Raw genomic sequence first — 121,896 nt, 5'->3', positions numbered from 1 at the left:
TGCCGCTTCGTGAAACATGGGGTATGCTCGACAAACAGAGTCACATAACACAACGTCGCTTACACCAGTCGGCCAGTGTCGTGCAAGGCAACTCCAAAGTCGCTGACTGCTGTGCTGCTAAAACAAGCATAGTGCGCCCACTACCAACAGCAGTGCGCAACGGTACTTCTATGCTTACGTACATTTTCGTAACTTTTCCTTGTTTACCCCACCATTCTTACTGCTGTAAAATGCTTTTTTTCTGCTGCACAACAGCCTGCGTTCCTATTTTCATTGGCTGCAAATAGGCGTGGAGAGATCAATACACCCACAATTTTAAAAGCCAAGCGCTTCCTTTCTGTAGCTGCCTGTCTTCTAAGCAGGCACTAGTGATCAGAAGACTTACTAACAGCGACCCCAGTAAATTTGTCCTATTTGTGGCGTAACTCTATAGTTGAGCTCTCGTATATCTCATTACTCCAACACATAGTTCAGCGTTTGCCAACTCTAAATCAAACTCGAAGGGCTACTTAACTGGCAATGGATGTATTTTTTTTTAAATTTTAAATAACTGTTCTGTGGCAACTTGATCCATTCTTTTTTGGCAGCAATGCATGGTCTTTTCTACCAAAAATTCCGTTAATAACGAACCTTCGAATTTCAAACCATTTTGGCAAAAGTGACGTCATTTTCAGACTGCCAAAAGAGCAGTTTCTGTGCTAAATATGCAATCCAACAGTCTTTACCACGTCGTGTATTATAGTGTAAACTTGCGATTCTGTTATTCTTTGGTTGATTGCACTAATTAGTGTTGGTGATGTCACAAGGGCTCAGCTTGGAAGCCGATGATTACCACCAGTCATTTGATTCACTCGTTATCACTTAATTACCAGAATTTCGCAATAAAACTCGTGACATGAGAATCAGGGTGCAAAAGACTGCAAAACGCCGCCTATTTAATCGCAGTTTCTTCAAATGTAGCCCTTTTGAAGTTGGTCTGGGGTGGACACTGGTGACAAATGCCGCAAAGAGGTTGGTGAAACAAAGACTACACTTTGCAGGGGGAAAAAGATGTGTTAAAAGCAAAAGAATTGTCGGCACCTTTTGTTTTGACCACTTGATTTTAATAAAAGCTTTCACGACAGGCTCCAGAAACAGGCAATAAGGCACATGATTCTGGCAAGCCCCGCCCCCTCAAAAATTAAAAAGGAAAAAAAAATACGGGTAAAACTGGAAAGACACTTGTACTTTGGTGGTGACCGGGGGAACCTTGCTCGAAAACGGCAATCCCACGGTCCTCTTTGGGTCTGGAAAAAAAAAAAGAAAAAAGGTGAAAGTGTGACTGTCGGCATGCAAGAAATGCAATCGCGTGTCCACAGAATACTATTACATAAGTCGTCCCGGGACTTGTTTAGAGTCAATCGACTGTTCACAACGCTGTAGTCAGGGCTAGTGAGTGTATTTGTGCCCTTGCTGACAAAAAGTGCACTAAGAGAATGAACGCATCAGTAGAGCACCAGTTAGTTCACAAGATTTTTGCACCATCTTTTTTTTTTTTTTTTTTTTTTTCATTTTACACAAAAAAGCATATACTGATAAGCCCAAAAGAAAGAGGCCTTGGGGGCTTATTTTGCAGGGATTGGTTTTTTTAAGGCTATTTTAGTTCATGAGGATCACGAAATTTTGAAAAATACCTCTGCAAGAAAAACAGTGTAAAGACATGTTATGCTGCCAAACGCAGTTGGATGGAAAGTACTACTATTCATACTATGCAGATCCATTTGACACGAGACGCATTAACGATCTCTCTTGGTGACGATTCTTTATTAAACGACTGCAGGATGTCTTCCGACTTTTCACATTGTTTTTTCCAACACGCCTGACAACCAATTATTCAAACACGCCAGGCCATAAACAATTTTCTCGCCAACTAATTTGAGCACCACCCAACAACACGGGAATCACTGAAAAAAGCAGCCAAAGATTACCCAGCTGAAACCCACTCCCGGGCTGGCTCTAAATGCACACATCTCGAGTGTTAAAAGCAACACAACGGTGACAGATCTGCAATTGCTGCGTTCAGGGACTGAAACATGAAGCATCAAAAGTAGTAAGTGCACCTCTGCTTTAGAGGTGCACATCTCTTCTTCCCGAAGTTGTGTTTGGCACTTAAGCCTACTTCTTACGACAATATACCAACTGGTCCGTATCGACACGTTAATCCAGTTCATAAAAGGCGGACCGTAAAACAAAAACAAACAAACAAAAAAAGCCAGATGCGGGAAAAAAAGGGGAGGGGAGTTGCACAGTGGCAAGACAAAAGCAGCGAAAGTGATGTTTAGGTCTGCCCTGTAACCGTGCAAAGCAATGATCAGTCCTTACGTGACTCGACGTACTGTAGCTCCCTGGAGAAGGGTGCCTACGCTCCCTCCTCTTTTTTTCCTTTCTCCAACTTTTCACGGCACCTTGTTGCCGTGTGACAGTCTATCAAGCCAGCTGATAGACTGTCAGGGCCTGCGCAGAGTGCAAGAACAGGCCGGGTACAAAATACTGCAGGGGGGGTGGGGGGGGGTAGTGGGTAAAACTTTACTAGGAGTAAACCTTTATGTTTTGGCACCCCAGCAAAGTTATATAATTCAAATAGCAGCCTAACGTCCTCGGTTAATGGAGAACACTCAGTAGACATTCATATCTGGAACCACATTTGCCGACACACGATGGACATTTAACAACTAACACCCTTCTACATCTAACCTGACGGACATCTAACAGTGTATGTGAAAAAGAACGTCGGCTTACAGACGTCTGATGAATGTCTTTTGGAGGAGGGATCTAATAGCGGCTGCTAAACTAGCAGCAAAGGTTTAAGGCCGGCAACTAAAGCTTAATAATCATTGTCGTCATCACCAGCCTATCTACACCCACTGCAGGGCAAAGGCTTCTCCCATACATCTACAATTATCACGCTCCTGTGCTAACTGTGACCAATTCATCCCCGCGAACTTCTTGATCTCATCTGACCATCTAACTTTCTGCCGCCCTCTGCCACGCTTGCCTTCTCTGGGGATCCACTCTGTTACCCTTAATGACCAACGGTTATCTTGCCTTCGCATTACATGCCCTGCCCGCATCCATTTCTTCCTTTTAATTTCTACTAAGATGTCCTCAACGCGCGTGTGTTCCCTGACTCACTCCGCTCTCTTCTTGTCCCTTAATGTTACACCTATCATCCTCCGCTCCATTTCTCGCTGAGTCGTCTTCAGTTTAAATTGAACCCCCTTAGTGAGCCTCCAAGTTTCCGCCCCGTAGGTGGATACCGGTAAGGTGCAGCTGTCATACACTTCCTTTTTCAGGGACAATGGTAGGCTGCCATTCATTACCTGAGAATGCCTGCCGAAAGTTATGTAGTTGTCTCCAATCACTAGCAGCAGATGGATGAACTTGAAAAGCTTGTTTTTTAGCCTAGCTTTACGTCTCTTCATCCCCCCAGCTCAGTTGAGAATTCCCAGGGTTCCTAGCTGTGCTCTTGGAGTAGTGCTCCTCGAGGATGGAGTTGTTCACAAAGGGAAGAAAGGCGTAGTCTCCATTTCCATGACCATATTGTGGAGTGCGCAGAAACAAGAAGAAATGTCCCCGTTGTTTCCGCACGTGTAACCTGTAACCCCATTTCGCTACAAGCATCAACCATGCACTCTGTGTCATTCCTGCATGCATAGTCACTTTTAAGGGGGGACACTGGTCTTAAAACAGCTCCTGTTAATTTTCAAGTAAACTTTGTGGCACTTGCCAGCCTTGCTGGTTTCCCCCCACTGGTTTCAAATATGCCATTATCGTTTGGAGTCAGTCACTTAGTTCCCAAGATAGGTAGAGATAATTAGCCATTTTTGGAGGAACAATAGACAAAGCAGTGTTAGTCATGAAACTGTAATCTTTATATTTTCCAATACTATGAACCCTGGTGAATGTAATAAGGGAATTGGTTTTTTGATGCACTGCGTAGAACTAATTTTACAGCTCACTAAACTTCGGTGGCACCAGTGGCAAGGAACCATTTCGAATGCCCATTTCAAATGCCAAAGTTTAGTGAGCTGTAAAATTAGTTCCACGCAGTGCATCAAAAAAACCAATTCCCTTATTACATTCACCAGGGTTCATAGTATTGGAAAATATAAAGATTACAGTTTCATGACTAACACTGCTTTGTCTATTGTTCCTCCAAAAATGGCTAATTATCTCTACCTATCTTGGGAACTAATTGAATGACTCAAAACGATAATGGCATATTTGAAATCAGTGGGGGGAAACCGGCAAGGCTGGCAAGTTTCAGAGTTTACTTGGAAATTAAAAGACAGTCTTTTAAGAGGGATGTTTGCCAAAGGGTACAGTTTACACTTCCAATATACCAACAGTCTTACTGCCCAAAGAAAACATATATACTACTATTCTCCTTTCACAAAAACACACAGGTTAATTTAAGAAACGTGGCTTCGTCCGCAAGAAAGAAAAACGCATAAAACAGTTCTTTTCTTTTCTTTTTTTTACAAGTTCTGAGAATGGAGACAAGGGAGGGCGAATAAAGACAGGAAGCTGATGAAATGGTTCAGGCTTATAGCGGGTTAACAGTGCAGAAGGAACGAAAAATAAAAAAGGACAGATGAATTAGTACTGCACTAACACAACCACCTGATGGTACTGCAAGGGGTGATAAAACAGACAAGGAAAAAATTTACCTATCCCCTTTCCCACTAAGTACTAAGTGGAAATGCAGTGAAAACTGACTGCAGAAAATCACTTCACAGACCATCACTGAACTACACCGGAATATACATGCGACCATGGAGTTGCAACTCAAATATTGTAAGTTCAAGCATTCTGCAATGCTACAGAAAAAGCTCAGTTACACTATACCCAGTAGCAGTTTCCGATAAATAAAACGGGAACGTCTCATTTAAAGACCCACTACACCCAAAAGCTCTTTTGCTTTTTTTGCTCCCCAGTCGCAGAGCTCCACATCAGTAGCTGTCTTTGCTTTTCTTGACAGCCATGCAGAAGCCAATACAGGCCGAATCCATAGCAGTAAGCAGTGATGACTTCACGCAGTTCACACGTGAGCTTGCGAAGCAGATAATTCTAGTAACCCCATTAGAGCCATGTTGTAGAACAACCTCCCGAAGGATGATGTTTATATGATTTCGGAATCCTCGTATTATGGTAAAAACTGCACAAAATGTAGAATACAGCACTGCCGAGCATCATACTTCACCTGTGCACTGAAAAACTGGAGAGAGAGCTGTATTGAGTGAAACAGATGTCATTGCCAGGGCTCCCTAGACTGACGTCAGCTTGCAGCTCTGTCAGCAGATGAGCTCACCACAAACATGTCAGCACTGCTTCCAGGTACACGAGTCAGTTCTTTCAGGAAATTTAGAACAAGCTACACCCTATTCAAGGTTATCGTCCACTTTTCGCGAGGTTATCAGTCGCGTTTTGTGCGACAGGACAGATGAGATCAAATATTTGAGATCCTGTGGAAGACAAAGTGAGCGAGACTATCTCTGTCGTACAAATAGTCAGTAGTTACGTTTATGCATCACTTGTACTCAAACGTGACGCTATGTACAGGCCAGGGCTACGTGAAGTAATGCGTACAACGCTGAGTACAGCGTGCAGATTAAGATTAAGACCTAATAACTCTTGACGACGTACTCGCAATCACAAATTTGTGAGGCGATCATGCACGTCCGCGCTTATCAGTGCGAGTACTCGTGAGTATGTTCTCGCAAGCAATCATGAGTATATACTTATTGGTCTGTACCAATGACTCTTGTACTGACCTATTCACCAGTACAGGCGCCCACGACTATGTTCTCACAACTGATCACATGCTAGCCTGTACTAGCGACTGCAACCACACTCATCAATACGGTTATGTTCACAAGATCGATTAGATCAAATATCTGCATCGGAAGTCACCCATCATCAGGTTCTGTTCACATTTTCAGCCAACGCCCATAATCGGCATCGACGTAGGTGAGTACAAATCAGCATAGGAGGCGAGTATGTCAGCACTGAGGTCCCCCCACACCATCTCGCAGTACTAATGGTGGGAAACGGCGAGGTGACTGACCATAGGCTGGGCTGGCCCACAAAGATGGGCTGTCCGCGTCCGTACACCAGGAAGGCGGCGCAGCCCACCAGGTTGAGCAGCGCCGTGAGGTAGAAGATGAGCGACCAGCTCCGGGTCACGTCCACCACGTAGCCCACCAGGTACACCCCCAGGAAGCCTGCAGCCACCACAAAGCATATGCTTCACATACAACATAACACTCACCGACATCTCAAAGTTTTGAAGCCTGGGTATTTACAAACAAGAAAGGGAGCAGTCGGAAAGCTTTTTCTGAAACTGAACGTCTTTTATCTAACACTGACGGACTTGAAAGTAAGCAAAAAACTACGGGTGTTAATATGCCATAATACACTGCAATCCTTTCCATTGCAAACAATGAAAACTAACTGTGAATCAAATAGAAGATTTTGTGACTCACAAATATTTGCCTTATGTGTGCGAAGCTACAGACATACATAAAAAAAGATGTTTTGGCCTGCAGCGATGCACTTTCGTGCACTAACACTGGATAACAGAAAAGGAACAGAAATATAAGTAAACAATTAAGGCAAGGTAGTAAAGTAGGGAAGCAAAAAACATGGCCCCAGCACTGTAATTAAAAAATGCGAGCTCCCAAGAAAGTTTTCAATACTAGGGACTGGATGCAGTCCCTCCAGTGACCAAAGGGAGGGATCTGTTAATAAGCGCGACCTGGCATTGGTCTACGCAAAATCGCTATGAACTTCACAATTAACTTCATGAGTGCTTAAATTTAATTGCTGCCTCATTCGTAATTTTTGAATACATTAGGGAAAAAAGAATCGAACACTTCGAATGGTACGAGTGCATTGCAAATCAAATACTATTCATGAAGAATACGAATATTCACACCCTTCTAGTAAAAGCACATGGCCACACCAACTGTGAAATAGCTGAAGGTGGAGGGCTGGCATACCTGGTATGGCTCCAACCGTGTTCATGAGCCCTGCAGGGAAGACGAAAGACAGGAGTGTTTATGAACTGAATAAATAATGGATACTGCTTTCACAGAACTACGACGACATTATAACTTCTCCTTGACACAAGGGCACGGTAAAAAGTGAATAAAACAAACAAACGGAAGGGTCACTAACTTTTCACAGTGCAAAAGAGTTTTAAAAGCCTCTAATGCGGTTGTGACAGCAACCTGGAACTCGCCTACAGGTCCGTGCCATGTTATTGACACTGATGCAATAACGATGTTTCAAGTTATGCAACTAGAAACACAACTATTTGCGCCTACATCAGTTTCAGATAGTCAGGGAAAGAAAACGAGAGCACAGGATGTTAAAGCAAATGAAACAAAAAAATTTTTACCATTAAAACAAAAACACTAACAGTGGGTGGATATTAAAAACAATTATGTGTGCTACAACTCACCGGTGCAATGGGTTGGTTAAAAACCCAAGGGTAAACGCATTTTGGGACAGGTAAAAAAGACGTACGTTACGGAAAATCATAAAATGCGGCAATGTTCATTAGCAAGTGTGATTTCGCAGACCCTCGCTTGCTAGTTAGCGAAAGCCGTTGTTGCAACAGAGGAGCTTTTCCAAAACTTAAAAAGTGCCGCTGCAAGCGGGGCTGTTGTGACTTGTGTTGCGACCTGCCTAACGAGGCAGCACAAACGTCAACACGCTTTACGATTACCGTATTTTCGCGCGTATAACCCGCCCCTGGATATAACCCGCGCACCCATTTTCCGTCGATGAATAAAAAAATACATACAGGGGTGAGACAGCCCAAACAGATTTGGGAGCAGTTTTAGGAGCAGCAAAATTTCGATTTTGGAGCAGAAGAATCTTGATTTGGAGCAGTTGTGGACATTTAATACATCGTCTTGTGAGCTTAAAAAATCATTATTTCAGCAATTTGCAGGGTCAAGTGCACATTTCAATCAGTTTTGAATACAGAGAACACTCAAACAGCCTTACCTGAAAGAGTTTTTATGAGTATCACAAAGTACTAACTGCACTACCTTTTTCCTAACTGGTGATATTGTGTTGCGCCTGCACGCAACACTGACAACAAAACTGCCGTTAACATTAGAGAGTTTTAGCAGTCCGTCTGTTCTATTGGTTACTTTGTTACCGGGTTGACCGGACCGGTCTGCGCCTGCGCGCACGGAAGGGCGAGGAGGCGCGGGCAACTAATCCCCCTACGGCTATGAATGCCCAAGTGCCCAGACGAGTCCCGGTGAGCACGGTAACTACGTACACGATGGAACAGACGGACTGCTAAAACTCTTATCAAATTTAAGGGCTCCGCAGTTGTGGCGGTTTTTTTTTTTCTGTTTTAATGCTAAAATTATTATTTTTGTAATCCCAGGCTGTGTTGTACGAACGACTGTAGTCACGGCAACAGTTGAGCAGCTTCGAGCTAACGGTCGCATAGCCCAACCAGCCTACCCGTTTCAGTCCCCGGGGCGCAGGTTCACCCTATGGTCATTTGAGTAGCGTTAATGGTTAGCCACCTAGATTTTGGCATTCAATTTCACTTTGCATACATCAAGTGTTATAGTCGCGTTCTATGGCAACCATGTAGTGCTGCAGCTATTGGGCGCTGCCTGAACAGGTCGCGGCGCCGCAGCACAGCCCGCAACTTTCGTGTCGACCGTTCCATCCCCGAGGCTCGCGATAGCGCTTCGAAGCACAGCAACACCTCAACATTTTACAACAGCACAACAAGCCAAAAAATTCACTTCACGAACCCGATTATAGACGCGCGCACCGCGTTTCGAACTCGAGGACAAACCACGCCGAAGTCGCGAAGGCCCCACATTCCAATGAACTTTTTTTCGAGCCGCCCAACTTCCCGTAATCTGGCACCAATCTCAAACCATATCCTTGCGTTAACGTCACTGTTCAGAGCCACAACAGATAGAATGAATAGACTGGAACTCAGCTGATAGCGTAAAATAAACCAGAGAAAATATCGGCGATACGCACTGAGCGCGTTGGTAGCAGCCAGATCAGGCGGCGGCCATGTTTGTTGCCACAGCGATGCCTAATCGACAAGGCCGTTTCTGCGAACCCGGACGGAAAGCGAATCGAGTTTTAGAAGCTATCGCTTGCTTCGTTTCAGTCTTTCTATTTGTGCCATTTCTGTGTTTGCGATTGACCGACGATAAAGGCGGTGACAGGGATGCGGGAGGCTTTTGTCCCCGCCGAAACTGACATGAGCATCAAAATCCGTGCCGTTGAGGCTCTTCTGGAGCAGTTTGGCGCAATTTTCGCCATTTTCGTGCTTTTGGAGCAGCTTGGCGCAGGAAAATGGAATTGTATCAGAAAGGCGCAATATGCGCAGCTGTCTCACCCCTGTACATATCCTCGCGTATCACCCCCATATTTTATACATAAAAGGATGGACCGAAGCTACTACTCAAGCAACATTCCACATTTGTTTATGCTAAAGAAATCACCTAGATGACTACGTAACTAGATGACTTGCCGCATACATTTTTTTTCAGGTTGGTACATTGTTGCGCTGTGTGTGCAAAATAAGCACTGTCAATGGGATAACAGTGGCTTAGTCGCTATAACTGTTGTAGGGGCAACACGGCCGAACGCGCATTGCGGTGAAGTTGCACCAAAGGAAATACCTCGCACATAATCCGTGCATCTACTTCACCCCTGAAAATTTTGCACTTTTGGTGCGGGTTATACGCGCGAAAATACGGTATTCTGCCTCCCACTAAGTAGAACAGGATGGAACAAATATTTACAGTCGCCTTTCTTTCCTTTACGTAAATCGAGAAGCAATTAAAATTTAGAATTGCCGTTCTGCGCATCAAGTAAGGCAGAGATGTAGAGTTACCGCACTTCCCACCAAGCCAAACAGGAAAAAAAAGGGAAGTCTAGAACAATCTTGCTCTCCTTTAGACCGATCTTCCTTTCCACTGAGGAGAATAGGAACTAGAGTGGGTATTTAAAATTATGCCATTTCCCATTTAAGTGAAATGAGTAGGATAAGGATAATGAGTAGGATGAGTAGGATAAGGATAAGTAGGATAAGCCCAAGGAGCCGGGTTTGATCCCTGCTGTGGTGGCTGCTTTCCAGGTGAAGGTGGAAAGTGAAAATGCCCGTGTGCTTAAGATTATGGCACTGGCTAAAGATCCCCAGGTGGTCAAAATTAATCCAGAGTCCTCAATTACGGTGTTAGAGATTTTGGCACACATTAAAGATACCCAGGTGGTCAGAATTACAGAATTAATCCAGAGCCCTCCACTACGGTGTACCTCATAGCACAGGCGTAGACAATCAATCAATCAATCAAATTGATGGGAACACGGAATGTCAAGTGCAACGCTGAACGGCAGAAACACTGTTAATGAGCAAACGCTGGAGAATTAGTGCATCTGTAAAGGAGGCACGCATCTGTGTATCGAACAAATACAGTTTTGATTTGATCCGCACATCGTCCCTTGTTTAACAAGAACGACGTGACGATTTCAGTCGCGTTCTGCGTCACAACCAAGCAGCGTGCACCCTGCTCACCGAAGACGGAGCCCGCATGCAGGGGGGCGATGTCCTGCGGGTTGATGAAGACGCCGCTGTTGTGGAAGCCCGAGCAGGCCACCGCCAGGGAGACAAACAGCAGGGCCCACGTGTACTCGCACCAGGGAACCAGGGGCAGCAGCAGCGCCTTGCTCAGCTGGCACAGGGCCTGGCATCAAGAAGAGGGGGAGGGGAGGGGGGGAAGACCACTCAGCTATAGGACTGCAGTACTACTATACTCGGTGACAACTTAAGAACGGCACCGGAAGTTGCCGCTGTGCCTTATCACCGTAGCTGGATGTTTCTCCGCGCGGCGCAAGTAGGGTGATACTGGGAATATTTTGAACATGGCGTGAGCCGTTCCCGCGATTTCTTGGATTTAATATGCTTATAAACGACTCCAGTGGCGACAAACAAACTGCGTGAGACAAGGCAGACGATATCACGCATTCATTGCAAACCCCTTTCAAAACGCGCGCGCACTGACGTCACGGGTCCGGCGCTTTGGCGGAGTGATAGACTACATGAGGTGGTGCCGTTCTTGAGTTGTAACCGAGTATACTCTCCAAGAGCGGTCGAGCCTAAAGCAGTAGTACACTTGACATTATAAGTCATATAAATCAAGCATACAAGTCATATAAGTCAAGCAGTTGACCTTAACTGCTTTAAGAGCAGTGTATGCACTCAAGAAGTCCAGTATAACCTCATTTCAACAGACCATGATCGTGAGCGTTATTTCGGTCTGCTGTAAAAGAAGTACGAACAATCTAAATACTGTTGCTACAGACTTTGATGGAATCGTGGACGAAATATGTTATAACGGGAGTTCAGACTTTGCAACTGTTGAAAACAAAAACAAACAATAAAGGTATGCCGGTCATTTCTCAAGATTCAGTTTACAATTGAAACGGGATGGCAGTTAAGGCCAACAGACCTTTAGGATGGCGTAGGTTTTACGGCAGTCGATGCTATGAAGCACGTCACGAAATCACCCCCATGAGTCTTTTTTTCACTTTCTGCTACTCCATCGTACCATTCACTTGTACCATTACTCATGCCTACACTTGTGTTTCCACTGTCTCCACATGAATATACCTTATGGCAAAAATTTTTAGAAGGCTGAATACAATTGATCTGGCAACCATGGGAATTGTATCATGTCAGCGCCCATGATTCGTACGGTCTCGGAGTAGCAAAGTGCAAGTAAAGGTCTTTCTGCTCAGCTTGCGAGATTTAGCCACCTACGTTGTATGGGGCTTACATTCCTTTTGTTTCAACTATAATATGTAACTCTCATATTGTAATGGAAACTGGTGCGAACCTGTATCTTTAGGACTCTAAACTATGCCAAAGGGAATACTATCACAACTGAAAACAAAGAACTATGGTAACTTTCATATTGTAACAAACTGCGTTGATCTCTACCAATTCCATGTTTAGTCTACAAGCTTGAGCTCCCTACTTCCTTCTTTTTAAATTCCAATCAGCAGCTGTGCTCTTTGGTTTCGTAGTAGATTGCCCACTGACCGTGCTCTCAGCTTTTGCTTTGCAGTGCTTCACACCTTTACAATATACAAACGACTAACATTGTTAAATTTTAAATCCTATCACTCGACTGCTAGGACATCGCACTTACGCATACTGTACTGCACGTGCATGATTGCACGGATTTAACAGTGCTAGTTTTTGACAAGCAAACAGTTGCACTTCTACTAATCCACAATGATATTTAGTTTTTTTTTTTCAAATTGTGTTTTCGTTTGATCACCATTGTAAATTAGAAACACACGCTCCAAATGTATGAAAGGCAAGCCTGTCCACACTTGAAAAGTCCACTGTAGATGCTCAAAAACATGACTTGCTAACATTTTAAACTAGTCTGTTATTTCCAAATGTATGTTATAACAGAACCCAAGTAAAAGAAGTTTAAACAATCACACAGATAGGAATAAGAAACAAACACCGTAATAGTATATTGTATCAGAATATCTGTTGTAAGCAGACCTGTTGTAACGAGGATCTACAGTGTAGTAGTATTAAAGTGGTAGTACACTCAACTAGGTACTACTACTATGCCTTCAAGAGCAGTAGTACCTGAAACAACTGCACATTCAACAAGTATTACCTCTTCAAGAGCAGTGGTACACTCAACAAGCTGCTTGAAATAGTAGTACACTTGCAAACTGCCCTGATTGGTACTGAGTAGTACGTGTTAAGTGGTAGTACACTTAACAGGTACCACTCGTTACCAATCAGGGCAGTTTTTTCCGCCAACTGAGGAAGGCACTTCAATCCAGAAAGGGTGGTTCTGCAAAACTACCTCACTCAGCAAGTACTACTGCGCTTACCCGAATCGGCAGTACATTTAACAAGTGCTAGAACTTCAAGAGTGGTAGTCGTACTTCAAGTGAATGAAACATTTGGAAAACCCAGCCAGCACTTGAACAGCACTAGGCTGGGGCGAACGCTCCTGTTTCAATAAACTGGGAAGTCTATGAAGCTCAACTATGAGACAGTATTGCTTTGCGTTCGTGAGGCTGCCGACAAATTGAGGGCTCCAGCACAAAACAGTACCCCATGTGTCCTCTGGAAGACATGCCATACTTACTTCCGAGAGCTTCCGTACCCTCGCAATGGGCTGCCCTGAAAGAAGAGAGGGAAAACGGGAGATGAAATGTATTGCTACAACTTTACAACAATGTGTACGCACATATACACAACTCCCCGCATTTGTAAGCACAGAATTCACTCTCATTTTAAGGCTCTTAATTAAAGCTTGGAAGGTTCCAGGCAATGAATGCAACATGACAAGGTAGCATCAGAGCAAAGAAACGACAAAACGTGTTCGCAGTTGTATGGTTATTCGAAGCCTCGATGTGCTTTGAGATTCAAAGCCTGCTTTTTAGTTGCTTGTATATATACTCAACTATCTGCATTTTGAACAGGAGGCGCCACAGTATGGGGTAGTGAACAGAAACAGAACTTTCTGAAGTCAAGCCAAAAAGAAAGAAAAAGAGATAAGGTCGGAAGGAGACGATTCAGACAACACACCCGCACAAAAATACTGAGATACCTTATAGTTGACCGTCGTTTTAGAGGGCGGCAAACAGTTGAAGTTATGAGCACACAACAATAACCATAGGCTGTAGAAATATCAGCTTAAATCTCAGTGGTAAACTTGCATACTCTGAGGCTAGCTTTCAACAGCTTGTACGTCGAATGCTTGAATGCCCGGCTCAATCTTCTAATTCCCATTTTAATTTCAATATCAATTTGTTCAAACACTCAAGCGAACTTGCCACATAAGCTCAGATAAAGGTCTAAAATTTTGATGGGAGTGGGGCACTCAGTTAACAGCGACAGCACTGAAACGAATGTATGACAAAAAAAAAAAAAAAAAGAAAGAAAAGCCTGGACAGCAACTGTACCTAGTAATAAGAAAATGAAATCGGAGTAAACAAAGGGCTTCTATACTGGAAAAAACAAAAACATGCAGAGGTTTTAACTTTGCAGAGTATATGAAGACACTGAAGGGACCCGGAAAACATGTCTCTTGTGAACAAGGTCTCTTGCATGCAATTTTGCAAACATGAACATAAAAAAACCAACCAAACTGTTTTTCTTGAAATGTTTCTTATAACCAAGTGTCTCTTGTAACGAGGTTGTACTGTAAGAAGCACATAGCGGAAGAGTTTTAATGAGAAAAATTTGATGCAAGTTGGACGTTTGACCGTCCAACTCGGCCTCAAAACGAAAAGTGTGAAAGTGGTGCCGATGGTGACGCCCACCTTTGCGTATGAGGTGGTCTGAGAAGGTGCCTCCGCCAATGCTGCAGATGGGAATCATGATCCAGGGAACCATGTTGAACACCCACATCTGCAACCACCCGCAGTCGAGGCGTTTTAGTCCACAACAAACGTTCAATGACAGACACGGTGCGGGGCTTACAAAGCAGGGAAAACTGGCGCGTAAAATCTGGACAAAGTCTTTTTCCAAACCTTCCACACAAAAGAACACCATCACTTACTTTTTGTCACTAGCCATCAAAACTGGCAAGTTTTGGTGAACATATCGGGTTGTGTAAGGCCCAGTACAAGCAAGTTACAGGAGAGGTGGGCGAAAGGAACTCGTTCGTAGGAAGGAACAGCGTACATTTTGACAAAGGACGCACAGAAATACATACCACAAGCGCTGACTATCATCTGATCGCCTTCTTACAAGTTGTGGAAAATATATAAATAAAGAGCTGGTGATAACTATGCCCTCGATAGCTATCACGCAAAAGGAAATCGCACCCTTGGAGGCCAGGGAAAAGCGGATGCGGCGATAAATTCAGAGTTATCATAATGGTTTGACAGGTTGGCCAATCTTTTCCTCTCTCTTCTGCATGCGCTTATTGCATCTTTCCGTGTAAGTGTGCCATTTATTTTCCACAACTTGTAATAAAGCGATCAGTTGATAGTCAGCGCTTGCGCTGTGCACTTCTGTCCGTCCTTCGTCAAAATGTGAGCTGTTCCTTCCTTTGTATCTGACCACCAACGAGCCCAATATGGTACCCTTTTGAGCTCGTTCGTCTAATAGAGTATTACGTAAGACTAGTTGGTGATTAGATACTGAAGAGCGAAGAGTGCACATTTTGACGAAGAACGTGCGTCTCCACTCTATCCTTTGTCAAAATGTTAACTCTTAACACTTGAGTACGCATTCACACACATATGCTTGCCCAAAATAGAAGGCTAAGGGTTTTTAAAGAGAGAACCAAAAATTTAAATAAAAGAGGACGCATTTAGAATATAATTAAATTCACTTATGGACAGACAGACAAATGCTGGTAAAATGCTTTGCTGAAAAACAGACGAGGAAATACTGCGACCCAGGAAGTGTCCAGGAAATGTCCGTCGGGCTGAGCAGCATGCCAAAGTTGCTTCAAATATTAATGGCTACCCGCACTGTTCAATGAAGTGTACTAATTTTAAAGGGACAGACAACTGATTTTGTCGGGTACATTTTCTCTGTCCCAAATGAGAATGCATCACCTATTAAAACCCCTCAACTACAAACAGTTTCGCCGATAGCACCCTAAAACTTTTGAAATCGGAATTTTTACATCTACCAGGCATACGTGGCCTGTAAAAAGGAATGCCGACAACCACATGACAGAGAGCCGTGCGGCAACATGCTTCTAACTGCACGCGAGATTAAAAGAGGTATTTAAAAACTTGTCCCCGGCTAAAACTACAATAAATGCAACCTTTCCTATTCCTTTATGTCATTTTTGAATCACGCACTGAACCTGACGGAGTTATTTGGACACGAACGGTAGTGTCATGTTCAGACACTACGTGTCGCCACCTCTCAGACTTCATAAATTTGAGTGCAAAACTAAAATCATTTCCGTTTGTTTATTTGGAAGTTCCTTGCGGTTACCCACTACATAAAACGCTGGCTTTCATATGAGCCAGAGGACATGCACTTCAGAAAAAATTACAGCCGTTCCACTCAACGTGAAAGTTGCCGGAAGTGCAGAGCAGTGATTCGCCATAATGAGCTGTAGCGCCGTTATCCACTCACTGCTACCACCCAATGCAATTCAAATTTCCCGCCTCCGCAGTGCTCGCGCGCCCCCTGCCTGAAACTGTGCCAGCGGGAGTTCTGTTCTTTTTGTGCTTGCTTTTTCTCCCACACGTGCCGGGGTTGCACTGCCACTTTTTCTCGCTTACTATCGCAAAACCCAACCCAACCAGCGTTCCTAACTAAATGAACCCGGGGGCTGCCGGTTAATTACGTATATTTTACCTCAAAGGTACCTGCAGTTTTCTTTGCGCTAAACAACGGGGAGATGTATGACAGGAGCCAGCAGTTTACGAGGTTTGAATGCTTATGACTATATAAATCGCTTGGCTTTTACAGCCTCTGCGTTACACCACTACAAAGAAACGCCATGTGGCTCTACTTGGGTCCAGCGAGCGAGCTACAACGACAAGGCGAGCCCCTAAAGTGCTCTGCACTTAAAATCGGTTGTCTGTCCCTTTAAGTACGTGTGCACTGAGAGGACAGAAGACTTCTTGTGCCACTTTGTTGCCTCCGCATGCAACCGCAGGTGCCAACAAGGCCAACCCCGAATACAAAGGTACCCCGTCGGAGTGAATTGGGACAATGACCGCACCTGGGCGTCGGGGAAGCGGTCGTGGAAGTACGTCGGCAGCCACGAGATCAGGATAAAGTACGAGTTGTTCTCCGTAAAGTGCGCCAGCAGGATCACCCTGCGTTGGGGGAGAGAGAGAGAGAGAGAAAACAACTCCTGCTAAGCCTGAGGCACGAATTCCTCAAGGTGGATTCCAAAGTGTGGTAGGGCAATAGCATTTAGGAACAAAAAGTGATAGAGTGAGGGCAGTTGTATGATCGGAACTGACAGGACATTTCGTTTTTTAGCACCAAAGCTGTTTAGCAGATCGTAATTTTTTGTGTCCGCAGTTAAAAATGCCAAGAAACTACCGAGTGTGCGCGCGGGCATCGCAGCAACTGCTTGGCAGTTAACAAAACCAAGAAAATGCCTAGCGTTCGTGAGTGCGTATTTCGCGATGACTGCCCAGCGTCCCCTGTGCACATTTGTGGAGCCAGGCATACCCACTTAGTGAGTGTGGCCAAGATTGCGCCGACCTCCTGGCAGTTAAAGAACCAAGAAAATGCCATGCCCTTGTGTGTGCGTGCCTCGCAGCGACACCGCCCAGTGTCCCTGCCGCACATTTTTCAAGCCAAGCATACCCACTTAGGAAGATTGGCCAAAAAAATATGCTCCAGAATTCTCCGTAATTGTGCCAATAGTACTTGCTTGGAACGAGAAAGACACATCATAGTGTACGTGCCTCCAAGGTGATGTCCAATGATTATAACTGCCAAAAAATGAAGGAAGCTCACACTAATAGCAACAATGATGGAGTAAAAGTCTTTCCGGCAGTGAAGGAGAAGCAAATCGGTTGCAATCGTGGACTTAAACCTTCGTGATGGTCGTGAAAGTTGCGTACAGCTTCGCTACCTTCAAGTCTTGCGCTTTAGTGTGAGCTTCCTTCATTCTTTATGTTCGTTTCTCTGCATGCATTATCCCTCGGTTGTCGCTCTTATACCTTAACGTATTCTCTCTTCAAAGTTCTTCTTTCAACACTTTCTCTCTTGCTTCCATTGTTTGTTCTTTCCGCTGAGTTGACTCGTGACAAACCAATTCCCCCCTGCCCCTTTTTCTCCCCTCCGTCACTTGTGCATATAGCACCGCTGAGACCTCACTGTGTGTCATTCTCCTCTCATAGCTCCTCTCTAAAGAAAATTTGCACTCCCAAGGCCAAGTCACAATGAGAGGGTGAGCGCAAATTTTACGGCACATCCGACCTTTTAGCGTTTTCCTACCCTGCTTTTTAAAACTCCGAGGACACTTTAGAACTCTCTAGGAGGTCGTGATTGCAAAAGTTTAAGCGTCCAACTGCTAAACATCTCCTATCATTACTATCAATGTTTACATGACTGCCTTTTCCCCTGGCATCCTTTCCTTCCTCTTTGGTTCCTATACATCCTCCTCTCCTTTTCTTGGCTATTAGAACTCTTACAATACCTGAATTGGCACCATCAAGCAAACAGGACACCTAGCAAGGACGTCCGTTCCTACTTCTGAACTTGGCAAGGCCAAGTTACTCTCGCGCGCCTCGATACAGGTCTCCAAGCCACGTTTTTAAGTCATAAGCTAGAGCAGTCGAGCTGTGATGGTGTTGGGATATGTGCTCGTCTTGCATTCAAAGGGACCCTGGTTCAAGTCAAGTCCCGCCAAGGTCTAAATTTACCCAAGTCTCTTTTAAATTCAATCACCCTCTTTTATTATTATTTCTTTTAAACTTTCCTCCATTTTGAGGGCCGTGTGTGTACCAGAAGCACCATATTTTTGGCCTACTGAGCGAACGAATCCCTTAACAAAAATTATTATTCGGGCACGTAGGTTGTTTGTTGAGGGCGCATGCTGTCGCCACAGTAGTAAGATTTTCTAGCAGTTCCAAGATCTGTAAAGAAATTTGCTCCAAAACTCTTGCGAGGCCTTTGAGAGAGCTCTTAAAAAACGGAAGAGAGGCGTTCCGCTTTTCACTATGCAGGAAACAGCTGTTGAAAGCAGTTCGCATGCCAGCTGCAAATATGGCACAGGCAGAGTGGGTGACGAACAACAGACTTCAAAGGAAAAAAGGCCTACTTTGTTTGCCAGCTGTGCTCATAAAAAATGCATCCTGCTGAAAGGCTATTACCAACTTCAGCTCTCATTTTTTATTCTTGGGGAAAAAAAAATTACTGCCCAACTGGAATGGTGAGAGATGTTGTAGCAACAAACACGCAAAGTAGCTCACTTCTTCCTTTTTTTTTGAAGAATGGTTGATTTTTGGTCAATCTTTAGAGCAGTGTTTCTCAAATATGCATTTGTGACAGCATTCAGGAATTTGTGAAGCCAGTCTTTTTTTCTACAGTGCACCCTAGAGCACATAGCACAGACACTATTCCAGTGCTTTCATGCAACACAGAAACCGTGAAAAAGAAGTAGAAATTTGAAAGCTAAACACAATAATACTTATGTTCCACTCAACCGACAGTGTAGTTCCCCCCATCACATTTGCAAGCCCAGACGATACAGTTGAAAAAAACACTGTTCTAGAATATATCTAAAGCCTAGAATTTATCAACGGAATTCCAGAAATACGTTTCCTTTGATTTGTAGCAAGATTAGATGGCTTTTACCTCATAAATATGCATCAACAAATGGTGAAGACAATGACGCTACAGATGGGACGTAATGCATAGATAAGTTATCGCTTGGAGCCAGTCATACGTCTTGTTAAGGAATAAAACAGTCTAGCAACAGTCCGCTGCAATTACTATCGGTCTGACCAGACCGGCCTGGCGGTCTGCGTTATAGAGAAGTTAAGACTTGGCCGTAGAAAGCCCGAACAAGTGCCAGACTGTGTATAATCCGGAGGAAGTAACTGAGGCAGGATCCGCAAATTATACTGTGTCTGCAGCCATTGAAGGAACATACAAAAGATGAGGATGATAAGGACAGCAAAAAGCCTGATAATGATAGTAGGCAATGAAGAGGCCGCATAGCTTCGTTATCTTTTTCAAACATAACCCAAGTGTCACAGGGAACATAGATACAAGCCAGGCACATCCTGTGCCATACAGAAAGTTAAACAAGTTGATATGCCATCCCCCACCCTCAACTGAGATAAGAGATATGGAAACACCCTTCTTTACCAAAAGGACATGCAGAAGTGAGCCAACAGAGCACCTTAAAGGAGTACTGACATCAAAATTTTATGTTCCTTTTTTATTGATTTTTATCAATGCTTAACGGCCTGGCGAACCCAAAACAGCACTTTTAAATACATGAGCGCGAGATAATTACATTGAATGGCCTGAAAATCGTCCGTTTTGGTTTCCCGCACTTCCAGACCGGCAAACACGTGTGACAGAATGACGGAATGAACTCACTGTTTTGTGCGGACGTCAAAACACCGCAAAGGCCGGTAGAGGCGTTGTTTCGACCACCCCGCCGCCGGAGCTAAGCGGATGAGCTGCCTGAAGGCGTTAGGCCTAGCTTTGTGGCGGAAATTTGAGGACCGCTTTCAATCGAAGGCCTGATTGCGGCTTCTGTTGCAATTCTGGGCTTTATTATCGGCTTTTTTCCCGCGAGCGGAAATTTAGTTTTGGTAAGGCTGTCTTTCTGGGCAGCGGTTATGTCTGTAGCTCTGGCTATGTGTATAACTTCGTGAACGTGCCAGCGCCTAATCGCAGCTCGCAGGGCTGAATGCGTAAAGTGACGTCACACGAGTTTTTGACAAGCGTTGGAGGCACACAGCTACGTCACTTCTTTTCCCTCTCTGGGAGTGACGTCATGCTGATGTCCATTTGCTGCACACTGCTCCGCGTGCTGTTCCATCAGCGCAATAAATCAGATCAAATTGAAGCATGTTCCCCGCATCGCAGGCCACTCATATTTCAGCCAGGAAGCAAACTGTAAAGGAAGCGAACTGCGTAATAATATTAACACCAAAAATTGGTGTCAGTACTCCTTTAAAGTTCAAAAATAAAAAAATGGCAGCATCTCCCCTCCATGGATGATGGCGAGGGTGCGGAGTACGGGGACTCAAAATGACATCCATGTTGCACCCGCCGCGGTGGCTCATTGGCTAAGGCGTTGCGCTGCTGAGCACGAGGTTGCGGGTTCGATTCCCAGCCGCGGCGGCCGCTTTTCTGATGGAGGCGAAAAGCAAAAACGCTCGTGTGTGCGAGATTTCGGTGCACGTTAAAGATCCCCAGGTGGTCAAAATTAATCCGGAGCCCTCCACTACGGCGCGCCTCATCGCCTGCGTTGCGTCGGCGCGTTAAACCCTACAATCAATCAATCAACATCCAAGTTGCGCCCCGAGTGACATCTGATTTGTGCCCCGACCGTCATTCAATTTGAGTTGTGAGTTGCACTTTTATTATTCCCTAAATGAAACTGCAACTCATGGCTCAAATCAAATTTCGCTTGATTTTTGCTTGATGGTGGTGTGCGCACGGATGGACGTGGACGGACATTGGGAGGTCCTAAGGTACTCTGCACCGTTACAGGCGAGGGAGTAAGCCGTTTGACTCACGGGTACTTACTAACTCACGGTCGTAGCCCAATGGGTAAGACGGCTGACACTAACTCTGTCTGGTCTATCAGACACAAGCTCGAATCCTGCTGGTGCCTGTGTGGTTTTTTTGCGATTGTAAATGCTATGCTCACGGACGCGGATGGACATTGTGCGGTCCAAAGGTACTCCGCACCTAAAAAAAATGTCTTGAAAAGTTAGGCTCCGCTGGGGGGTGAACCCAGGTCATTTGTGCCAAAACCTGTGATTCTACCCCTAGGCTATTGACAGCTAACAGTGGGGCTCCTTTAAAAGTTGCTCAAAAGGATAAAAGGAGTGTTCGAAGTGAACCAATAGATGGTGCTGAGTGCACATAGGAAGTGGCGGGTTTGCACCCACAAGGGAACGGAATTTCGCCGCAGGGGAGTACGTCGCACTCAGCGCACCCACCAGAAGGAGGGGCTCTTGAAGTAGATGAACCAGGGGACCTTGGGGTGGGGTGCCCCAGGGAGCGCCCTTGGTGCCGCTTTGCTTCCCCCGCCAGGCTGTGCCCCGCCGCCGCTGCTTCCGCCATGCAGGTGCATCAGGAAGGCCACACCAAAGCACCACCCGATGCCCAGAATCCCTGGAACACACGGGGAAGGAGGGTCTGGGTCTGGGACTGGGTCCAATAAGGAGGGTCTGGGGCCGAGGCTATCTGCGGCACGCCCACTCACCGGTGACCTTGAAGACCGCGGGCCAGCCGTGGGACGTCATTATGATGGAACCCAGGCAGCCCAGCAGCAGCAGCCTGCACCAAAGAAACCCGTTTGGTCAATCCCTCTCATAAGATGATACGGTGGCTTAGCGAATAAGTATTGCTGTTCTACTGCACACCCCATTCTCTTTATCGTCATCCCTTTTTTGCGCAGTGAATGCTTAGAATCAAACGCCAACTCGCCCGAATCTACGCCTTATTGGCTTCTCAAGTCCTCTCAAGTCACCATCGTTAGACATTCAAGTTTCTCTCGCAGGACGATACTCAACATGGTGACTTAGCAAATGAGTATCGCTTGCGTGCCCTATTCTCTTTGTTGTTGTTCCTTTTTCGCGCAGTGAATGTTTAGTATGGAATACCAGCTCGCCCAAACCTACACCTAATTTGTTTCTCTTTAGGGCGACTTGAGGGACCCTCAGAAGAAACTCAAGTCCCCCTTCGCAAGACGATACCCGACATGGTGGCTTAGGGAGTGAGCTACATTTTTTGTAGGCCCTATTCTTCCCATCGCCACCCCTTGCTTGCATGGTAAAAATTAAGTGTGTTAAAATTAACTTAACAAAACGTACACCTCATTCTGCAAATAAGGTATTGCGTTGCTGATAAAATAGTCGTGGTATCGATTAGGCCATGGAGACTGTTTTCCCGATAGATGCACGGAAAGAAGATATTTTGGTGCACGTTAATGGTTACCAGGTGTCTTAATTGATCCACAGGCTGCCAGTATAGTGCACCATGTACTCCAGATGTAGGCTTTGGTGCACGGTGGAGTTGAACTTGAAGAACAACAGCTGTCAATGCTGAGGTTTCTATCAACATGGGAAAGAAGACCCGCAGTGGTAGATATTCGCATTCACCCGCTGCTTGTATATCTATCAGTGACAGCGCCTAACGTTGAGGAACCAACTAACAATGCAATGCAGATGCTGTGATGCTCATTGGATGCTTATTTCAAGAAGGCCCAACAATTGCTAAAGAAGGCCTTTACACGTGTCCGTAGCCATTGAAGCTGGCGAAAGTGCTCAGCTCAGCCACTGTAATCTTTCTATGCGCACTACAATTATGCTTTGCAATACAGGTTTCTCAAAAGTCTTTATTTTACATTCTACTGGGTGCAGAAAATGTATGCTGTTTTATTCCTAGCTCAACTTGGAAGAAAAGAAATTCATGGAGCAAGGGTACAATAATGAAGCTAGTTTTTCTACAAGCCCATCAACATACATATGTCCACCTTTCGTTTAAGCCATCTTCACAAGAATCGCAGAAGCACGTGCAAAATTGTATAATGCCTGCTTACTGTTATCCCCGGCAAGCATTTCCAAATAAGAGTACACGTGCTAGATTTTTACGGGCAGCTATCTCTAGTTACTAGGAGTGTGAGGATGGTGATTTTTGCTTTCAAAGTGAATCCAAAGCAATTTTTTGTCAAATAGTTCTGAATTGAAGCGAATATTTTTGAATCGAAGCAAAATATTGTGCGGTTTCGATTTAAAAAAAATTAGAATTTACACTTTCTCAAAAAGGAAGACTAAAATTGAGAAAAAAAGATCAATTTTCTACATCACTTAATCAGAAAATCCACTAGTATGCAGCTAGGAGAGCGTTAAAAATGGCAGCTTGGGTGAGGCTATGTTACCAGAATGCATGGGAAAAGAGAAACAGAAGGGTGCAGTTAGTGGGATGCCAAAGAGATAGAGAAGTTCAAATACCCTCTGTCTAATGACAACGATGGCTGAAACACATAGCTTCCCTGCATGCAAAAATCAACTGGCGAACTGCCAAAGTCCAAGCCGCTGTAATCAAAGTCCAAGCATCAACGATCAAAGTGAAAACCGACTGCAAGTCAAAGTCCAAACTCAGACAGCAGAATTCATCCCTTAAGAGAAAGGATAAGCACCCCCCCCCTCCTCCCACTCATATCGTCGTTAGACCATCGTCATCGACCGAAATAAACTGCCAAAGTCCAAAGTCTAAAGCCAAAGTACAAAGCCAAAACCCGTGCAACGAATTCAACAAGAATGCTGAGTGACCTAAATGCCATGGCGCAACCGGACAGTTTGATTCCGACTACAAGAAGCGTTCTTTTCTTGTTTCTTCTTCTTCGTCATCATCATCATCATTATGTGCCCTTCTATTGAGTAAAGATGGCTCCCCAGCAGTGTGTTTTGGTTACGACCCCGCCATCAAAGAGACGAAGAAGGCTTCGCTTTAAAATCGCTGCCCAGAAGACCTCCTCTTGCCGCTTAGCCGCACGTCACCGATGCTTTGCGGGAAAGCTTGTCGCAGCTAGCGGCTAGCTGAAGAATCCAGTGCGTGTTCTGCACGTGCTTTTAGTTGGGCATTTCTAGTTTTCAACAGTGCATAATTTCATGCATCCAAGTTCACTAGAACAGCTGCCCATTTCTGTTGAAGTTTGAAACGGTGCTGTTTGGTACAAAGGTAAATGGAATATCGCGCTATTGAATAACACTTCAGTATTTGGAGGTTTCGGATACTTGCACATCCAACTAAGCAATTATGCAAGCAACCAGGTTAGCATAACTTTCTCCTCTGCCATTTACCTCTCTCGCACATGCACACACAGGCTCGTCACAAATGTACTAAACCATGCTATGAGCTTTTACATAACGAAATACATGGAACTACAGTGGGAGTATCCAGTATTGTAGCTTTAATGTACAGTGTATAGACGTACGCAGTAATGAGTTGTACAAGAGAGGGAACAGGGTGGGTAAACATGAATGAAACTTCTCGAGGTTTACCAGGCCTGAAAAAATGTTCGGCTCTTTCTTTGTGGCATGCAGACACTAAAAAAACACAGTGGATACAAACGGCACCTTTATGAAAACATTTATTAATTTTGTTTTTCTTGGGAAGGGGGAAACATGAAGTTCCTTTTCAGGTGCAGTTGACAAAATCAGTAATTTGGCATACATTTCCTGATGGATCTATCCTGATGAAATACGGGCAAGGTGCTGGATTCAAGCTACTCATATGAAACCTGGCTATGACACCTGTTCTACGACAGAGCTATGACACAGGTGCTGGCTACAAGACTTAGTGAAACCTTTTTTGTACACACCAATCACCGTAAGCTACTTCTTATTTTTTCTTACCGTAATGCCACAACTCTGGTTCAGATAGATGTCTCTTAGAAGTAGAAGTTCCTAAATTTTGGGGGCTCACTACCCCAAAACTACACCAGGGCTACAAGGCTCACTGTAGGGAAGTGGTCCAGAGTAATGTCGACCCCCTAGGGATCTTTAGTATGCAGCAAACTCCTGACACATGGGCGTTTTTACTTTTCGCCTCGACCTGAAAAGCGGCCACTATAGCTGGGATCAAACCTACGTCCTTTGACTCGGTAGCACGATGACTCAGCCACTGGGCCACCGCAACAGCCTCCATTAGGAGCACTGAACTCACCCCGAAGTGTTCAGACTATTAGCCAAACATTTGCTGCTCTTGCTAACAGCTACGACAGATGGAACTAGACTTGAACGCCCGTGTGTGCGAGATTTCGGCGCATGTTAAAGATCCCCAGGTGGTCAAAATTAATCTGGAGCCCTCCACTATGGCGTGGCCCATCGCCTGCGTTGCGTCAGCACGGTAAAACCTACAATCAACCAATCAATCCAGCTTGACCTGTGAGTCAAGGCATGGGTCTACCATGCTCCTTGAATACGACACCTACCATTAGTCCCCTCTGAGCCCCCCTCGAAATGAGCGGGAGATTTAGAGAGGGGAAAAAAAAAAAGGGAGAGAGAGAGAAGGTGCACAGAGGTGAGGTGGGTGCTCACCCGTATGAGGGACCCGCGGCCACCACGCTGGTGAATATGGTGCGGTCCTGCTGCCTCAGCTGGCTCACTATGATGCTGGACATGGCCGGGAAGTGAAGACCTGTGAAGTGGGAAAGGCGTGTTCTCGAGGTCAGGCTAGGACTACGTCGCACTTCTTCGAGGCACTTGATGGCATTGGTACGAACCTTTGTTCGAATTTCCAGCATATGCGCATGTGTAGGGAGACGATACTGGTAGGCCAACATTCCGCAGACAGACCACCATCAACTCCACTCAAATTTCACTTCGGCGAAATTTACTTTTTATGCACAGTACGTACCACCAAACCAACCGGGACATGACTGGTAGCGACGCGAAATGCGTGGTTAAATAATTAGAAGCATTTAAAACAGCTCCGTTGCAGGTGATGATGCACCTGACGGCGGATCTCACAAACAGCCAAAAAGAGGAAGTGACATTGTGGCCAGCCCTGCGCTTTTTCGCATGGCCAGCCAGGAGAACTGGTCGCGCTTTTCCTAGGGCTGTGGCGAGGGCGAAGCGTTGCGTGCATGTTCGCTCCGGCAGGCCAGCTGCGTGAGGCCACTCACTCGCCGGCTGGGCATGGCCGTAATGGCCACACTCTTCTCAATTTCGGTTTCAAAATCTCCCGATTTTCGATGGTCGTTTGCACCGTGGGCATGCGCATTTCAGCTGTCACATTTTGTATATTGCAGTATTTTTAGGCACATTATACGAAAATAACGTTTTCAAGAGGTCGAAATTTTGAGCGCAGTTGGCCTTGTCGGCAAGCTTGCATGCCCTTACGTTTAAATTGTGTAATCGCAAAATTTTTTTTCCATCAATGCGCCTGAAGTGGAAGGCGATGTGACAGGATATTTTTGCAGTTTTCGTACACTTATCGATCAGCACTGCTCAAAGGTGGACTCAACTTACAAAGGGAAAGAGCAGGCCTTTTGAAGATCAGCTGGCAGGTCTTGTGTACCCTCGGGCAATGCATGTATGGTCAAAAATGGACGCTATGGTGCCTTGCTGATATTTGATACACCGCCTACAACACAACGGCTGCTTCAGTCATTGCAGATCCTACTGCACAGACACGAGCATCTGCAAATGGCTGCAAGATCTGTAACCTTAATTGCATTTGTGTGAATTGCGTTAAACGCATAATGCTTTGGTGCACTGTCTCCCTCCACTCTAACCCCCCCTCTTTACTGTTATACCAAGAGGTCTGATGATGGAATTTTTATTTATTTTATTTATTCATCAATACTGTAGGTCTTCTGCAGACCCATACAGGAAGCGGGCATACAACATCCCAGGTATCTAATTAGATACAAAGTCAAGAAAGTACAATGTTTTGAGGGACGATAAGCGGAACACTTACAATAGCGAGTACATCAATAGTACGTTGGTGCTCTTCCCATACACGAGAAGAAGAAGAAAAAAAATACTAGAAACCGCGTGCTACGCATGAAAAACAATATATGTACAAAAAAGTACAATACACCACTGCAAAACATGTTTTTCGCTATCACAACAACAAGAACAACAACAAAAAATAACTATACAGGCTCTGTTACCTGCTCCACAAATGAACAAAATTGATCAATATTTGTAATATTAACAGCTTCACTTGGTAGCGCATTCCAAGTGTTCACAGCGCGAGGGAAAAAGGAATATTTCAACACATTGCTATGCGCACTGAAGGGACGTATGCATTTATCGTGGTTCGTCCTACTAGAACGGCGGCCAGGCGGATGAATGTAGTCGTCTTTACGGATTTTAAGGTGACCGTGAAAAAGGAGATAAAAAAACTTCATGGAAGCAACATGACGCCGGCAAGACAGAGTTGCTAGGTGCGCTTGATTGCGCATGTCCGTTGCACTGTCGCGCCAAGAGTATTTTGAATAGATAAACCTCAGGGCCCTGTTCCTGTTCTGCAGTCTTTCAAGTTTGTCGCGAAGGTAGTTTTAGTGAGGGTCCCACACTATACTTCCATATTCTAGGATAGGCCTGACCAAGATTTTGTAGGCGGTTAGTTTAACTGCTGAAGGTGCTTTGCTCAATTTTCTACGCAGAAATCCTAGTTGTTTAAATGCCTTGGCGCATGTATTGTTAATGTGCTGTTCCCATTTTAAGTCTTGCGAGAATGTGACGCCCAGATATTTTACATTGTCAACTTTACTAATATTAAAACCATCAAGATTGTACACAAAAGACAGAGGTCGTTTTTTCTTGGTTAGGCTTATGAACGCGGTTTTAGACACATTTATTTCCATTCCCCACATCTCGCACCATTGGGAAGTGTTTTGTAAAGAAAAATTGAGCTTTAATTGGTCATCAATACTGCGTATTGTAGTGTAAATGACGCAGTCATCTGCGAAAAGTCGCAATGTTACACCTGGTTCCGCACAAGAAGAGATGTCATTAACGTAAATAATAATGTTGGCCCCAACACAGACCCTTGGGGTACACCGGACCAAACACTGAGGCAGTCAGAATCTACGTTGTTTAATGCTACATACTGGGAGCAATTGGTTAAGTAAGCCAAGACCCATGCAACTACTTTGCTATTAATTCCAAAGGATTCAAGCTTGGCTATTTGTAATGAGGCACACGATCGAAAGCTTTCGCAAAGTCTATGAATATTGCGCCAGCCTGAAGTTTGGAGTCAATTATGCCAGCGAAGTCATGCGTTATTTCTGCAAGTTGCGTTACCGTGGACATACCCCTGCGGAATCCGTGTTGCTTCGGGTACAGCATATTGTTAGACTCTAAGTAATTTATAATGGCTTTGTTGAGGATATGCTCCATTAATTTACAACAGCAGGTCGTTAGCGATATGGGCCGATACGTATCCACCAGAAATCTATTACCACTTTTGTGGATCGGAATTATTCTTGCGCGTAGCCAGTCTCTCGGAAGTGCACCAATTTTCACTGAAAGCATAAATATTTTAAACAAAAAAGGAGCAAGTTGTTCTGCATAACGCCTAAGAAACGCATTTGGGATTTTATCTGGACCCGGCGACTTCTTAACATCAAGTCGTAAAAGCAGGTTCAAGATACCTTGTTCGGTTATCTCGATTTCCGGCTTGGCCGAGCCACATTCAACAAACGGCCCTTGAACTGGGCATGCTTGGGTGAATACCGATTGAAAAAAGAAATTGAATGAGTTAACTATTGCGTGCGTATTTTGAGTACCGATGCCGTTGATTTCCATCTTACGGATTGGGCTGTCCGGCTTAGCTAGGTAACGCCAAAATTTTCTCGGCTGTTCTGTCATAAAATCGGTTAGGGTGTGTGAAAAAAAATAGTTCTTCGCTTGGCGCAACAGGCTTTTAAATTCTTGGTAGCACTGGCTTATTGTAGCTGGATTGCATTTACGCTTCCGCATTCTTTTCAGCTTCCGTTTCACATGAATTATATCTCGCGTTATCCAAGGAGTCCTTCATTTTGTCCTCTTACGTTTCGTAGGGATGTAGGTTTCTTCACAGTGAAAAATTGCTGCCTTAAATTTTAACCACAAGCTGTCAACATCATCGGAAGGTTCAGCGTAAAAATCGTCTAACTTCATTTCTAGGTAATCAATAATGCTTTCATTGGCCGCTCTGGAATAATCTTTAATAAATTAATGTATGTGAAGTTTCATTGTCACTTTTTGCCATGCTAAGATTGGGAAATTCAATTAAAACCAGTTTATGGTCAGAGATTCCATCTTCCACCGTAACTTGAGCATTTATTGAGCTAGAAATTAAAGCAAGATCTAAGATGTTTGAAGCAAGCCCTTGAGAATGCGTGTCACTTGTGTTACGCATTGGGATAATGAGAAACTTAGCATGGTATCCAGAAGTTGCTCGCAGCTATTTCCTTCTCTATTGCTGACGGTTAGGTTACCCCCGTCTATTCCTGCCAAGTTGAAGTCGCCAACAAGTACTAGCTTTGTCCGATCATGCATTTTCTCGAGGAGGTAGTTGTGCAATTCTGCAAGATAAGATTCAGGTGCCCCAGGTCGTCTGTATACTCCATCTATTAGTAGAGGTGTGGTTTGAAATGTGACAGTGCACCACAGACTCTCGTGGTTCGGTATATGGTAATGTTCTTCCTGGAACGCTAGACCATCTTTTATAGCGATAGCCACTCCGCCTCCGCGGCTATCACGGTCCTTGCGAAGAAAGCTATAGCCTTCTGGAATTATTTCTGAATCATGGATACTGGAATGAAGCCAAGTCTCCGTAATCACCAAAATATCAGGTGCGAAAGCCAGTAAAATCTCCTCTAGTTTATCCGTTTTGTTCACTATACTTCTGGCATTGAAACACAAAAAAAAAAAAAAAAATGACGGCGTACTTGCTTGGCTTCATGTACTTGAACTACTGCCTTCGTGACCAGCAGTTTCGGAACGCGCCGGCTGCAGAGGTATCCCTTTTCCTACGTGTTTATCCCAAACGTACAGCGTGTCATTTATTTTCAGTGTCATTTATTTTCAGCGGCGATAAGCACAACCTTATCGCCGCTGTCTCGGTTATCTTTTCAGGACTCCTCAAATTGCTTCCTCAAATAATGCCGTGTCAAATAAAGCTTAAATCCTCCCCGTCTATAGACAGTGCTGTTCCTGAAGGCAAGGCAACCTATGTGGAAACTCCTCTTCATTCATTGCATTGGGCATGGCATCCTGCATTGCTCTAGCACTGCAGTCAGCACACAACCCATTGGCATTGCATTCGACTGGTCGTCCCAGTGTGGTGTATATGGAGCGGGGTCACACTGCTGACCTTGAAAGGCCCCCAGGAGGATTCGGTTGAGCAGCAGGGCGCCCCTGCTCCAGGCAGTGCACTCGGGCGTGTACAGTGTAAGCAGGGACCACCCCAGGGCCGCCCCGAGCATCACCTTGTCGCCGCCCCACATGTCGCCCAGGTAGCCGCCCAGCACCTGCGTCAGCGCATAGCCCCAGAAGAAGCAGCACAGCACCGTGCCCTGCACAGAGTAAGAGAGGAGAAGAACAAGCATTCTTGGAGGCACAGTTCTTGAAGAGGGTACGGTGCCATTTAGCGCAGAGACCGGGAATTGGACGAGCAGTCTTTGAAGAGGGTACGGCACCATTTAGTGCAGAACTAGGCATCTGGAGACACAGTTTTGGAAGAGGGTATGGCACCTTTTAGCGCAGGGCTAAGGACCTGGAGGTATGGCATCATTTAGTGCAGAGCTTGGGATCTGGAGGAACGCACTTTGAGGAGGGTACGGCATCATTTAGTGCAGGTGGAAAACGCCACTTGCACAAACTGTGCTACGTACAGTGGCGAGTTTTGGACCTGGTGACACCAAAATGCTGTCATTTATAGCTTCACGGAAAGAGGCATGCTGGGGTTAACACTTATGCAAAAGAAGACCGCATTACAGATTAAGCAACAAACTTGGGTCAAAGACATTTGCGCACAAATCTAGTATCTAGTGCTAGAAATAGGACTGAGAAGGTCATGTGACGCCAATGACAGGTAACTGTGTAACAAAGTGGATACCAAGAGATGACAAAGAAATTTAAAGGGGGGGGGGGGGGGGGGGGGGGCGGGGAAACCAAAGAGCTCATGAGGGATGAAACAGGAAAATTAGGAACCATGGAATGGACTCAGAAAGCCCGCGTCAAGAATGGTTGAGAATCTCTGGGAAGGGCTTTCGTCCTGCAGTGGACACATGCCTTGTCTACAGACGATGATGATGATAGCTCCACAGAGTGGAGCTTGCCAATCCCACCTTTCCAATTCCCATACGGTAGTCTGTAACGATGCCCCAGTAACCATGACCAGCGCACAGTCGGTAGCACAAGTGCTGCTTCTCGTGAAGGTAGTGGTACGAATCGATCCAGCCGCTATCAGAAAATCCAGGCCTTGGTTCGGTTTTTACTGGTGCGACACTTGCGGATCTTGTTTTATTACACAGTGAGAGGTATGCCTTCCTTCACACTGTAGAAGAGACTGAAGCGATATAGTATGCCCTCTTTTCTGCCCATGCGCACAGTACGAGTGTGAATTCCTGCAAATGTTTTCAGTGCCGGCACCCGGGGCTCATTGCAGAGCGTAAAGACACGCGCTCACCGCGGTGGTTTTGCTCCAGCTGTACTCGGCGCTGATCTTGGTGACGGTGATGGGCATGGCCATGCGTGCCGCGTACAGGTACATGCAGCCCATGAACAGCATGCCCATCCACTGCAGCTTCTGGCGGCTGCGAGCGTAAAGGGCATTTGTCAATGCAATGGTGTGGGCTAATTGGTTAGCTGAGAAACATATTTAAAATCAGTGCAATAAGGACTGGAGTAAAGCCAGACTTTTAGTCCAGTCCTTACCCAAGTGAAATTGGTAGCTGGTCCCAGCTGGTTTATGGTTATATTGCCAGCTGGAACTAGCTGGGACCAGCCAGGACCAGCAGGGCCCAGCTGGCACCAGCTACTATTTTCCCTTGGGTACGGCACTGCTTTTAAACATGTTTCAGGGTAGAGGAAAATCAAGGCAACACGTATGGTCACACGTCACCGTGTTATCTTGAAAACCCCCTATTGTCTGGAACTTTGAAAGTGTAGAGATCATACACGTCCTGCCGGACTGTTCACTGGAAAAACAGCCCACCAGCAACAGCCAACTTTTCACATCAGCATTTCATAATAAATTATTGTGCCTGCCACGTTAGCTATATAGGCTCTATAGGTGCAGCTGCCAGGATTTGAGAAAATGAAGATGCAATTAAAAAAAAAAAGAAAACCAGATAAAGTGTGTTGAAATTAGGCAGATACATATTTACTCATTCAGCAAGCTTCTTGAACAATATATATATTTGTTCCCCAACTATACAATGGCGGTTTCACCGCGCCCAAACCCCCCTTCCACGAGCTCCAGTTTAGAAAAGCCTGAGTCTATGCACCTACTGCCCAAACTTAGTGCTTATAGCAACAGCAGTTACCACAAAATAAAGGGCACAAAATTTTGTCACACCAAGCTTATAAAGTAAAACGTCCAAACAATTCCCCGGGCGACAACCTGCGGCGTACGGATTTAGTTTCGGTTTCGGAACTAACAAACGAAACAAGTCCGCAAAAAACAAAACCCCATTAATGTGGTTAACTTCACTCACAAAACACGGTAAATGAATAACCTCATACCCACGTTTTACACTGGATGCCGTGCGAGTATAGTTACTGGAGCAGCACGAGCTCCAACAAGTCATTAAATTTCAGTGTACGTTACAATGAAACGACTGAATACAGGCCTCAGACCTGAACCATCGCGGCGTGCATATGTATTCCACAGGTAGAGCAGTCGTACGCTGCAGTTAAAACATCGCTCGTTGGAAAAAAAGCACAACATGTGCTGGACCATGCGACGGTTTATCACGGTGCAAGCGAGGGATATCGCACTGGAACGCTACATCGATGTATGACTTCACGCCACGAAGGCAGGCAGGCATCGTAAACACGGAAACTTGGTTAAATCTAACCGTAGCATTCCGCTCGTTAGTGGGCTTACTGATTCCAGTAGTGATTGTGACCTTGCTCCAAAGGGACATAGCTGTTTGGGTATATGGTCATCGTGATGGGCAAACGCGACTGATCAGAAAGGCGACGGAAACGTTGAGCGCTTGACTAGAATGGAACGTTCTTCTTCACCGGCGGCGCCATCTTGGGACGCTTGAGTCGCCACCTGAAGGCGAGCGCTGCAGTCTGCTGCAGTCGCTTATTGTGTCGTCTGCTACCAGTTGCGCCTCGAACATCACACAACAGCCTATCGCCGAGCACTCAGCCGTTACACACGAGACACAACAAAATTTTGTTCAAATATCCGCCTTATAGCACGGCCTCCACACGAATTCATGGTTGTGATTTTATTATAAGCGCTAAAACAAAATGCGCTGCGGCTTCGGAAAAATGTCAAAAGATGGCGCCACACGTACCCAGCTCAATGGCGGGAGTTTTGTGATCAGCTGATCCCAAATAACTGCCGTCTTCTAAACATAGAGAAGCGCTCGGGCCCCGGGTCCTTCCGCCGAGTACGGAGCGCTTCGGGTCATGGAGGAGGACGCGGCCACGACGGCGCTTGAAGCGCTCGAGCCGATTAATCTGGTGGTCATTGGCAAAGACGGCACGGGAAAAACAGGTACGTGAAGGCGCAAGACCGCACCGTGCATGCGTTGGTGCATGCCGTTAATAAAAATGTGTGAATTTAAACTAATAAAACTGCAAGCGAGGTTGGACTCGGTGCAACCTACTGCCTTTTTGGCCGCGTGGTTGGGGAATTGGGCCGCATTAAACCGAGGTGCGGTTCTGCGCGCTGGAATGTTCCCCACGGCGTATGTACCGCGCGCATTTTTTTTTTTTTTCTGCGGTGACCATTACATGGACAAGTGATCTTGAGGAAAATGTGAAACAAAACAAAATGTGCGTTTCTTGCTGGCGACGTGAACGTCACTAGGGAAAGAGCAGCCTCAAGGGACAATTTATATATTCGAGTTTCAATACGACGAAGGCGCCTTTAATTGTTCAACGCGCGTTCGGGGTGTATAACCGCGCCGTGTTTGTCTTTGTTACTGTTCGATAATGTCTAGTGATGTGTCTTTGGCGGTGGAATTAACGCCGAGCCGCAGGTACCGCGGCTTTTCCCCCGCCTATATGTCCGCAAATAAAGTTCAAGTTCACACCGCATGTCGGCCGCAGGAGGATTTTTTTTTTTTTTACTTTTGTGCACTGTAGGTTTTGACACGCGCTGTAGCTTTGCTTGCGTTAAAGGAAGACGAAGTCCGAATGAATTTGCATAACTTTCGTCTCTATCCGCGTTTTGCGCTAGAACGGTGTTCGGTGTAGTGGAGGCGGGTATCTTTCGGTTAAAACCACATATGTTCCGATTTAAAGGGGCGATGAAAAATATAAAAAAACTTCAGTTTGGTGACCTTGCTTGTTTTTCTTTCGAGAGAGCTTACACACTAGCGCGACAAACTACAATAAAGTATAGTAAGGCAACTTCACGTTAACGGCGCGATACTCAATATAGACACCCCGAAGCGGGCAACGACTGATACTTGGCTATTGTTTAGTTCGAGCTACCGTCGGGTAGCTCGTGTGATGCGTGCTCAGATTTACAATCACCTGAGATGAAGCTGACAACCAGGTGGCCCACCAGTGTAGCAGAGCTGGCCACCGAAAAAAAGGAAGACCACTAACTCGATGTAAGGTAAATCAGGTTGCCCGGGGGCAAAAATTAACTACTAGTAGTTCTCACCCGTGAGTGTGCCGGGGACTTTTTTTTTGTCGGGTAAAAGTGATGGGGGACTCCAGGATGAATATGGCTGATGCGCGTTAATTGTCGCCCCCACACCTATTCGATGCCCACCTTTTGTGTCTGACTATTATGCTGATGCGTGTCGTGTTGCCGAACAATATTCCCGGGTGAAAATGATATTTTTTCTAGCTGGAATATTGAACCAAAAATTTTTTCCAGCTAGAAATATTTCTAGCTGGAAATAGGCAGAGTTTCTAGCTAGAAATTCAGTTTCAAGCTCATTTCCAGCTGGATTGAGATTTTGTTCTGGCTGGCAGCTACTTCTTCCAGCGATCGTTTGTCACTCCAGCTGGAAGAAAAAAAAAGGAACCTGCAAGCTGGAAATAATCGTCTCTAGACAGGGTAAGAATTTTTCTAGTTAGAAGCTGTCGATTCCAGCTATAATCTGTATATCTAGTCAGAAATGAAGCTGGAAATTATGGTTTCTTGCTAGAAATGCTCTTTACATTTTCACGGGGGTTGTTCCCCCTTTTCTCCTAAAATTCGCCAAATTACGTGCATGCCTTTTGGGCGTCTGGCTTTCCCGCACAGCCGGCCTGTTGTGCAAAAAGCCGACGTTAAAACGTGCGCTACGCGCCCAAGTTAAACGTACAGCCTTTATCAAAATTTTCCAGGCCAAACCAAAGGCTTCTCGACCACAATAAATTCAAAGAATAAGCTGATAACTCTTAAATATGACCAAAATATTTTATGACGGTAAGAAAGAAGTTTTTTTTCCAGCTTTCCGGCATAAAACGTTTAAGCCTCGCTCTAGAGGTGAGCTTGTACTTTGAAAATTCTTCGGTCTAAGAACTTTTGCCATGGCCTAGAAAATTTTGACAAAGGCTGCACATATCACGCAGCAAATCCTCCACATTTTGGCGTTGCCGGCAAGGTTCGTCAAAAAGGAGCAAAGAATGGTTGGAGAGAGAGTTTCGGGGTGGAAGAGGGGTGCTTCGCTGACTCCTGAAATGCCCTGGCGGACCACTAGAGGTTCGCGCAGAGGCGGATCGAGGTTTTTTCTGAGGAGGGGGGGGGGGGGGCAGCTTCTATAAATGATGGTGATAATGATGACGATAGGAGAATGAGGAATAGCCTTTGTAATCACCGAAATACCACAAATACAAGAAAAAGGGAAAAAATCACCAACTAGACTTTTTCGACGACCTGAGGGGTCATCTTCTTGGGGGTATAAATTCAAAAATTGAGGGGGTAGGACATTTCGTCCCGCCCCCCTTGTTTGGATCCGCCAATGAGTCAGCGTATTCCCATGTGAGATCCAGGACTAGGACATGGAAACAGAGGAGCGGCTGTAGGGACTGTTGGGACATCGGACATGCCTTTACGGGCAGGGGGCATTTACTGGCTACACCGTGCTTTGCCATCATGATCGACTGCTTGTTTCACAAAGCACACCGTGCATCGCACGTCTTTCTGCGGTGAGCAAACCCCCGAGAACGTGGTGAAGGATTTACGGTCGTCGCCCGTGAATCTTGGCTATATCAACCGGAATTCCGGACAAGCAAGCAAACAGCATTCGGTCGTAAACAAGGGAAAGGAAAACGGACGCGCGTTTACGCCGGGCGCGGCTATCTTTAGGGAGGGAGGAGCCACCGAATAATACGCGCTTCTTCCGACTGCTGCTTCAATGGGGCGCATTGTCGGCGTCACCGTGGCGCTGGGTCGGGGAACGAACGCACACACAAATGAGTTTTCCCGCGAGGAACGAAGAAGGCTGCGGATGGATTCGGAATGCGGGGGGGAGTGAAGCTTTTGATGGCCGGCAGCTGTGCCGGTTTTGAACTTTGGCGCGCCATCGAAAATAGCCACCGTCCTCCTCCTCCTCCTCCCTTCTGCTTCTCTTGGGGGTGCACTCATTGTAAAAACTGCGCTTACCTCCTCTCCCACTCGACCGACATGTAGAACAGTGGGGCTGAGCCCGATTTCTCAAAAAATGGCCCTAAAGGGACCACGCAACACTCCTTTCAACTTTTTTTGAAATCCTAAATGCTCGCAGAACGTAGTCGCCCAACACACGTAGTACTTAGATTAGGCGGTCGCAAAGTACCTCAGCCAAAATTTACTGCTCTATGGCCATCAGATAACTTGTAAACTTGATCAAAAGGTTTTTCTTTCTTTCCCGGTCTTAACGCTCTTCGCCGGCTCGACGGCTCGAATTACGTCACTAAAGCCATGTAGCGGCTTTTTCTTTAGCTACAGCAATGAACGCTTTTCGATATTATCTTGAAAAAGCCACAAAACAAAAAAGAGAAGGATGGCGTACCTGGTGCGACGAGCAAATCACGCAGTGCTGCTCCGTGCTGGCGATAACTGTAGCTTTCGCAGTGCACGTTCCAGGCGCGAAGGAAAGAGTGAAGCGCTTATCGAAAGTGTTGCAGGGTCCCTTTAAAATATATGGATGATCATTAAATGCGCTGTGTACCTGCACAACATTCTAAGTGCCCTTAGGGCGTACACGTCTTCACCGCAGTGCTCCAGAATGTCCAATCAGAGTGGCCTAGTGTGCAAACTCGGCGAATGACGTCGTTGAGTATTCAACTTGAGTGAAAAAAAAAGGCATCTGTGCACGGACACTGCGCAGTGCGGTACGCCATTCACGCCTTGCGTGTTGTCCCTGCACGCATGCACCCTTGTTTAGTGAAATCATACGTCGGACTTCGTCATTCTCCGAATTTACACACTTGGTCACTTGAATTTGTCTTTCTGGAGCGCTGTGGTGAAGACGACCAACGAGGACTTCTGGGAGTGCAGGCGCATTTTAAAGGGGCTCTGTAACGCTGCTGATAAGCGCTTTCACTCTTTCCTTCGCGTCTGCAAGCATTGCACGGAGCGGAACTGCATGATGTGCTCGTCGCAGCAGAACTATCCGCCTTCCGTTTCTGCTATGCTTTGTGGCTTTTTTTTTTTTTTTAAAGCAAAGCTTTACTACTTTCGTCCAGCGGTTTCGCGGCGGATGCGCAAGTTCACCTTTTGACCGCAGACACACCCCTCGCGACAACACCTCGAAGCGCATTGCGTGATTCGCCGGGCCCGCTTGCGGCGCTGCGCACAAGGCCCCGTTTTCAGTCGTTCTGCTCAACCATGAGCGGCGGAGGCCGCGGCCGTTGCGGCCGATCAACTGATCGGCAGCCGACCACCCCCGCAGCGTCCCACGCATGCGCCGTTGGGTCGTCTCGGGCTACGTGACTCATCTTGCGCCGCGTTCGTTGTGAATGAAAGCGAGGCCGGGCCTCCTTCCGTGAGCGTTGTACGGGCGGCTTTGAGCCGTGGTCGGCAATACAGCTACATCAAAGGTTAACCAAGCCAAACCAAGACTCAGCCAGACTAAGCCAAGCTTTTGCTTTGCATACCCACGGTTAGCTGAGCTAAACCGGAGCCATTTTCCTAAGGTGGCTATCGAATGCGTTTATTTCTGCAACAAAAAGGAAGCGGCCAATGGCCGCCACATTGCTGCAATGACGTAATTCGAGCGCTCAAACTGAACGCCAAGACTGGGGAAATAGAAAAGATCTATTGAGCAAGTTTCTTAGAATTGATTGATTGATTGATTGGCTGTTTATTGGAGGAGGTCATAAGACCCTGAAGGGGATGGGGGAGAATGGGAAAAGGGAAAAAAATTATGAAAATAAAAAGTCATCGAAAACACATTTGCACTTCTTGTCCCATTAGAAAGTCAGTTCGCACTTGTCACAGAATCATTGACCCATACAGGGCTGAGTCACTCACGAATCAAACGGCTTTATAGAGACCATTCTGAAGAGAGAATTCTACAACTGCCTCTAATAAGGAGGGATTAGCGCGCATTTGACGAACATGGTCCTGTTCATCACACGGGATGGAGTGTAGTGTTAAAAGTTCTGATCGTCCTTGTGAAAAGAATAAGGGATAACAAAGCACCTCAGCCCAAAATTACGGCCCTATGCCTATCAAGTACGATGTGTTTGTCGCCTATAGGTTCTGAAAGCACTTAGGATTTGAAAAAAAAAAGTTTAAGAAGACGTTGCAGGGTCCTTTTAAGGCTCATCGCAGTTCTCTCGTAAGTGGTTACCCCGCAGGTATTCGTTGTCATGCAAAGTAGTTTCGCCTGGCTAATATCGAGGGCGAGAGCATGCTCGGGGTTCCATGTTCCATGTTTCGGACGTTGCTCTACCGGCCTGTAGTGCCAGGGAAACTGTGCCATTGAAATATACGGGCAGTAACTTTTCGCAACCAACTGCACAAAAAGCTACTCAAAGTTCGGAGAGTGTTTTTACCGTGCTCTGATATCAGTAGACTCGTTGCTTTATGCGGAATGTGCTTTGTTGCAATGGTTTTCCAGGTGAAAATAATGTTTTTTTTTCTAGCTGGATTATTGAACCAGAAATAATTCTTCTAGCTACAAATAGGCAGAAATTCCTAGCTAGAAATTCAGTTTCAAGCTCATTTCTAGGTGGATCTGGATTTTGTTCCGGCTGGCAGCTATTGCTTCCAGCTAGAATTTGCCAGTCCAGCTGGACGAAAAAACCCTGAAAGCTGGAAATAATCGTCTCTAGCTAGGATTTTTATAGTCAGAAGCTGCCGATTCCAGCAAGAAAATCTATGAATGTAGTCAGAAATGAACCTAGAAATTGATTTCTCGCTAGAAATACGCTTTCCATTTTCGCTTTCCAAATTCACTAGGCTTTCCTGAGCGGTCAGAATTTTGAAGCGAGAAAGCCGCAGGAATGAGTCTCGTCCCACGCATGGGCAGTATTGTCGTTTTCAGGTGTTTTTGTTTTAAAAAGACGGTTCGGCCTCGGTGCTGTTCTACTGCTATTACGTCACCACAAATTGAGGCGTCTCTCGATATTAACAATCGTGCCTCATAGCGGTTGTTTGATGGCCAAGGAGTCGCTCTACAGAGCGCAAGGTTCCAGATTCGATCCCCAGTTTCCGTAATCATTTTTCTAACAGTGCGAAAAAAAAACAAGAACAGCAAAATCCCGGGCCATCTCCTCTAATGTGAGACCTGAGGAAGGGCGAAGCATGCACCGTATAAGTGTATTCTCGGCGCCTTGGCGTTTTTGCCCACGGAGATGAAACCGTTGGGGATAAAGGTATACAGCTTGGCTGTAAAAGTCTCGTGTCTTTGAAGCACGACGCGTTCTAGTGCAAGGCGTAAACGAGTGTCCCGGTGTTTTTGTAGTATGCGTTACGAAGCGTTCCAGCGCGAGGCGTAAGGGAGTGTCCGGGTGCTTTTTTTAGTATGCGTTACGTTCTAGCGCGAGGCGTAAAGGAGTGTCCCGGTGTTTTAGTGCCGTGACTACACGAGACGATGGTTACGACGACGACATGAGACGCCAACAGCCCGAGCACCTAAGGGGCTTCGCCCCTAAAAAATCGGGCGGGTGGCAAGATTGAGGCACAGCACATTCCGGGGGTCTCTACATTACTCCACAGCCGTCCGCTGTAAGAACAAAGCGTGTCGCAAAGCTACGTTCCGGAATGCGAGAAGAACACACTTTAAAGCTCGTGCAAAGCTTGGTATACTCGGGAACAAGTTGAAGGGTTCGTGAAGAGACTTTCAAACAAACTGTGCTGTGTGGGCACTTATAACTCTTGAACCTTGATAAACAAACAAATCATACCCGTTTAAGCGACGGACCCGGATGGCAACGGGCGCGCGCGTTTTGAGAAGGGGTTGTATATGAATGCGTGATATCGTCTGACTTTTCTCATGTAGTTTGCTTGTCGCCGTTGCAGTTGTTTATAAGCATACTAAGTCCAAAAAAAAATACGGAAACGGCTCGTACCACTTTCAAAATACTCCCAGTAACGCACTACTTGCGCAGCCGCGGAGTGCCATCCGGCTGCGGTGATGAGGCACAGCGAAAACTTCCGTTGCCGTTCTTAAGCTGTACCCCAGTATAGTGGTCAAGGTGACATAAGGTTTGCCCTGCCAAAGCATGAACTTAAGAGTACAAGATGGCGCTAAGTCTACCGATATGCATGTCAGTAGAAAAGCTACTGGCGTGAGGAGTCCACGACACATTCCTATACCTTACAGAAGCTCGCCTCAAGGCCCCGACTGAGAGGCTGATGTGTTACACGGAACAGATCAATTGTCTGCTGTCCAAGACAGCAGACAATTGATCTTGACGACATCCGCCGGAAGTTCCACGTGGCCCCCATACCTAAAAACATAGAGCCCCACCTCCATCAAGCCAGACGCCAAGCACGAGCGGACTTCGTATGCCGCACGCTCTCCTCCAAGAACAATACAGTGTACGCGGACGCAGCCATACAAGATCCAAGAAAAGGACGAAGGGTGGCTGTAGTCATAGACTGAGACCTCCTTATGATCACGTGTGGCTCGCTACGTCATTGTATCGTGACAGACGCCGAGGAGTTAGCTGTCACGCTGGCTGCGGTGGAGGCTTCCGGACAGGCGGATCACTTATAAAAATTCACGACTTACAAGAAGTCTGTAGACATTTTCTGAATGGACGAGTAAAGGCCACGGCATGCTCCATGTACCACTCGAGCCTAAAGGCGGCGTAACCCAACATCCTGAGCACCCACCTAAGGTCAAACAGCAATCTGTTGGCACCGAGGCACTCACGGATTGCAGGGAACGTTAAGGCGGACAGGATATGCTATACTACCAACCGAGCACCCGACGATTCCGACCTCGAAGAACCCGCGCCACTCCCCACGAAATACTCGCGGCCACACTGGCATATTACCGTGATGTACCACAAAAAGATACCCTCCAGCAGACGAATACCTGTCGAGGGCAGAAGCCACCGACTGGAGAAAGCCGCAGACAGGCACGCTCCCAAACTTAAACATAATGAGGGAAATTTAGCCGACTCAATGTGCAGACGCGTGCCCATTGTGTAATCGAAAATCCACACTCCGCATCACAACATAGGAATGCCAAAACACAACGGCTGTCCCTGAGATTAGAAACCCTATTGAGAAGCAATGGGAGGCACTAGTGTAACCTTATCTAGTGACAGTAGGAGGAACTGCTGGCCAGCGCCTGCTGCGAAGGCCAGTTCGATCTGGTTCAGAGGAAACGCGAGGCAGTACAGGCCGTTGAAGCCCTGTACCAAGGGTACTACTCCTGCTGACTCCGTCGGGAACTGTAGCACGTGGCACAAGGTCCCGGTAGAGTGCCGTCCAACCTCTCTCTAAAAAAAGCCTGTAAATAAATGTTTTTTAGATGCGACTGCATCTCATTCACTCGCCTTGTCCTTGCATCCGGCGTCGTCGGCGTTGTTGTCGGCGTCCGCCCCTCCCCCATTCTCCTCGCCGCGCCAGCTGCGCTCTCCGCCGCTCACCCCCTCTCCTCTCCGATAGCGAACACTCTCTCGCGAGGGGCATTGAATTGGATTCGATTGGATTGGCTTGGCTTGAATTGGGTTGGATTGCGTAATAGCCGCGGCAGACGCACTGGCGCCGGCGCGTCCCCCCACCGTTATGCGCGCTATAAAACGCGGTGCCTGCGCCGCTCCGCTCCATCGTTCCAGCGCCGTTCCTCCGCTGTCCAACGCTGCAACGTGAACCCCCTATGCGTCGCATCTACACAGGAGTTCCCGCGAGGGGAGGTGGGAGTTTTTTCAGTCCAGTGTAGTCCAACTTCGCTCTACGAAACCCCGATTTCGAACTTCTGGGTCGTGTCATGACGAAGATAACGTGTCCAAAGTGCGATTTTGTTTTTCATTAGGCAAGCTTTGTTGTTACACCGTTAATATGTCTTGATTGTACATTACCTGTGTGAAATTAGTTTTCGTTTGCGTTTACGAGGATGACCTGTCTAAACCGCGAAGATCTTGTTACTTCGGCAAACTCGTTTTTTCACCATTAATATTTCTTGCTCCTACATATTACCTATGGGAAATATTTTCGCGGTTGCAATACCGCTGGTTTGTATTTTCCTGTTTAGGGAAATAAAGCCAGAATTGATGAAGGCGTTTCTTTTAAAACCCAATATCTCCCGGGTTCACAATATCGAGTATAGCCCAGGATTTTTCTCACCACATTTTACGAAAATAATAAAAAAGACGCGGAAATAAGCGCATAACAATACTCCGGGGTGAGACATTTGTACTCTTCTGTAGGGAGATCCGAAGAAAGAACGTGCACTTTCGATAGCTCTTTCAAATGATGGCGTTATCGGAGTGTATCGCGTTGTGTGTCGGAGTGTATTGCCGGAATGTATCGCATGCTAATTTTGCTGCAAACTGCAATTAATTAAGCAAGCTGAATGCTTTCTGACCCGCCGCACAGTGGCTCAGCGGCGCAATAGGCAACGATCGCCCGACACCCGACAAGTCGGATCCGATATCGGGCCTGACTTGCTTCTTCGTCCGACAGCGCACAACATCGTCCGACTGGGCCTGTCGGGCCCTGCCGGGCAGGTGTTTATGCAGAATTTCGATTTGGGGGTGGGGGGGGGGGGGGTGTCGGTGGGATGTTTGGGGGGTGTTGTATAAATCTCTAGGCAGGGTGCTTGTTGTTGTGGAATCTTTTTTTTTTGGGGGGGGGGGGGGGGTGTCGAAGTCCTTCTGGGGGGGTGTTGGGGGGGTGTTAGGGGGGTGTATAAATCACTGCTGCCGGGTAGCGTTGGACAAAGAAAAGCAGCACTCTACACTGCTCCCATAATAATATAATGAAAATAAAACATACTTTTAGGAAAGTGGACGCGAAGTAAGGTGAACACAAATACGCTTCATATACAACTCATCGCAACACCCCGAACATGCAACCATGCAGCGTGCACCATTGGAGAGGCCCACACGGCATGCTCCTGAGGTCTATTTGGGAATCGCATAGCACCTCTCACAACTGACGATACTGCTTCACTGCACACCAACGTACACACACACATCACCCAAAAACACCCTACACTGTTATAGCACCACAACACAAACCCCGCATCAAACGAATCAAAACTCTTTAGGTCAACAATTCCATCATCAGCCCAACAGAACACGTTACTGCAATCGCATGTGTTTAATGACCACCCAAATGGACCTGGGTTAACTGCGTAGAGTTATTCATCATACCCTAGCCGCGATTGGGCATCCGCTGCTTTGTTTAAGGCACCCTTAACATGGGCGTTTTCCAAACTGTACTTCTGAAGTGCGAGGGACCAGCGAATGAGCCTTGCACTAGAAGGCGCGGAGTGGGTCAGAAAGGTAAGCGGATCGTGGTCCGTCATAATTCACCTTATTACCAAACAACCAAGTGTCAAGACAGCCCAGAGCCCAAGCGATAGCGTACGCCTCTCTTTCTATGGCGGACCATTTCCGCTGAGCTGGGGTAAGCCTCTTACTCAGAAAAGCTATTGCCCGGTCAACCCCGCTCTCTTCCTGCGAGAGGCATGCCCCGATCGCCACCTCTGACGCGTCTGTGGCGGTACATTCGCTCCTGGATTGGTGAGTTTTTAAAGGGAAGGGAATTCTTTTGTTCCAAAGGTGGTTTATCGACATCCCAGTATCACCAATTTCGTGCAGTTCCTCAGGGATCAGTTCTTTCTCCTGTTATTTTTAACTTACTTCTAAGTCCTATCCCAATGCAGAATGGCATATCTACTTATGTGTATGCCGATGATATTTCTTTTTTCTCGGCTGATAGGGACATCCAAGGTTGTGTCAGTGACTGCAGGACTATTTGGTTATCCTGGATAATTGGCTCAGCACGTTACACCTCTCACTAAATGTCAGTAAATGTGCAGTTATAGTATTTCCGTGCAATAACCCTATATCATTATGTCTAACATACCGGTTGCAATCCATTCCTCAGGTCACGGAAATTAAATATTTGGGTATAATTTATGACGACCACCTCACATGGCGTCCTCATATTTCGCACATTGCTGCCAAAGGTGAAAAAGCTGCTGGAGTGCTGCGTAGGCTTTGCAATCATAAATTCGGCATGCGTAGAGACGCCCTGCTAATGATTTATCGTTGCTATGTTCGCCCTGTATTGGAATTTGGTTGCGTGTTATTTTCTGGCTGCACGACGTACAAACTCCATCCCCTATTTCTTATTGAGAGATTGGCGTTGCGTTTATGTTTAGGGTTGCCAAAGTATGTAGCTAACTCTGTATTGTACCTTGAGGCACGGTTGCCTTCACTTCTGGATCGATTTAAATTGTTAACTGTTGTAACATTTCTAAAACTGTTTGAATCTCCATTATACGAGGCTCAACCCATTTTCCTCTTGAGGCCTGACCTTTTTCGAGGATTTACGTGGCCCCGATTTCAGCGTCCTCAATTGGATTGCGTTCAGGCATGGCTGCAGCCTCTTCGTGCAGATCTTTTTCTACTCCAGCCCTATTCTGATAATTTGTCGCCTGTCGACATAAGCTTGGACAACATTTTTCCTTCGCATGCGAAATTATTGTCGGCCCGATTACTCAATCATTTACTTGAAGATCACTTGGCCACTCTTCATACTGATGTCGTCATTGCCACAGATGCCTCGCAAAGTGATGAGAAGGCTGGGGTAGGAATATATTCTCAGTCTCTAGATTGGTCCTTCTCAATCAGGCTGCCAGACTATACCCCGATTTTTCAGGCAGAATTATTGGCGATAATCTTAGCTCTTAATAAACTACAGCATATATTTGCGGGGGTGGTTATCCTTTCGGATTCTCTCTCCGTGAGCACCGCTCTAACAAATGATAAAGATTTATTTATTCATTTATTCATATTACCTGCAGCGCCAATAAGGTATTACAGCAGGGGAGTATATGCAAATACATGAATACGATTCATCACATGGGAAAAAAAAAGAGAGAAAACTGACATGAGAATAAGTGGTACAAATCTGCACAATAGCGCGTCAAATGTACAAGCAGTGTCACAATGAAAAATTTACATGTGCGACAAAAACGTGTGGAACAGAGCATCAGATGTACGATTAACGATATCACTTGGTAGTTTATTCCATTCCCCAATGGAATGGGGAAAGAAAGAACCCTTGTACACATCAGTACGGCAATCAATTTCACGAATTTTCCACTCATGGTCGCGTCGCTTCGATACAAAGTGCGGGGGTAGTAAGAAAATTGTAGGATCAATGCCAGTCTTATTGAAATAAATACGATATAGTAGTTCAAGTTTGCGATGCAACCGACGTTTACTTAATGTTTCCCAGCCCAACTCTGCTTTAAGTGATGTAATGCTAGTGCGAAAACTATAATTTTTAGTTACAAATCGGGCGGCGCGGTTCTGGACGCGTTTTAGTAGTGCACATAAATTTTCAAATTGTGGGTCCCGCGCGGCGCAGGCGAACTCCGCAATGGATCTTACGTTGGTGAAATATAAAAGTTCTTTAACTTTTGGAGGAGCATCACTGAAGTTGCGTTTTAGAAAGTTGAGCATGCGGGAGGCAGAAAAAAGGGCATGCGGAGAAGGGAAGATTCTTCCCTCCTCCGCTCATTCCGTTCATTCGTTCCTTACCAGCTTCGTGAGATCCGGTTAGTGTGGGTCCCTGGTCACGCAGGGATAATCTTCAATGAACTGGCAGACCAATTAGCCAATTTGGCTCTTGGGGGTCCTGCCGTCGTGAATTGCCCGATTGAAAGTTTTTAAGTGCGAATGCACTTCTTAAGCGACCCTGAACCTGCGTCCACCGGCGATGTCCGCATAGCATACCCACGTGGGGGATTGGCCAGGAATCTCCTCGTCTTCCTTGGCAACGGGGGGAGATGGGCGCGCGCTGCCTGGCCGCTGACATGGCACATACCCACGTGGGGGATTGGCCAGGAATCGGGCGTGAGAAGGGCTAATGCGCCCGCTTAAAGGAGTACTGACACGAAATTTCAAAGCTGAGATCCGCTCTAGCAATCAAGTACAACGACAACACAAATAGGTGTCTGTGAATAAATGCATCTTTCTTTCTTTGTAGTTGTGTGTGTGTGTGTGTGTGTGATCTCTCTTTCGCGAACATTACCGAACCGCGCAAATTCAACTCGTGCATTCGCACTTTCACATTCTTCCCCTCGGGGAAATGCGGGGAATTTCTTTTGGGGGCGAGGTTGAGGCGCCTTCACGTTTTGCAAATTAATCGGCAGGATGACCTTCCTTCATGCTCCGACTATATTCACCTCTCTCACTTATGGAAGCCTAAATTCTGCGAATCTCGTAAGTGTGAGGTGGCAATCACAAAATTTCGCTGCAGAATCCCCCCTTTAAATTGTTATCTACGCAAAGCTGGCCAAGCTTTCTCTCCCCAATGCCCTTCCTGTAAGGCCCCCGAAACTATAGAACACTTTCTTTTAACTTGCCGCAGCTTTTTCTCGATGCGACGCACGCACCTTGAATACACGTTTAATCGGCTGAATCTCCCTTTATCTTTAACCGTTATTCTTTCCCCGGGTGCTTCCGTCCTAGGATATTGCCACAGAGATGTTGTGATCGCCTTTCACTACTTTGTTGCGGCGACAGGCCTGATGCCCTGCTAGATAGCTATGCCTTCATTCGCAAGTTTTTTTCCTGACAATCCTGTTCTGTCCAAAGATTTCTTTTTCTTCTCCCAACATTTTTCTCGTACTTCATTTTCTCTCTCTCTAAAATAAACCGGGTGACAGCCTAATTATTGCAGGCAGCTTTTTGGCCAATCCCCCGCGTGGGTACGCGGCATGACTTAAGGAACCAACCAGCCAACCAACCAAGACAGAAATCCTTGCGGTGCGTTGTTCTGGTTGCAGCTCTGTTGTTCTTCGTACGAACTCGCAAAGCTCTCAAAATTTCACCCATTCCAAAGAAAATGAGCCCCCTCTACAACAAAGGTAGAAGACAAGCAAGAATTAACTATATAAGAAGCACATACGGGAAAAATCCAGATGCAGTATACACGGATGCCGCCACCAACCACCACGGAATATCATCAGCCGTAGTTGTGGATGCACGGGGCAAACTCCTGGACTTTCTCATGAGCAGAAAACAAACATCTCAAGAAGCTGAAACCACAGCCATACTACTCGCTGTAAGATGGGGAGAATACAACAACAAAAACCTCATCATCATCACGGACTCTACAAGAGCCATTAGAAATCTAATATGCGGCCTTATTCCCATAGAAACCAGGAATATTCTACCAGCCGAACCAAAAGGCCAACATAGAATATTATGGAGCCCAGCACACGAAGGCCTGGAAGGAAATGAGAGAGCCGACTCCCTAGCGAGTCAAATCAACAGCCGCAGGGAAACGGACCACTCTTACACCCTTCCTCCCTTCATGTCGCTTAATGAAAGGCTTTACACTCAAAGGCAAGCGAGAAAGACCATGCCCGCACCGCATCACATGTTAGATGCCGAAGACGCACGAAACATAAGAAAACTTTAAACCAACGTTTTCCCACACAAATCCAGACTGTCTCTCATGTTTCCAGAGAGATATAACGAAGAATGCCACAAATGCAAATTACGAGCAGACTTATTCCACACAGTCTGGAACTGCCCTATAATTTGGCAACAGACCACCTACCAAACCTCCAGAGAGTCCTGGGATTTAGCACTGTCCAGCTCGGACCTTTCGACACAGCGTGAGCTGCTAGAGAGAGCCAAGCTGGGAGCCTTTGCTACTGGAGTCCTGGAAATAGGACTTCACCCATAACTCTTTCCACATTCCCGTCTTCCTATTTTCAAATAAAGTTTACTCTCTCTCTCTCTCTCTTGCGGTGCTCTGGCGCAGTGAGTCCCAGGACGGCCGTTAGTGTTTCCTTAACTGATTCGGAGGCAGCCTGTACTTCCCCGTTCCAAGGCAAAACATTCGGGACCCGCTTGCCCGTAAGCGCTGTCAGCGGAAGCACCAGGTGGGAATAGGCGGGGTCGTACTCACGGTAATAATTGAGTAGCCCGAGTATGCTCCTCAACTCGCGCTTCGTCCTCGGTGGCTTGAACTGCTCGATTGCCGCAATTCGGTCCGGATCAGGAAGACGTTCACGTTCAGGTATCCCAAGAAAGTATCGTCTTTGAAAACCCTATCGCCATCTTCGGCATATCAGCGCGTCACAGCTCTCCAGTTAGCCGATTACAAAAGACCTTCAACTCAGCCTTCGTCCGCGCAATATCTACCTTCGTCTCTGCAGCCTTAAACTGACCAATGGGCAAATTGCGACATGGCCAACTACATGGTATTGAAACAAGGTTAGCATTGGCGCCGCCGCTATGGACACCCCCAACAGCTACTTGGGTGGCAACGTTACATGCCTCTGACGGAGTACCCGCTAGGTCCTTTTGGGTCAATTTGAAAAAAAGAAAACGTATGATCCCGCATAAGCAGAAATCGTAGACTGTTCACTGTAAGGTGCTCTTTACGGGTTTTATTTTTTGAAGAATGTATCACAATATAGCGCACTGATTAGCGATCCGGGAAAGTGCCGCAAATTCAAAACAAAAGTGCGCGAAATATTAAGTAAACGGCATTAGTAGATAAATCATTCAAAAACTAGTATGCGATAGTGTTTAAATAGTTCTCGAAGCTCGAGCAAAAACTGTTGACGACAAACGCCCAGTGACTCCACACAACCTATCGGTAAAGATGTCGTGTCGCCATCCCGCGGAATTACTGCGAAACCCAGCATGCTGACCTGCCGACAACGACAACAGTCAGTGGTCGAATAACCTGCACGGATTATCCGCCTTTATCATGTCCTTGTGGGCGCACTCGAACTCTTTCGCGAAGGCCTTCACGTGCCTCAGCGGCAGGTTTACGCGCAGTGGCGCCGGTGGCAGGCGCATGCGCAGTCGCCTTCTCTGGTAGCTTTCCAGGCTCCGTTCGCAGTGGTCAAGTGCGTAGTAGTAGAAGAAGAGCTTCGTAGAGCTCACGTGCTTGAAATTTGCGTAACGGAAGTCCACCTTCCAGATCCGTCCCACGTGGAGGAGCTCGTCGAAGGCGTACAGGGCGAGCTGTAGACCCACAGCTTGCTCTAGCAGCCAGTCGCGGAACCAGCGCTGGGCGTTCAGCTCGCGCCAAGGAGTGTGCTGCAAACGCAGACGCCGCCGCACAGACTGCCAATCGTTCATCAGGCACTCCCGTCGGCCCTCCAGACGCTGCTCCGCATCGCTTGTGACGCGCACGGCCATCTCCCGCTCGTAAATTGACCCGGGGTAGAGTAACGGAGCGATGGCCCGGTACAGGCGGGCTCCGACACGTGCGACGAGCTGAAACGTAGACAGGGTGTCGTTGGAGGGCCAGGAGGATGAGTTGAGCACCCCCTGGGGCACGCGCACAGCCAGCGCCGGCAAGTCGAGTCGCGGCCAAGCTGAAAGGGGGGGACTCACCCGCCAGCCTGGTCCGGAGCTCAATTCCTGCTGAATCGCTCGCTTCCGCTGCCTGAAGGCATCCACAAAGCTTTCCAGGGGCCCCAGGTTTCCCGGCGACGTAAACGCGCACGGCGAGTTGTCCCAGGCAAGGTCGGAGGGATACAGGGCATCAAACCTCCACTGTCGCAGGCGGAAGGACAACGCATGAAGGCTAATATCGTCCATCCAGCTAATGCGCGGCACAGCGCGTAGGAAAACTGTCTCCAGGTCGAAGATGGAGCGATGCTGCCAGGTGGCCTTGCCGCTGCGAGCCATCGGTATAGCTAGCGCCTTGAGGAGACACATAGGCATGGCGCGCTCCAAGGCATAGACGCAAAGACGCAGGGCGTCTGGAGGTTCGCGGATGGTAGTCGACTCTAGCTGAGACAACTGCCGCAGTGATGACAAGCTGTCGGGCAAAAAAGCCGCCATTCTGACGAGAGCTCGAAATCCCAAGTGGTTAAGGAATATTCGAGGCGGGGAGGAAGGCGCTCGCATCGTGGCAGGCAAGTGTACCTCAAGGAACCTTGTGGTTAGCAGCAACACGCGAGAGGATACATCCAAGATTGCGTGCTGTCCTAGTGCTTCAGTCGCCAGGCTGCTGAACCCAGGGTCGAGATTTCCTATAGTCGATACTTTAGCGTCATCGGTGTTCGTGTCAAGGTCAAGAATGCCGTCAAGAATGCCAAACACGGATGTTATTTCTTGTGCCAAAACATCAGCGTGAGCTGAATTTGTGATTCCGAAGGCGGCGAGAACTTCACCAATGGCAGATTTTACCAGGCCGCTGTCGTCATCTTGATGCAGCAGCGGCAAAGGGTCGGCTTGAGAGAAAGCGATCATTCCTTGCTTTGTATTAGTGGGGTCGGCCGCTATTGTGAGATCCACGAAAACTGCCAAGTCAAGGTCGCGCAGTAGCTGGCCGGCTAGAGACCATACGTCATCCCGGCGGCCGTCATCGTAGCTTCCTATGGGCCATTTTCCAATTACCCACCTCTGGAAAATGGCTTTTGCCTCGTCGAGTGACTTCGAGTTAGCTCGGGGGCGGTCTTGACACGCAGAAAACAGGTCCGATGCGGGTTTTACGCCGGTCCCGTTGCCAATGTTTTGCACGAACGTCACGAGGTGATCTTGCAATTTATCTCGCAGGATGGAATCCGTACTCGTCGCGTCGGAAACATGCGGTCCCTTTTGACCTACGGCGTAGGCCCAGCGATCGCATACGTGGCGGTAGAAGTCATCGCACGGCCGCTGCAGCCCCGCCGTCAGGCTCCTCAAATAGTCCCCTTCGCGAAGACATCGCACGGTGTGACAAAGATAATGGGGCGACGCCGTGACGTTTTTTTCGGGCCAGGTCCACTTAGAGGAGGATGTGGATGTGGATGTGCTGGATGTGGATGTGTATGTGTTCTCTGTGCTGGTAGTACCATGAAGTACCGTGCTTGTGATGAAGACAATGAGGATCCAGATCAGACTAAGCAGTCCGATAAGGAATATAATACCCGTTTCTGGGAATAAGTTGGTAGTGGAAAGCGTCACTTTTTGCATTTCTTGGTCCAGGTCCTTATAGTAAGTGGATACTGCAGGTGTGTAAGCGTCTGCACCTTCCGCTTCGTGACGAGCGTCTGTACCTCCTGCTTTGTGACGATGCGGCTCTTCCGTTTGCTTCTCCTCCTGTTTAACGGTTAGCGTTGGCTCGATGCTCTCTTCCGGCATCCCCGCTTGTGGTTCCGCAGAGGCTAAGATGGACCTGCTCTCACGTTTGCTGCTGCTCGCTGCCGTCTCAAAGGGGTGCGTGGTTGCATCTGAAGTGCCTTTGATATCTCCCTTTTCCGATTCCAGCTGCTCCTCGACATCATGGAAAGTTTCTAAAGTCCCTGCAGACGCGAGGGATGCCTTGCTAGACCTGCTTCCGCTCTTACGAGAGAGGCTGGAAAACTCGCTTTCGTCGAGTCCCTCTTTCTGAGCGCCTTCTGCAAGCTTGTCTGCGGTGCTATCGGTATGCGACACTCGCTTGCCTCCCCTCGCGGCTTCCGAAGGCGATGCCCAGGCGAAATGCTCGCCTTTTTCAGCACTCGGCGGCGACGCTGGAGAAGCCCACGCAAACTGCTTCAAGGGCGCGTGCTCTTGGTCCGAATACTCGTCAGCGTCTTCGAATTCGCTGTAGTCTTCATCCTTTCCTTCACTTTTACGCCTTTCTCTTGTCGATGACCTGCGCCGGCGAGACGAAGTTGACGAACGGGACGAAGAGGATCTGTGTCGCGTGAGCTCGCACTGGGACTGCTCCCATCGCCATCTTCCAGTTCCGAGAGGCGCCTGTTTCTCCTCGAACTGCTCGCGGCTTTTTCGTCGCCTTCCACTCCTTTGGGATGTGGATCCCTGAACAGATTTCCGCCGCTCCAACTTGGCCCCGTCGTCTGTATATACCGAGGCTGCTTCAGACAGGGTGGTCTCTCTACCCGACAAAGCATCATCAGCCTCCGTGTAATCGTAATATTCGCCCGCATATTCATCCTGAGTGAACTGACTCGTGAGCATGGCGTAGTCTTCGTATCGCTCACCGGGGTACATCTGTTCCTCGATTAGCATGCGTGGCCTGGGACGCCTCGGGATGTAGCCATATTGCATCCACATTCTCTCTTCCAGACGATCCATTCTCTCTTGCATGCGAACCCTCTCTTCGAAGTCAAGGCGCTGTCTCTCATCCATGCGCAAGCGTTCCTCGAACTCGCTACGTGGCATGCTAGCGTAGGGCAAGCAGTCACCGGGGCAGTCGGAGCAACCGCACACGGCGCACACGTACGCAGGTGACATTGCACTATACGGGGGTGCTGCGTACGCGCTGTAACGTGGCCAACCAGCTCGGTCGTACTGCCAAATGCCGTAACCAGGCGTCTCTTGCACGTACTGTCCACCACTAGCATATGCCATGCTTTGTAGGTTTTGAGGCGGTGGATACGCTTGGCCCCAGTAGAAGTAATCAAACGGTGGTGGGTTTAGCTCACGACCCGATTTCCACTGTCGGCTGCAGGCAAGTCTTGGTGCGTGAACGGGCTGAGCATCGATTGCAGTTTGTTGTGTGTACGGTCGTATGGAGCGCGTCGTCCGCAGCACTGGACCTCCGTAGGTCGCGTCGTAGTGAGGGTGGCCTGGGGCGAGATACTCTTCAGTCACTTCTTCCTGATATTCGGGAAACGGGGTATTTTGGATGTCGAAGGCATCTCCTGGGGGCTTAGCATCCGGAGACACGCATTTTCTCGCACACCGACACGGCGCCCGAGACCTTCGCCCAGGAGACATTTCGTACTGCTCGCACTTGCAAAATGGGCGCCCTTTGTGGCGGGACGTGCTTCTTTTTTGGCGCCTCGTGTGCCTTTTCCGTCTCCTGTGGTCAAACGAACGAAATGGCGCCGGTGACTCTTCGCCATTGCTGTCCTCTTCCGACGATGATTCGGTATCGCTGTCAGAGCTGGATTCTTCGTCTTCATAGTCTTCGAAATGCGAGGATTTTCTGCGGCCGGCGGGGCTGCTATACCTCTGGAGGGGAAGGCTCTGCCTGCGTTTCCACTTCTGAAGGATCCGTCGGGTCAAATCTCGTGACCGCCGCGGGTTGTACATCCAGCCTCCCCACGAGGAGCCGTAGTCGGGGGGCGTTTCGTCCCATGGGTAGTCGGCGTAGTCGAACTGCTCATTCGGGTAGCGAGTCCATCGGAGAGGTGCACCCCGGATGTCCGGAATTCTGTCCTGTGGCACCCCTGCGGGGCTGGTGGCTTGCGACTTTGTAGTTTTCCCTGCCATGGGCTCCGGTTTCCCTTGCCCTTTTGGGACATTGGCGTCGGTAGCGTGGCTGGTTGGAATCGACTCGAGCTCAGTTGGCGGCTCCGCAGCCGGCAATACAGGTTTTGGGGGAGGAGGCTTCAATATTTTCTTAGGTATTGCGCCCTTGGCCACTTCGGTTGGCAAAGTGGCCTCAGCGGGCTTGACTGTCATCTCGAAGGGCCTGACTTTTGGCTCTACAGGCTTGACTGTCGCCTCGGCAAGCTTGACTGTCGCCTCGGCAGGCTTGACTGTCGCCTCGGCAGGCTTGACTGTCGCTTCGGCAGGCTTGACTTTCGTCTCGGATACTTCAGGTTTGCTAGGTTCAATCTCCTTCTTGTCCTCTGAAGGGACTCCCGGAGGAGCCAGTTGTGGCTGAAACGGTGGGTAACGATGCTCCGAAAACGTGAGATGTTCATTTTCCGATTGCCTGCGATCCTGTACCACGGGAAGCATGTAAGGCGGTGGCATTGGTGGCCGCTGTTGCTGCTGCAAGAGATGCTGCAAGTATTGTCCCTGCTCCGGGTACATGGGGTGTGGTTCGTAAATGTCCGTGGGAATGGCGCCGTGCGCCGATACCGGGAGTGGCGTTCCTTCGGATAATTCGTCCTAAGTGGCATTGCTGAACCGTCTGAAACGGCCACGCCTGCGCGGACCAAACCGCTTCCTTACGAAATGGCTGTGTCGACGGCTGTTGTCGGGCCTCTCGCCCGACCATCTGCCTCGAAGGGTTTGGGTGATGTAGGCCATCAGGCCCTCGCCTCCGGAACTTCTCCTCCTCTGCCCGCCCCCGCGATAACGCTGGTGACTTGGCATGGCGTTTGGTGGGCCGTTGAATGCTTTCCTCTTTGTCCTCGACCTTGTTCTGCGCGGCGGCGCGTGGTTTTGATGATGATGATGACGATGGTGATGGTGTACTTTGGAGAGATGGAATATTCCGTTATGATAGTGAGCATTTCCCGAACGCCCGCATCCCACATTTTCCTCTGCGCCAGCCAGGTACCCTGCGCTTGTGTGGCGCCTGTTCCAGTTTGCCCCATCAGTTTGCGCCCTGTTTTAAGTGCGAATGCACTTCTTAAAGCCTGAATCGTCCGCCGCCGTAGTCCGCATAGCAACAGCTGCGGGTGCGCGCGCTCCTCGTCTTCCTTGGCAACGGGGGGAGATGGGCGCGCGCTGCCTGGCCGCTGACATGGCACATACCCACGTGGGCATTGGCCAGGAATCGGGCGTGAGAAGGGCTAATGCACCCGCTTAAAGGAGTACTGACACGAAATTTCAAAGCTCAGATCCGCTCTAGCAATCAAGTACAACGACAACACAAATAGGTGTCTGTGAATAAATGCATCTTTCTTTCTTTGTAGTTGTGTGTGTGTGTGTGTGATCTCTCTTTCGCGAACATTACCGAACCGCGCAAATTCAACTCGTGCATTCGCACTCTCACATTCTTCCCCTCGGGGAAATGCGGGGAATTTTTTGTCTGCGAATTCGGTGGAACGAACATTCGCACTTGCGAAGTTCGCAATGCTTGGAAATTCCGTCTACATGGCCAGCGAACATCACAATCTTCGCATTTGAGAGGCACATGTTTGCAGACCGAAATAAGTGTTCCGTGAGCAAAGCTTGTTGCGATTTAAAAAGTTTTTCTTTTCGCTTTCTGGGCACGCTGTTTTAGACTGTTTTGCAATAAATATGAGTTTATCTGCGGTTTCATACAAGAATCGCCAATTATTTATGGGTAAGTCTCGTGCCCCGCGCGGGGTACGAGATCTAGCCCCCTCGCGGTGGCTCCTGCCCCGCAGAAGTGACGTACGTCAAACTAAACTAGTCACGTGACTTCCTGTGGCGTCACTATTTTTTTTTTTTGCACAATCGAGGTTGTTGTTTGACAGCGTGTGCGCGCAATGTGGGATTCCGGCCGTGGCTCCAACCGCAAGCCTGCGCAACGTTACGTCCTTATCGCCTTGCACAGCGGCTGACTCGCGGCGCTTTTTTCTTGTTGGGAGGATTGTTTGCAATAATTTATTGAGTATTTTTCGTGAACTTGCTGCTGCTAGTCTTGGTAAGCCTAACGCATCCTATTTTGGCAAGCTGCTTCGCCCCGCTTTTTTCCGTGCTCCTTTTTTTGCCGTTAAATATGTTGCTAGCTTCATATTGTCTTGCAGTTCGCGTGCCATCGGCTTTATGCTCCTGCATTCGTTCTCTACTTGAGAGAGAGAGAGAGAAGGCTCTTTATTAGAAAAGAACGCTGAGATGTTTGCCGGAATTGCGACACCGACATGCTACTCGGCGGGGGAAGGGGGAGGGGGAAAGAAAAGGGCCCATAGAATACAGGGCAGAAGAAAGAGGAAGAAAGAAAGGAAATAAAAGAAGACAGAAAAATAACAAGAAAAGCACACTCAGTTTGTGAGTAGTAAGATTACAAAGTCTGTCTTCAAAACTCTAAATCACTGCAGTGACGCCAATCTCGTCCAGATAGTCGAACAACGCCTCCAGTACTTTGCGTTGAGCTGGTGGAGATGGCCATGGACCAAGAAGTACTTTCAAGGTCATTGGTCCTGGGCTGAGGCGCTCTAGTTTCTGCGCAAGACTACATCTTGCGTGTATGTATGCAGAGCATTCCAGCAGCAAATGCTTCACGGTTTCTGGTGACCCGCAGTTGTCACAGTAAGGGTTTGTGGTGACACCAAGTCGAAAAAGGTATGCCTTCGTAAGCGCTGCGTTGAGACGAAGTCGGTGATATAATGTCTCTAATCGGCGCGGAAGTACCTCTGGCAGCCTCATCCTGAGCTCAGGGTCTATGTAGCGTAGGAAGGCATGGTGGTGATCTGGAAGGGATCAGAGGCGGTTCCGTGCCATTAAAACAAGCGCCTTCGCCATAGTTCTGGCATCACGCTTAGTGAAAAAAATCTTCCTCACATTGCGCATTTCCAGGCCCCTGCGAGCAGCTTCGTCCGCCTTCTCATTTCCTAAAACACCACAGTGACCGGGAAGCCACTGAAACGTTATGCGGTGTCCAGCGTCGTTGGCAAGGTGGTGCAGGTATGTGACGTTGCGAGAGGCATGTTCATGTAGGGTGAAGCAGTCGCTGCGTCGCAGGTTTTGGAGAGCCGCCTTCGAGTCTGTGAAAACAGTCCATTGCTTTGGCTGCTGGCGTAAAATGTAGCGTATAGCTTCCTTGATGGCGTGAAGCTCGGCGGTCATCGATGATGTCGCACGCTCGAGGCGATAGGAGAACGTCTGGCCAGTAGAGGGAATAAATATTCCGGAGGAACTGCGCTCAGGTGTGCAGGAGCCATCTGTGAAGATGTGGTTTGTGTCCGAGTACAGCCAGCTGATATGCCGAAGTGTTAATTGTAAGAGTACGCTTTGAGGCATGCTCTTTTTGGAGCCGATTCCGGGGATGCTGCATCTGATATGTAGGGGCGAGAGGGTCCAGGGTGGAAAATTAGACGGCATTGCTTTTGGTGCCTGGGAGGGAACAAAAAGATTTAATGTCCTGAGTGTTTGCCCGAAACTCGAATTATCATCTTCAACCATGCGTGTTAGTATACGGCTCTTGGCGTGCAGCCGATGTCGCAGATGTATTCGCACAGTCTCCTGGAGTCGAATCACTTCCAGAGGCAGGCAGCCAGATTCAGCAATCGTACCTAGGCACGACGACCCTTTCGGGAGGCCGAGGCAGATGCGGAGGCAGTTGTTTCTGGCCGCATCTAGCTGCTTTCTGCTTGTGGGCAGTGACTGTCGCTCTATGGTACTGCTTTGCAAAGCCTATGTCGACGGTCTATTGCGTTACAGCCTCCCTGTCCTCCAGAAGGTTCTCTACTTGTTCCGATCGCTACTTGCATTCCAAGCCTTGTATTTTGATTCTGGCGTGAAACGTGTTACGTGCGGATCAGTTTTCCAGCGCTTTGCGCCGTGGCTAACGAGGTAGCTTACTTTGATGACGTGATAACGCGAGCAACGCAGTATCAGCGGCGTCAGTGTGCACGAATGAAGTATCGTCAGGTAGCGCAGGGCATCGTCGAACGCAATCCGTCCTCGCATGTAGCCTGTTCTGCAATTTTTCTCGCGGGGCACTGCAAGAAAAGTTACTACCCCGCGAAACGATCCGTGCACGCTGCATGCAGGGAGCGCAGCTCCACTTTCGTGGGTGGCCTGGTGAATTGGAGAGCCCAGCAGCCGCCCGTCCATGGGCAGCATAGGTACTCAGCTATCGCTGAAACCAGCCGCTCACTGGCTGGCTTCCTGTGCAAGGAGGCTCAAGCTCCAAATGTGCAAGTTCGGGAGAAGTCAAGCCGATAAGATCGCCGTTTGTGCCAAGCTTGACACTTGTGTTAAATAGTGCTTTCAAGTTTGGTGTGCTCAAGGTAAACAAGTGGCTCTTATTGTTCATCTATGTTTTTCGAATTTGTTGCTTCGAATAATACTATTGTGCTTTCATGATATGCAAAACTTCAAATGAGCTGCGAATTCTAAGCAATCTGTAGGCAGCCATTATTGAATGCACTGGAAACAACGTTTTGTCTACCTTGAAATTTTCTACATAGGGTATGTGGAACTGCCAGCTAGCAAGTTTAATGAAAGGTTGTTATCTGCTCAGTTATAGTAAAGAGGTAGCAAGGGATAGATAGGATAACCCTCCCTCCTCACCAGCTGATCGTCTGGCAGCGTCTCATAACTTCGTTCCCAATTACCGCATGGATTTTATTTCCCTAACCTTTGCCCCACTGCCTTCTTCAACCCGGTTAGTCAACAAACTTCATCCTGCATCTGTTCTGATTATGTATTGTGGTACGCTAGTTTTTTGTTTACTCGTGTTTGGCTTGGAAGTCAACATAACCAACAACAATACTTTTCATGCCCACTCAGTTGGATGGCCAGTAATGGTGAGAGCTTCTCTCAAAGGCTTACAGAGGATTCACGAATTCTGATTGATTGTGACATCAATGTACCCATCCGGAGCCCCCTTGTGGAATTCAACTTGACGTTAATACTTGTGTTCACAGCTGGTAATTGTCTGCTCTGTGTTTGGGGGAGGGGGGTGAACAGTAAAAGTTTCTAATTGCAAGGAGATATTTCATGTTCTTTTGCTTTTTAACTCTGTGCTGTGTAAAAAACTGTTTCGGCTAATTGCTTAAGAGACTATGCTTAGTCGTAAGGGCCATAATGCAGTGTCCCATATTTTGTTTGCAACGATGCATGCCCAGCAGAGCCCAACTGCTAGAAAGCACATTCTCTGGTGGTGGTAATTAGCTTGAAAAAAAACAGGGCACTGAAACTATTTTTTAAGCTAACAAGCCTAAAAAACGGGTTATGGAGCACATCTACGAGGGAATCGTTCTTGTACAGCTTGACATTATCCTCTCCCGAGAGTACTTCATACCTTGTGCAGGAACTGGAGCCGAGGTCACCTATGTGGACGTGAATGTCTTTATTGGTGTTTGTGAATATTGCAGTACAGCTGAAAGCTGTATGTATCCTGGAAGGCTTCAACAATAAAATGACTCCAGTGAACGTACTTCTTCTTTGGTGTCAATGGGCAGCATGTGAGCATTGATAAGTGCTTCGCTGTTGACATTTTTGTTAGACAAAAACAGGCTTGATCAGGCACTGTAGCAAGTCTTCATGAAAAAACACAGGAAAGAAAAACATGTACACTGTTCATCACAGCACCTTTCCTTGTACTTCAGTACTGTTATTGTCGCTGTATTTTCCCCCAAAATATAAACCAATTCTCCCAGATTCACACCTTCAGACAGAAAGCAAACGTGGTGTTTGTCAATGACAAGTGATTCTACCAAAATTCCGTGGCTGTGAAAAAAGTCAGAGAGTAGCTCTACTTTCTCTGCACAGTCTGTGGTGTGAAGTTCCTTTTCCAAACAAAATGCAAGGGTTTCTTGGCACAATACACAGAAAAAATGCCAAATAAGCAAGTGATGCCTTCTAGCATCAGTCCTGCAGGAAAGCCAAACAACCAAGTGATCTTTTTGCTTGAGTGCAAAGCTCTGCAGAGAAGCCAAGAAAGATTCCTTTTTTGTTGACACCAAAGCTCTGCTGGAAAGCCAAAACGTGTGGCTTCTTTCACTGCGGATTTGCTGTAAGACGGGCATGTGAATATATTGCAGTAAGGCATTTGTTGTGTACATGTCCTTCATACATAGATAAATAAATATGAACCAGGCTGGCTGTGTAAGAAAAACGTCAAGTGAGGTAACAACCAAATGTTTTATGTAAAATGTTAGAATACTGTTTGTTTATAAATAGCAAAAAATGTTTTAATATGGTGTTGACAGTAGTTAAGTGACCTGTTGGAAATCATAAGCTAAAACTAAACAGAAGCAATGTTTCATACAGCTGCAATCGTGTGAAATAGCAAAATAATGGTTTGGGCCCTAAATTCAGCAGGCATGTTCCAGCTGGGAATGTGTTTGTAGAGCACAACAATAATAAAGACATGGGGAAAAAAGGGTAAGCTGAGTTGAGTTACCCCCAAAGTATTGGTAGACAGTTAGAATGCTTACAAAAATTTATAAATAGTTTGGATACCCTGAAACAATAGGGGAAACTTCACTTGCCCAGGTTTTAAGTTTATTAGTACTGAGCTTAATGTACCCCACACAACACCATTGAAGAATGTTACGCCTGCATGGACACAGCAGCGTTTTAGGTATAACACAGTTTTATTTGAGCAGAGGTAAATAAGAGAATATTCCATAATCAATCCATTTATACGTAAATCAGAAAAAGTAGGGTTTTTGAAGTGAAGCTCGTAAGCATGCTTAGTGAAAGGGACGAATGGCGAGTTGATGTTGTTACTAATCACAAATTTCAACTCAACCACCTTGCCGGAAACAAACCCCTTCCATGGAGGGAGTGCGTGTAATCGCAAGATTTTTTAAAGAAAAGTTTGTGAATGCACTGTACACGTAGGCCAGAAGGTATTTCGACACCCCAGCCGAGGACTCGGAGTCATCAGCGCTCTTTTCTGCTGTTAAAATCAAGAGACTCACTGCATTGGCTTATAAGTTATTGCATGGCATTGTGTGGGTGGGCTTCTGGTTTCCACCTATGAAGCCTGTTGGTTGTGTTAGTGTCCAGTCCTGCTGTCAAACTTCTTTTGAGTCTTGCACTGCCCTGGAGTGTACCACCGTGGATTCCTTGGAATTTATGTTGGCCATAAAAAATCCTAGTAAATCGTTACAAGCCCCTGAAGCTGGCTGGCAAGTGGGCATTTGTTTAGCGACCACTGTTTAGGGGCACAGTAGGCAGGCTCTTTCAGAGGCTACGAAGAAAAAATACAAGGTTCGTTCATTAAAAAGACCTCTTTGCCCAAAAAACAAATGACATCAATTTTATTGTAAACTTCAAACAAATAAGATAGTACAGAAAATGTGTAGAGCAGTGGAAGTTCGATACACACTTTCCAGCTATTTCTCTATGACATCACAGAATCTTGTTTGTGCGATTGACAGCCACCAACCTAACCCACCGCAAAAAAGCATAACTGGGCAATTTCAGTGGGGCCTCCATTCCGTTTGATCGTATCACTTGAGTGCTAACGTACAGTTAACACACAGATAACTGCATTTACAGTGCACGTCCATATGACGTCACTCGTGCCCATATTACATCAATGCAGTTTGAAATTGGGATGTTTTTCACCATTTCTTTTGGTTAAACTCGCACCATTACAGCCTTGACCTTTGCCTATCAATTACATTTGCAGTGTGCTCGCTGCTCATACCCATGGACACAAACCATCCGCTGAGGATTTCACGTTCCAGGCACATCTTCAGATTCTCTTTGACGTTGACTATTGAGCCTGCGTAGAACCCATGGGTTTTCATATGCTGGAGACATGATGGTCGGCCAAGTGTATACCCTTCCTGTTACCGTCTGTACAGCTTCTTTTCTGACCCTATCGGCTGGGTGTCCTGAATTAAGTCCCTTTGCATGAGGGGAATCGGTACAATCTGGCCAACATAGCCACATATACAGAGACGTGAAGGTTATGCCAATGCAGCAGCTATGGCATGAAGCGCCTAGCTAGTGTACCTTTTGGAGGACCCAGTTCCTAATTTGTCGTAGCATCATGTGTGTGCCAATGTGAGGAGCTGAATGCATGATGGAAACTACCCAGCCACAATCTGGGCCACGGGATACGAGACTGCCAATGTTCTCACTCTTTCACATCCTTTGTATCGCAGATGTATTTCTGCCACATTTTACTGTAGTGAAATGGCTCACCACTACAGCTGCAATAACTTCTTCTGAAAAATCTTTTCAAGCGCTGAATACCATGCATTTATGATGCAAGAAGCTCATGATAACCAGACTTTTCCGCGCACAAAACGTATTTCGGGTAAACAATTTTAAGCCACAATTCCATTCACTCGAAAATATATACAAAAAACGCGACAAACTGCCGATTTTCGGATCTTTTTTGCTAATCTCCTTAAATGGGAAACTACTGTGCTTGGTTGTACGCGGTACACGTGTGGGAACACCAATGATTACTTTTTCTAGCTATCCGCGGTTTGCACTTGTAATGCGCACATGCGACCAGTAAAATATCAGTGGCCGCGTCTAGCCTACGTCCTGAGCACTGTAAGTTCCGCGCTGCTGTCATTTTGAATACACACCGCGATTTCAGGCCACCCATTTAAGCATTCTGAACTTGCCGTTGTGCAAACTGTTGATAGCAGATGCCGCCGCGCGGACATGCCGCAGCAGGCTCACATAATCACGCTCGGACGGTGTCTTTTCTTGCGTGGGACGTGGGTTGTTCGAACGGGGCCACTCGGCTGCGCGATGTCGTAGATGTAACGCAGGTACCATCGGCATACAGCAGGCGGTCACAGGTCAGCATTACTCGAGAGCGGATTTCGCTACCGTGTGGAAAGGCTGGCTTGGTCCCCGCATACGGCAACGTTCTCGCACATTCTGATAGTGCTTCTAACTCTATCAACTCTGCTTCATCTACGTTGTCGGCCCAAGAAATTCAGGGATTCAGGGCTTTCGGCACTTTCGGATACGCCATACCGCCAGCAGCGGCAGCATCGGCGGCTTCCGCAAGAACGAACAAAAAATTATTTTATAAAACTTCCAGCAAATGAGTGGCTTCTTAATTTTGTATTAAAATGTAAAAAAACGTGCTTTTTGTATTCTACTACGCAAAATAATAATAAATGCCGTTAATATGACGTCACTATGACGTATTTATGACGTCACGCGGGGCAGGAGCCGTTGCGAGGGGGCTAAATCTCGTGCACCGCGCGGGGTTCCAGACGCTGCCATTATTTATCATTATACGCACACATAGCCGAGAAGACAAACACAGCAAGCAACCGTGGTGCTACATATCGGTACGCTATGTACCGGTATGGTCCCTAGAAATATGTGCTAGTCTGCCGCCCGCCGGCCGCGAAGGGGGCTCCTCCGTGATGCATGCAGCGGCGGCGCTGCAGTCAATCGGAGCGCGGTGGCCGGCCGGCGCGATGGGCAGCGGCGGACGGCGCTCTGCCGTGCCGCTGCTGCCTTCGTAGTTCTACCCTATTTCTGGGCGGGTTCAGCCCATTTCAACTGCCCCTTTTCGAACCCTATCCGTTTCTGTCGACAAACCAGACTAGCCAAATAAGTTGGTTCTTACCAGTACGAAGAGTTTTAACCGGAACGTTAAGTGACAGGAGTACGTTTTCGCGTATTATGAAGGATCGAGCCTTGTAAAAACCGCGGAATAGTGTCGCTACGCTAGCCCCCGAGTATGTGTCGAACCGATTTCGACACATATTCGGGGGCTTCGGGAACACTGCCGGCACGGCATCGTTTTCCAGCTTGGAAACATCATGCGGGACTTCAGCTACATTACAAAGCAAACAACCGTTCTTTGTGAATACCCCGCCGTTGTTAACTGATGGATTAGTCAGCGCGTGAAAATGTGTGTGGTACGTGTTGGCGCTCCGCTTTTTTTGTATGGCTCTTTGGAACCGTCCGTCTTTGCAGGTTCGAGCTGCAATAAAGCAGCTCGAACCGGTGGCTTCTGACCTTTCGCATCGTTGATCTGGAGGCCCTTAAAGGAGCCATGAAGAGAAAATACAACTTCGTGTAATTTGAAAGAACTGGGATTCAGTATCTCACTCAGCTCCATTACAGTCCCAAAAGATGTTTTTAACGAAAAAAAAAGCAAGAAATATTTAAAAACTTTCAAATTTTGCGCCACAGTGACGTGTTATGAGCAAGAATGACGTCATACGGGCCAACAATAAAACATAATTTTCAGGGCGTTAACTACACGTTAGCATTCAAGTGATGCGGTGAAATGAAACTAGAGGCACCATTACAGACGTCCAGTCATGTGTCGTCGTGACAGGTCAGTTAGCCGGCCGCCAATCGCACAAACAAGGTTCCGTGACGTCATAGAAAAGTTACGGGAAATTGGCTAGGGGGTCGCGACTGCTTCACACGTTTTCTTTCATATCTCCGTTATTTGTTCGAAGGTTGCGATGATATTGGTATCATTGTTATCGGGACGAAGCAGTCTTTCTAATAAACCCAACTTGTATTTTGTCTTCATGGCTCCTTTAAGCGCACGTCTTCGCGGCCCCCTCAGTTACGTCCAATCAACTGGGAATCTGTTAAATGTAAATGCCGAATAATAATAATAATAATGAAAAACAAGACGTGTGCACATGCATACGAAGTTTTATCACCTTCAGTCATCAGATACAGTGATTTCTCCATAACTCGAACTCGGATATCTCGAAATATCGGTTAAGTCGAAACCTTTTTTTGCCGTGCATATACCTGCCATAGGCGACATTTTCCACCCTTTGTCTCGAAACGTTTTTTCGGTGATCACGGATATCTCGAAATGTTGACAAAGAGGACGCAATGCAACATCCGCTGCAGGCAGCTGATAAGCTCTCGGTTAAAGCTTAGCTCCCATTACGCGCCGAACACCGTCGCGAACGGCAAATTTGCGCGGGGTACGCACTGTGCGCGGCCGATGTCCCGTTAGTGGAGTGCTGTCCGACGCCTACATCGTTGATATAGCTGGGGAAGACGTTTCTGACCATGTGGACGACGACGTGTCTCAAGAAGTGTCAAAAACGGCAGGAACAAGAAAAACATATGCTTTGCCTGCTGCACAGCAAGATAGAATATAGCGTTGGCGGCCAACAGTTGATGCGGCATTGAGAAGCTGGAGAACACTTTTTTGGGACCAGATGCGAACGCGAAACAGGCGAGCATCACGCAGTTCTTTTTCCGCAATACCTAAAAAAATTGTTTTTTTTTTCTGCAAATTATTTTGCCTGTATTCCGGAAGCTTCCCTGTGCATTGGAGCGTTTGTTACCACCACTAGCTCTTATTCCCGTGATCTGGCCATACATTTTTGGCATTTCGCTTTAACCCAACACTCCGCTTATACCTTGAAATTTTCAAAAATTTGGGTACTATCAAACCTCTTTTGCGTGCCTGTAATTTTCGTGAATACCACGATTTGAAACATTCGCCAGCATTGGGTACGTGAAACTGATTTTTAGTAACACCAGGCTGCAAATCAGTAAATGCGCCTGCATTCCTCATTGCACGGGCTCATTTTGATCACCCACACACTCGGAGTGAATTGCGAGACGCCCGCGGGGAAAGCAAAACGGGAGAATATTTGTGTTATGGCCAATTATTATAATCGCGGCTGTTTGAAACCATGGAGTAAAAATATTGAGGTTTATTTGTACTGTCAGGACCATATATACCTTGCTTTATCCCCCCTCCCCCCGCACTCTGCCCAAAGTATTTAGGAAGAAGTTTTTGCTGGCACAACATTTTACTCAAGCTTTCGCTTTTCTTTTTGTCAGCCTACCAGCCGGCTGCGTGCATGTCACCGTCAATGACGTTCGGGAAGGACCCGGTAGTTTCGAAGTGGAACAAACGCACACTCTTAAAAAAAAAAAAAGGTCGGGGCATTCACTAATGGAATACTAACAAGTTACTTGTCCCACTATACACTAGGTACTTAGTAACTGGAGGTAGTAAATGTAGCACTTGTCAGAATTACTAACCGAAGCAGGCAGTAAGCACCACTACCCCCACTAGTAAAGTCCCAGCGATAGCACTCTTCTGAGCTACACGCGTTGACTAACTGGCCATGCACAACCTAGTCATAAGCACGACCTTAATCTAGTGCATACTAAGTTCCTACACTGAGTTAATTTCCTAACCATGCAGTTGTTAGTGGCAGAGCCTACGTACAAAACCGCGGGGTAGTAAGGTTCGTAAGGAGTTAGTAAATACGGCCGTTACTACATTTTTACGACCTTTTTTATTAAGAGTGCAGATTCTGGTGCCGCAGGGAGCTCTTTTTGAACGGGATCTCACTGTCTGAACATTGCGTAAAAGAATCATACACCCCTCTGTCTGACGACGAAGATGGTTGAACGCGAAGCTTTCTTGTGAGCGATTCCTTGTCGTCTGAGCTTTCACTCGCACGCATTTTGGACTTATGATCGCACCAGATTTGACATCGACCCTTGGCCGTTTGATTTCACGCGAAGAAAGCTTCGTGTTCAACCATCGTTGCGGAGCGGAGGGGTGGATAGTTTTTCTGACTAATTACACGTGCACGTCCATGCACTCCTCTCCAAACCCAAACTGCTTTGACCATGTCGGAATTGCGCAATGAGATAGACGTCGGCTTCATAACGCGACGGACCCAGCTTCGATTCTGACCACTGGAAGCGTTTTTTTTCCCTCTCACTTGATTTCACGCAGGCAGTGATTTCCCAAACTCACTTGATTTCCCAAACATCACCGTCGTCAGAGACAGTTGGCTTTCCCGCAGTGCTTTTTCTAGGCGACATAGGCCACCAGTGAGACATAGAAAACTTCACTTTAATAATGGTTCTAGCGGTGGTAGCGAAACGGCTACGCTGGTTGCTGCAGTTTCATCCTTCGGTCTCACTCGCGAAATTCAGCGGCCGCAAAGAGGCTCCGTAGCCCATTTCGCGAAAAACTCGGGGCGTGAAACTAAAAGCTCTTATAGTACTATCGTACCTTCAATCGTGAGCTGATGTACCTCGTGCCTTTTCGGTGCCTTAACGCGTTTCAAGAACCAAACTTATGCTGATAGTGCGCCTTTTCGTTGGCTGTGGCGGCGCGCAGCCGGGCGCTGCAAGAGCGATGGCGCTGGGGCTGAGCGACAAGCGATGGGTGCGGGCAACGCGCCGCCGGTGCGCGGGCAGCCACGAACGCCACGAGGGTGGAATAAAACGGGGTCCCAATTTTTGGGTGCACGGCATAGCGTTCGGACGTGTCTCAGCTCATCTCTCTGTCGTGTTCACGACAACTTGGCGCTCTTTTCCGCACACAAAAGTGTTGAGGGGATGCTAGCACGTACACTGTACCGGGCGGTGACGCTTTTTAAAGACGATAGTCTTTCTTAGGCTTCTTAAACCCATAAATTTTGGTCTGTCTGTATGTCTGTCTGTCCGTCTGTCTGTCTGTGACTCGATTCAGCCACCCGGCCAAAGTAAAACTCACATTTCGCAATAGTCTATATACCCACAGCCAAATGTAAACGTCTAAGCCCGGTTTGTAGGTTCATACTTCAACTTTATTGAACAAGAACCAGACATTGCGCAAATATAAGACAGGAAATTAGTACACAACGGATATTTACAGGGATCCTTTATTATAAAATTCATGGATGCTTGGTTTTTCGATAGCAAATGATATTCTACATCTACTGCAGAAAACCGCCGCCTCCTGGCGGCATATAAAATTTCACGCGGCGACAGCAACAAAAGGTTCTCCGAGATGGGTTTCATGTTCTGCTTGGAACGGCCGTGGAGCACGGCCACGCGGCTCTATAGACCTTGTAGTCGGCCGCCTCCATTCACGCGCGTCTCCGCTGTACTGCAGCGCTGGCATCGAGGAACCCGGCCTGTAGCAGTGGAACGCGGTAAATTCAAATCGCCTTGCGCAAACCTTTAGTGTGTTTACCATGGGATGAGCGCGACGGTACAGGAACAGCATGAGAGGTGAGCGGGAAAGAAAAGGGGGGCATTTTCTTGGCAAATGTCTGCAAAGGCTATCGTCTTTTGACGACATTTGCAACGAAAGGAGCAGATACGCGGCCAATTTTTTGTTTGTTCGCCGGCGTAGACGGCATTTAAAATATCGAGCTTGTCTTGAAAAGACAAAGATTTCAGTTGTCCAGCAGCAGAACTCATCACCGGTGAACCTACACCACAAATAGCAGTTGAGACGCGCGACTACACATCGACAGGCAAGCAAAGCAAGTTACCACACTCTTGAAAAAAAGTTCGGGGCATTCACTAATGGAATACTAACAAGTTACTTGTCCCAGTATACACTAGGTGCTTAGTAAGTGGAGGTCGTAAATTTAGCACTAGTCAGGGTTACTATAGTTGGGAACAAGTTAAGAACGGCAATAGCTCATATACGGTATCACTCCGCCTAAGCGACGGACCCGGATGTCAACGGGCGCGCGCGTTTTTAACGGAGATGCTATGAATGCGTGGTATCGTCTGCCTTTCCTCGCGTAGTTTGTCTGCCGTCACTGCAGTACTTTATACGCATATTAAGTACAGGAAATTCCGCAAAGGGCTCGTGCCATGTTCAAAATATTCCCAGCAACGCACTACTTGCGGCGCGCGGAGTAACATCCGGCTGCGGTGATGAGGCACAGCGGCAACTTCCGTTGCGGCTTAGGGCAACTTCCGTTGCCCTAAGCAGCGCTAGTGTTAAACGAAGAGTGTGTAAACATGGTTATATTAGTCCTTTTTGGTAAGATGACATGTCATCACCCCGCTTCAAAGGGGAAACCAATAGCAATCATCATCGTCATCGTTGCCATTCTTAAGTTGTAACCGAGTATAACTGAAGCAGGCAGTAAGCATCACTACCTCTACTATAGTAAAGTCCTAGCGATAGCACTATTCTGAGCTACGTGCGTTTACTAACTTGCCATCCATAACCTAGTCATACGCACGACCTTAATCTAGTGCAAACTACACTCAGTTAATTTCCTAACCATACAGTTGTTAGTGGAAGAGCCTACGTACAAAACCGCGGGGTAGTACGGTTCTTAATGAGCTAGTAAATGCGGCCGTTACCACCTTTCCACGACTTTTTTTATTAAGGGTGCAAAACTGCACTCCCTCATGAAAGCGCACGGCAGTTTGCGGTACGGGCGAATTCGCTAAATTATTGCATTTCTCCGGCCGACATTTAAAAAAAAGTGCAAAATGAATTGACTCATCATAGTAGCGAATTCGTTACCTCAAGGTTAACCGTCGCAGCGCCTTCGTTACACACAGGTCGGAAACACGTGGGCTTCAAAAGAGTTGGGAGGCTCGAGTCGGGGGGCTCTGCTGGTTCGATTTCCGGTCGCGGCGGCCGAGGCGAAAAGCAAAAAATCTCCCACCTCCCCTCGCGGGAACCCCTGTGTAGATGCGACGCATAGGGGGTTCACGTTGCAGCGTTGGACAGTGGAGGAACGGCGCTGGAACGATGGAGCGGAGCGGCGCAGGCACCGCGTTTTATAGCGCGCATAACGGTGAGGGGACACGCCGGCGCCAGTGCGTCTGCCGCGGCTATGACGCAACACAATCCAGCACAATCCACTTTAATCCAATCCAATCCAAATCCAATCCAAGCCAAGCCAATCCATTCGAATCCAATCCAATGCCCCTCGCTACACGGGAACTGGCGAAGAGAAGAGCTCACGAGAGGTTATGCCACTAACGGTGGGCAGAGTTGTCGAAGGTCGAGCTGGAAGACGCCGGCCGCTCCTCACAATGTGCACGTGCGCTCGAAATTTTTGGTATTTTTTGCAAGCTCCTCACGTGGTGCAAGCGCATGCGCAAGCCTGGACGACTCCGGACGCTCCCCACGAGACGCACTTGCGCGTGCCATCGTCTGGGCTGAGTTTTACGGCAACTCTGTACGGCGAACTAAAGAGCAACTGACGTTTACTATACTCCCTAAACCCGCTATTTTTTTATTTCAATTTGCAAGACAATGATGAATGCTGCACCATGATGAAGGACGGAATAAATATTCAGCCTCAAAGGTTCCAATACAAGCCAGTGTAGGGCAATTGCGTTGCCCATCAGACCATGAAATAGAGTATATTCTATAGGCACTGTACCCTCGCGAGAGAGTGTTCGCTATCGGAGAGGAGAGGGGGTGAGCGGCGGAGAGCGCAGCTCACGCGGCGAGGAGAATGGGGGAGGGGCGGACGCCAACAACAACGCCGACGCCGGATGCAGGGACAAGGCGAGTGAATGAGATGCAGTCGCATCTAAAAACGCCGCTGTGTAGAAATTTCAGCGCTCACTAAAAGCTCCCTCGCCGTAAACAATGAATAGCAGCCGTCCACTACGGCGCGCCTCATACCTCAGGTAACCTGCGGCGCTTTAAACTCCCGCCTTTGAAATTCTGATTTGAATGCTCTGTGTGGTGACCCTAGAGTCTACATTGCCAACAAAGCACTATTTTCCCCCAGGGTAACCATATAGCTGCTTTAAAGTCGCTTGTTTCCCGTCGAGAATCCTTTTAAAGACCTCCGCATTGCCCTGAGTGTTTCGTCACGGATTCTTTCAAGTTTGCGTTGGCCATTGCGCATCCGAAAGAACCGGTGCAAGCCGCCGGTACGCTGGCATGCAGTTCAGCAGGCATGCTTGGGTGGACACACAGAAAAAAAAATGCCGTGTTTGCGGCTGTCGCCGTGCACGAGACAGCTCGAGGTGAAAAAGGAAATTGAATCTTGAGAGTTCAGAGAGCAGGAGACGCAGGCTGAAAACGTTCACTTGTCAAGGATCCACTACAGAGGTTAAGGGTCATCCGGCCCAATTCCGTGCGCAATATTTTCGACTGGCAATAGACAAGGGGGGAACAGAACGATTGTCAGAAAATGCTTTCCCGTCGTCTGTTCTTTTTGGTTTAGTAGTAGAGTGCAGACGCTGATGCTAAACAATTGCATCGTAGCTATACTTCTATTGTGCTTCATGCATCCCAAAAGGCGCGCAAGAAAAAAAAAAAAAACTGCTGTCAGAAGTGGGATTCGAACCCACGAACGCAGCGCCTTGGACCGCTCGGCCATCCTGACAAGACGGGAGACCGCGCTCGCTGGACTGGTGCCAATGTCAACGAGGTGCACGAAGACAAAGCCAAATTGTCGTCAGTGGGTGTAGAGTCACGAAGGATAAAGACAGCCGAGGACGTAGGCGTGGTGGAGACAACATGAGGACTATTCGTAGAATATGAAGAGGCCCTTCCGCTACCGTAGGACATCACTTGCCCCCGCAAACGCACGAAGTCGCGAACGAGCTCCAGGATCCCGTGTTGGGGTGGTTTTTACTCCTTGGAGGAAATAAAGAAACCGGCTTCACGAGATTATGACGACGGTGCTGATAATGATGATGATGATGATTACATTTTCTGGCACGTACCCATTCCCAGGGGAATGGTCGATCCAGTAACGATATCTAGTCATGCGCGTGCTGCCGGTCCGCCATTTTTGGCAGTAGCCCCGCGGGTGAAATAAACAAAAGGGCGCCACATCAGCTTGCTGCCAGGGGGGAGGGAGGGGGCGGTTATGCTCCTTAGGGCTGAACATTTTTATTTCCTCTTTTTCGAAAGTTCGAAGTGAGTTCGTCCGTGCACACAATAAAAGGCTTTCAAAGGAAGGGTAGGGGGGATAGAATAGAAAGGGGCAAAAATGTTTGAGGCTGACCACATGGCTGCCAGTGAGGAAGTAACGAAAATGAAAAAAAAAAGTAAAGGAAAAGGGGCGCTTCGACCACTGCAGGTTAGTCGCATGAACGTGTGCCTGCTACCATGACGTTCATGTGAAAGGCACGGGTGACGGCTGGGTGCGGGAGGGGCTGCAGGGCCGGAATATTTTCTGCACGAGTTCTCCGAAAGCCCGACATTTTTGGGGGCGTGCCTTACTGCCATGTTTAGTTCGCCGTGGCGGCCATTAGGAGGACCGGTACTGGAAAGAAATGTCCATTGGCACGGTTACGGGTAATGACCATTGGAAATTACGATGGTGACAAAAAAATAAAAAACAGAGAAAGGTGTGTGTAGGTATTCGCCCCGAGATCGAGCACAGTCGGCCCCTGGCGGCGGCGGGACGAACCGCTCCTAGTGTGAATGGCGCTCTTGCGTCATCTGCTCGTTCACGTTGTGCGCGGCGCAGGACTCGTGCTGCACATGATAAAACAACCAATATGTGCACATGTTTCGCGGTAAGCAATGACATAGTTACCTCTGCTTACGCATTTCCTGTAGAGACGCAATAATCAGCGGCCGTTGCGGGTTACTGAGCTGGTTTAATTCCACGAAACATCCTCGCCGTGGCCACCGCTTGAGTGTGGAACGTGCTATAAACATTGCTTCGACACATTGCACTTTTCTTACTAAGGAGTGCAGTCGTCTGCCGTTTCGGGAACGTCAAAGGGTGTTTTTTGAAGGTGGCGTGGTGGTTATTTAAAGGATGAAAGTTTAATACCCGAAGCGGTAAGAAGCGAGAAGACCTGTGCATACCCGTGCATTTGCCACGCCCTTGTAAAACTGCGTTGTGTCCTTATAGAAAGAACAAACAAACAAACAAAAACAATTACACTGCACACGAACTGGGCGCTATCACCCATACATTACCGGGGACGTATTTTACACCCGCTAGCGCCTGTGTGATCGAATTCTTCCCGTACCTTTCCGAAAAGAAATACCGTTTTTGGAGAGTCGTTGCTTATACTGCGTTGCTAATTTTTCTTATTATTTTAAATGCGTTTCTGTGGATGCGCAATATTATTTCGGGTGGATTTCTCGGTAAAATTAAGCAGTTGTGAGTTTTCGCCTGTCCTGTGGCATTTCGTGTGTCATTTTTTAAATATCCCATTTTCAAATCCCGACTTGAATTTCCTTGTCCAAAGATGTGCTTCTCAGCGTAACCAAATGCCTAATACGGTCACGTTTTAAAATCTTAAGGTGGACCTAAGTGTAAAGGATTACACTGTCGCGTAATATAATGCATAATAGTAATAATGTGATGCATGTATAGTAATACAATGCATAATATTATGTGTAATAAAATCCCGCAATATAATGCACGTTGTTGCCCACATGTGTGGAGGGTGTGTGCCATGACTCGCTGGGTCTTTTACCCACAATGCTCGCGTTCAATACAAATTTGAAAAAGGCGAGCCACAATTCCTGGACAATCTCGGGCCAAAAGGGCGCTTAATCAGTTGGGAAAATACTGGCGTCTACTTGTTGAAATACTGATTTTTCACCGCTACGGAACATGACGCCTAGCGTATACTTTCAATTGCTAGTAATACTGCAGCTTTTGGCTTTTCGCGTTACATGCGTTTTCTTCTTGCTGCGCTTAGAACGTTGGCAGACCCTCTCCACCTCCCCCGAAAAAAAAAAAAAACGAAATGCACAGAAAACATTTATCCGGGCCTTTTTAAACCAATCCTCAAGAATTAAATGCCAAGACAAAAACGAGGTTCAGTTTACAACACAAAGTAGTTACCGGGAAACCGTTGCTCTGTTTCGTAACGAGAAATAAAAAGAAACGTTTTACTGCATCTGCAACAGGGCAAATTCATTTGCCATCCTTATGGTTCGTAAGCAAACACACGCAAGAATGCAAACACATCTCGCTGTTCTAGGCACTTGTTCGATTTTAAAAGGGACGCAAATGGTCAACAGTGCACCCGTAACGGAAAACTGTGCTCACTGTGAGGTCCCAGAAGCTTGGTTCACACACTGTAAACGAGCTTGTCACTTCGTAAGTCTAGCTAAACATGAAATGTTGATTGTACTGCGTGTGTTAGCAATTTCATTCGCAAGTTCACTTGCGACGAAAGCATTAAATAAGTTATCCGACACCGATTCATCGAACCTGCCTTCAGAGTCGCTAAAATTTCATTTAACTAAAGCTACGCGCAAAAGACCTGTTAGAACGGTTGCATTTATATTTCTGCGCTTGTTAAAATTCAGTTATTTTTTGCGTTCCGAACACACAAAAAATATCGTAAGCTGTTAGAAAAAAACGTCTGGGCAGTTAGGTGGTGTTATACTTCAGGGCATCCCACAAATGCAAGAATGCGTCATGCTACCAGTGAAAGTGATTGAAACTGCTGTAGTAAACTAAATTCAGAGAATTCAGAGATCGGGGCTTCCTGATTTGTTTCTATTTATGTTTTTATTGAAGGCTCAAAGCCATAGTCTGGAAAGATCGAGCTTGCTACGAGCCATGGCGTACAAGTTCATGTCATTATTGCGGCCGTTCTGAGATTCGCGATGGGTCGCCGCTTTTTTGGCGTTCTGATGAAAACTTATTGCCGCTCCCATGCTATACATTGAAAGTTGAGGAACCTAACTACAACATACCACTCTTGTCTGCGCCTGTGGTGCGCACATACGGCGCGAAAAAGGCGCGAAGCGCGCCCACAGTGCGCATTCTCCCGGGCAGCTCAGCGGAGCATCCACACTAGCAGCGCGACGCTGCTGCCCCCTACATGTCGACCTCGCGGCGAATAGTGTAGCGTGACTCCCTTCTCCCTCGCAGGGGTGGATCCAGGTTTTTCCTGAGGGGGGGGGGGGGGGTGAGCTTCTATCAGTGTTGCTGTTGATGATGATGATGATGATAAGGAGGAGGACGAGGAGCGTAGTCACCGAAATTTTGGAAACGCAGAATTAAATACACCAAAATGAAAAAAATCATCAAGTAGACCTTTACTACGACCTGAGGGGTCATCTTCGGGGTTTTGGTTCCGAAAAAAAAGGAATTAAAGGGGGGGGGGGTCAGGACATCCGGACCCCCTCTCTGGATCCGCCAATGCTCCCTCCTGATTTCACCCCTCTTCGTTTGCGTTTGTTTACTGCCCTAGCTCGGCAGCTGGCCGCATGTCAACTCAATTATCTGCTTACACTAATGGTGTTTCTGTTTCATATTTGCAGCTCTGATCGTCCGCCTCCTGACCCGTCGCTTCATTCACGAGTACGACCCGAGCCTGGGTGAGCTGTTCAAGTACATATACTCGTACATTCGCGTGCGATTTGAAGGTAATCGCGCGAGCTTCGACCAACAAAGACGATAACGCCCCGGCGCGGCGTTTGCGGCGCGCCTGGGACCTAGTTTATGCATTCTCCTCTCTCCCGGTCGCTGTTCCATCAAGCAGTCATAACTCCCCCTGATAGTAAGCCAGCTACGACAAGTGGAACGTCGTCGCTGCGTAAGCGATAAAAAAAAACTGTGGTTGATTCCTCTGTCATAGGAATCGGTAAAACACGCAAGTGAAATCTGCAGCGGAATCTGCGGCTGAGCATGATTTTTAAGTCGGCGACTGACTTGTGGGTGTGCTTGACGAGCGACGTCCTGCTGGCTGGTCGCTTCGGCAAAGGTGTGTTGGCGCCATTTCAGTGGCGGATGTGACGTCAGTTAAATCTTGGGGTATCGCGCCATAAAACACTTAATATAAAACCCGAAAACGAGCAACCCTAAGTATAACGCACTTTTTAGTACTAAAGGTAGCTTCCCCGCAAGAAGACCTTGTGTGCAGGGGTGTACGTTTTACAGGCCGCTTGCTTCGTTGTACTGGCGTCACTTCCGTGACGGATATGACGTCAGAGAAATCTCCATGTATCCGCGAATAAAACTGTCTCGTGTTAAACAAGAGGAAAGGGTCATTTGTTTTGCCGCGGGAGTGATGACTGCTTGAATTAACAGCGACCGGGGGAGAGAATATTGCGCAAACTAGGAACCAGGCATAGAGGTGATACTACTGACTTAACCAGGCGCAGTAAAAGAAGCCGCGAGGGGGCTTTGTCGTCGTGGTCGGTCGACGCGCGGCGATTGTTTTCGAATCGCACGCGACTGTACTTCTGATTACGTTCCGAGGTACTGTCTATAACATAGTATGAGTACCATGTTGTTTTTAATCCCCTCTCTCCTGTCCATTCGACTGTATAGTTCACAAAATATAGCAATGCGGGCCTTACGTTTAATTTTAATGAGATGTTCACTAAACTCCAATTTCCTAGCACTCTCCTCCGCCTTGTACTTTTCCGCACATATTATTGCAGCTAACATTTTCAGAAAGGCCATCCGGCTGGCATATAGACTTAGTAAAGCTGTTGACTGGGCTAGTTGGTAATTCATAGTGGCGATATGTAGGGCAGAAAAAAAACAGCCCGGGAACGAAAAGGATACACACGGACAAGCGCTAACTTCCAACTGATTCCTTATTCACGTAATATATGCATTTGCCTTTGCAGGAACAATAAAAACAGGAAACAAAAAAGGGGAAAAATGCTGACAAAGAAAGATCGAAGACACAAAACACGCGCCAATTTTTTTGGCAATCACAGTGGCCCATCGCTAAAAAAAATGCATTTCTTGCAGTGTGGGGCCATGCGCGACGGGCCACTGTGATTGTCAAAAAATTGGCTCCGATCCACGCTGTGAAGGTGGTTGGAAAGCAAAACTTTAAACGACACCCACAACAATTGCCCATGCGACGTCACTTGAATTCACACACGTGGGTCTACAAAGAGTGAAACCAGGGATTCTGCCAGCCGTTTCTTGGAATTCGGAGGGCGGGGTCTCGAACGCAGTAGCGTCGGCCACGGCCGGGCTAGAGCGGAGGACGCCGCCGCCGTAGCCCGGCCGTGCGTCGACAGAAAGAAAACGGAGAGGGACGTCTTTCGAAGGGTGAGACAGCGGAACCTAGCCATCCTGATGTGCTAGCTCGGGGCTACACCACCGCTCGACACAAGCGCAGACACCGAAACAATTCGGCGTGTGAGCTTAGTGATTCCCATTTATGCCGATTAAGACTAAATAGTTTAGTAAGTTCGAGAACTGCGAGAAAGTTGAGGGAACTTTTATAATCGCTATTTATCAGGACCAGTTGCTCCTTCCGCCTTTTGTAATACCTCTTAAAACACAACCGAATTGGTATTCATCAATTTAGAAAACGGAGTTCCATTCGTGGCAAGCAGGGCGCAAAAGGTAGCGTTTCTCTAGTGGCCAGATGTCTGTATGTGATCTCTACATTTTGTTTTCCCACCCTTCAAACAAATCCTTAACTTATCTTTGCCGTACGACCACTTAATTCCGTTGGGTCCGGGTTATCCAGGAGGTGCTGTCGAACAAGTTAATCAAGCTGTGCGAAGAAAGCGCGCAATGGACGCGAAGCTGAGCCAAAACAGGCCCAAAACAACCGTTGTTAAAGCAGACGACAAAGCCGAACCGCTGACGCGCCCGCCGGCGAGCAGACACCTCGGCGCGGGGAACGCTGGGAAAATTCGCCGCGCCATCTACAGTGTGCTCCGTGAGTAAAACCCTCCGTTCAACCCCTCCCCCAACGACGCCTCCGCCGTGCTTGGAGTTCATTGTCCCGCACCCCGCGAAAGAACCGTTGGCTGGTAAAGGTAGAAAGCTTTGTTTAAAAAAAAAATTGGTGCGTGTTTTGCGTCTTCGCTCTTTGTCAGCATTTCCCCCCTGTTTTGTTTCCTGTTTTTATTGTTCCTGCAAAGGCAAATGCATATATATTTTCAGTTAGTGAATAAAGAATCAGTTGGAAGTTAGCGCTTGTCCGTGTGTATCCTTTTCGTCCCCGTGTTGTTTTTTTGTACTACATTTCACCACTATGGCACATCGAGGTGGGTCGATAGCAAGGAGTGGAGGTATTAAACTTCATTTTTCCCGACCTCCTTAGTGTAGGGCGCCTTCTTTTGGAGCTGTGACCAAGGCTTACGCCGGACGTCAGCAAGAGCTGCGTCGCTGTTCTGGGATTGGACAGGTTAATTCGATTAAGCAGAGTTTTCGGATCCAGAAGTGTTTGGTTGGCATTACGCGCGGGAATTCACGTATGGACGCGTGGTGCCACAAGCCTTCCATACGCCTCGAGCGCTGCCTGTATTGGGCGCCACTGAAGCGCCCCTAGCGGCCCGTTTTGAAAGCAGCCGCGGGAGGCTCCGGCTCGCTCCCCACTGTCGCCGCTACTTTCGCGGCAAGTTCACGACTGAGATTTACCGTTTTCATGCCTTCGAAATACATATTAATGTGGAGCAGGCAGTATTTTCGCAAATGTGGTGTATTTACGAGAATGTAAACGCTTCTGACGCGATCCTAGTGTGGTACATTTGTTCTCTAACAGCGCCAGGTGCGTGTCACAGGCCGGCTTTGCGAAACCGGCATATGCATGGAGCTGATTGTAGTTCCACTGCCTTGAAATTTACTTACAGCGTCTCCGTAAGCAGCGTTTCCTCAGATGGTCTTGCTACGGCTGTACACTACGATGTAAATCGGTTTTGTGCGCTTACATAATCTAGCGGAACACTCTACCTGACAGAAGGTCAATTACGCTTGCCAATATCATACCTCAGATATTGATAACTACCCTGGATATGCCAATGTGGCATAAATTTCACGAACACTCTACGAAAGAAGTACGACGGATAATGCAAAATTATACTCGGGGATCAGCACATGACAAAAAAATTAATGCTGGGTCGTCTTGTCGTGTATGAGCGCCCGGAGATATTCATCGTCTCCTGCATATATCTTCCGCGAGCAGTGCGGCGACGGGCTTACAGAGTAACCCGCGTCTGCGACTAAACGTTTCTTCGAAGCATTTGACAGAGGGAGCCTGCAGAATCATGCGCAAACTGAAATCAGGAGGCCTTATCAGATACTCCACCCTTCCAACGGCACCTTTTATCGGTTGTGAACTTCCTACCCTGTATACTTCAAATAATGCGTCCGCTGGGTGATCATGCTGTTCGTTGAAGTCGAAAAACAAAAGGAATGTGAACGCGTAGCTTGTGTGAGCGATTATAAAAACGTTCATTCCTTGATTTCGCTCTGAACTCACACACAATGGTAGTTAGGCATCTTTCTCCGTCCCCCTACACAATGTCTCGTGAAATAGAAGTGCATTTCGCATATAGTTGGTCTCATGAGTCCTACCTGGCTTAAGTTTAGACGAACGTGTTTAGCATTTCAGGAACTGCACTGGTTTTTTTTCATTCCCTTACGAGCTATTCTGTTTCTTCTGGACTTGCAGACGATTTATTTTTCCGTGGTTTCATTAACGTTCCTCGGTTCTTGCTGCAAGGCGTGAGTGGGCGCATATTAATTTAACGACGTGCAGCGTTTGAATATACTTAAAACTCTGGCGTGGCTTATATTCCGATAAAAGGCACAAGTTATTGCCAGATATCGGGTAATTACATCCCCGAATCATATTTTTCTACGACGTATATATTCGAAGCAAAGCCGAATTCGTTGTCGGCGCTGCAAAACGAAATCAACCTCTTACTATTCCAGTATCAGGTCTAAACGAGGCGACAGTAGAATTCACTTGTGCTGAGGTATTCGGAGGGGACAGTGGTAATATGCCGCGGCCGTCGTCGACGCCCGTAACAGCGGCCAGGAAGCGCGCAGAACCGGGTCCTCGGGTAGCTCTTGTTGGCGTTCGAGCACTATGCCAAGGCAGCTGCTTTTGAAGTGCCCTTAACGTACTATTTGCTTACAGAGGTCACCATAGCAAGCTTTTGAGGGCGCGGAAAGTCAAAAAGAAGCGAGGGAGAACCAAAATACTGCATGAGCCCCTATCAGCCACGGAGTTCTTATCCCGTAAAAGCCGCGGAGAAGCGGCGGCAGGCGGCGCAGCGATCGAAAAGTTCGAGGTGGTATGTGGTCGCCGGCCCTTCTGGTCGCCGGAATTTGAATTAAACGCCAGTTTCTCCCCTTGTAACTGGACTCAATCTCGCCTTCTTTTTTATTTGCGGCCCTCTCTCCTGTGCGGTGCAGTGAGCGTGTACCCTTTCACGATCGACGATGACGGCGAGTCTCTGAGCATCAACCTCATGGACACAGCGGGAAAAGTGAGTACCAGGAAGGCACATCGAAAAAAAAAAAATGTCGAGCAAACCCCAATCAGTGTTAGTCTGGAAAGTATTGACTAACCCGCCCTTTGTGTATGCAGACAGCGCGCTCGTGTGAGGCGCTTTAAATTCACAGGAGCGAATGTGCGTGTTGTGTTGCGTAAAAATATGTTAGAATTGTAATAATTCTTCGCGTTATTGCCTTTGTCATTTTAAAGGGCAATAGGTTAATTTCATCAGAATTCTCCTGTCAGAAAAAAGTTTCTAGGGTACCAATCATTAGCTTATTTCATCTACGCACATTGAAGTTTAAAAAGTTGACACACTTGCTCACGCGCTGGCTGGCGGGCTAAAATTGGAGACTCTATCATCGGAATTTCGTTGAGAATTTACCCGTAATCTTGTTGGCACCTGAAGCGGTGGGTGATGTCCTTATGCGTTTCCCGCACCACGCAGAATATAAATGTTTTCCAGTGCTATACTACCCCATGCCTCGGCCAACAACAACACCACATTAATCGAAGTGCTGTGACATGGAGGAAAGAAAGCTTTTATTTCCTCGGATAACCTTGTTCAGTCATGTGGTATCAAGGGTATTCCCTTACCGCACTTTGAATTGCGAATTGCTGATGCTTCAGAGTATCTTCTCGTAGATTTCTAATCAACCGGCGTCAGCATTAGCGCTGCACACGTTTGCGAAAAATGCTGCCAGCGATGAATTGTGCGTTAGTGAACAGAACTGGCGAATAGTGTTCGAGAGCGCCCTTGGAGGGTACCGAGCTTTGCACCTTCTCAGTCCAGGCTCGAGGCCAGCGAGCTGTCCTGGGGCGACGGCTTCCTGATCGTCGTGTCCCTGACCTGTCCCGAGTCGGTGCGCGCCGCAGAGATCATGCACGGCTGGCTGGAGGACAGCGCGCCCGGCAAACCGCTGGCGCTTGCGGCCACAAAGAGCGATCTCGTCCAGGTATTGGTTCGCAAGAGGGTACCAACATTGCCTAAGAGTATTGGTTCGCAAGACCGTACCAACCCTGCCTAAGAGAGGCAGAGAGCACATCAAAACACCGCACGCCCAGCATGCCAGAACCTTCCGTCACTGTCGCAACTTGAGTTCCCTAAGTGCAAGTTCCCTACATGCAAGTCCGACTGCGCATGCGCGCGCGGAAGGGCGAGGAGGAAGGGCGAAAAGGCGCACCACACTGTGACGAATGCACGGGCATTGCGAGGGTCGGCCCGCGGAACTAATCCCCGCTACCATGCCAAATGCCCAGACGGGTCCCGATCAACACGGTAACTACGTAAACGACAGAACATACGGAGTGCTAAAACTATCTAGTGACACATGCACCGGGAACGACGCGTTTCCGCACGCGTTTTCGTTTTAGCACTCCGTATGTTCCGTGTTGTACGTGGTTACCGTGTCGACCGGGACCCGTCTGGGCACTTGCGAATTTGTCGTGGTAGGGGGATTAGTTCCGGGGCCCAGCCCTCGACACGCCCGTGCATTCGTCATGGTGGTATGCGCCTCCTCGCCCTTCCGCGTGCGCATGCGCAGTAGGGTCCCGGTTAGCACGGTAACTGCGTATACGACGGAACAGACGGACTTCTAAAACTCCCTACTGTCTGGGAGCGGTCAGCGACGTGCATCAAGGCCACAGGGCCGGTTTTGGAGAGGAAAAAAGCGCGTGCGCTGAAAGAGAGAGACAAAACTTCTTTATTGAGCTAAGTTTAGGTGGGGTGGTTCCTCATTTCAGGTAACCATGTGCCGTCCCGGCTCGACTGGCCCTCTCGACCAGCAGAAGTTGATCTTGAGGGAGGGAGCTGAACAGCAGTATCTCCCCCTGCTCTGGGGTAGGGGAAGGAAAAGGGGCTGGCAGGTCTGGGTTCTTGACACACTCCCATATTATGTGCCGTAGAGTGCCTGGTCTAGTACAGAATTAACATTGTGCGTCGAATTGTGTGGGAAATAACACATGCATTTTGACTGGATGTGGAAACGTATTTGTCTGTATTAGTCCGAGTGTGGTTTCTTGGTTCCTTGAGAGCTGTGGGTGTGGTGCCGGGAATGCTCTTCTACTGAGCCTGCAGTGTTGGGTAATTTCGTGGAAGGTTCTGAGTGGCGTGGGTTCCGGTGTCTCCTCCGCGGCCTGGTGGGCGAGATCTCTGGCCATGAGATGGGCGTGTTCGTTGCCTCTCATGAAAGAGTGGGCCGGTGTCCACACAACTGCCACCTTCCTGTCCGGCGTCTTGCTTTTCAGGATGCGTAGCGTCACGGGTGACACCCATCTCGACATGGAGCTGCGGCATGCCTCTCGTGAGTCTGTGATAACGGTCGTGGTGTTGGTTCGCATCGCTCCCCGCACGTGTGTCTGGTTTTTTAACATTGAAGCTGAAGGCTAGATTTGCGCTCATGCGTTTGGGATACGAGTTAACAATGCTGCAGGGAGATGGATATCGCCGAACCCGACTATTGCCAGCAACGTTGGAGGCAGAGTACAAAACACGTCGGATTGCTCTAAAACGTTCTTTTAAAGACTTAGCAATGATCCAGTTTCGCATTTTAGATGGGCTTGTACAAAGTTCCAGAGAGTGGTTGCCATTACACGAAACCATATGAGCTGCAGGTTTTACGAATAATTACATGTCAGTTTTAAAGTGCGCTGGAAAATTCTGTCGCATCGTTTGCATCAAATATAAAAGCTTCCTGTCTGCAAAATATTGTAAGCGTGCAATATCCGAACTAGTCCGCAGAGCCCATGAGTGGATTGGCTGCAGACGGCGCGAATGGGAACGACGCAGGCAGGTGCGGCTACAGTTGGTCGCTGCTCGCCAGAACGAAATTCATGGCGAAAAAATAGCAACACATGGCTGAAAGGGTGTAACAGTGTGGGAAAAAGTGTGCATGGGATCGCCATTAGCGCTACTAGTGCAAGCGACGATGAAATATCTGCCGCGACGTTAAGCCTAAAGTTCTCTACGCGGACATGACACGGATCACGTCCGCGTATTTTTCCATGCCAAAAGCATCAGCCCCAAGCGGCCTTTTCTTCTACTGCGGCCACTCTTCCCGAATTGCTAGCCTTCCCAGTGATTTAGCCACGTGACCGGTTAATCTTGGGGCGACGTGTGGTTGAAGGTAGTAACGTAAGAAAAACGGGCTCGGCCGTGGCGCCGAAGTTCCTATTGCTGGCCAGGGCGTGGCTACTTTAACGGTGTCAAACATCGGTTGCCTTTTCAACCAGGGACAAGCCGATCTCGAATTCAATTGCGATCTTGGACACGACCGAGAATTCCGGTTAATCTCGGGGCCCCACCTTACGACATGTGGCGAATTAGGCGTCCCGCTCACTTCCATTGTAAATCGGGCGATGCGTTTGGCGTTGAAAGAATACAGGAGGTGATGCACGGGTGTAGCCAAGGCTGGCAATGCTGGCTGCGGAATGCAAGTCTAGCCTTTTCAACCCTGATTTTTCTTATTTCAAGCAAAACAATGTTTTCTTTGTGTTTTCCTAAAATTTAGGGTCCCATCAGCCCACGAACAAAGAATACAGTTGGGCGTGCAAATAATGACACATTCATTAATGAGGCAATGAATTAGAACATTTGTCAATTAAGATTTTTATGCTGAGCAGAGACATCGCTTTCGCATATTTTGCTAAACCTGTTGCTAAACCATGATCCTACAAACAAAAAGTGAGCGTCGTAGTGCGCGTATTTATAGATTTAGAAGCTTGGGAATAAAACTCGAGCAGTCATTTTTTTTCAGCCTTAGTGTCGCAATTTCGCCTTCACTGGAGCTTCTTCTTCTTTGTAGCGTCCAGCTCCACCAAAAGGAAACAAAAGTGATATCTATCGCAGCATAGGCATCATTGGAGAACAATTCCCAAGAAAACTAGCAGTTTTGGTTTCGTTCTCTATGCGCAAGAGGAACTTTTAGGTGATGGCGTCAATTGATCACCACCAGGGCCGAAAGGGATAGTGGTTGCGAGATGAACAAGTTACACCATGTGCCGAGAAGGCACAGATCTGACGATAGGGAAATCTGGCTTCGTGCGTATGGGAACGGATGGGAGAATTTTTATTGCGTTAGATTTGATCGTCTGATTGTAGGGTTTAACGCGCCGACGCAACGCAGGTGATGAGGCGCGCCTTAGTGGAGGGCTACGGATTAATTTTCACGACCTGGGGATGTTTTACGTGCGCCGAAATTTCGTACACACGGATGTTTTTGCTTTTCGCCTCCATCAGCGTTAGATTTTGTTTACTGCATTATAAATGGCTAAAATACTGTGTGGCTTGCTTTGCCCTTTGGCGCAGGCACGGGCGGTGAGCTCGCACGAGCTCGCGGAGCTCGCCGAGCGGTGGAATTGCGAACTGTACGAAACGGCGGCCACCGGAGAGTACGAAGAAGTCGCCCGGCCCTTCCTGGACCTCGCGCGCAAGGCCAGGACACTAAAGGCGCGAAGGCGGCTCTGCCCCATCTTCAGCGCCCGCCAGTTGACGCCACCAACCGAAGGCGCGAGAAGACCTTACAAGGCCCGGCTGCTGACCAAGTGACGGTGGATGTCAGCACCAAGACCAATGGCATCTGTTCCGGGGAGCTCGTAATGAAACAGTAGAAGCCACAGGTGGTATATGTTTGGGGACAACCGAATTCCCTGGCGTGTGACATTCCGAAGGCAGTCGTCGGACTGCCTTCGGAACGAAAGTTCCATAGAAATACATGGGGAAAATCGAGCGCCGCATCGTGTCCCGGGCAGTTCGCGGACAATCCGGGAGTGATAATCGAAGAGGCCCAATGGTTCCAGCAAAAATGCGAATGCTGGGGCTGTGGCTCTTACTGTTTCATAATTTGCCTGCCCAGGAGGACTCACTTCCTGGCGCATCAACGCGTATCGGATGTCATTCCTTTCCTACGGAAACGTAATTTTGGCGTCCTCGACTGGCATCATCCACAGTGAAACATGATTATATTTTTAGAACGTCGCCTCCAACGCAGAACTTCCAGAAGCGATGGGTACGAAATCTCGCAACCAACTCGATCTTGACCCGTAACTCTCCTGTTGGTGCTTTAATCATGGTCAAATCAATATAGGATGAGTCAGTATGGGATCAGGGTGCAGCCGCTGAAGACACGTTAGAAGTGCAGAGGAGCCGTAAGTTGCTGAGATGGCTGTGCGCACACTACAGGCCAATTTGTTGTAGAGCACATATATCTGGTGCTGCGACCACAAAAAGTATGCGTAACGACGGCATATCCATATCCTAATGGTTGAACACTGTGTGATGCAGGTTTATTTGCAATGCATCGTGTGATGTGACATCGGAACGAAAGCTGGAGTTTCCCATCAAGATACTGCGACAAAGTTATCCAGCAGGCGCGCATCGGTAACTGGTAGCTTAAGGATGCCATTAAGACACTTATAGATTTTTCCTGATCTTGTCTCACTGCTCCAACTGGTGTTCTATCCGCAGAGATTACTTTTCCTCTTCGTCGGCAGCCAATGGAGACTGATTTCCGAAAATTTTATCTCTGCGTGGTGTTGTAAAATGCTAGTTTGCTATAAGCTTTGTATGTGTAAGCCTATTCGTATGCGGGTCATGTTGTAGCCCCATAACGCTGGCGCCCTGATAATTCAGTAAGCCCTCGTTGCAACGAATCGCTTTATTCCAAATGTTTTATCCATTACCACAGCAGTGCATTGAAAAAACGGTTTTCTCTTTTAAAGGGACAGAAAACCGATTTTCGTCGAGTATATTTTCGCTATTGAAGATGAAAGGGCATCACTTAAAACACTTTAACCAGAAACGGTTTTGATGATAGCGCCATAGAACATTTGAAATCAGAATTGTTAGATCTACCAGACATACGTAGCCCGCCACAAGGAATGCTGGCAATCGTGGCAGTGAGCCGTGCGGCAACATACTTTTAACTGTACGTGAGATGAGAAGAGGTGCTTCAAAGCTTATGCCCTACCAAAACAACAATAATGCGCGGTCTTTCTGATTCCTTTATGCGGTTTTTAAAGTGCTTATTGAAACCGACGGGGTTTTGTGGGCACGTAAGGTAGTGGTCACGTTTTGACACCAGCCGGCGCCACCTTTCAAACTTCACAAAGTCTAGTGCAAAATTAAAATTATTTCCGCCTGTTTATTAAAAAAAAATCCTTGAGGAAATTTCTTGCATGTCCTCTAGCTCATCAGAACGCTGGCTTTCGTATGATCTAGAGGACATGCATTCGACAAATATCACTTGCCTGTCCTTTTAATTTAGCTATTTCTACTTCAACAAAGATATGGCTGCGGCAGCCTCGACTTTTCCCGGAGTAGAAAAGTATACCTGACCTGAGGACCAGACAATACATTTGGGAAGAAAGACCGGAGAATACTATTTTGGACGCAAAATTACGTTTTCTGACGACGTTTCTTCTGTGTATACGCCCAAATTTCGTTAATAAACACAGCAGAATACTCTTGTTCCGGCCATCTTTATTTATATTAAAGCAGCAATTTCACCCTTACTTTTACACCTGACAAACAAATGGCCGTGCTATGCACTTCACCCAGTCAACAACAACAAACTCACACAAAATAATCCCCAAAGAGAGCTTGTATAAAATATATGTAGTGCGCTGTCACTGATGTGCTATGCTGCAGGAGCCACGGAGAAAAAAATATGAGATTGGTTCATTAAAAAAACTTTCTCCTAATAACACTGATACCAAATAACATCGCAAACTTTTACTTCTTAGAAAAATGTGTTTAACGAGGAAAAAAAGCATTCTCGTTTAAAAATCAGGATAATGATGTTTGCCGTCACTCATATATGTAGAGGAGCGGATAAGAAAGAAGGCCAAAAAGTTGCGGCGTATCTGCTCCTTTCGTTTCAAATGTCGACCGGTACAGATGGACCACACACAGTCTGGTGAAAAGTGGTGAAAAGTCTTACTGCTTTGAACCATGGTTTTCTTTCCGTGAATGGAAGCCTTTCCAGATTCTAAATATCAAGATTCACCCGCATTACTGGGCTGCATGTGCGTTTTAGTGTGCTAGATAAGTGTTTTTGGTTTTCGCCAAAAATACTTCACCATTCACCATTTTTGGGTTTGGTTTTCACCATTGCGTTCACATTGAAAGCAATGAAAATTTAAATGTGGCATTTTGTATCTAGAACAAACCACACTGAACAACATTCTTCAAAATTCTTTATGCAGGGCGTCCCACTAGTGTTTCCGCTCTAACATATATTTCTCACTAACTTGCTTTGCATGACATGATTGTACAGTGACCAGCAAAGAATTAAATGCTCACATAATATTTTTGAGGGAAATGTACCTTTCCACAGGTCCTATGCTTGAACATCAACTAGCAGGGACAGAGTTCTCACGGGAAATGCGTCCAGCGGTGGCAGGCGTACACATTTCTTGGTTGTGTCCACTTACGTTCGCTAAAGAAAGACAATCAAAAACGTCCCCCGCCCACCTTTTGGGGACCCTTGGAGTCGAAATGAACACTCTTGACAGTTTGGGGTGACCAGTGTCAGCGGGAAAATAAGAAAGCATAAGTGGAGCATCCGGACTGAGGAACAGTCAAAAAGCGAGCGGGGGCAACTGATGCTGCAACTTGGGGGATGTCATTGATTCCTTAATTGGGCGCGCTGTGAGAAGATATGGGGAGTCGACTCAGGCGAGCAAACAACCCCACCGAGTCTACAGGGCACAGGTGACGAAGGGGGTGGCCGTCTGATGTGCGGCTCTCGCCGACCAGAGCGGCAAGAGGGAGTCAGAGCCTTGAACGAATCAAGAGAAAGACTTATATTAGAACAGGCAAAACACTGCACAAGAACGAGGACATGTAACGATCGCGAGAGACAACTTAGAACGAATACAAATGCGGGAAACAGATCAAACACAAAATGTACAATAAAGAGCTTTAACAATGAATATTCGAGGTAGAACAGTTAACTGAAAGAAAGACAGTTCGATGCATATGAGAGAGAGTCCCACAATATTCACCGACCGGGCCGGACGATGCACCGCTGTCGGAGGCGATTCGGCTACCTGTAAAGCGTGGCTTCGTCGTAGGCCAGGCCGTCCGAGATGATCACGGTGATTCGAGACCTGGGAGTACGTTGGAGTACTCCAGGGCGCGGGTCGCCGTTGGTGTGGTGTACAAACTGGCAGAAGCCGTTGTCACATCACAACGTCGAAACGTAGCTAATTTGCTTCGGCGCAGATTCTCTTTTTATAACTGCGCCGGCGCGGAGAGAGAGGGCACAACACACAACGCGCCAGCCGCCGTCGAGCGCACAACTTCCCTCTTTCTCCCTTATGGAATCATCGGTGCGCCTTAGCACTGGCAAAGCTACGCTCTCCCCGTCGAAAGAACTCGTACACTCTTAATCTGGTTCCACGTAAGATCCACTTAGTAACTGGAACTTTTTTGCAAAAAAGTTCCAGTTATATAATTGGAACCGTGTTCCACATATCCTGAAAATTAAGTGGAACAGTGCACCACATATTTTTGCAACTAAATTATGTGGATCGGTGTTCCAAATAAAAGTATGCGGATCACTGTTCCAAATAAAAGGGCAGTTTAAGTTACTGGAACACTGATCCATGTAAAATGATTATGGAATTTATCCGGTGCGCCGTTCCAGGTACCTTCAGACCAGCTGTTTATATAAAACGGTGTTCCTATAGACATTGGGAAGCTGTCTATGGGACTCCACTTTTCCAATATTTCTGCTTTCCTGTCGGTATACACCGAGGTCATATGCCAGGCTGGCGGATGCATTGGTATCAGCAGGAAACCGCAAGAACCATTTTAACACAGCCTTGATATATGACCCGCAGTGATACCAACAATTGGAAAGCAGAAACCACCGCAGCAGTGTGGTCCCTGACAGTTCCCAACAGTTGCCTATCGGAGCACAGTTCGATATAAAAGTTGGTCTGAGGCACCTAGAGCGGCACACAGTCTTTGGCTTCACCCGCAGAATCCTGTTCTGGGTTTCAGCTGCATGTAAAAGAAACAATATACTTGCATTAAAATACGCACGAAACAAACTATTATGACTCATACACTGCTTTTCAACATACTATACAATTTTATTGGGTGTTAGTATTCATACAATTCAGATTTGAATAGCTGTCTATTTTAAATTGCACAGAAAATGACCAACATACAAGGAATAAATACCATAACGATAACACTAGGCTCCAAGTGGCATTTTCACATATTCACTTTTACTCAAAAACATGGTTAATAAAGACGGTATTAGACGTGTGCGTCTACCGCGGCACTGACACAGACATTATACAACAGTGAGCATCAAATATGCTGTCTTATCAGATAAACCAAGGTAATTCAAAGGCGGAATTACTCATTGCGCTTGCCATACTATGTTTACGCATAACTGTTTGGGAAAATACAGTTTGCTATTAAATTGTAGGGAAAGGCCTAAAAACAAGCCATACATGGTTGTATTATCGCAAACCTGCAACAGTGCAGTGCAAGAGTTTAGGAAAACAACGCTCGAGCCAAGATTAACGATAAACCATTTTGACACGAGAGGTCACATGCGGCAGTATGCCACAATTAAAACATGATTATTAAAGATAGTTGTTTCCTGACAGCAGACGTAACTGTAACATCAAGCTATTTGTAGGCAAAATAAACTTTATGAGCGTCCTGAAAAGGCCTTTGACTTAAGGCACGTTACTTGACCAAACAATTTGTAGTTGTTTAAAAAAATTCATCCCACCAAATCTCACAAAAGCCAGCGTGAATCTTATATAATTTTGCAAACCAGGTAGCTGGAAGCATGTTACACATATTAAAAGTTAACAAGCAGACTAATTATATACGTCGTCAATTCAAGCGGGAACAAGTCAGACATCCTTAAGAAGCAAACAAGCCAGCGTTGAATCATACAGGGGACCAGTTTTACAAAGCAGTCTTGAAAGCATTTTTTCCAGCCTCAACGTTTTACCTCAGGTAAAATTCACAGTTCCGTGCTATAAAAACCCTCCCGTCTTGCTGTCAGTGTAATTGTGACCAAAGCCCTGCTTCTGCCAAGCAAGAAATGCAACTTTGTTCAAAGGAGAAGACTTGTTCAAGCCAAATACGCACATTTTAAGTCCTTCTACGGCATGGGTGTCAGCTCACTTACAGTACTAAAATTTATCAATGAAGGCGGAAGCCATCTGCGTAAATAAGCATGTCACTTTTGCATCAGCAGCAGGACTGCCACGAAAAAAAAATCTCATGAGCTACACTTGAATAATAGGACGTTACAATGCGGTGCCATGAACTACATTAACACCCACTATAGATTCAAAGACAGCCTACGCATTGTGCCAATGATGAGAAATAAGGCATGACTTCAGTGTTCAGTTGACATGAAACTTGCATGTGCCAGTAACTTAAACCTCTTCATCTGATTTCACCCCCTTCATGGCTTTCATCTGACCTCCTTCATGCCTTTCAAGAGATACTTTAACCTCTACCAATAATTTAAAATCCCAAGTAGAGCTGAACACTTCAAGTATTTCAACAGAGACTCCAACTTAAATGACACCAGGCCACTGTCAAATTTCTCGTGCTTTCGAAGAACTCCCTGCAAAAGTCCCAAGAACTCTTCAAAGGCACACAACCATAAGAACATGATGACACGATGAAAAAGATGACATATGCGGCGAAGAGGATGGCCATATCCTGAAGTGACAATGCAGGCGGCGAATCCGTGATGTGTTTCTTGCGGGCAGTATTGATGCCGCCAGTCCCTTCTCTCAGAATAACCGGGCCTCGAGAAGACTTACTGCTCACCTCATGTACCTTCAAGGAAACAAGAATATTTTGTTACATGGTTGCTTTAAATGAGTGAGTTGCTTAGGCCCTTTCATAACACAGTAATTGATTTAAAATCAGTGATTTCTTGGGTTTTTTCTGGGAGTGCTGCTAAAGGTGAAAGTGCGCTAAACAATATCACCACAGACAATCAATGAAATTGCCCTGATTCTGGAAAGTATCCCACCTTGCTGCCTCGGTATCCTGAATATAAGGTTTTTTATTCTTGAGAGGTTTCGTTTATTAATCAAATAATAATTACTATAATCACCTTTCGGCATTATATTTTACAAACCTTCTCTCTGCAAAAGATGTCCTCTGTACTGTATAATGTGCTCCCTAGAATGCTGTAGTGAGGCTGGCTTACTATAACTTACAGCTAAATGATGTTTCTACCGCAAAGAAATAAATGGCCAGTCATAGGAAATCATAAATATCGCACTGTGGCAGAAATTTTTCGGGGAATTAGTTCCACATAAAATATTTCCTCTCGATATGTATTACCTCCATGGTTCGTAGTGGTATGAGGCAGAAGTTGAGCTGACTAATGCTGAACTAGGCTGTTGCACAATTTTCTTATAAATCACAACTATAGCACATTTTTTTGCAGACGTCACTTTCTGTGCTCTAAACAATTCCCTTCAAAAAAATTACCCCTTATTTAACCACCTGTCAAAATCCAATGCAAGCATTACTCATGCTACGGCTGTATTTTGGAGTATTATTGGTGCTACGGGCGTATTAAAAGCGGGAAATTTAAATCGTCAGTTGCCACCATGGTCAGCACCACGGACAAGCCCAACGTGGTTGTAGCAGCAACCACGCTGGGCGTGTCCGTGGTGCTGGCAAATCACAGCAACAACTCTCAAGGTGTAAAAGCTAAATATTTACAAAACTTAAATACAAAATAGTGGTTTTTTTGGCCACTGCTGGAGCATCCGTAATAGGCGGAATGTGAACACAATGGCCAATATTAGCGTTCACGATAACTTCTTAACAGTGAGATTTTATTAGGAAGAACAGCCCCAGAAATTGAGTCCCGCAAAAACAAAATGACAGCTTACCCAACCAAAATTAAGACCCGGGTGTTTCTGCCAGGGACGTCTCAAAGTGCACTTCCAGGAAAGTTTCGGTAACGTGTTCCGAAAAGCTCCTACTGTCACCTTGAGCCACAGGCCAAGCTGTCACTGAAAAGAAGTAAGTTTCAAACCATTAGTTACAAAGAAACTACCTAAAAACGCGCCATGAAAGACCCAAAAATGGCAGTGAGTACTTACTTGTAGAATGCAATGATTTCATCCCGTGCAAGAGCTTTAATGTGTTGCTTTCTGATGATACACTTCCAAGAAGGGGTCCAAATACAATTAAAATGGCCATATGCATTCCTTGTACAGCTGTTTTAGGTATATCTTCGCCCTATTGCCTAGAAAATAAACAGTACAAAAATATCAGAGAATAAATTTATGCCTTGCTTTACCCAGGGAGCACGAGAAAATATTGAACAATGTCTGATTCGTTCCACGAAAGTCGAATGTCTTTTTTACAGCGGAAGCCCTGGTAATCTTTTCTTGCTAAACAATTTGAGATATAAAAATATTTGAACATGCTTTAAGCTCAGGTGTCCTTGGTCTAGGCGAATTGGTGAATATCTGCACAATATGCACGACTCAAAAGGTACACGTTTGTGGCTTATGAGCTCCACAGGGCATTCATAATCCGCCACACTCTCCCCGACGACCCTTCAGCATGCCGAAGATGTCTTCAGCCAGTAAATGCCACAGCCATGACTTCGCAGGAGCATGTAAATAATGGAAATAATTTGTTGTCATTTTTTTGCAGAGGAACAAAAACATTTGTCACAACCAATCAGTGGAGGGCCAAATGTCTCCACAGTCAGCCACAGACTCTTTCTGAACAGGTAATAGAGTATGAATACAGAATGTAGCAATCTGCTTTTGCAGTATAATTTCTACGTTCAAAGGAGAACAGAAATGGATTAATGTTTGGTGCACATCATGATGCAACAACTTTGCACCTGAGCGTTTTGAAAATTATTCCAACTCTCTTGCTGCCACTGTCATTGATAGCATAAAATGGCAGGAATGAATTATTTTTAAACTTACTTTGTGACGTTAAAACTTCTAATAGTCCACACGTGAGCTTTCTGGGTAATTATTCTCAGGTCTCAGGTTACCACTGACATTGGCAGCATAGAAACGGCTCCACACTTTCTGCGTGTTTCCACCTGACTTCCCCTCCACGTTTTGTTACTACGCTGCTGCTCAGACAACCACTTTCCCTTGCATTTCACTACACGTCAGGGAGCCAACTAAAGTTGACTAGTGTAAATAGACCACCTGAATTCGTCGAAGGCATTGGAAGAAACGGGGAACAACTACACACACAGCACAGATAAACGTAAGCAGTGCTGCCGCCAACGTCCTGAACGCACATCCACATTAGGCGAATAGCGTGATTAGCACAGTAAATTTATGGCTCTCAGAAGACCAACACAACGCAATTAACACGGAAGTTTGAAAATACCGATAAGTCTAAAGACAGACGCCCCGACAAACAAGCTGTGCAGTGTGTGCGCGCGAGACAATAGCGTGCGACTAACCCGAGAAGATTCAGTACCGCTGACAGGTACAGCAACCGTCAATATACAACTAAGCAACACCACACCATAAGGAGACATGCAGACTCGAGAAACGCGCGCACCAGCGACTTTCTAAATAGCACTAGCTAACGTATGCGGTCAGAAATGTCAAGCCGACTCCGACCCACAAACACACAAGCTTAAGTGAATAACGGCCGCAAACGTTTCTCGCATCGAACAGGCAGCGGAGCGGCACGTTTATCGGACGCAGTGATGAACAAGTCAATGAACAACAACCGTTACCAGAACATAAATAAGCAGCACTGACCTTTTTTGCGCCTCCCAGCAAAACTTCACTTCGTCGAACAGTAAATACAGCCCGAGGACATGAAGAAATCCGCAGTTGCACGCCATGAACAAACTGGTAACCGTTCCCGCCAGTCTGACCGACAGTTCATTTAGTACATCAGGCGCATAACGCGAGTAATCGAGAAAACCGCTATAGCAGGCTACTAGTGGCGCTGCATGCGGACGAACAAAAACTAGCTTCCGTAAACGTTGAGACGTAGGGGCGCTGCTGTCGTTAAAAGTGTTCACGCAGTCCCGTTTTTCCCGCGTCGTCGTTGTACCCGTTGCCGTCCCACGCAAGCGGCGCTGCCTTGTATTCTTTCCTCCATGCTGTCAACGCGTGCTCACGGCATGCCGCACTGAAGTGGCGGTAGTTTCGTAATGGTTTCGGCCAACTTTTTCTTCCTCCGGGCCTTGGGCGATGCACGCCGTGGCCAGTGACCAGTCCGCGGAAGAGATCACAAGCTCGGCACCCTTGATCGCTTACATTTGCTTCGGAAAATGGGAGTAGGCCTCTAAAAGGACGTCTACGCGACTCTGAGGCTGGAACAAAGAGCTCAGATATTAGCCAATTTAACACGTTAGTTGGGCTAAAGTTGTTTCTCGCCGCGGGCCGTGAGCGCGTGCGGTATGTGTGCATAAACTTTGATGACAGCTTTACTTCGTTGTTTGCAGTGAAAACACGACGACGCTTCTTTATTGACTGCGTTCTCTTCACAACAAGCCTTTCCAATACCAATAATATATACTGCGACGCTCTTTGATACCCACGTTATAGAAAACTACTTCCGTATAGTGAATCCAGTGTGACATAGCTAATTAGCGAGTAATAATACATCTGCCCGTTTTCCAGCAGTGTTTCTTCATGAACACCAATAGTGCATGAAAAGAGGAAGGGGGGACCAGCAGGAGAAGGCACGTCATTCGGTGAACTTGAATTACTATGGCAAGTAACAACATTAGGGTAACACTGCGAATTTTCGCGATACTGCAATGCATGATTTGAAATAAGAATGACATTTCAGTATAAATATATAGATTGTAAGGCAGATGCCACGGGGTAGATTTAGTTCTCCGGTTTCTGTGTCGTTCTCCTCGTGCGAAGAGGCTTTCGTTTTTGCTTGTGAAAATTCATAGCCGGGACGAGACAAAATACAACAACGAACTTCTAAGCATATAACTGCATGCGTAGCATTATGTGTGCGGTGTAAAATGTGACGCAGTCGGTTACCATTGTGTATGCACCCCATCACAACATAAGTAACGTGGACCAAGTACCATTGAGCATACTACACCACAGCGAGATGATGACTGAGTGTTGAACAAAAACTGCCGTTTCTGCGAAACTTTGTAAACCAAATGCATAAAATGTGATGGCCTCAACAAGTATTTCGTAATGAAGGTGTTCACAAAAGCACCACGAATTCTTCAGCGCTATAGCAGCTATGGCTTTGCCCGAACGGCAGACGGGGAAAGGGAAGACGTTTAGTCCTTCTCAAATGGAAGTCACTGGTGATTTTGCACTTGACGCCTCAAATTAGAAAAATACGATGTTCACGAAAGCGGTTTGGGTGCCGCCGAACACCTGGAAATGGGTTCCTGCAATTTCTTCTTTTGCCTAAGATATCCCCCTCTAGACATTTTTAATGCTTTGTACGGCGTTGACAAAAAAGTGGGATTTCGTTTTCTGTCAAAGGACATCACTAAAACTACAGCTTAGCCGTATTATGAAAGTTAACTGCTGCAAGGCAGTTTCATAGATGTTGGCGAAGTTCATTAAATTTTATGTGCGGTGTGCGCGTGTATATTAAACGCGCACGTGCATCTTGGGTCAAGAAGCACCTAATATATATGCGGTTCATTGTTCCAGTTGATGCATGAAAGAGTGCATACTTCACTGCCGTGCACGAGTTATGTGGAACAAGACACGAACAAAAAATATACAAACGCACTCTCCCCAACCGTTTACTGGGACATAAGTGGAACAGTAACCGGAACCGCCGACATCGCATGACCCCATTTCTTCGGTTCCAGATAAAAACCACGAACATAAAGAAAACAAGCTGACGGTTCCAGATAAGATCCACCTATATGCTTCGTTCCAGTTATTCTTTCGTTCGGATCCACATAAAATATATGGATCACCCTTTTTAACTGGAACTTATATGGAACCAGATTAAGAGTGTAGCTTCGGTGATAGCTGAGCGGCGGAGCTTTTATTTTGGTATTTTCTTGCCGGCGAGTCGGCGAGTGGTCGGATTACCGCCGCTTCGTTCGAGAGAGTTCCAGTGTTTTCTCGGGGCGAATAGAACCGAAACTGAATGAATCGGACGGCTGTAACAAGAATTAGGCGCTGTACACTAATATGAAAAAGTAATACGGTACTTTTGGACGTCATACGCTCGAATTTGTGACAGGGGGAAAGGGGGCAAGTGCCCCTTTCGCACCTCCCTGCCGACGCCCATAGAACTCACCACCCCTTCCCCGCATCCCAAATCCTCAAGAGCAGTGGGATACACTGCTGTCCAGCCCCTGCCTCTCAGACCAGCTCCTGCTCACCGAGAGGGCAGCAGGTGCTAAGGCAGCTTATGGATTCTCATGAAGAGGGAACCGTTCCTGCAACACCATAAATGCTCTGATAATAAATGTTTCTCTCTCTCTCTCTCTCTCTCTCTCTCTCTCTCTCTCTCCACGAAAAAAGTACTTTGCTTGAATTGTTACGCATTTGCAAAGTAGCTCCTCCCGATTAGAACGTTGATTCGGTTATGAGATCACCGGATGGGACCCAAAATTTTCTTAAGCGGATTGCTCAAGGATTGCATTGTATTTACATCGGTGGTGCCATCCGTACTTATGGGATATGGACACGACAACTTTGAGGAAGTCGTTCTGAAAGAGCTCGAGGAGGGATTGCATCGATCCCCTGACGCGACTCCAGGTCGTGGTGGCACTACAGTCAGCATGCTGAAACTTCTGTTCAGTGAGTTCCCTGAACAAAAGTTTCCCTGAACAGTGAGAGATTTGGCATGAGCCATGAGGTTTATAAATGATCTATCGAATGTAAGTCTGGGAAATTCTAGGATCTGGATGGGTGCTCTTCTCAGGAAGCCCTGAGTACAACCTTCGACCGCTTGTAATACTGGAACGGCCAGCCCCAAGACCATGCCTGGGTCTTCCCCGATGTGTGCCAACGAACATTTTGTACATGGAAGCCCGAACTCTCCCCTAGTCTCCCGCATGGATGCCCTCTATGTTGACGCATTCATAAGAACAATGGCGTCGCCCATATCCGTATATCGCAAACTGCCTTTGAAACATGGCCGTCGTTGTTTTTCAGCAGCCCATGACCCCGGTACAAACGCTCACATGGGATATTTGCACCGTCCTTACTAAACCTGTAACATGTAGGCCGTTTGTCGGTTCTTGTTCCTAATCATTCAGTCTAACCTTTAGATGTAGCCTTCGAATAAATGTTCTCCACGAATGCTAAATTACTCCCATCGAGTCCCTTACCAGGCCTTTTGCAGGATCACATTTCCGGTTTCCCCTGCCATGTCATCATTGCAACCGATTCCTCTGCCCGGAATGAGATTAAGGCAGGCGTGGGTATAATCTCTCCCAGTTTAGATTGGCCTTTTCCCTCCGATTGCTTGACTTCACTACTTCTTTTCATGCAGAACATTTAGCAATTGTCCTGGCCCTTCGAAAGCTAGGTTCTGCTACACAGCACGCAATAGTGCTTACTGATTGTCTTTTTGTTTGCACTGCTCTATCGGGCGCAGAAATGTCACCCCTACCTCGCGGCCCTGGGAACTTATAGCCTACATCTCTACAAACACGTTGGTGCGGGTGCCTGAACACTCAGGCATCTAGCTCAACGAATCGGCAGTCACTCTGGCGGGCAGTGCAATGGATGGCCCGGTGGTGGAGGTTCTACCGCCCATAAATTTTCTCACCTCAGCACGCTTTCGAAGACTGAACCTGCTACAATGCATGGCTGAATGTGCGTACGCAAGTTCTGAGCTCGAGCACCTGCGGCACTCATGGATGTGCCGGATTAGTCCGTCATTGGCTTGTGAAGGTACCCTCACCAGCTTTCGCTGTGGCGTACCAAATTTAAGCTATTACTTGCACCACCTCAATCTAGCCCCTTCGCCACTCTATGTATTTCGTAACGTATTAGAGACAAAACATTTTTTTCCTCTCCTGCCGGCGGTACTCCTTTATACAAAAAAGATACTTGGAAGAGAGGTTGAAGCAATTGGCCCTACCACTGTTTGTTCCTCTAATCTGACCATTCGAAGCGAAGGTGCTCTGTTTTAGCCGCGGGGATCGTTGCTGCGCCGTACACTTGTTCATTTCGGAATGTGGCTTTCTCCCATGCTAGCTGGCAGATGACCATACCTGGCTTCCCGCCTAAACATGCCACCGTCTGTTAGCATTACTTTAATGACCTTAGCACTCGCTAGCTTTCCTTCCCTCCGTTCTCTTGTTTTATTTAGTTACATGATTTTCATGGTTCTCTTTCCTTCCATTCTTTACTTTTCTTAGTTTCACTTTTATATTTCTTTCAACACTTTCTGGTGTTATTTCTCATATTCAGGCAGTTAATTCTTTGTTTACATTTTTCTCTTAACCGCCTACTTATTTATTTAAATGTATTTTTTAATTAGTGAGAAAATAGTTTATCTCAGCCCGCACGCCTCTCCTAACCAATCCCCGTGAGTGGGCACGAGTCATCTTCTGGTACCACCGCCAGCAACAGAAGCAGAGGAAGAGAAAGAGAATTGAGGATAAGAAGCCGCTAGTCTTTACTAGACCCCTTACATGTGGCCCTTTTGTCTGTCCCTGTTCCTAATCATTCAGTATCATCTTTAGAGATAGCCTTTGATGAAATTTTTCCCACGAATGCTAAATTACTCCCATTGAGCCTTTTAACGGGACTTTTGCAAGATCACCTTACCGGTTTCCCCTCCCATGTAATCATTGCAACCGACGCCTCTGTGCGGAATGAGAAGGCAGGAGTGGGAATTTTTTCTCCCGGTTTGGATTGGGCGTTTTCCCTCCGATTGCCTGACTTCACTACATCTTTTCATGCTGAATATCTAGCGATTGTTCTGGCCCTTAGAAAGCTACATTCGGATACAAATCACGCAATTGTGCTTACAGATTCTCTTTCTGTTTGCACTGCCCTATCGGGCTCAAAGTCTTCTCCCCTACGTCGGGCCCTTGGGTATTTACTGCCTCCGTCTTTACAAAAACTTCGTTTGGTATGGGTGCCTGGCCACGCAGGTATCTGGCTCAACGAAGCGGCCGACACTCTGGCGGGAATTGCAGTGGATGGCCCAGTGATGGAGGTTCTACCACCCATAAATTTTGTCACCTCGGCACGCTTTCGAAGATTAGGCCTGCTACAAAGCATGGAGGATTCTGCGTACGCAAGTTATGACCTCGAGCACCTTCGGCACTCATGGAAGTGCCGGATTAGTCAGTCACGAGCTTGTGAAGTTACCCTCACCAGCTTTCGGTGTGGTGTCCCAAACTTAAATTATTACTTGTATCGCTGCAATCTGGCCCCTTCACCACTCTGTGCATTTTGTAACGAATTAGAAACAGCTGAACATTTTTTCCTCTCCTGCCGACGGTACTCCTCCATACGAAAAAGATACTTGGAAAACAGCTTTAACAAATTGGCCTTCCCACTGTCTGTTCCTCTGATCTTATCGTTCGGGGCGAAGGCACTGGGTTTTAGCCGCGCAGATCTTTGCTCCGCCGTGCACTTGTTCATTTCGGAATCTGGCCGTCTCCCGTGCTAGCCCCAGGCCATGCCGGGCTTCCCTCAAAAAGATCCCTGCGTGTATGATCGCTACTATCAGTGCCTTCCCGCCCACTGCCTCTCCTTCGCCAGCTTCCCTTCTTGTTTTATTTCTCTACGTACTTTTCATGTTTTCTTTCCTTTATTTTTTTATTTTATTTTATGTTGGTTTCAACACTTCCTGTTGCTACGTCTCATGTTTGAGCAGTTTTTTTTTCTGTATATATTTCCCTCATATTTTATTTACCTCCTTAAATGTCTTTCTTTAATTACCTTGTAATTTCTCTCTGTGAGCGCCCCTTTCCTGGCCAATCCCCCTGAGTGGGTATGAGCCATCTCTTTTGGCACCACCACCACCACCACCATCTTGCCGGGCCTCCCCCGACATGTCCCAAAACATCAACTGCGAGGACGCCGATATTGAGGTACACTCGGGCGCCAACCGCTTGATAGAGCTCCCCGCCCGCCATTCGAGCTCCGCGTCACCGCCGCAGCTCACGCACACAGCTGTCGCTGCCCGGTCGCAGACCTCGGCCCCTCCCACACCCAGCCGTCTGCCCTATCTGGCCGTGAGTGGCGTGGGCGCTCTCGAGGTCATTGTGGGTGTCTGCGTCGCCGTTTACAAGTTGCACGCAGGCCAGGCCACGATCGCGCTTTTGAACCAATCTATGGCCCTGAACCATCCATCCCGCCGATGGATTGCCGCATGATGACAGCAGCGAGAGCGACGCAAACAGCCGGCACCTGAGCAGGAGTGAGAAGTTTTCCCTACAGAGTGCAATACGGACGAGTGCGGCTGGGTCCGAGACTACATGGCCGGGAAGATGAACTGGAGCGTCAACCCCTGCGGTGATATCTACGCCCACGTCTGCTCTGGTCGCTGGTCGACACCCGACCAGGAGTCGAGTCGAATCCTTTATTGTTCCTCACGATATGCCCTCGACTCCCCGACGTGGAGTCGAGGGCGTATCGTGAGCGGGCTCCGGGGATGATGACGCTAGACGTAGAGAAGTTCTTTCATAAGTACCTCAACGAGAACGAACAGCAGTACCACAAGTACCCCGGGATCTTCTTGCACCAGGCTACCTCGTTCCTTCCGAAGTGCCAGTCTGATGAAAAGGGTGACAAGAACCTCATGTCCTTGCGGGCTCTGTTAGAAGAGTACAACCTCGGCGACTGGCCCTACGATAAATCTCCAGCCGATGTGAGCATCGCCACTATCGTGACCTTCGTTGACCGTGATCTGGGTGTATTTCCTTTCGCCAGGGTGTACCTAAGGAAGCCTTTCGAAGCCGATCGCGGCTACACTGTTAACATCGATGCCCCGAGCCTGACGATGAAGAGGTACAACCTGGCCTATCTCAACGAGTCGCCAGAGAATTTCACAATGAAAGTGGTCCCTGCCTTGACACTCTTCGACAGCAGCCATGACGGACGCAGTCTCGGCTATCACACTGCTCGAGGATAAGTTACTCAGCGGCAGAGGAGCACTGCGTTTCCTCAAATTTCACGAACGAATTCAGAGAACGGGACAGCTGGACAGAAGTGGGAAGTGGGCCTGGAAAGACTATACAGACTTTTGACAACGACAAAACTGTGGCAGTCATGAACCCGCACTACATGGAAAAGCTGGCTTCCATTCCAAACGAGACTGACACAGTTATTCTCCTCCATTACGTGGGCTACCGAATTGCGGTGCATTCGTCCCCGCTTCCCAAGGTTGCCAGCCCCCTGCTGCGCTTGAGTTACGACGGCAACCTGGAGTTTGTCTCGGACCGACTGCAGGCGTGCATGCACATGCTGGAATGAGTCTACAAGCGTGGAATGCGTTTTTTCGGCCGGATGGCCTTCAGCAAGAGGATCTCCTCGCTGCTGCTCAAGCACTACGACCACAGCATGTTGAGCATCGAGCCGCAGCTCAAGAGCGCTATGACAGATCGCCTTCTGTCGTCCTCGTCGTGGCTGGAGCGTTCGGCAATATGCATCGGTGTCGACAAGCTCAAGAACATGCGCCTCGTCTTCCTGGGCAGCACTGACGACATAAACACCGTGGCGAACTACTACAACTTCAACGCCAGGCATCTGGACCCCGCCAACCTTGTCGAGAGCTTTCGCGAGATCCAAGCAGGAACAATGAAGGTTTAGAATGGATGCGCAGGACGTGGAAAAAATCGCATAAACACCCAGTTTCTGTTCAGTTAGTTGTCCTTTCCTGAAAATGGCTGAATGCCCGGTTGCCGTTAACAATGCATACATTTCGTCTGAAAATATAGGTCTTACCTGCGTTCACCGCAATATTCGATCAGGGCGGCATAAGGAAAAGGAACTTCTTGTTTTTCTCAATGAATTTGTTTTCAAATTCGATATAATAATACTAGCGGAAACATGGTACTTATAGAACGACGAAGTTTGCAGTTTTGAATGTTACCAAAGTTTCTTCATAAATAGGCAGCATAAGCAAGGTGGTGGTATCGAAATCCTTATCAGGAATGAATTTCAATGTGAAATAATTTCAGAGCGTTCTTTCATAACAGACGATTTTGAATGTCTGGCTCTGGCGTCTAACAAAAATATCATGTAACGGCTGCCGAACAGTCAGATTAGCAATTTTATTACCCACTTTGAGTGCCTCTTACACTACGTGACTGAAAATCATCTTGAATTAATACTTGGTGGTGACTTCACTATCCATATACAGAAAACTGGCACAGCGCAAGAATCGTTCCGGTAAACGATAGAATCAAACGGTTTTGTGATTTTCAGTGAAACGCCAACAGGTGACACACTTCAGAGACAAAGTGTACTAGATCTTTTTATTACCAATACAAATAGGACCAAAGTGTTATGTGGCATTGTTTTCTCCAGCTTAAGTGACCATTTCCCCATTTATCCTTTCTAGAACGTCATGATAACAGGACGCATGTGCAAGCAGCAGCGACAGTAGGCTTTCAGAACATAACACAAGATACTTTGCATTCTTTCATTTCCCGCCTCATGAACGAAAGCTGGACCGACGTATTCTCCTGCGAAACTGCCGATGCTGCGTACGACAAGTTTTTATCAGTTTTTAAGCGAGTTTACTTAAAAAAAGTTTTAAAGAAAGAACTTTTAAAACGAATGGTAAAAATCGCGAACCTTGGATCAACGAAGAATGCTTGAGACGAATAAAACAGAAGAGTAAGTTATACAAGAAATTTCTTTAAACAAGGCTACTTTCAGATCTACAAAAGCTTAAGCAATATCGCAACAAGTTGAACTCATTTCTAAAATAAACGAAAAGCGGTGTTACTTGCATAGTCAGTTTCAGCAAGATGCCCGCAAAGGCAGCGGAGATGTGCGGAGGAAGATTAACATGCTACTTAATCTGGGACTACACCCACCTCCTGTCGAAGCAGTCGTTTCTTACGGCCATCGTGTGCACGGAATAAAACTTGCCGAACAATTTAATTCATTTTCAAAGAAGTTGTCATGAGAACGCATTGCCCCCCACGTACTGGTCATTAAATACCTAGGAACCCCAAAAGCATATTTTTTGAAGCAACAGATGAAAGTAAAATTGAGAATATATTTATTTCTCTCCCGGACAGTAAAACTCGTGATGTTGACGACATGCAAATCGGCCCAGTCAAATATGTAATTAACACTGTCGCCCCGGTTCTAAGTTTTACATACAATTTAGCATTATCAACAGGTTGCTTTCCGAAGCTCATACAATTTTCAAAGGTTGTAGTGCTTTTTAAAGGTGGTGATAAAAACGAGATGTCCAACTATAGACCCATTTGTATTCTTGGAAAAAGTAATCTATAAAAGACTCGCTAGCTTTTGTAACAAATTCGAACTAATAAGTTCAGAGCAGTATGGTTTTTGTCCCAAAAGGTCCACTGAAACAGCTCTTTAGGTGAACTTTCTCCCGAAATGTTTTTTTTTCTTATTAAATGCCCCGTAATACGCGCACTCTTAATTGTTTAAAAGAAACTTTGTTTGTTAAGTACCTTTCACGATACCGAAGAACAGATCATTTGCCTTACTCGGACAGTGGGAGTTGTGGAGGCATTCCCAAGAAATTGATTGCAAGGCCCCTGTTACTGATGCTATACCGTGTTCCGAAATATATTAGTAGATGCGTGGTTCCATCTTTCTTCTACTGGACTCGTTTTAGTTGCAAGCATATAAAGAGCATATGAACTGATAAGTGATCACTTTAATCAGTAACCGCAGCATAAGGGATAAATGTTGCTGCTGAATGAATAGTCATAAAAATGTATTATTGTTGCCGAAGTCATGGTACTGCGATGTTGCGCTTAAAAACATTTTGTTATTTTATTGTAAATAACAATAAAACATTTTTGGTGCGCAACTCTGAGGCAATTGCCCGGTTCCTGAAGGAACGAAGGATGGGAGGTTTCAAGGCTATTAGCCTCGACGTGGTCGATCTTTATTACCCCTTAGCGCATGATAAGTTGCTTAAAGCAGTTACGTCATGCATACAGGATGATAATGATGAAATTCGGTTTAGGAATGACTGCGGGGTTTCTGTCGAATCCCTTTTAGAACTCCTGTCGATGTACTTGAAGGCCACTGTTGTAGCCTGGGGAGATAAACAACTAATCCAGCGTAACGGTGTTTGTATTGGTTCCATGATAGCTTTTGTCTTAAGTAACATTTTTCTTGCCGCTGTAGACAGAGAGGTGCAAAGTGCCTTGCGGGGGGTGGTTGAAGTGGTCTTTCGTTTTGTTGATGACTATTGGGTGTTTCTGCCGGGGACCATGGTTAGCCAACGTGGTATGGATGTGTTAAAGGTTTTCACTGAAAACGGAGGAGGTCTACAGTTCACCCTGGAATTACCTAGCAATGATGAACTCCAGTTTCTTGACTTACGGCTTCGCTTTAAGTCAGATCATGTGTGTTTCCTGTATCCAAGGTAAAAAAAAACACTGTTGAATTACAATTCAGGACACTCGAAGCTCATAAAGAACGGAATAGCCTTATCCTGCTTACGGGCGTCATTGACACGTTCCTGTTCTGATTCAGTCTGTGAGGCTTTTCATGGTCAGGTTGCTAGGCTTAAAGAGGCAGGTTTTCCTGGCACCACACTCAGGATGACGGCAGATAAACTGGTAAGGCTGCTAAAAAAGCAGGGAGGGGCTGGAGAGGCTGGGTTCTCAAGGGAAAGGAGCAAAAAGTTTGCTGTTTTGCCCTACGTACATAGGATGTCGCACGGGCTGAAAAAAGTAGCAGCACGGTTTGGGGTGGACGTAGTGTTTTCTTCACCGGTTAAATTAAATACCGTTTGTCCGGCCGTCCAGCGGCGTGCTGAAGATGAGCTGGGAAAGAAGAAAAGTGCGTGTGTAGTAAATCACCCTTTGTGCCGTGCTCTGTGGCTGTTGTTTACAAGATTCCTTTATCTTGCGGAAAAGTGTATGTTGGTCAGACAGGTCGCTGCTTAAACGTTCGATTATTGGAGCATCGCAGCAAGCTTAAAAAAGATGATTATGCACGTCTGGCCAAACATTGCCGCACGTGTAAGCACCGTTGCTATTCGCTTTTCCGCGAGACTGATATCTTGTTTAAGCATAAAGACAGGCGTACTAGAGAGTTGATGGAATCGTACTACATCAGAAAGTGGGGGAGTGATTGTGTCAGTGAAACATTAGTTGTCCTGCACGAAAAAGAATTTGGTTATTTGGAGCGGTTGTCGCGATAAGGTGTTCCAGTGTTAAGAGAGGTGCGTTGTCAACGGTGGAGGGTTTTGGTCGTGATAGTATGTCATTGGCTGGTGTGGGCACGTGGCGTGGTGGGGGAGGAGGATTCTGTGTATGTATAAGTAGTTACGTCTTTTCCGATAAATCGAGTTGAAAGTCAGCGCTAGTCCTGTCCACTTCTTTCTTATTGTGTCCCTGTTAGTTCGCGCTGTTCCCCAAGATACGGAAAATGTGTGGCGGCAGAGCTGACACGGGAGATACGGTGCAGGGATAGACCAACGCTACACCATTTGCGATAGACCGCTTTTAAAGGAAAGATTAACGACGAAGGCAAGTGTTTTCCTGCGTACCGTGTGTGGGTTGAAAGTGATAGCAGCTTTGTCTTAAGATGGTCTTACGCTCCTACGACCCCGCCGAGTGCGTGCGAAGGCAATATTTTACCTACATTTTAAGGCCGCATCCACCCCAGTGATTACTGGGTGTTGTGTCGCAAAACAGTGTATCACCGTGTTGATGTTGGCCAGGAAGTAGTATACGCATGACACTAAAGTTTAATAGTACCTATCAAAATGACAATTTGCAAATAGGAGGATGAACGCAAATGACGCGATTATACATTTTTTGTCAATCATTACCTAACAAATGTACCACATATCCAAAAGCTGTGTTTGGCCCCAGGCCTAAGAGGTCTAAGAAACCTTTATTCGATCATACAAAAGAGGTCTAAGAAAACTTTGTTCGATCATACAAAATCCCTTTCAACTAATCAGTTTCGACAAACGGTGATTTATGAAACAATGAACTACGCCTGCACTAAACTTGGCAGCACTCATTTGTGGTCGTTTCTGCACACTGAATATTCTTTCCGATACGTGCTATCGTTCGCAAATATGCCATCACGAGCCGCATTGACACTTATTTATTCGTGAGGCGCGTATGTCGCACAATTGTCCACGCGTTCGCACTTGCACTGGACCTTGCGCTCGCGCTTACAATCGAGCGCCAGTGCGAACTCGTCGGTCGAGTAGGCGACGTCGTTGCAGGCGTCGCAAAGCGTTGGGTCGCCGCAGCTGACGAAGCAGCCGAGGCGGAAGAACAAGTGCGACCGGCCCTTGTCGTCCAGGTGACGGCGCGAAGCCTTGCCTCTCGTCTTGCTCTTCGACAGGATAGAAGAAAACTGGGCGGCCCAGCGAGAACCCATGAATGGCCTCACCTGTAGGAAGGATGCAGGAGAACTACAAGAGTGAATGTTTTCATCGCTAAGACTAAGATAAGAGGTAATCGAAGTACGTAGCAAATATAGTACTGATGCTGACAGGGAGCGTTTAAAGTCAAAACACAGATCTATGTTGATACCTCGCGGGGAAACATATTCGCTACCGCCCCATGCTCCCCACCTTTGTCCTCTGAATTTTATTTTTTAAAATAACTCGCGGAATTGTCAGTATCAACCCGATTGTAAGACGGGTCCATCTGGCTTTACACAAACGCTAGTGAAAATGATATGTTAGTGCGGTCTTGCTTACCGTCAATTCTACTCCGCGAGGCCTGCATGCTAGCAAACGACAGATTTAAAGCGCTAAACTCTTGCGTACGCAAGCCACTCTGAACTGCTGTGGCAACTATCTCGAAATGCACTTGGGGCAGAAACAAATTTAATGGCGGGAAGACCTTAGCCTTTTGTCTATGCCCCAAAGGGATAGATGAGTGCGTCCCGAACACTGACGCTCGGGCAACCATAGGATACAGGGCAGCCCGGTCTTTTCTGAACCGAATTGGGTTCCTGCTCTTGTGTTCGTTTATGTCGTATATGCCCTTGAGTATGAAATTGTAAAATGCCTCCCAGATGGTTCAAATATACGTATTTCGCTACAGATAGTTTACTCACGGTATTATTGCGATTACGTCCCTCTTTCTACAGCGAGTAACGCACCGTAGTACCGTTTTTTCACATGGTTCATCCTTTAATTACGTTAAGCCCATTTCATGCCGATCAACTTATTTATTTCCTTAAACACCTGGGTTAAAACTCAGTATTCACAGGCAGAATGCCATCAAAAATAATGATTTCTACCAAACACCATCATCATACTTCCTGCACTGTGAGAACCAGTACATGAACGGTATTTGTCACCGACACCAATTCTACCAATTATGCAACGTCATACCGTGAAGTGTATCTACGACCTGTAATAGGGACAACCCTTACAGCGTTAGGGGGGACGTGTTTTCCCAGGGCGAACGACACAGATTCGCTGAAGCACTCGTCCGTGTAGTTGGCCAGCCCGGCGGGCGAGTGGTAGGCTCCCTCGTCGAAGATGGCGCGCAGCATGAGCACCGACACCGTCGGGTACAGCACGTCCAGCTCGTCGAAACGCAGCGCGAGTAGCCCGTGGGCAGACAGGTAAGCGGGAGCCACAACGAAGACGTCCTCCTCGCCTTCGTCCCGTTGGTACCCCAGGTATCCTGAGGTTAGCAAGTCGGCTACTCGCTCGTCCTGCGCTGCGTCCTGGCCGACGTGGCTTCGTAGTACGGTGGCCAGATTGGGCAGGAAGGTCGCGTTCAGCCGATTGGGCAGTGGTGGTTGTCGGACGCTGAGGACGTCGCTTTCGCCTGTAGAGTATCCGGGACGATATTCAGTTATCCTACATATCACCCGCCACAGGAAGACTGCAGCTCTTTTGTCCACCTTTAGAGCGTTTCAGAGAGATTTGGTACTATACACGATTAAATGTGTGAAATGGCAGGGCCCTGCACAACCGCCCCATGAGTGTCGTGTAGCTTTTCCGGTCACGTCATTAGGACTGCATTCCATTATTGGTAATTTCTCTTCTGGCTGTACACTAGTGCACCTTCTTTAAAATTAGTTATTAATTCTTATTTTAAAGGTAGGACTGATGATAGAACTTTGAATGACACATCATTGTTCTTTATACGGAGAGGGACCTTGATATATCGATCTACTTTATAGTCCACATCGCGAGTGAGGCAGCAGATACCCCTTCTTCGGTTGGTGGGCATGCTGCAACATTACCCGCGTACGAAAAAAAAAGCATACCATATATTTTCAGCTGCGCCCTCTTTATACGCCTATTGTCGACGACGACTCCTCGGTTCACGCGGCTGTCGAGCATTAGCAGCACTCTGATATCGGCGAACAGTCTTCTGACCCTGGTCACTGCACTCCGGTTGTAGAAGGTACCGGCCAGCCATGACTGGTAGAGAGCACCGAAGTGCGAGCCGGTCGTGCGGAGGCACCAGTGGATGTCGTTGAACCTGTCGGGTACGAACACCTCCCGGAGCAGCAGTGAGTATTTCATCACCTGTTGAAGACACAATGCAATTAGGCCTCTTTTGGTGGGAGTTATGAGCTTAGAACCTTTGACAGTTAAGTCCTCTGGCCCTCTGGCCGTTTTATTCTCCACGTGACCTAATAATGCCGGTGATACTACGTCAGTTATTGCTACACAGCGATATCGCATGCAGAAAGCGCGGGTTGCAAGAGACGGCCATGTAAACCCTAACCAGAAGTTGGGATGCTTCACTGTATTATAAAATTATATGCGTTTATAATGTATTTGCGTCAAAGACGGTAGTGTGCGCTTTTACGTAGATTGCCCTACCGATAAATGACTTACCTACACACTTTTTAATTATTAAGTAAATAATTAGGTCGACCAGTTCACCCGTATACGCCATCAGCCTGATTACGGCATGACGGGCATCTCTTTACTTCTGAGCGGTTCACTGGGTCTCAGAGCGCCTACGATATCTTACACACTGTATATTTTCAGTGTTTCACGGTTCATACTTACTTAGTCCAGCAACGTGTGGGTACGAGCGAGTTAGTAATCCATTTTAACTTTTTTGAGCGCAGCAAAGCGAACACAGGACGAGGGACACAAGGACGAGCGTTACTGACAACTGAATTTTAATGACAACTACGGGACATATAAATAGAAAAGAATAACAACACGCTCAAATGGCTATGAAGTTTATGAAATCACTGCACATCCCCCCACGCACTCTTCAGGCACGCACATGTGATAAATGTTTATCTAAGAAAACCAGCTCTTCCGAACTCAAAGATATGGACGTCGAACTGACGCAGTCACCTATCCGCTGCATTTACTCAGCCTCAACGATCTCTCGCGTGCGCTCATCCGGCTCTCAAAAAATGACGGAGCACGCATCGTACATAGGCTCGCACTTGTCACACTTTTGGCAATGAATACCCAAATTGCTATCTTTGCCTTTCCGTACCTTGTTGCAATGTTCACGTAGGCGAGTGTTGAGGGACCGTCCAGTCTGCCCAACGTATGTTTTTTTGCAAGTAAGCGGCAACTTGTAGACCACCCCTTCGGTGCAGCGCACGTACTGGTTTTGGTGATTGACGATGTATCTGCTTTTTCCCTTCCTGACAGGGCACGTTTGGCTGCAGAGCCTGGACAGTTTATCAGGGGCCGACATGACAACTTTCACACCAGCCCTTCCACCAATCCTTTTAAGGAATGAAACCCGCGACCTCGTGCTCAGCAGCGCAACGCCTTAGCCACTGAGCGACCGCGGCGGGTACTTAGTCCACAGTTGAATGTTTCAAATACTTATTGGAAGGAACCGCATTTATGCAACACGCTATTAAAATTTTGAATAAAACCTCGCGAAACAGCGGCTAATGACTTGGAATATTGGCTACATGTGAATGCCTTATTGCACTGGTTGGTGGGATTAATGCAACAATCTTGTTGCTATTGCCGCTCACCCCATTGCAACCAGGCATTTGCATGAGGCTGACTTAGGAAATTGGCCCACCCTTCCCGCCCCCGATCTTCTTCCCATTTTTAAGGATCCAGTTGACAGCTATAAGTCACCCTGTGGAGAAATGGGTCATATCTCTATGTGTTACGTGCAACGCAATTGCATCATCTTTTTTTTTGGTCCAGCAGATGTCCCCTTACAGCAGCGTTGATTCACGATGGGTTTTTACTTGCAAGGGCTGCTGTTAATGTGATCTTCTTTACTCGCAACATTTAGGCGCTGTGCGATAATAGCTTTGGAGAATACAGAACTACCCACGTTACTCCTGGTGTTCCTCAGTAATGAAACAGCTTTGGAGAGAGAGAGAGAGAGAGAGAGAGAGAGAGAGAGAGAGAGAGAGAGAGAGAGAGAGAGAGAGAGAGAGAGAGAGCAGACACTACCTACGTTCCTTCTGGTGTTCCTCAGTAATGAAACTCCAGAGAAGCCGAACAAATCTTCATGTTACCGTCGTCCTCATATCAAAGGAAGTCTCTCTTGCGCCAAATTAAAGAGCGCCCTACAACGACCGCATTGCTTGCACGCTCCAATGTCGCCTGCTACGCAACATTAGATTTTTATTCCCGCTCTAGCATCAACATTCTGCTGAGCCCTTTTATTAGGTGCCTGAACCCATACCAACCCGGCCATAACGGGTACACACCTGTGCTAGCAGCACGGACATGGCGTAAACAGCCGCGGTCGGGACTGGAGTGAGATGCAGTCTGCCAATGACTGTGTTGAGAACAATCTCGCCCCGGAAGTTGACCATGCTATCGCTGGTCACGTGGCCCAGGCGGGAGGAGCGGCCGCGAGTTAGCGTCTGGTGCCAGTCGATTTCCGGAAGGAAGGCCCGCAGCATTGCCACAGTACTCTGCCTGTATGGGCTGTTCCTGTGAAATAGACGAGCAGTTTTGTTCCTGAAGGGGCCATAAAGGCTATTAACAGCCGTTTTGTCCAATATTTCGGCTTTTTGAGGAAACGTTAGCGTTTGTCCAACAGGAAACGATGCTTCATTCACGGATAAATTTAACAATTAGAAAAAAACTTAAATTCTTTGACAGCATCGTATGTTTCGTGACGTCAGGAATGATGCATCGGGGGAAGGTACCACAGAGTATTGTGACTTCGTCTGATATCCAATCCCTTCAATTCAACAGGAACTGGAACTAAGACTGCCAGAAGGCCATGCTAAAACTTGCCTTCGGCCTTTCGAAAAGTACAGCGATGTCGCACGGCGGCAGTCCTGCACTGGCTACTTTTCATCGGATCGGTATGTGCGGTATTATTACAGTTCATAGCAGTGGTTTCGTAAAACATTGAGTGTGGCGTGACAAACAGGGTCACGTAAGTGGCAATATCGCTTATGCCAGGTGGATGGTGTCGTGCCAAACATGTGGGTCGGCCCATGTGACCACCCCCTTACCAAAACCTCCCCAGACCACTTAAATGAGCCCTGTGCCGCTCGGACTAAGATTATCAGCGTCATCTGGTCGGCCGGGCACAGGCGGTGGTGGTGCCCGAGGCCAGTAGTGTTTACGCCCCCCAAAATAGTTTTTGTAGTATTAAAGTTTTTTTATCTGTGTCTCTGCCTCTGTCTGTTTCTCTTTTAAATTCATAGCGAGCCCACCCTGAACAGCAGAGGTATTTACTTCTGCTCGTGGTTCGTTGTAAACGTTTGTTGTTTACCCCACTGGTATTACTGCTACAAAGAATTCGCGCTAAATTTGACAGTGCAAACGGCTCATTATGCAAACCTACAATTCCTGTTATTTGCTTTTGATTGGTCGGTCACAGCTAATCACGCGAGCGACGCATAATGTGTAATAGCTTTAATGTGAGAAAATAGCTACTGAGTTGCGTGCCCATTCTGTTTTACTGCCTTTATAACTTATTTCTGTGAAGTTTGGATCATGTGTGGTTTTAGGGTTTTTTTCACCAGGCAATCTTTGGAATGCATCAAACTGATATATTATCTTTATAGCCACTTAAACCGTTCAGCAGCAATGAATTTTAGGTTTGAAGCTCTGACGGCCGTAGAAGCGAAAAAGACACAGCAAATATTTCGTTCTAATGCGCCAATAACCTTCAAGCCCTTGGAAATTGATATGGAGTATGTGAGGGCATTCGGAAATGCCATACGGGGACTTCTGGAAATACATTTTCTTGCTGAAGTGCTCGAGATAACATTCTCTAGGCTGGTTAAGGCTCTGCTTTTAATTATTTCGAGCGCAAGTTGTCCCCAAATAACACAGAACGACGTTCTGTATAAATTGCGCGATATGCCCGAAACAGAATCAGGAGTATTAATGTCGATAGAAGGAATCCACATTTTTGGAGTCAGTGCAGCGTTAGGCGAAATAGGAAACATTAACGGTATTATTGAACTCTTTGAACCTTTCAGTCAGAGCACTCATATCAGACGAAAAATCTCAGCTCAGCGCCACAGCAAAACAGGCGGTGAATTACGTCAGACGCAGCCCGGGATGCTTGCGAGATGTGTAATAAAAAACCCAATCGAAAAACGACTTTGAAATCAGATTCCCAATGACGATTCGCACAACACACCAGACGATACAACGCTATTCATATTGACAGCAAATCTGCGTCAACGTAGTACTTGCGCACTCAGTGGTCGCAGAGCGCAACTTTACACTTACTGCCACTGTCGGTCGAAGCCTGCTAATATCTTGTTTACGTCGCGGTCCACCTCATACAGCTCGGAGAAGTGCGCACTGAAGTTCAGGTTGAGCGCGGTGAGCGTGAGCAACAGCAACTGGTTCACCTTTGCTTGAGAGCGGAGGCTGGACAGCAGGGTCTCACCCACTTCCACGTGAAGCACGTCATTTTTGGCGGTCACGCTGCATACGCGAGAGAGAGACATGGCCGCACTGTACTGAAGAGTGGTCTGAACAGACGTTACGGACACGAATGGCTCACAACAGATTTTATTAGATGCAACGCATCTCTTTAACTCGCCTTGTCCCGCGTTGTCGCGGCGTAGTCCGCATCCCTCCCCCATTCTCCTCGCCGCGGCAGCTGCGCGCTCCGCCGCTCTCACCGCAGTGCCATCTGTGCGCCAGCGCGGTCAGCGCGCAGCTTGCGCTCGGTTAAAAAATTTACACCATCTTCCCGCGAGGGGAACCATGGGGTAGATGCGACGCATCGGGGGTGAACATGCTGCGTAAGTAGGATACACAACAGCAATTCACAGGCTGACATCGCTAACATAACGAAAACGCAACGGCAACCCCCGATGCGTCGCATCTACCCCATGGTTCACCTCGCGGGGAGACGGTGTAAATTTGTTTGTCTCCAGCGTCCGGCGTGGGCCTTTTTACAATTGGCGTTTATTAAATTCAGGGCGAATGTGACAGGAGGCATGTTTGGGTCCTCTGAACATTTGTGCGAGATGGCTTCTTGTCCGCAGTACCAGCTCAAGCCAACATTAAGGACTGCGAATTTCCTACTTCAGATGCGCGGATCCCTTAAGCGCGCAGGTTATGCCTCTAAGATTGTGCGGATATGCAAGCTATCAGCGGATGTAGCTGTGCTTTAACGGAAACATCTGGCGCTAATTTACACACCAAAAGAAACATGATCTACTGCTAAAGAATTCCGTTAACATTACTAACAAAACGTACATTACTAATGTTTAACGGGACAAATAACCTCATAATTTTCCGAGCAGACAAGAAAAGCTTGCATGCAGCTTCCGCTAGAGTTACAGCTGTTTATATTTCGCGGACTGGTCTGGCTGGTTTCTTTATTTCGACGTAACGTGAAGCTAACTCCCGCTAAACTTCGCAAACAATGCGTTCTTGCAAGTACAAACTTCCATACCGCGTGATACCACACATGAGAAAAAAAGTAAAGTCGTTCCACTCAATGTGAAAGCTGCCGGAAGTGCAGAGTAGTGATTCGCCATAATGGGCTGTGGCGCCGTTATCCGCACACTGCTATCACCCAACGCATTTGAAATTTAAAACCAACCCAACCAGCGTTTCTAACTAAACGCGGGTGCTGGCGGTCAATTACATATATATCGCCGCAAATGTACTTAGTTAATTACATATATATCGCCGCAAATGTACTTAGCTTTCTTTGCGCTAAACAACGGGGAGATGTATGACGAGCGCGAGCGGTTCACGAGTTTCGAACGCTTATGACTAAATAAACCGCTTCGCTATCGAAGCCTCTGGGTTACGCCGCGACGACAGCCGCTACGACGGAACATCGTGTGGCTCTACTTGGGTCCAGCGAGGGAGCTACGCCGACAAGGCGAGCCCATAAAGTGCTCTGCACTTAAAAAAAAAAGCCGTTCCACTCAATGTGAAAGCTGTCGGAAGTGCAGAGCAGTTATTCGCCATAATGGGTGGTGGCGCCGTTATCCGCTCACTGCTACCACCCATCCCGGTCTTCACCGCTTTGTCTCACTCCTCCTATGGTAAATATGCCATTAAATGTCCCCGCCTTCGCAGTGATCGCGCGTCCCCTGCCTGAAACAGCACCAGCGGGAGTTCGGTTCTTTTTGTGCTTGCTTTAATTTCGTATGCTAAAGCTGTTTTGCGTCATTTCGAACGCGTTTCACTGTACCGGCCTATCCTCACCAATGCTGTGCCTCCCGATGCCTCAGAAGATGACCTCCCATTTGAACATACTAATTTTCTCAGAGCCCTTGGTCTGTTCGGCGGAGAGAGTTGTCTGTGAAGATAAGTTTAGACTGGGGCCTACTCCGGTCGCGAAAATCGCCTAATGGTGTATCTTCACCATAGCCTGGCCTCCGTGGTCTGAAGTTAACCCTTGTGCGGTCTTCATGGACGCCTCATCTATTTAACTGGGCTACTGCTCCCTTCCCCTTCTTTCCGTACGCCTAATTTTTCCGCATGGCCTTCCCTCGATTAATTATTGACTACAACAACAACTTGCGCGGCTGGAGCCCTTCTGCGGCATTTCGAACGCGCCATTTTTTTTTTTGCGCGGTCGCTTTTTTCGCTTGCTATCGTGAAAACCAACTTAACGAGCATTGATAACTAAATGAACGCAGGGGCTGCCGGTTATATACACAGATTTTGCCTGAAACGTACCTGCAGTTTTATTTGCGCTAAACAACGGGGAGATGTATGACAAGCGCCAGCGGATCCCAAGGTTAGAACGGTTATGACTATTTAAAACGCGTGCATGGTTTTCGAAGCCTCAGCGTGACTCCCTGACGACGGTACACCAGGCTCTACTTGGGTCCGTTATCTCGCTGCGCCGCCTGATTCCGGCAGTCCCTTGACATCGACCGTGAGCGAGCTATATGTATACGACGACGAGGCGAGCCCATAAAGTGCTCTGCACTTAAAAGACGAACAGCAAAGACCTGAACGTATTTATTCTGAATACGCAAACCGTAACTATACTTGTATTGAAAAGGAATATACCATGAGTATAATTCTGTCAAAGGAAAAACTCCCACCTCCCCTCGCGGGAACCCCTGTGTAGATGTGACGCATAGGGGGTTCACGTTGCAGCGTTGGACAGCGGAGGAACGGCGCTGGAACGATGGAGCGGAGCGGCGCAGGCACCGCGTTTTATAGCGCGCATAACGGCGAGGGGCCGCGCCGGCGCCAGTGCATCTGCCGCGGCTATGACGAAACACGATCCAACACAATCCACTTTAATCCAATCCAATCCAAGCCAAGCCAATCCAAGCAAATCCGATCGAATCCAATCCAATGCCTCTCGCGAGAGAGGGGCATCGGAGAGGAGAGGGGGTGAGCGGTGGAGAGCGCAGCTCGCGCGGCGAGGAGAACGGGGGAGGGGCGAACGCCGACGACGACAACGCCGACGACGCCAGATGCAGGGACAAGGCGAGTGAAAGAGATGCAGTCGCATCTAAAAAGACTTGTACCAACATCAGCGACGGCTATTCATATTTCACCTATATATAGATGCAAGCTTCTAGATGGCCAGGACTCTCGACTAATATACATTTTAATTTATAGGTGAAATAAATATCTAACCTAGGTACAACCAAAGCAGTCGTTTTAAGTAACGATTTAGTATGCTCTGTTTATTGTGGTATTCACACCGTCCCATGCATTGACGTTATCTCTTAAAGGTATAACGTAAGCATGCTGTGGTCTCTATTATTACAGTGTTCGGTGAAAATGGTTGTCCCGGAACAGTGGGAAGACAATAAAGCTTGGCAGTTAGCGCACTGCTAGAATCCATACAAGCAAACAGTGACCATTAAGGCAACCGTCTTCTCGAATGCGTTAGTCGGAGCTCTAACTCCTCCTAAAGTTACACCTCAATGAGGAAAACCCATTAATTCGTGCTACCAAGCGAAACATTTTCGTCACTGAACCGCAAGGGCTTGCTCCTTCGTCGGTGCTTCATGTTTCATTCAAACCCGTCTTTCCGTTTGCTTAGTTGGCAGTGGCGAATTCAACTTACGAGCATTCAATCTTCACAACTTTATAATCATCAAATGCTCGCCACTGCACCACTGCAACTTTCCTTACAACGCCGCTTTTTTACAAAGCTGTAAATGCGTCCATAAAATGCGTGTGCAGCTTTCCCGCTCATGGCAGTCCGTTCAACAGCGATTAATCTGTAGTTATTTAGCGTAATGTAAAGTTCTTTCGCGCTGCTAATATTGGGGGTGAAAACTTGCTTTGCGCACAGTTTCAAGTTTTGCACGTTTTGCGGCTAGGTTCCTGAGCCATGGAAACTATCCCATAGAAATGCATGGGGAGTAAAATTTGATCGCGAATTACACATAAACTATTGAGAAACCTGACAACTTCTTCTAGTGTTTCTATCTTCCCGTTGAAGTCTTGCTTTGTGCCAAATATCACTTTCCTGAAGTAATTTTCCTAGGTTCCTGCGAGGTTAGAATTTTGAGCGAGAAAGCTGGGTATGGTATAGTGAAACATCAAGCCTGGTGACTTAGTAGGACTTGATTGCTGGCTAGTTGGTTCATGATGTACGAAGGAATAAGTTTGCGCAGAAGACAAGGACGAATAGACGAGAGGTGCGCGCGCACCTCTCGTCTATTCGTCTTCGTCTTCTGCGCAAACTTATTCCTTCGTACAAGCCTGGTGCTTCTAAACATAGCGACGTCTTCTTTTAAAGCGAAAGCTGTTCTAAAATGACCGATGGCGTCCTGTCCAAAAACTAATACGTTCGTTCCCCTATGCCGATTGGTCAACCGAAGAGTTCTGATAAGATCTCTGGACTCCAGGAGCATGCGTGAAACCGGGATTCCAGTGTGTCAAAGCGGTTACTTTACAATCGAGAAAAAGTAACGGTTATAGATACGACAATTCAGGCATCGATCATGAAGAAGGGGTTTAATAGCATAATACCTTTACATGATAAACCTCGTATCGGTCGGTATACGTTTAGATCGCTCGTATGAGCGCTCACTTAAGGCTCAAAAAATCGTCGCATGGGTTTGTTCTTTGCGATTTGGGCCTTTGGAGGTACGATGATCGATTGAGCGCACTTTCCTTGAATTAGACGAAGCTTATACTCTTCTCTCAACTTCCTTTAGGAACGGATGTAAGTGGTTTCTCCAGTTTTTTTTCAGTGGTTTTCTTACCAAACGTGCAGCATGTCAAATGTTACGACCAATGCATCTGAAGTTTCTCCAGTACTCGTTACGTACTACAGACAACATCATAATTCGTCATTATCACAGTTGCACTAGGGATAGCTCTGAGCCTAGAAACACCTGGAATAGTACCACAGTTCCAGCTGGTTAGCGGCTAATAAATGTCATGTAAGAGAAAAAAACTGATGTTGAAAATAACAAAAATAAAGCAACAGCAGTGGTACCATCGTCCTAATTATATCGCATCCGCCATATTGTGAAGCTTCTTGCAGGAGTTGTTCCATACCTCACGAATGACGAGAGGCCAGTTTCGTGAGCAGTCTGCACGACAAGGTTGAGCAGAGCGCCCACGGACGGCGCCTTGAGCCACGAGTCCGGGTTTATACCCAGAGCACGGACAACGTCGCTGACCGAACCACCCAGGTCGCTGCCGCTGGCCAGGGAGTGACAGCTGGAGTAGAAGACCGCCATCTGGTGCAAGGCGAGGGCCTTTTCATCGAGGGACGCTGGGCTGCGGAGGGTCGTGTTCAGCAGGGCCTCATGCACGCGCCTGTTGAAGGACTCGACGTGCTCCTCGAAGTACGACGGTCGGTTGGCATAGCTGCAGGAACCACGCAGTTTATATATGTTGCATCATTAAGGCGTTGCTAGTCCCGAATCCAAGGCCATGGCGCAGTCTAGCAGCGTTTTAAAGTAACCAAGATGGCCGCGCATGCAGCTTCCTGACGGAGGTTTTGTTTGATCCCGGGTTGTAATTTAGCCATTTTTGAGCCCAATCACGGCGTTTCACAAATCCGGAGTGGCTGGTGACGAGGCTGGTGACGAAGACAACTCCAGCGCCAGGACCGAAATAGCCCTGAATGCGAAATCACTCTGCATCATCGTGAACACGACGTCACGTTCCGGTTATACTGCTTGTTTGCTCCAAATAAGGTGATTTCCTAGTGCGCCTGACGTTGTTGAAGAGACTGCACTTACGAAGGAGAGCGATTTGGACGGAAAACAATGTTTGTGCTTCGATCATGCACTGCATCACGCAAGTTTACGCGTGGTTTCTGAGTCGCCAACAAATGAAAGCAGGCTGCAAAAACATTGCGTTGTGGCTGAATGTATGACGACGTGTTGAGGACGCAAACTGCATAAAATGAAGTTTGCACAGAAGGGGGGAAATAAGGCGGTATTTTTTCTCTCGGTTTTTGTTTGATGTATCGCGCTGAGAGCTTTCGGGCGTTTCAGTTATACTCACACCGGTGGTTCACTGGCTGCTTCGCTGAGTCACATGGTCGCTATCCGGAGTACCACTTGTTCTTATAAAGTTGACCTTTACGAATAAGAATCCGGTGTATAAGAACCGAAATTGTAGCCATCCAATGCGATGTGTCTTGTTTCACAAGTCGCGCGATCGGAACAAACGGCAATGTAAAGCCGAACCACCTGCACTTATACCACTAAGAACGCAGTGCTCGCACCTCCTGGGGAGCATAGCGGGCGTTTAATGGACACAATATTTAACGGATAGCGATTAAGATAGCCTCGGATCTGCGGTGATCACCCATAGCATCAAATCAAGTAGGCCATGAAAGTGCATCTCATGTTTCTTTTAAGGTACTCCACACCAGGTGCCAATAGCTTCCCTCCACAGGACGAAGGCCCAACTAAAAGACCACCGACCCCGAAAACGCAACGTGGGCGTCCTAGGGTAGCCACTGCCCACCACTCTACCAATATCGTTCGCTTTGAGCGCCCTTCTCTTTCAAACTTTCCTTCTGTCTGGGTGCGCATTCTGACCCTCTTGTCACCAGTCAACTTAATTTCACTTCAATTCAGTTTATGTGGTTTCATCCCGGACCTCCAATATTCTTTTCATCCGATATCACAGTGACCCCGGATCCCAACCATGAGATAGAGATAATTACAAGGATAAGAATGGGGTGGAGTGCATTCGGCAGGCATTCTCAGATAATGAATGGCCGCCTACCATTGTCCTTGAAGAGGAAAGTGTATACCGGCTGTATCTCACCGGTACTCACCTACGGAGCAGAAACTTGGAGGCTCACTAAGAGGGTTCAACTTAAATTGAGGACGACTCAGCGAGAAGTCGAACGGAGGACGATAAGTGTAAGATTAAGAGACAAGAAGAGAGCGGAGTGGGTCAGGAAACAAACGCGTGTTAAGGACACACTAGTTAAAATTAAGGAGAAATGGGCAGGGCATGTAAGGCGAAGGCAAGATAACCGTTGGTCATTGAGGGTAACAGAGTGGATCCCTAGAGAAGGCAAGCGTGGCAGAGGGCGGCAGAAAGTTGGATGGGCAGATCAGATCAAGAAGTTTACGGGGATAAATTGGTCGCAGTTAGCACGGGACAGGTATAATTGAAAATATCGGCGAGGCTTTACCCTGCAGTGGGCGTAGACAGGCTGACGACGACGATGATGGTGATTTATTTCCATCCCACAGTTGAGGGTAGGCCCGGGAAAAAGTGACTTGAGGTCATTTGAGGAGACCCGGACCCTGTGAGAGCATAACATTCTTTGTCTAGGGAACATAAGTCTCTCCTATATTTTTTTCTACAACTTAAGATGTGACTGGCCCCTACGCAGAGTTCTAGGATATCCCTACAAAATAGTAGAGCTTAAGTGAAATACTGCAAGTGGCCATCTTGACGTGGTCCCCACCACTGGGCGCGATAACAAGGAGAAAGGCAAGCGTAGGAAATTTAGCGCATGCGCAGTCAGTACCGAGGCTCCCAGTTGCCGCAGACGCTCTCGTAGAAGTCGTCGCACGGGTCCGCCGTCGCCTTCATGGAGTGCGCCATGCGGCCCAGAATCTCCCTGCACTGGGCCCTTTCGTTGTCGTTGCTGCACTGGTCGAGAAGCACGTCGGAGATGCCGGCGAAGGCCAAAGCCGAACGTTGAGCCCCGGTGCGCATCGTCACAAGCTTCAGGCCTACGCCCAACAGCAGCACCGGCAGGGTGACCACGGCGCAGAGGACGGCCACGGAGAGGCAGCCGCCGTGGCTTTTACGTGCGAGGGGTACTGGGTTGGAGTTTGGAAGGAACGAGCCTCAGTTAATTATTTTATCCCGCTAGCGCAGACGTACCGAATAAGGGCACATACCAAAAATCACGAAGAGTCGTGTTGGCCAGAAGCGCACGCGAACGCTCATAGTAAAACTACGTGGGCATAGACTTACCTGTGGGCGGCGGGCTGGCCTCGCCTACCCCGTTGACTTTGCGAGCTTGCAAACTTCGGTGTTCTTCCTCCGGGCAACGCTCGTGGCAGCAGTCTGTCCTGGCCGTCTCGTTGGTGTCTTGGCATGAGGCGCTCGGCTCTGTGCCACGACTACTTCTGGTTGTCGTGCTTTGAGAAGCTCCCTGAGGAATCAATGTTCACTAGTTGACGTTGCGGCAAAAAAACAAGGAAGCAGAATGGCACTGAAGCAATGATGAAGAAGTTGTTGGCCAACAATGAATGTGCTATTATGTGACACAAAAGGAGACAAGTGCTGTTATCCAGGATTTTAGTTAGCTCTCAATGGTATTGTTCCATGCTTGTGACCAGCAACAATGTTGAGATGTGTCCATGAGCCTAAACTTTGGTTCCTGATAATGTAAACAATGAACATGTATTTTGGTGACTGTGATTACGCCAATACTCCTGCTACGCCTACAAAGAAGGGCTTTGACACTCCATACCAACTTCATCTTAGCCACCATCCCCTCCACCGTGCCCCTCAAGGTGAGAATCATCTGGAGGCACACCTGTATCCATCGTATTAAGTGCGCTCATGGGCACGCCTAAGAAGCAACCGGTCATGACAACGAATTACTGCCGCAGCCAGACAACCCACGCCGGGATCCAATGACCTGTTTCGATTTGTTAGCTTTCTACAGGCTACACTTGCCCACCGCTTTTTCTCATCCCCTGGAGTGAAGTTTACACTTCTTGTTTCCGTACCTCCACCTCAGCGTGCGTGTGCGGATAATACTGTCCAATTTTGGGAGC

At 47.2% G+C, this 121,896-nt stretch overlaps 2 protein-coding genes, 1 long non-coding RNA gene and 1 pseudogene across 11 annotated transcripts; 2 read left to right on the top strand and 2 right to left on the bottom strand.

The window, feature by feature from the left end:
* Positions 1-1,081: 1,081 nt before the first annotated feature.
* On the bottom strand, positions 1,082-33,487 carry LOC144142905 (voltage-gated purine nucleotide uniporter SLC17A9-like). 5 transcript variants are annotated; one of them, XR_013317065.1, is made up of 14 exons: positions 33,306-33,487; positions 31,913-32,039; positions 30,596-30,797; positions 25,822-25,921; positions 21,981-22,054; positions 21,715-21,889; positions 16,785-16,881; positions 14,407-14,494; positions 13,227-13,261; positions 10,619-10,787; positions 7,041-7,070; positions 6,107-6,263; positions 2,362-2,493; positions 1,082-1,286 (listed from the first exon to the last, which is right to left on the bottom strand). XR_013317065.1 is itself a non-coding variant. In XM_077674742.1 (13 exons), exons 1-13 carry the CDS (start codon positions 33,372-33,374, stop codon positions 1,116-1,118), a joined length of 1,494 nt encoding a protein of 497 aa, XP_077530868.1. In that variant the 5' UTR covers positions 33,375-33,487; the 3' UTR covers positions 1,082-1,115. The 5 variants fall into 5 exon arrangements, 4 of the variants coding, with proteins under 4 accessions (XP_077530868.1, XP_077530870.1, XP_077530869.1 ...); XM_077674742.1 differs by lacking the exon at positions 2,362-2,493; XM_077674744.1 differs by lacking the exon at positions 2,362-2,493 and having other exon boundaries at positions 33,335-33,487.
* Positions 33,488-33,796: 309 nt separating this feature from the next.
* LOC144142904 (ras-related and estrogen-regulated growth inhibitor-like) lies at positions 33,797-86,680 on the top strand. 5 transcript variants are annotated; one of them, XM_077674736.1, is made up of 6 exons: positions 33,797-33,961; positions 75,245-75,301; positions 77,425-77,619; positions 80,106-80,179; positions 80,981-81,143; positions 84,494-86,680. In XM_077674736.1, the coding sequence occupies exons 1-6, from the start codon at positions 33,874-33,876 to the stop codon at positions 84,793-84,795; spliced, it is 879 nt and encodes a 292-aa protein (XP_077530862.1). In that variant the 5' UTR covers positions 33,797-33,873; the 3' UTR covers positions 84,796-86,680. The 5 variants fall into 5 exon arrangements, with proteins under 5 accessions (XP_077530862.1, XP_077530864.1, XP_077530865.1 ...); XM_077674738.1 differs by having other exon boundaries at positions 33,799-33,961; positions 80,976-81,143; positions 84,494-86,678; XM_077674739.1 differs by lacking the exon at positions 77,425-77,619 and having other exon boundaries at positions 33,803-33,961; positions 84,494-86,678.
* A 3,929-nt stretch (positions 86,681-90,609) lies between these two features.
* On the bottom strand, positions 90,610-92,613 carry LOC144141630 (uncharacterized). The gene is made up of 3 exons (XR_013316657.1): positions 92,305-92,613; positions 92,092-92,214; positions 90,610-91,015 (listed from the first exon to the last, which is right to left on the bottom strand). It is a non-coding gene; the product is annotated as an uncharacterized LOC144141630 (long non-coding RNA).
* Positions 92,614-100,175: 7,562 nt separating this feature from the next.
* On the top strand, positions 100,176-101,934 carry LOC144143071 (uncharacterized; annotated as a pseudogene).
* Positions 101,935-121,896: the final 19,962 nt, after the last annotated feature.

The sequence above is a fragment of the Haemaphysalis longicornis genome, unplaced genomic scaffold (assembly GCF_048455015.1).
Source record: "Haemaphysalis longicornis isolate Haplotype H1 unplaced genomic scaffold, Haemaphysalis longicornis Haplotype H1 scaffold_6, whole genome shotgun sequence".
NCBI lineage: Eukaryota > Metazoa > Arthropoda > Arachnida > Ixodida > Ixodidae > Haemaphysalis > Haemaphysalis longicornis.
Note: the sequence above shows the minus strand (reverse complement) of the source record. Positions and strands in the feature narration are given on the sequence as shown.

Bases quoted from the DNA above. Each gene is read 5' to 3' on its own strand.
- LOC144142904 (XM_077674736.1), top strand. From the start codon at position 33,874: ATGGAGGAGGACGCGGCCACGACGGCGCTTGAAGCGCTCGAGCCGATT. The intron at 75,302-77,424 runs GTGAGCTGTTCA...CGGGTTATCCAG, and splicing joins CGAGTACGACCCGAGCCTGG to GAGGTGCTGTCGAACAAGTT. The intron at 77,620-80,105 runs GTGAGTAAAACC...TGTGCGGTGCAG, and splicing joins CGCCATCTACAGTGTGCTCC to TGAGCGTGTACCCTTTCACG.
- LOC144142905 (XM_077674742.1), bottom strand. From the start codon at position 33,374: ATGTCCCTTTGGAGCAAGGTCACAATCACTACTGGAATCAGTAAGCCC. The intron at 14,495-16,784 runs GTGCGGTCATTG...GGGTGGTTGCAG, and splicing joins ACCGCTTCCCCGACGCCCAG to ATGTGGGTGTTCAACATGGT. The intron at 10,788-13,226 runs GTAAGTATGGCA...TCTTGATGCCAG, and splicing joins GGGTACGGAAGCTCTCGGAA to GCCCTGTGCCAGCTGAGCAA.